The 127,894-nt window shown below is 42.2% G+C and overlaps 1 protein-coding gene across 3 annotated transcripts; it reads left to right on the top strand.

The window, feature by feature from the left end:
- Window positions 1–23,745: 23,745 nt before the first annotated feature.
- On the top strand, window positions 23,746–121,517 carry SCN10A (sodium voltage-gated channel alpha subunit 10). Of its 3 annotated transcripts, none has more exons than XM_025376287.1 (27): window positions 23,746–24,015; window positions 25,483–25,610; window positions 28,585–28,665; window positions 47,509–47,637; window positions 55,535–55,626; window positions 57,750–57,941; window positions 58,386–58,452; window positions 61,983–62,124; window positions 62,271–62,468; window positions 63,197–63,367; window positions 66,648–66,941; window positions 68,965–69,076; window positions 76,701–76,939; window positions 79,519–79,692; window positions 89,871–90,230; window positions 91,721–92,167; window positions 93,489–93,629; window positions 95,257–95,380; window positions 96,428–96,582; window positions 99,674–99,847; window positions 104,741–104,863; window positions 106,454–106,738; window positions 107,999–108,052; window positions 109,261–109,398; window positions 111,512–111,616; window positions 116,756–117,026; window positions 120,304–121,517. In XM_025376287.1, exons 1-27 carry the CDS (start codon window positions 23,746–23,748, stop codon window positions 121,515–121,517), a joined length of 5,880 nt encoding a protein of 1,959 aa, XP_025232072.1. The 3 variants fall into 3 exon arrangements, with proteins under 3 accessions (XP_025232072.1, XP_025232073.1, XP_025232074.1); XM_025376288.1 differs by having other exon boundaries at window positions 93,492–93,629; XM_025376289.1 differs by lacking the exon at window positions 66,648–66,941.
- The last annotated feature ends 6,377 nt before the right edge of the window (window positions 121,518–127,894 follow it).

Below are 127,894 nucleotides of genomic sequence, written 5' to 3' on the forward strand. Positions count from 1 at the left end.
GGGAGTTGTGGCGGTTGAAATGAAGTTCCAGTAGGCGACTTTCCCCACGTGCCTTCCCTCTCTGTGCCCTCAGCTTCCACTCTGCCTCAAATGGTGAAGGCATTTGGCGTAGACCTTGCATACCAAAGAGCAAAAGTATTTCCATCCAAAGGGAACCACCATAAAAACAGCCATATTGCAGTGGCTCACCCTTGTAATTCCAACACTTTGGGAGACTGAGGTGAGAGGATCACTCAAAGTCAGGAGTTCAAGTCCAGCCTGGGCAACAAATCTAGACCCCTATCTCTACACACACACACACAAAAAAAAACCTTGAGAAATTAGCTGGGCATGTTGGTGCACACCTGTAGTCCCAGCTGCTTAGGAGACTGAGAAGGGGTATCACTTGAGCCCAGGGATTTGAGGCTTCAGTGAGCTATGATAATGCCACTGCACTCCAGCCTGGGAGACAGAGCAAAACAACAACAACAGCAACAACAAAACAACAAACAAACAAACAAGCAAAAAAACAAAAAACACCAACAACAAAATTGGCAGCTTCTCCTGAACCATCAATCTGCAAGTATATTGAGATGAACCCTGATTGTGGTAATTAGTTACAGGAGGGGAAAGATCACATCATACCAATAGTGTGGTAAGACTTCTGAACATCTGCGAGGAAAGAGATGGTTAATGATTTTTATGACATTTCTAAGTTCAAACCCAACTGCAAAACCAGAAGGCAGCTAAGAGTTCTCCTTGAAAAATGTGTTTATTTTGCAGGTGGAGAAAATGAGATCCAGAGAAATTAAGACACAAAACTTACCAGTGGCAGCACTGACCCTCCATGACAAACTCCACAGCTATTTCCCCTAACAATGCCCCTTCTGAGAACCCGGAAGCCCTGGTTCTAGGATGGGAGGAAGAGAGAGAGCAAGTGGAAAGGGTGGTTCCAAAAACCGAAGAGAAGCCCTTTTCTATCCGTGCAGATTCATTTGAGGGAAGACGACAGGGCTTAATGTATGTCCAGGGGCACTCAGGGGATACCCTCTGAAGGAAGGATTCCCTTCTCCCAGTCGACACTCCCAGCAGTTGCTCCTTCTTACTCACCAGACAAAGGGGGGCAGATATCCTGACAGAGCCCTCACCATGCTCTTTAATTTTTCTGAAATTAGCAAGTTTAATATGGAGAGAAGTTTAAAAAAAGGGAGAAGAAGAAAAAAAAAATTACCCATAATTCTACTACACACATACAAACACTCAAACTTTGAGTGTCTTTCGTTCCAGACAGTATTCTCTGTATATAGCTAGAATTTTGTTTTCATAAAGTTAGAATCAACAGTGTCACAATTCAGTTTTCATGTAACAGCCTAGTGTTAATGCCTTTGCATGAGCATCACAATTTACAAACATTTTGTTACAGAAATTTTCAAGAATATACCAAAGTAGAAAAACATAACATAATAAAATTATTACCGACTCCAATTCTACAATTATCTACTCAGAGTCAATAAATTATTTTTGCAGCAAATTCCAGACCTCAAGTCATTCCACCCATAAATATTTCAGAACCACCATCTTTCGAGGCAGTTCAGTTTTCATTGCCTGGATAGACCGACAGCAGAAGCACCTTAAAAAGCTTGCTGGGGTTGAGGAAGCACCCTCCTCCTCCTCTTCCTCCTCGTCTCTACCCTCCATGGAGCTCTCTGATGCCCATACCCTCTGACCTCTACCCTTTCTGTAGATCTGTGCCTTGGAGCAGGGATGTGGCTGTCCTTGGCTGGTCCCCTTACAAATTGCAGTCCCTTCAGGAAAAGGCCAAGGCTTCACAAGAAAGGAACCCTGGCCCAAAGAAACTGGTTTTTGCTTGACTTAAGAGGTTTTGAGTAAACAGAGTTGTAATGTAATAAAGCACTGAGCCAGTTTCCTCCTCTATTAACTGGCACTGAGAGACAAGATGAATCAAGCAGCTGCAGGGGAGCTGGCTTGGCCTGGGACCCCGCTGCAGCACCTCCTCTACCTCCCCCTCCCTTTTGGTCCTGTGGCCCTGTGGACAGGTTATTTTCTCCTGCTCTTTGTTTTGTTTAATCTCATTGGAGGTTTCAGATCTTTTTTTTTTTTTTTTTTTGTAATTTCATTTCAAACTATTATTTTATAAGACCTGGCCTATTACTTAGTATGCATGCAGAATATGAAAATTACTCCAGAACTTTTTTAAATGAAATTTTCAAGATGCAAAAAGTGAAACTTTAAAATTTCAATGGAAGAAGGGGAGCAAAAACATTTTAATAAATGAGAGTGTTTATTCTGGAATGGGAATATAGAGACAAGGAAGGTACCATGTGAATGGGTGCACCTGTGCTCTCTTGGGTCAATGGTAGGAAACAGCCTGTCCCACAGTCAAGGCAGCCTTGCGCAGGCTATGAGTCTATTGTGGATGCTGGAGGCATTGTTATCTAAGTGCAGCCTCTTTGCTTCCTCAGGTTTCAGCATTTCCCATGAGATCATTTAAAACCACATTTGCTATTTTACCATCTAATCACACATAAGCCTCTCCCCACACTCCCCCCGCCCTGTTTCCATCCAAAGAGTGCACTTTCTGGAGCACCAGCAACCAGGGTGGAACTTGTGACGGGAAATGGGAATGACACCCAAGAAAGCATGATTCCTGTAGTTTCGTGAATGACAGCAAGGCTCCCATCAGACAAGCTGAGCCACTGTCACTGAGGAGGACAAACAAGTGCAAGTCTTTGCAAAGCTTGGCATTTCAGACTTGCTTCTCCTACCTTGCTTCACACACTAGCCTCTTGGCTAGAGAACAGACATCAGATGGAGTTTCTTCTTCTTGCTATGCCTGGATGTTAAGCTGAATGTATGTTCCAGGAGCTCGTGGTCTCCAGTAGAGGCAATCTGGGATAGAAGGGAAGATATTTCTTACGTAGAAGACAAGCAAGATTGAGCAGCAAAGGTTTGGCTGTGCGACTTTGTTAGTCTGTGGCTAACAGTGTAAAGATATTTGCCTGGGGTATTTTGAGGGGGATTACATATTTTATTCATAAACCAAAAACAAAACATGTTTGGTGGGATGTTTTAATATATGACCTTCCTCAAATAGTATTTTCTTGGAAAAATACTATTAATCTATATGCCTAAAAGACTCCCACTGCATCTCTTCCTCCGAAGGATAAGAGTGAAAATATAGCTAAATCCAAAAGCTGTCAATTTCTACACACTACATCAATGTCAAGTTTATACTCTTCAAAGAGTTGTGTTGATATAAAAAGACGGTTTATCAGCAGATGTGATTTCAGACATTTAACAAAAACTGTGATCACAGAGCTCAAATGTCCTGGTAGTATTGATGAAGTTGTTAAAACTAAACAAAAAGGGGCACAGAAACAGAGAATGCATGGTCTCCGGGTCAGTGGTGATACACAGCTTCAGCAAGAAGTTTTGCCTCAAACTCAAGGCAACAAGTTATCTTGTTAGAGAAGTAAGAATCAGGGTCAGAGCAGTGGTTTTCATTCTTAGTACACATCAGAATAAAGTGGAGAACTTTTTAGAAACACAGACTCTTGGACCCCACTCCAGGCCTATTGGCTCTGAATGTCTAGGGGGTGAGAGTCAGAAATCTGTATTTTTCCAATACTCTCCAGAAAATTCAGATGGACAACAAGACTGAGGAACTTTTGTTTTCAAATATTGTGATGAAAAAAGACAAGACCAGGTAGCCAAGGGTATTATTCAACCTTCAGTGTAGCATTTATACGTGTTCAGAGAGGTGACAACAGGCACAACCAAAGTCACCTAATCTTTGTTTGTCACCCCAAATCTGTAATCCAGAATGCCTCATTCAGAAGTTTCTGTGGTTCTGGCTTTGTTTGGTTTTTTTTCCCCATACCTCTAGCACACTTAGTGTAAATTTGATTCTTGATCATGATTTTGCTCTTCGAGATTACCTGATTAGATTTGTGCCAGAAAAGAGAAATATTTGCTATGATTTTAAAACATAGTTTGAATCAGCTTTACTGGACTTGTAAAATAAAGCAGAGAGAAGCAACCACATGTATATGTTTTAAGTAACAGAAGCCAAAGGTTGGACTTTCTAGCCACATGTTGTGGGAGGAAGTTTGAAATGACACAGATAAATGAATTGCTTTTAAACTGGTGGAAATTTTTGGTTTGAAATGGCATGAAGTTGGTTTGAAACATTAGGAAGGTTTTAGAGTGGCCTTAAAAAGTAATTTCCTAGTTCCCTGTCCACTCAGTCAGGTAATGGTAGTAATAATATTAATAATAAACAAGCATATAAATTGAAACATCAGCATGTTTTTGCCCCAAGCATATGAAAGAGCATATACCTGCAATGATGATTTTGAGATAATAATCATCAGAAGGAAATGAAAAAGAAACCTGAGAATGGTCTGTAATGGTAAATGGTGGTAAAGGGTCTTTTACAACTAAATATTTCCAAGAAAATGTTATTCCAGGAGGAGAAACCCACTAATTACTGACTCTGGGCATGTGCAGTCATGTATTCCCTTCTGTCAGCACCCAATCAAGTCAAGAAGACTCTTAAGATTTTTAGCTTTTTTTGTGAGTGTTAGCCCCAAGATTCCCCTTAGCTCCCCCACTCTCAGAATACAGACCAGCCCTATGGTCCCCAGATACAAAGTGATACTGTGAGTTTAGGATCCACAACTCCTGAGCCCATGCGTGAAACACTGTCCCTGCCCCCTCTTCAATTGCCGTATTCTTTCTCATTCGGCAATTGAATGAGAGCATCCGCCGGGCTCTCCCTTTCTGCACAATCACTTTCTGCCCAAATCTTACCTGCCTTTCCAACTCCTGAATAGACCTCATTTTCCCACAAGGTATAGTGCCTTCTCTCTCTTCCTCTGCTCCCACCTCACCTCTTAATTTGCATTTATTTACATGGTGCATGTCTCATTTTAGAGTGATGCTTGTATGTGTCTCTCTCCCCACCAGAGTGTGAGTTTATGAGGGTCTCCCTCTCCTCGATTTCTATACCCCATCAAAACTTTGCACATATTAGCAGCCCAGTAAGTGCTTACTGAATAAAAATCATGGCCTGGTGTCCTGGATCATAGAGGAATAAGATTCAAATGTGACAGCACCTTCTCTCACCCTCCTCACTCAAGCAAATATGTTCTGTCCCTTGCCTGCCAGCATCAATTCTGAGAGGCTTAGAACTACTAATATTTGTCCTTAGAATGTCACTTTGGTCCGTCTTGCTCATCAGATCCCATGGTCCCTCTTCTTACCTTGGTATTTATATATTGTGCTTTTCTCTGTTCTCCAAAGATATCTAGAGCCATGTTTTATGAACTAGTTCATGAAGGTAGGAAGGGGTCAGAGTGCCCATGGCCAGTTATAGAGTACAGTGGCTAAGAGCATAGGCCTTGTGAACTCAGCTAGACCTTGGTTAGGGTCCGTTTCGTCAATTGTGACATGGCCATAATAATACGTATGTCACAAGATGACTGTAAATATTAAACAGGGGATGCACAAAAAGGTTAGCCTAGTCTATTATCTCCTATTCGTATTATCATTTAGTCTGATACACTCATTTTATAGATAAAGAAACTGAGACTCAGTTTCAGTTTTAGTGACTTATTCAAGGCCATGTAGCTGGTTACTGGCACAAGGAACAAGAACCCCACTCCCCTGCCTGCAATGTGAGGTGACAAGAGGGGAGTCTGGTTGGAGACACTTTGTTCACACTTTGCTCATACACTGTAGGCAGGAGCCAAGGCACTCAAAGCCCCGCATGAATTCATCAGCAGGTATGAGCTTGACTTGCATTAGGCACAGTCCTTTGGGAGATAAGGTGGAATGGTATTTATTGTTGTGATTATTTTGAGGTACTCACAGAGCTGACCAGCAGCACAAATCAGAGGATGCTTCAGAAAAAGGGGAATTGAGGGGGTTGTGAATAACAGGTAGACTTATTTATTTATTTATTTATTTACTTATTTATTTATTTGAGACAGGGTCTCACTCCAACACCCAGGCTGGAGTGCAGTGATACAATCTCAACTCACTGTGGCCTTGATCTCCAGGGCTCAGGTGATCCCCCTACCTCATCTTCTGAGTGGCCTCTACCACACTTGGAAAATTTTTATGGTTTTGATAGAGACAGGGTCTCGCCATGTTGCCCAGACTGGTCTCGAACTCCTAGGCTCAAGTCATCCTCCTGCTGAAGCCTCCCAAAGTGATGGGATTATAGGTGTGAGTTACCATGCCCAGCCATGGGTAGACTTTAGATAAATGGAAGAGAGGGGAGATTTCTGTGCCCAGAGTGCAGTGACAGGAAGAGAATCAGAAACATCTAGCAAGTGCTGACTCTGACAACAGAAGATGAACAGTAGTTCCCTCCAGGCAGAAGAGGGGTAGCCACTGGGAAGGGGCGCAGGAGAGTCTTCTCATTTTCTACATCTTGGTCTTGGGGGTAGTTACACAGATGTTTGCATATGTTTTTTAAAAAGCATCAAACTGTAAACTTAAGATGAATGAACTTGGTGTACTTTGTGTATGTATACTCCTCAATTAAAAAAAAAAATCACCAGTACTACCACTCCCCAAGAATGTGTTAATATTTGTATTCATTACCTACTGAGCAGAAGAGATAAGATCATTGCCCATCTCCGATAGGCTATGACCTTCACTAAGTTAACCTCAAGGCTTTAGTGGCTTCTCTGCAGAAATGGGTTAATTATAGGATATTCTCCTATGATTGTGTGAGGATCAAATGAGTATTCATAAAATACTTAGCACTATGCCCAAAATTTAGAAAGCAAATAAGAAGACACATTTGTTAGTAAGACAATCATCTTTTTTGTTCAATTTTTAAACACATAAAGCTGTGGTCACACTTTTAAAAACACTGGCTGCCTTGGTAGATGATCATAGGCCAAGCATGGGTCAGTGGCACTCAGGCTGCCAGCTGCCCTAGAGCTTGCTGGCAGTCACCATGGATCAAGGTGCTCAGGAAGTATTGATTGGTTGCCTGGCTCATTGCTCCACCATAAACCAAGTGAGGGGCAGGGGGTTCAGGACATCCTGGTTGGCCTGCTGGTTCAGTGGCTGGCCAGAGGCTGGTCAGACACCTCACTGTTTCCCCTGCTCCAATATATTCCAGTTCTAGCTTTGTGAGAAATCAGTATGAGACGAGGAAAAAGGGAATCCTGGGGAAATTGGTAGCCTTGGCCCTGGACAGTAGAAAGTCCTGGAAAATCTGGGTTGTTGTCCAGCTCTGCCTCTTATTAGCTGGAGTCCCAGGCAAGATCCACTACCTAGTCTCAGATTCTGCAACTGTTGGTTGGAAGAGTTGCACGTTAGGAAGACTGTATGTTTTGATGTAAAATCAGACAAAGTGGGTAGCACTTCTGAGTCAACTACTTAATTATATTACCTTGGGAAATAATAGTATTAATAGCAAGATTAATGTATTGCTTCCTTAGTTCTTGAGCAGTACATATCTTTTTTACACTCATTTAATTTAATTTTCATGACTACTTCATAGTTCAATTTTTTTTTTTTTTTTTTTTTTTTTTTTTTTTTTTTTTTTTTTTTTTGTGAGACAGAGTCTCACTCTGCTGCCCAGGCTGGAGTGCAGTGGCACAATGTCGGCTCACTGCAACCTTCACCTCTCATTAAGCAATTCTCCTACTTCAGCCTCCTGAGTAGCTGGAATTACAGGTGCATACCACCACGCCTGGCTAGTTTTTGTATTTTTATTAGAAATGGGGTTTCACCATGTTGGCTAGGCTGGTCTTGAACTTCTGACCTCAAGTGAGCCAGCTGCCTCAGCCTCCCAAAGTGCTGGGATTACAGGCGTGAACCACCGTGCCTGGCCTGTAGTTCTATTATTATGATTATTTTGTAGATGAGAAAACTAAGGCACACAGAAGTTAAGTAATCTTCTAATAGTCCCACAACTGGTAATTGTAGAGTGGGGATTTAAGCCGGGAAAGTAAGGCTCCGGTATCCAAGATTATAATCATTACCCTATCCTCTTGAAACATTAGTTTCTTAACCAATGGAAAATACGTTGCTCTGTTGAAGAAAAGATATGACAAGTGTAAAAAATGTGTAGAAAAAAGTTGAGAGGATTCAAACTTTAGATGCAATCAAATGCATTTTGAAAAATCTGAAACAGTAAGCATATGCTACAATGTTTGCAAAATGCGACTATTTCACTGAGATCTCATTTTTACCTAATGAGACTATTTCATGCAAACATTCAACAAACCTACTTGGGGTATGTGCTAATGTGCTGTTTGCTGCCAGGCACCAGGGGCACAGAGCTGTGGACAGAATGATTTTTATGTCTGCTCTCATAGAACTTACAGTCTAGTGGGGCAGACAGATATTATACAAATACCCAAATAAATATAATTTTAAAGTGTGGTAAGTGCCAGGAAAGAAATAAACTAGATTCTTTGGGAGATCTCGGGGCCACCTAATTTAGACAGACAAGACCAAGGAAGGCCTCCGTGAGGAAGTGACATTTAAGCTTTAGCCTAAAAGGAGATACACTATTTTTGTCCGAGTTTGCCATTTATAAGCAGAATTTGAGAACCAAATCAAAATGCGACTTGTGAACAAAAGACAGATTCCTTCAGTGTCAGAACTGCACAGCAACACTGGATTTCCTGCGTATCCTTTGCTTCCCTGGAATAAACTGAAGGGCTGCATTATACTGGTTGGCATTTACATAATGTTCACAGTGTTTTTGTCTTAGAACCTTGCCCAAAACCCATTTCTAGCTGTCAATTTTTATTAGAATTTGCATATTTTTTCTTTAGAAACTTAGAAGAGAAAAAGGGGGATTGTTGTTCATGAGAAACACTTTGGCTTTGAAATAATTAATGTTTAAGAAGATTAACAACCACGGAGTTGCTTAATGAGCAGGGGCTCATGCTTTTGGCAGGTGTTCAACCAAGGCCATGCACAGAGAGAAAGTGCCCAGTGGGGGCTTCAGTCTGGGCATGTATTTGTGTATTTTTCAGTGTACGAAAGCCCAGAGTGTATGTGGCATTGTGTATGTGGCATTCACATTGTGACAAACACAGTCATAAAAGCACTCTACCAACAGCTTCCTAGGAAGCCTTCACCAGCTTCTCTCATCTATATTGATCCATCCCTTCTTTAGTACCTTGAGTCACTTATCTTTATTACTTAAAATTCCATGGTCAGAACCATATAATATAGCCCTTATTTGTTTTTCTTGTGATTTCCTCGTTATAAGGGCTTCTTTTCTCCCTGAGTAGACTCAGAGGCCTTGAAAATAAGGAACACGGCTTCTTGTCAAGATAGAAGGGCCTCATTATACACCTAGACTAATCCTCTCATTGTACAAATGAGAAAACAGATCCAGAGAGAGAAGATGCCCAAAGACTGAACATGGTTTATTACAGACCTGCTGGGACTCAAGACTCCTAACCGCTAGCCCATTGCTTTTCCCACTACACCACATCATCTTCCACAGCACCTAATTGTGCTACTACTGATAATGAAAGCATTTTAAAATATTCAACAGAATGAGAAAGAGCTGTCTTGCTGGCTCACCCCATAACGTCCAGCAGCTCAGCTGGCACTTTCAGGCTCTGACAGTTTCAAGAGATAAGCCCCTGAACCTTAAAAACTCAAGGCCATGTCCACATTTGATTGAAGTCAGGAACACACAGATCTGTTGTTTCTCATTTTTTAGGAAGTCAAGAACAAAGTGTCTATGAAGAGCAGTCTTCTAATTCTTCCAAAAGTTGCATTCAGAAAGCAACTAAACAGACCAATCACATTTGGGAGAAATACTTCTGCCAGGTGTGTGATCAAACCCAGTTCTGTTGTTTGCTACTGCAAAGTCAACCTGTCTGCATGGAACCTGCCTGGCTTCTAATATTACAAAGCCTTAGTTTCCTCACAAGATCATAATCAGAATGAATCAGAGCCATAACATTACTTCCAGGTCCCTAAAGCACCAGTTTGCAGAGGTCACCTCAGAGCACTTCTTCATCTTCCTGTGTAGTAACTGCCTCTCAAAGACAAAAGCAACAACAACAAAAACATGTCCAACATCAGAAAGCAAGTCAGCAGAAGGTCCAGGGCTACCTAACCCCAGAACCCCTCATTTCTGAATCACAGTTCTTTTCACTGCGTTCCAATGACTCCTTCTTAAAAAATGTCACTGAGCTCCCCTTCAGTCATTGTCCCCATTTTAGTTTTCTTGCCTTGATATTTCAGCTTCAAGCTCCTCTTTCTTCACAAGACAAGGTCAGTCGTGCTTAGCATCTTTGGGACATAGGAACAATGTCTTTAATTCTAAGGTCAAACTAGGCACACTGACAGCAGAAATTCTAAACTTAACAGTCACAGGGCACATTCATGATGATTCTCTAAAATAGTCTGTCTCTGAGAAAGCCATCATCGTTCATTCATTTGTTCTTTCACTTCACAAATATTTCTCAAACACTTACATGTGTCACATTGTCTCAGATGCTGAGGATACAGCAGAGGAAGATATGAACATTGTCTGTGGCTCAGGAAGCTTACTTTCTAACATAGGAACAGAGACATTGAACAGATAATCATCAAAATAAATGGCCACCAGGAAATACTGACTGCTATGCAACTGAATAACAAAGAAAACGTGTCTAGTTCAGAGTCAAGAATGGTTGTTCTGAAAAAGTGACTCTTAACTAAATTGAAAGAAGAAAGAAGTCGCCTTGGGGAAAGAAGAACAAAAACGTTGCTGAGAAAGAGAGAAAAGTATGTGTGAAAAGATAAATTTCACCAGCAGAAAGCAAGCTGGTGAAATTTAGTAAGTGAAAGAAGACCAGGGTAACTACCAGGGGAAAAACAAGGAAAAAGGTGATGTACAAGCAGGTGATGGGCAGGGACCAGATCATGCCAGGCCTTAAGTGCCATGTGAATGAATTCAGACATTCACAAGGGTTGAATGTGAATGTCTAAACCCAAAGAGGTTGAGAAGTCTTTGAAAAGTATCATCAGAGAAGTGATATGATCAGATTTGCAGTTTTAAAAGATTATGTTGGTTGCTATGAAAGTAGGCAAAAAAGAATATGGGGAGAGACCAGTTAATAAGCAAGTCTCTGGTAACAGACCAGATAAGAGATGGTTATGACTTAGTGGTTGGGTCACACGTGAAGAAGTGGTGAGAGGAGAGTCTACGTGTTTATGATGTGAGAAACTGGGTGCTTTATAGTGCTGTTTAACCAAATAGTGAATATGAAAGAAGCAACCAATTTATAGGGGGGAGATATCAAAAAAGAACAGGTGGATAGTCAGGTCTGGAACAGAAAAGAGGTTTGAGTGGGAGTTAAAACCATGAGTGGAGATTAGATTTTGATGCAAGGGGATATAAAAGAGGACTAGGACAGAATGCCAAGAAGCTCTGATATTTAATGACCTCCAGTATGCAGAAGACTTCAGTGAAGCCTCATATGGAACAGAGAGAGGATTTCAAGAAAAATAGAGTGGTCAGTCATGTCAAATTCTGCTGGGAAATCAAGTCAGTAGAAGTATAAAAGTTTATCTGGAATTGTCATCCTGGAGGCCATTTGCATCTTAGCAAAAGCTTTGGTAAAGGAAGCTGGGAGAGACATATTGCAGTGCTTTGAGGTGCAAAAGCACGCATTGATGTACTTTTCATGTATGAGCTTTGTGATATTATATCACTTAATTAAACCTGTGACCTCAGCATCCCTAGAAAAAATTGATTACACAAATTCTACTGTCCACCAAAACTTTATAAATGGCAAATAATTATCTACATTAGTGATTTTAATATTCTTCTTGAATTAAGCCTATACTTCATCCTTACAAAATCTTTGGCTTACTTAAATGTAACTGGTAATGTTAAGCCACAGTTTTAAAAATTGTAAGAACTCACACTATTTTCCAGGCCTCCTCCTCCAAGAATTATGAAGGAATCCTATGATATCTGTTAAGGATATCATAGGATGAAAATTTGGGGGAGAGGGGGAATTAGAAATAGGAGAAAGGAACACGGCTTCTTGTCAAGATAGAGGGGTCTCATTATACACCTAGACCACTTCCCTCATTGTACAAATGAGAAAACTTTTTTTCGGTCAGCTGAACCATATTCAAAAGCATTTGCAAACTAAAGGTGGGATACGGAGAAATAAAGTGGAACATTGTAAATTCTTTATATTTAATATAATTGCAAATGATCCCACATGTTTGTTTTGTTTATACACTGAGAGCTAGTGGTGTGGAATTGAAATAGGCTAAGTGGCTATTGGCTATTAAATCACATACGTAATGGAAACATTAAGGTCTATATTATGCATTTGTCTATAATTTATCTTACACAGTGCTTTCATATATGTTATTTGATTTTCCCAGCAACAGTGTCAGATGAGTAGGGCAGAGGCAATCATCTCCAGTTTACAAATCACAGAAATGAGGGTCAAATAATTCAAAAGACACAGTCAATGTCAGAACTCATGCTTCCTGTCTTTAAGTCCAATGGCTAGTTCAACAAAACCACACTATCTCTCTGGGTTTTTTTTTTTTTTGAATGATTATAACTCAAGGTCTCTATAGCTGACTGAATCCACCGTCCTGAGTTTTTTGGTTCACAACACTTTCAGATCACGTGATGAGGAACTTCTTTTCTTCCTTAGACACAAAAATCTCTTTCTTCTTTCTGATCCCATTCTCAATGGGTTGGAAGAGATGATACAGAGGTAAAGACTCATGAGAAGTTAACATTTCTCCTCTTCAACTTCGTTTGGATCTCCATTCTGGTGGGCAGATCTGTTTAAAGTGGCTTATTAGGCACTTTCTTCTCTAAACTCCAGCTTTCTTTTTTGAATTATGCTCTTCTTCCCCTTTAGCACCCATATAAATGCACCTATTCTCAGCACTTCAGCCTGACACACTCATTCAGCAATACCACCATATCAGTCATTTACCAAGCCCCACAAAAAGCCAGTCCCATCCAGCTCTCACCCATTCCTTCCTCTCTTGTTCAGTACCACGGTCAGCTCAAATCCAGACTAGGCACCCACTAGCTATTTCAGGACCATGGATAGCGCACGCACTTTTCTCCGCCCTGCAAATTACTTTGGTCCTGCTCCAACAACAGGTTACCTAGCTATTATCTCTGAGATCATTCAGAGGTGATTCAGTTAAGTAAGGATTTCCCTAACCCCATTTTTTGATATCAGAGGCAACTTAGGATTATTCAACTTCAAAGACAGCTAAGTGCTATTTTTCCAGTGTCACAGATTATTGAGACTCGGTCTCGAACGACTGGGCAGGATCACGTAGAGTGTGGTCTTACTTTCGTCACCACAAACAGCTTATTACACCTTCTCAGTGGCTTATCTATTTCAAATCCTATCTCTTTCCTGGACAGCTTACTCGTATGTTCGGTGTCCTGTTGCTCCCATCAGATGTCTAAAGATTAAAATTTTTCGAGGCAGTGGACTGCTTAGCTTGGCACATATCAGTGTCACTGGCTATATGAAATGCTTACATCTTGGAGACAATCTTTTTAAAGTCTTGACCAGTCTGGCCACATCTGCAAAACCAGGGACATTTAATCTCATGCTCGCGTTGCCATGGAGAGCCCAGCAATATCTTCAGTGCTAAAGCTAGTGTGGTTATTTGTTCCATGTATTAGAGAACCTAATCACTCTCAGCACCGTGCATAACACAGTTTCACTCAGACACAACAATAGTTCAGTTAGTATTTCTTAGCACCAGCTCAGTCACACTTTCACCCAGTGCTATGAAAGGTCCAACCACATTCTCAGTCCTAATAACATTCTTACAGCACACTCCTTATTCCACCAAGCAGCTAAGTCATACCTGGCAGATAATGAACCTGAAACAGTTCATTATCATGGCCTGCTCTTTTGGTATCTCTTATAATTAGCTTAGTCATGTTTGCAGTCACACCAATATCTCAAACACCCTCTTCCAGCAACTCGAGAAATCTAGTCACATCCTCTCCACTCCACGGTACTTATTCACACTGCCTCTGAGTCTTCATGACTAAAATCATTCCCACAACTAGAACAAGACTCAGCAGTTCTTGAAACTTTTCTTCCTGCTGTTTTTATGACACTGACATATCCTTTTTCTTCTCTTTCATTTTTGGCTACCGCATCTTTGTAATATTCAATGCCATTCCGCCCCCACAACCCTCCTGGTTTCAGCCTTTATTGTTCCTCTCTCATTTTGGAGAATAACTTTTATCCAGATCTTGATGGATTTTAGTTAGTCGTTATTTAACATAAGATACTTGTCTTTTCAGTAACATGGAATATGGTCAGTTTCTATCCACACTGGACTCGCAGTTCAGCTACAGGTGCTTCCTCTTCCCTGTGTTCCCTAAACTCAATTTTGGTGTCAGGTGAAAGGCTCTTTTTATAAATATCTGATACATGCCCATCCAGATCTCTTGAATATTTATTTATTTATTTATTCAACAAATATCTGTTGATTACCTACAATGTACTAAACATTATTCTCAGTGTTTGGGGTTCAACAGTTAAGCAAATAGACAAAATCTATACTTTCATGGGGCAAACATTCTAGCTGAAGGAGATAAATAACGAAAAAGAATGTAAACTATTGGTGGAAAAAAGTGTTATGAAGAAAAATGAAGAGAGAGCTAAAGGAGTACAAAGTGGCCAGAGGCTGCTGTTTGGGAAAGGATGGTCGGGGAGTCTTCTTTAGTAAGGTAATAGTTGAATGAGGTATGTAATTATAAACATGAAGAGAATATGGGCAGAGAGAAGGGCAAGTTGAAAAACACAGGCAATATTGTGCTTGGTGTGTTCAAGAAACAGCCAGGAAGTCTGTGGGACTCAGTTCCAATGAACAAGCAGGAGAATGATATGAAGTGAGTTCAGAGATGAAGTTTATGTGAACACACTATAGGGTATATTTCAAAAGTGCCATTCTGATTGCTACAGAAAGTATAGTCTTCAAGTGGTTGGGTGAATGCTAGCAGTGAGACAAGTTAAGAAGATATAATCGCAGTCCAATCAAGAGCTGATGGAGGATTGGACTGTGGCAGCAGCAATGGAAGTGGGTGATAGTAGCTTGGACTACATGGTTAGCAGTGGCTGTGATGAGAATTAGACAGCTGTACTTCAGAATCAGAGTTTTCTGAGACCGGATATGAGATTTGAGAGAGAGAAACAATGGGTAATTAAAAAGTTTTAAGGCTTTGGACCTAAGTTACCAGAATAATGAAGTTACAATGTGTTAAAATGGGGGAAGGCTAAGGAAACAGTATATTGGGAGTAAAATATTATAATTTCACTTTATACTTCTGTCAGACATCTGGGTGGGTGGTGATGAATAGATGGCTGAATACAAGGATTTGGAATGTAAGTGAAAGACTTGGGCTAGAGATATAAATTTAATGTTTCAAATGTGGCCACGGACTACTTAGGTTGTCATCATAACTTCAGCCTTTTTCTCCTTTGAACAGTAAGGGTCTGGGAAGCTGGCCAGATTAGTTGACTGAGGCCCAGAGCTACATTTAAGCTCCCAAAGGTTATGGACCTATAGTTTGTGTACTGCTGTATCCCCAGAATGTAAAAAAGTGTCTGGCATAAGGGAGGAAGATTTGAGGAAGCATAAAGGAAGACTCCTAAGTTTCCATCTTGGAAAAATGGCTATGCAGTTTATTGAGATAGGGAACACAGAGGGGAGAGAAGCTTGATTTTGGTGGAGGAAGATGATGAGATCATGGAAGACAATGATTTTGAGGTGTTTATGGAGCATTAAAGGGGATATGTCCAAAGGCAGTGGGTTAGCGTGACTGGAACTCAGAAGAAAAGGTCAAGAGTTTGGAGTCACCTACATGAAAATGTTAACTGTAGTTGTATATAAGTAGATGAGAGCAACCATGGGAAGTATGAGAAGGTACAATCCTACACAGGTAAAATCTTACAATTTTGCTTACTAATTAAGTTCTGGAAAAACTATAATTACCTGTTTATCCATATCATATCTGCTATACAGAGTCATATGTTACATTAGTAGAGAAAGTCCTCTACTGGGTTCTTAAGACCTCAGTGAGTTACAGGAAAAAAAGGCTGTTCTCAGAGGCCCCTTGAAATCTCACCAAATCTGAACACATTCAGATCAGTTGCTGCCTCTCTCAAGTCCCAGAACTCTCCAATGGTGCCCCAATCAGTAGGATTCCAGACCTGCCCCAGAGATGGTAAAGCTCTGAGTCTGGAATCAAAAGACTCAGAGATAAGCTTGTTCAGTCCAATTAACATCTTTATATCACAGTAAGCACAGACCCTCATTGGTTCTTAGTTTTCTCTTAAGAAAATACCTTTGACCTACTCTACAGGATTTCTCTGGAAACGAAAAGGGATAATTACGCAGAAGCACTTTGTAAACTCACTGTACATAAATGAGGTGCTGTTGATATTGCTGTGGATCAAGGATTTGAGTAGTTCACCTCATGAGGCTTAGTCATTTCTGTGATCAGACTCAATTAGTAAACACTCAGGAGATAGAGAATTTATGATTGCTGTGTAATCAGAGAAACATCCTGATAAGATCTACAAAATCTGGTCGGAAGAACCTTCTCTCCTTCCCTGCCCACTGTAATCTCAGGGAGACCCTCATTGTCACCCTTATTTGCACCAGCCTCTGCCAAGAAGCTCTGAGTCAGCTAGCTCTCCCAAACCATAGGTCTTAATCAAAGACCAACCACAGCTATTTTAATCACCATCGAAATGGCAAATGTGAAACACCTGTTATCTGTTCAGTCACATTTAGTCTCCTTCTTAGAAACTGCTCATTCATCAGATCTCAGAAATGCAAGTCAAGATGCTACTATGGCCCATGAAGAAGAGACCCAGTGGGTCCTCTTGTATCCTAGAAATCCCCAAAACAGGGTAAATATCTATATAAACTTGATCCTCAGAAATAACCAAATTCCACTCTGTTCTCATTCCCTGGGTGTAAGTTTCCTGAAGTTCCTGGCCAGGAGTTGCCCTGATTCTGACAACAGAAGGAAGTCCTAAGGACTGCCCCAACAAAACCTCTGGGGAGTCAGAGTTTCCTAGAACGAATAGGAATACCTGCCACTTGGTGCCAGGTCTCTTTTTCCAAAACTCTCTAATACTGGCTTCTGACCTACCTCCAAAATCCAGAAAGATTTTCATCCAGGCCCTAAGACTGTGGGAGTAGATCGTGGCTTCATCAGATTCTATAACCTTGTCCTGTTTCATCTCACAGTTGCAAAGAACTTCAGTGCTTCTCAAAGTGACAACACCTTTGGCAGCTTCAGTTATGAGTCTGTTAAAAATTGGGCTCCCTGGGCCTCACCTCAGACTTACTGAATGAGAATCTTTGCAGGTGGAGTCCAGGAATCTACATCTTAGCCCACTTCTCCGCTGTGATGGGGATACAGCTAGCTCAGCACCAGACTGCGGACTGGCATGTGAAGTTCACTGTACTAGAGAAGGTGGAAGAGCTGTTTTCCACAACACTAGTGGTTACTGCAGAGAACTAAGACGATCAATGCCTGTTGTAGGAGCTTTGGTTCTAGCTTCCCTAAAGCAAGCAACAAAAAATTCCACATAGATACTGCTTTACCCATCTGTGATGGCAAACCATCCTGTTTACCTCCAGACTAGCCCTAGGGCTGATGAGCTTTCTGAGAATATTGTAACACATAAAGAACTTAGAAAGTCAGTGAACTGCCTGGACCATGATGGACCAGGGATCCCAGAGACCCTTTCTGGAAGCATTAGAGAACATACCTTAGGACAAGATTTCACAAGCTTATAGGACCAGCGAACAACTTTAAAATCATCATGCACTGTTAAGTCATCAGTTGGCCCTCAGGAGATGCAAGATATACTTGAAGTAAAATAACACAGCAAACATGGTTTCATGAATAAATCACCTGAAGAAATTATCAAAACCTTAATCAAATGATTTTTTTAAAGAAAAACTTTATATGAGAAGGAAAAGTAACCAATTAGGGAAATTAAATAATTTGTTTTATTAAGAATAAAAAACTGCAATTATGCTGCCAAACTGGAGAGTGTCAGGCAGAAGCACATTCTCAATTAGCAAGTACACCCATGTATTCAAGGAGCTGGGCCTTCTCCTCTATCTCCCTGCCACGTTCGAGATTGGCTGTCACTTCTTAAAAGCATACCATTACATAATAAAAAGAACAATAAAACATGTTAGTGTCTTCTATACTTTTCAACAAATCCATTATAAAGGGGAAAATTTTACCCACATTGTTTTCCCTATAGGACTCTTATTTACAAATTCCGCAGAACACATTGGGGAAAATGCAAGGTTAGACAGTCCTCTCTGAAGGCTCTGAGTCAATACCCTTATAATTGATTAGTCGATGTGAGTAATGGGGACTGCCTGTGAAAGGAATTTCTGTAGGCCTGGATCTGGCCCTCAGGATCTGGGGCAGAGAGGGTCACCACTGCATAAAGGAAAGTATTGGCCCTATACCTAATCTGTTCTGCCATCACTCAGGTTAGTGTCAGGAAACTCAACCTTCCCCCGGAGATCCTACAGGTTCCGGGAGACATGGAGCTTTAGAGAAGGGCAATAGAGAAAGAACCTCTCCCACCTGATATTAAGAAGGCAAAAGGGGCTGGGTACAGTGGCTCATGCCTGTAATCCTAGCACTTTGGGAGGCTGAGGTGGGAAGATTGCTTGAGCCCAGGAGTTCGAGACCAGCCTGGGCAACATGGAAAAACTCTGTCAAAAATACAAAAAGTAGCCAGGCATGGTGGCACATACCTGGAGTCCCAGCTACTTGGGAGGCTGAGGTGGAAGGATCACTCAAACCTGGGAAGTCAAGGCTGCAGTGAGCTATGATTGTGCCACTGCACTCCAGCCTGGACAACAGAGTGAGACCTTGTCTCAAAAAAAAAAAAAAAAAAAAAAAAAAAAAAAAAAGGAGGCAAGGGGAACCAAATATCACTGTTGGTTCATCTTGGGAGAGCTGAATGCCCACCAAATAGAGAGGCTCGCTTAGCAGGAACAGCTATTAAACTTAGGGGAATATAACTGCAAAAACTTATGCGGACTATTTGAAAGCTAGGGCTGAGCTTGGAGCCAAACTAGAATAGATATTTCTTGATTTCTTGGATTGTCCCCTCCTCAACTACCAATTCAAGAAGTGAATTATCGGGCCCAGACTAACTCTATAACACATACATTTGATATTGCTACCTCACAAAGGATGTGCCTTCCCCACTGCATTCAACTGGACCCTAAAATAGAGATTCCCAATTAAGGTTGCAAGGACTGTAGCAGTCACTATCTGCATCTTGCTCATTTCCCATGGATCTAGCCCAGAGGTCATCAGCAGACACTTCCTACATGTGACTTCCTGCCTCTCTCTGCCCAGGACTTTCTCTGGCCACTGAAGTAAGTTCTGTAGAGTTAAGATCCCAGGGCGACCCTCAACCAGTAAGGGACAGGACCGGTAGATAAAACCCTAGTATCCTTACCCCTAAGTGAAACCATTCTGAGCCCAGTTTGCCCATAAGAGTAAATGGCTCATAAAAATTCTGCTTTCTTCTTCTTATCTTACTTTTCCACTCTTCTATGACATTCCTAGAAATAGCTCTCAGATAAACTACTTGCACTCCAATATTTTTCTCAGGATGTCATGTAAAGACACTGGGTAATAGATGGGAATATAGAGAACCACTTCAATCAAGAGATCCCAGGTCCAGAGCTATCACCTCTAATGGGAAAGTCTTAAAAGAAGGACTAGTCCCTCATACCCACATCACATCACTACAAATTCCCACCCCAATGTTGAAAACAACTTTATCCTTAGTCAGAGGGATTTATGGTAGCCCAGAAGAACTACAGACGTGTGGCATCAAGTCAGTCTCATGACTGCGTCTGCTTTGACCTCAAGCCCCAGCTCCAGGACCTGGAATTATGGCTTAGTCCTGTTCTCAATCCTCAACATTGCATTCCAGTGTTACTGAGAGAACTCCTGCATTGTTACTAAACAACTGAGTCCTGGGATTCAAATTTGGTTCCAAACTATAAGTATCTCTTCTCCCCTAGATGAGGAAGAGAAAGTTAACTTAATCCTTGTTTCTCAGAAGGGAAGAATTAAAGACACTGAAGTCAACAGTGTTTGAATGGTCATTGCATAAATACACCATGTTAATCAGAATTTGGGAACACAATGCACAGAATTTCTAGGTTAGAAGAAAATAGAAGACAGATGTTCAATTATGTAATGTAGGTTGACTTTGAAAAGTTCCCTAAGAGACAGATCAACTACAAATAGGCAGGAGGAGAGGAAGGGGGTGAGGGAAAGTTCTCAGAAGAAAGTAATGGAGGACATTAAGGAAGAGGAATGGTGTGAGAGCAGTGAGAGCTCCTCCCAGGATTTCAATGCATGGAAGGACTGGTGACAACCAACGGAACCTCCCACATATGGGTATTGGGTACCAGAGCTGCCTCTAGGGCTGGTGACAATAAGTAGTGTCTGTATCACACGGGTGTTGGATTCAAGAGACACCTGTAGGTATGGTGGGAGCAAGCAGGATAGCCATAATAGGGGTATTTGATTTAAGCAGTGCCTCTGCCACCATCTGCTTGACTTTGGGGTGTGTGAGCTTTAAAATGTCAATAGACTCAATCATCTCTTTGGTTCCTTATATTCCTATTATTGGATCTGTGATTTTTGCTGTATTTTTCTGAACAAAATGTTCTTTAGTTTTTCAGCTATTATGCTTTGTCATTACCTCTATTCATGCAACAACTATCTATTCTGTATCTACTAAGTACCAGACACTATACTAGGTTCTGGAAAATCTATGCTGAACAAAATAGATGTGAGTCCAGCCCTCACTGAGCTTATAATTTGGTGGAAACAATAGAAAGGCAAACAAAAATTACAAATCAGAGGTTTATAGAGAAAGAGCAGAGAGTTATGGAAACATGAAACAGGAATCCTAACATAGACTTCATATAGATCAGAAATGGAAGAAATTGTCTCAAAGCCAAGAGTACAAGAATGAGAGAGGATTAACCAGGCAAAACAAAGTGGAAAGATAATTTTAGGCAAAGTAAGTGGAATATGGAAAAGCCTTAACATAAAAAAGAAAGCATCAAATTCAAGGAGAAACTTATAAAAGTAGTGTGGCTGGGAACTACCATGCTGGAGAGGTCAGCACACAGTTTGGGTTATCTTGAGTGCTATGGAGAGCTTTAGAATGATTTTAAATAAAGATATCATATAACCAGATTTGCATTTTGGAAATATCATTTGGCCACTGTTGGTGAATAGGTTAGAAAGGACTAAAGGGTAATCAAAATGACACCTATGAGGCCATTGGGATGGCAGTGATTGGACCAACAGTATGATGGAGAGGTTAGAGAGACATGAAGAGAAGATACTAAGGATGCAGAAGCAACAGCACTAGATGTCTGATTGTATGTGGGAATGAAATAGAAAGGGCATAATTATGGTACCCAGGTTGTGGGCAGACACAGAAACAGGTTATCTGGGGCTAATGGCAGCAAAAAGACATGGAGGAGAGGCATGTATTCAAAAGAAGTGAGGAGATAACAATGAGTAGTTTGGGGCATGCTGAGTTTGAGGTGCTCAGGAGACACTCAAGTGGAGAGGTCAAATGAAGATCTGAGCCCCATGGACTTCTGAGAGCTACAGATTAAGACTCAGTCATCTGCATATAAATGAGAAGTGAAGACATGGGAATGATGAGATGTTCCCAAGAGATTGTGGCAAACATACGTGAGTTTAAGTACCATTCTGCCACTCATTAGTAATGTGATCTTGGAAAATTTAACTTTGATGCTCTGGTATCTTATTTATATATTAGATATAATACTTCACCGGTACAGTGATAGTTAATGTAATAATGCATGAAAATTGCTTAATCCAGAGTCTGAACTACAGTGGAGTCTCAGTAAATGCTAGTGCTGTTGAAGTTGTTACTATTGTTATTATTCTGAAAACAAAAGATAGAGTGCCAATATTCACAATCATGTATGGGAGAAGCTGAGAAAGGAGAGACTGAGAAGAAGACAGAAAGTTAGGAAAACCAAGAGAGTGTCATGGTAGCCAAAGAGAGACAGTATTTTAAGGAGGAAGTTGTCAAAACAGTCAATAGGTCCATCAAGATAAGAACTGATATGGGCCTGGACAATATAGTGGTACATTGTCTCTACAAAAATTTTTTTCAAAACCAGTCGAGTGTGGTGACATGTGTCTGTAGCCCAGCTAGTAGGGAGGCTGAAGTGGGAGAATTGCTTGAGCCCAGGAGACAGAGGTTGCAGTGAGCAGAGATTACACCATTGCACTCTAGTCTGGGTGACAGTGATACCCTCTCTCATAAAAGAAAAAGAAAAAGAAAAAGAAAAAGAAAAAAGAGATAAGAGCTGAGAAGGGCCCCCTGACTTTAGCCACAAGGTGATCTCTTGTATCCCTGCAAGGAAGCATTTTAGTGAGATAGGAGGGCAAAATCCAAGCTTCAAAGACTGAAGAGTGACTAGAAACAGTGAGCAGAAGTAAGTCCTTTTTTAAAAGCCAGCAGAGAACAGAAGGAGAGAGGAGGGAAGACCTGGATGGGCCCTGCATCAAGGGAGAGTTTTTAAAGTTGAAGGAAAGTTAAGCATCTTTAAATGCTGATAGGAAAGAGCTGGCAGACAAGGAGAGAGAGAAAAATGAGGTAGCTATGAGATAAGACCTTAAGCAGAGGGAAAGGAGTGGTCCTTAGAATGTGGGATGATACCTCTCATGTTGTAACAGAAGGGACAGAGGAAAAAAGGCTGCAGATGCAGGTGAGTTGGAGGTTTGATGGCATGAAGCTGACAGAGTTCTGTTTTTCTCCATGAACTAGGAAATGTGGTCATTGGCTCACTGCAAAAGAAGACAGGGAATAGTGAGAAAAAGAGTGTATTTGAAACCTCAGACTAGAAGAAACTGCTGACTAGGGATACCATATGATTCCCAGGCAATACTGAGTTTCCCCATCACCCCTCAGCAGTTCAGGGGAACGGTTCTAGGTTGACTTAGGCTTGGGATTTAGGATAAGGGTGAGGAGTGGCTAAAATTGTGGACCACAGGTCTGATATGGACAGAAGTGTTCAGCCATAGACTGAACCTGGAGGTCCCAATGAAATTGGAGGTTCCAGTGAAATTCTCCAATTATCTGGAGCTCTCCAGTAACTTGGAGGTCCAAATGGAATTCAAACAGGGGGAGAAATGTTGACAATGTTGATAAATAAAAGGTTGTGATAAGAAAGTAGCATGAGACTTAAGATAAAATAGATTATGAACCAAAGTCTTTGATGAATATGGGAGAGTGCCTGGAGCTCAGTGGTCCTGGAAATGAGGAGAGAAGGCAGCATGGCTAAATCTGGTGGTAGGGGTAGGATGGTACAAAGTGGTGAAGAAGCAATGACATAGAAGCACATGGGGGGCAAAGACATAGCCACCTGGAGGAGGGTGGAATAAACAGCCTCCCCTGAGAGCATTGCAGGGGAATGGGTTCTTGGGAGGAGCCAAGTGTGAGTTCAGGGAAAAGCCAGATATGAGAGTGGGAGGGGGGCTGTTCTGACAATCAAAATGGGACAGATGAGAGGGACAGGACCAGTGGGCAAGCTGTCACCTCTCTGTGGTTATGTCCACTCTTATAAGAGTATAAATACTTCCTGAAGAAGAATGAGAAGATGGAATTCCCCATTGGATCCCTCGAAACTAACAACTTTCGTCGCTTTACTCCGGAGTCACTGGTGGAGATAGAGAAGCAAATTGCTGCCAAGCAGGCAGCAAAGAAAGTCAGAGAGAAGCACAGGGAGCAGAAGGACCAAGAAGAGAAGACTCGGCCACAGCTAGACTTGAAAGCCTGCAACCAGCTGCCCAAGTTCTATGGTGAGCTCCCAGCAGAACTGATCGGGGAGCCCCTGGAGGATCTAGACACCTTCTACAGCACACACCGGGTAAGAGCTACCAGTAGGAATGTCTGGTCTCAGCTCTTGGAGAGGAAGTCGTGGTCCCACCCAGTCCAGGAAGTCCTCCTGAACCCTGGGTGATGTAGTCTACTAAAGACTCTGTTAACAACAAAAAAACCATATCTAACTTCTTTGATGATCTCTTTGAATTTTTATGACATTTATGATAGAAACTAACTAAACCTAGATCTTCAAAAGCAGATAACTGCTGCAGAGCTTTCAGGGAAAGTTAGCTGTTCCCTTGGATGAGCTCTGGCCTGGGGCTTCCAGATGAGTTGGCTCTCTTTGCAGGTGGAGAGCACACATCTTGAGGTTGGGGGAGGAGTATGGGGATGAGGACAGAAAGCAGGATGATTTAAGCCAGTGGTCCTCAACTATGATCTTGGAACCCCTGGTGTACCCAAAACTCTTTTAGTGGGTTTATAAAATCAAAACTATTTTATAACAATACTTGGACGTAATTTGTCTTTTTCACACACATTCTCTTATCATCATACATTGGTGAATATAGAGGCTATTGATGGGGGATGATGTCATCACTCTAACAGCTACTGGAATGTGTGCTTGTATATTCCCGTGTTTTAAAATTTCCTGAGTTTTAAATTTCTAATATGAGGTATATATACACACATATGATATGTATGTATGTGTGTATAAGCATATATACATATATATTAATTTCTAATATGATATACCTATATATGGCATAAACAAAAAGGTATTAACATAAACAAAATTATTTGGGGTCCTCAATAAGGTTTGAGAGTAATAATCCCTGAAATCAAAAAGTTTGAGAATCACTAAACAAGAGCTTCTTCATGACGATGATCTCACCTATGTTGTATTTGAGATGTTCTATAGAACCAAAAAATGGTGAATGCATGTTTGGGATTTAGGAGAACAGGAACCAGCCATCTCAAATATGGCTAGCAGAGTAAATAAAAAGGCACTGAATATCTTTCTTCCTCCTCTCCCATGCCAAGAGTTCATATACTCCTAAATGCTCAGAGGGAGAAGACAGGAGAGGGTTTAAGAGGCAAAGACATAGGAGGTGGAGACAGAAGAAACAATGCAAAACAAGGATGGTTCTCTAGTCAGAAGAGAAATTAAATGCAACCAGAACTTCACCATCTTGCTGCCAGAATCCTCCCCTGGGCATAATACATCTTACCAGCCTGAGGATCGGCTGTCTGTCCATGAAGCACCCTCAGTGGGCCCATCTTGGTGCACTGTCAGTCCCAGAGACCAGGATCTTGCTGAGAGGGTGAGGATATGGCTTTTAGTCCTTGATCCTCTCTACCTCTCCGTACCTCCATTTGGCTGTCATTGACCTGTGGTTCCGAGAGCCCTTCTTGCTCATGAGCCTGAGATAATGCCACTCATGTTTAAAAATATGGTTGTATAAGGAATCTTGTTTCTCATTGGAGGTCCACTTTCTGTTTTGTTTTGTTTTAGACATTTATGGTGCTGAACAAAGGGAGGACCATTTCCCGGTTTAGTGCCACTCGGGCCCTGTGGCTATTCAGTCCTTTCAACCTGATCAGAAGAACGGCCATCAAAGTGTCTGTCCACTCATATCCTTTGCACAATTGCCTCTTCCACGTGTTAGAATCAGACTTTGCCCACCGTGTCTAGTACCTTCTTTAGAGGTTAACAACAGAGCCCTTATCCAATTGAATCCCAAAAGGACAATGAGGTTATTAGATTGAAAAAATGGCCTGTGCCTTTAATATGTCCCACACCCCAAAGCAGTCCCAAGACACAGAGGAAGTGTTCATGCAACACACAGGTGGTTTGGATCCACCTCAGACTAATCTAGACACACCTGTGGATGCACAATTTGAAAAAAGCCCTCTTTATGAGGGGAGGTTTGCTGATGTCCCCAGACACATTCTTACCACGGTATGTGGTCCATTCTCCCCACAACACAACAGGCAGTAAGAGGGCCCAAACCTTCTTTGGGCAGATGAGATAGGCGTGGGTTGTTACTCTGTGCCATAACCATGGCAAAAGAGCAGCACCTCCTAGAGGGCAAGGAAAGCAGACCATGATGGGAAGAGCACACACAGTCTCAATGAGACTTCATTGATCATGGGGCACTGTTAACATCACAAGTTACTCAAAAACTCCTAGCAGATTTAAAATGTCAATAATCCGCGCTTCATGCCGTACAAGACTGTAATGATTAGAGACACATTGGTCAAATGTCTACTATACGAATTGTTTTAGGTAGTGTCAGAAGCTGCCTTCAGGGGATTTTGCAAGGCAAGCCAAACTAGTAGAGAAAAGAAACTTTGGTTTGTTTTCCTAAGATCTTCCTGGGTAGTCCTAATGGAAAGATCCTAATGACCTAAGATCCTTGATCATTGGAAGGACTGGAAGTTCCTTATGACAAATTTAGCCCTGGCTTGCAGGAGATTGATGTGCAAGAATACACCTGCCTCAGTTGCCTGACAAATGGTAACCAGCCTTTTCTTAGAAGGCATCAGTAAAAAAGAGCTCTACCCTGCTCCCTAACTCTGAGGCAGATTGTTGGATTTCTGGACAGTTCTCATTGAGCTAGTAACCTTGGCACAGTCATCTAGCTGCACACTCAACATGAAGCTGCACGGTTGATGAAGTTGCATTACGTTTTCTCTTTTTACATTTTTGTCTTTATGGCTAGCCAGCAAGAATTACGTTTTCTGAGCTGAATCTTGAATTTTCAGATTCTACAGAAGGATATTTAATGACAATAGCAGTCTCCCACTTGCTAAATACTTCCTAAGTGTCAACACCATCATCAGTTCAAAGTAGAGATTACCATCCCCATTCTACAGATAATGAAACTGACACACAGAGGCATTAAGTAAATTATCCAAGACTATGTACCTAGTTAAGAAGTCCAGCCTGCATCCTGCATAGAGCAGTATCTGCAGTGAGGAAGTAGGCAGTTAATGGAAAGTAATCAGGATAATTATTCTCTCAATGTGTCATCTCTGCTTGGGTAGTTATTGCTTTTTCAAAATATATACAATTACATGGAAATTACAAATAAAGAGAAATCACAAACGTACAAACTCCTCTATATGGATTCTGGTTGAATTACATCTGGATAAGTAAAAAACAGCTAATTAGAAATAAAATCCCCTTAAAAGAACCAAGTGACCAGTGAATATTCTCTTCATCTTGAGATTTGATGAGTAAAATAATTGCTTGGTAGAGTCACAGCTGAACAGAAAAGCTGTTGAGGGGGTCTCTTCCTCACAAAAGTCTGCATTTAAATCTCATAAATTTGGTAACTCCAGCCCCAAAAGATACTAGAATTCTCAGGGCCCTATTATTAATATTTCACCAAAAATATAATTCTAATCACATTTGCTATGAATGTTTTCATAATTAATATTATACATAAGATATATTACTTTTAAAGGTTTGTAGAATTGGAGACATGATTTTAGTTTAATCCTTGGATTAACATTTCCCCCCTGTGAGCATACTTCCTAATTTAATTGTAAGTCAGCAGGAAAATGTGGTTTAATTAACAGAATTTTTCTTTTCAAAATAGATGTGTTCCTAAGTAACTAAAACCGGACACATCAAGGCATTTACAGAAAACGAAAATACATTTAAATACTTGCGCTCAAATTGAAAAATGAGTGTTGTACTCTCTCTGTAGGTCAAGCTTATCTTCAAGCTTTGTTTTTCCTTAAGAAGTACTGTTAGGAGCCCAGCTATTCCTAAGAAAAATGTCCAAGTGGGAACAATTTACCTTTAAATTCTCACCACCAACATTTCTTCCCTTCTATTTACCCCATTTACCCACCTTCCTTTCAATGTCTCCCTCCCTTTCTGGTGATCCCTTTGCCCATAGTCAGCTGTCAATATTTTCTACTCTGGCTATTCAGAGTTCTCCACTCCAGCCTAATTCTACTTGGGGTTTTCTTCCAGAGCCAGTATTTCACTTCCCTGTGCCTGCCTCCACCGTTCCTATCCGGAAGACCATTTCCTTGGTGGAACTGATCTCAACTAGGTTATGCAAACAATCTGATGAAACTAATTCCCATGAAAGTTTGTACCTCTTCACTTATCTCCAAGTTTCTAACTTCTCTTTGTCTTTTAGAATAAAAAAGACATTTGCCAGATGAAATTTCAGAACATTTTGTGTAGTGAAATGAAGACTTCGGGGCAGAAGGACATTTTGAAAAAGGGAGTCTGTTTCCTTCTATCTTGCTCAGAGTTTATCAGACAGATAGAGTTCACATCTCTGCAGCATGGTTGACTAGCTGCATGACCTGAGAAAAGTTATTTAACTTTTATTTTCTGTCAGCCTGCTTCTCAGCTTCAAAATGTAGATAATAATACCCACCTGTAGATTAGCTGTATTAGAAGTAACATGGGCAAAGTACTCAGCCTAGCTTAGGCACACTCAGTAAAGGTTAGTGGTCATTATGTGACAAGATCATAAAGCTAATACTAGCTAAGATTTATAAATGTAATTATTCAGCATCAAGGTGATCCTAGATGACATCACAGAGACTTGGTGATCTCAGATTTTCCTTAACACAGGCTTTTCAGGTGGTTCAGTTTATTTATTACGGTCACTATTTTGGTTAATTGTGTGTGCATGACCCGAACTGACCTTCCAGAGAAAATTGAGTGAGTAGATTTGCTATCATTATTGTACCTTCTCTTTTTGCTTTCTTTTCTTCCTTCACTTGGCAGTCTTTGTCTTTTATTTATCTTGCCATGACTCATGTGGGTAGTGCTGAATCTTATTGTCTATTTGTCTTTGTAATAACTAGGTCTCTCCTTCTATGAGCTTTGTTTCATAAACATACACGATTTTCAGTTTCAAGGAGAAACAGATTAGTGGTTCTCAACTTTGGCTGCATATTGCAATTTTTGGGGAGATTTTTTAAATGCCTGAGTCCCAGCCCCAGAAAGTCTAATTTCTAATTTCATTAGTCTAAGGTGGCCTGGTAAGATGAGTCCCCTCGCCCCCGACACACACACACACACACTCACTTGTTAGATGCACACATAAATTTATGCCTTAGAGAAGGTATGCTTTTGAGAAGGCCTACTGTGAAAGAGAGACAGGAGCAAAGCTGAGACAGAACTAAGAACAAATGGCTCTGGAGTATATTTAGAAAATAATTCATAAATGAAGCTGTTTAAGTTATCAAGCTTCATATGCCTCAAAGGAATCTTAGTATTCCTGAGGTTATTCTATTTCCCTAGGTTAGTGGATGAAACCTCTGTAGTTTCTGAATGTGGAAACTTTCCAAAACCACTCCATATCCACACATCTGGGAGGGATACTCTCACTCCAGCTTGAACCTAACATACCTTTGGGTATAATAACAGGTGCTTTGCAGAGCTTTCTTTTCTTTCTTTTCTTTTTTTTTTTTTTTTTGCTAACCATAACAGTAATGCATGCCACAACAGAAAATATGTTATATTTTTATTAATAGATTAAAGGAAAAGAATCACATAGTCTTCTTAATTGATGCTAAAAGTCATTTGATAAAATTTAATTTCCATTTATAATTTTAAATTCTTAGAAAAGTTGGAATAGAAAGGAATAAATGTGGCACATATACGACATGGAATACTATGCAGCCATAAAAAAGGATGAGTTCATGTCCTTTGCAGGGACATGGATGAAGCTGGAAACCATCATTCTCAGCAAACTAACACAAGAACAGAAAACCAAACACTGCATTTTCTCACTCGTAAGTGGGAGTTGAACAATGAGAACACATGAACACAGGGAGGAGAACATCACACACCGGGCCTATTGAGGGGTAGGGGGGCTAGGGGAGGGATAGCATTAGGAGAAATACCTAGTGTAGATGACGGGTTAATGGGTGCAGCAAACCACCATGGCACGTGTATACCTATGTAACAAACCTACACGTTCTGCACATGTACACCAGAACTTAAAGTAAAATAATTTTTAAAAAGGGAATTGCATCACCCTGAGAAAGGATATTCATTGTTTTAAAGTATCAAGCATCATACTTAATTGTGAACATGGAACGCTTTCCCTTTGAGATCAAAAGAAAAAAAAACCAAAGATGTCTGTTCTTCTCATTTCCACTTTGTAACAGAAGTCTTAGCCAGCATAGTAAAGAAAAGGAAAAAAAGTGCAAGAAGAAGAAAAGTACCAAAGATGTAATTTACAGATAATAAGATTGTATACATAAAATATCCAACATAACATACAAGAATTAATAAAAGAGTATAGTAAGGTAGCTGGGTACAAATTAACATACATAAATCAATTGTATATATACACTAGCAACAAATAGAAAATAGTACCATTTCATTTACACTGGCATTTTAAAATGTCAAGTATCTAGGAATAAGATTATCAAAGTATGAGCAAGATGTCTATAAGGAAAATTATAATAAGTGTTGTGCAAAATTTTTAAAGAAAACCAAATCAGTGGGGAGACATGTTCTCAGATTCAAAGTCTCAATATTGTAGACTCCCCAAAATGACTAATAAATTTAATATGATCCTCAAATCAATATTTCAACAGGCTTCTTTTGGTATTACTTGACAAACTTTAAACTTTAAATTTTCTTCCTCAAAAGTTTACATGAAATTTTAAAGAGCAAATTATAGCCAAGAAACTTTTGAGGAAGAAATACAAAGTGGGAGAACTCATTCTACTGGATGTCAAGATTTACTATAAAGCTCTAATTGAAACAGTGTGCCATTGGTGTAAGATTGGTCAGAACAATGTAACAGAATAGACAGTCCATAAACAGACCAACACATATATAAACATCTAATGTGTGAAAAGGTGGCACCCCAGAACAGTAGGGAAAAGGTGGTCTTCAAAAAGTGATGCTGAAGAATTAGGAATCCCACTGGAAAAACTACATTAAACATGCAACTTTGCGCCACACACAATAATCAATTCTAGGTAGATCAACATCTCACTTTCTTTGTGAAATATAAATACATAAAGCTCTTTTTTTTTTATTATACTTGAAGTTCTGGAGTACATGTGCAGAAAGTGCAGGTTTGTTACATAGATATACACATGCCATGGTGGTTTGCTGCACCCATCAACCCATCATCTGCATTAGGTATTTCTCCTAATGCTCTCTCTCCCCTAGCCCCCCATCCCTCAACAGGCCCTGGTGTGTGATGCTCCCCTCCCTGTGTCCATGTGTTCTCATTGTTCAACTCCCACTTACGAGTGAGAAAATGCAGTGTTTGGTTTTCTGTTCTCGTGTTAGTTTGCTGAGAATGATGGTTTCCAGCTTCATCCATGTCCCTGCAAAGGACATGAATTCATCCTTTTTTATGGCTGCATAGTATTCTATGGTGTATATGTGCCACATTTTCTTTATTATTATTATTATTATTATTATTATTATTATACTTTAAGTTCTAGGGATGTGCCACATTTTCTTTATCCAGTCTATCACTGATGGACATTTGGTTGGTTCCAAGTCTTTGCTATTGTGAACAGTGCCCCAATAAACATATGTGTGCATGTGTCTTTATAGTAGAATAATTTGTAATCCTTTGGGTATATACCCAGTAATGGGATTGCTGGGTCAAATGGTATTTGTGGTTCTAGATCCTTGAGGAATCACCATACTGTCTTCCACAATGGTTGAACTAATTTCACTCCCACCAACAGCGTAAAAGCATTCCTATTTCTCCACATCCTCTCCAGCATCTGACTTTTTAATGATTGCCATTCTAACTGGTATGAGATGCCATCTCATTGTGGTTTTGATTTGCATTTCTCTAATGACCAGTGATGATGAGCTTTTTATCATATGCTTGTTGTCTGCATAAAAGTCTTCTTTTGAAAAGTGTCTGTTCATATCCTTTGCCCACTTTTTGGTGGGGTTGTTTGCTTTTTTTCTTGAAAATTTGTTTAAGTTCTTTGTAGATTCTGGATATTAGCCCTTTGTCAGATGAGTAGATTGCAAAAATTGTCTTCCATTCTGTAGGTTGCCTGTTCACTTTGACGATAGCTTCTTTTGCTGTGCAGAAGCTCTTTAGTTTAATTCGATTCTATTTGTCCATTTTGGCTTTTGTTGCCATTGCTTTTGATGTATTAGTCATGAAGCCTTTGCCCATGCCTATGTCCTGAATGGTATTGCCTAGGTTTTCTTCTAGGGTTTTTATGGTTTTAGGTCTTATGTTTAAGTATTTAATCTACCTTGAGTTAACTTTTATACAAGGTGTAAGGAAGGGATCCAGTTTTCTGCATAAGGCTAGCCATTTTTCCCCACACCATTTATTAAATAGCGAATCCTTTCCCCATTGCTTGTTTTTGTCAGGTTTGTCAAAGATCAGATGGTTGTAGATGGGTGGTGTTACTTCTGAGGCCTATGTTCTGTTCCATTGGTCTATATATCTGTTTTGGTACCAGTACCATGCTATTTTGGTTACTGTAGCTTTGTAGTACAATTTGAAGTCAGGCAGCATGATGCCTCCAACTTTGTTCTTTTTGCTTAGGATTTTCTTGGCTATGTGGGCTCTTTTTTGGTTCCATATGAAATTTAAAGTAGATTTTTCTAATCCTATGAAGAAAATCAGTGGCAGCTTGATGGGGATAGCATTGAATCTATAAATTTGGGCAGTATGACCATTTTCATGATATTGATTCTTCCTATCCATGAGCATGGAATATTTTTCCATTTATTTGTGTCCTCTCTTATTTCCTTGAGCAGTTGTTTTTAGTTCTCCTTGAAGAAGTCCTTCACATTCCTTGTAAGTTGTATTCCTAGGTATTTTATTCTCTTTGTAGCAACTGTGAATGGAAGTTCACTCATGATTTGGCTGTTTGTCTGTTACTGTTATATAGGAATGCTTGTGATTTTTGCACACTGATTTTGTATCCTGAGACTTTGCTGAAGTTGCTTATCAGCTTAAGGAGATTTTGGGCTGAGATGATGGGGTTTTCTAAATATACAATAATGTCATCTGCAAACAGAGACAATTTGACTTCCTCTTTTCCTATTTGAATATTCCTTTTTTCTTTCTCTTGCCTGATTGCCCTGGCCAGAACTTCCAATACTATGTTGAATAGGAGTGGTGAGACAGGGCATCCTTGTCTTGTGCTGGTTTTCAAAGGAAATGCTTCCAGTTTTTGCCCATTCAGTATGATATTGGCTAGGTGTTTGTCATAAATAGCTCTTATTATTTTGAGATATATTCCATCATACCCAGTTTATTGAGAGTTTTTAGTATGAAGGGGTGTTGAATTTTGTCGAAGGCCTTTTCTGCATCTATTGAGATAATCATGTGGGTTTTGTTTTTGTGATGGATTACACTTATTGACTTGCATATGTTGAACCAGCTTTGATCCCAGGTATGAAGCCAACTTGATCATGGTGGATAAGCTTTTTGAAAGGAAAAAACAAAGAGGAATATCTTTATGACCTCAGATTAAGGAAAACTTTATTACATATGACACAAGAAGCACTAACTATAGAGGGAAAAACTGATACATTTTAGTATACTACAATTAAGAATGTTCATCAGAAGACAACTTTAAGAGCGTGAAAAAGCAAGTGCTTATATTCAGAGTAATGAACCCTACAAATCAATTAGAAAAATGTCAGAACAACCACTTGTAAAATAGCACAAAATTTGAATAGGCACTTTACAAAAGTGGAAATCCAAATGGCCATAAACATATGAAAGTATTCTTAACCTTTTTTTAAATCAAAGAGATGCAAATTGAAATCATACTGAAATATTATTACATGTTCATCATAGAAGGGAAATTTTTTAAAGTGTCACAATACCAAGTATTGGGAATGACACGGAGCAACAGAAACTCACACACTGCTAGTGGGAGTGTAAATTTGGACAACCTCTTTGGAAAGCATTGGGCATTATCTGGTAAAGGTGAAAGCACACATATACCGTATTCCTCTATTACACTCTTAACATACCTGTGTTTAACAGAAATATGTAATTGTGGCCACCAGAATACAGTTACAAGAAAGTTTATGAACATTTGCCCATAAAAACTCCAAACCAGAAACCACTCAAATGTCCATAAACTTTGAGTACGTTAACTATTTCTGTTACATTCTAAAATAAGAAAATGTACAGCAATAAAAATGAATGAACTTTAGTCCTGCACAACAATAAGGATGAGTCTTAAGAATGTAATATTGAACAAAAAAGGCCAAATGCAAAGGATTATATAAACATGATTCATTTATATAAAATTTGAAATCAGGCAAAACTAAACTATTTTGTTTAGGAATGCATACTTATGAAGTAAAAAACATCAATAAAGTAAGGCAAGAAAAAGTACCAAAAATTAGGAGAATAGTAGCCTCCAGGGCAGAAGAAGGAGGATGTAATTGGAAAGGGGCTGGTAAAGTGTTGGTCATATTCCATTTTATGGCATGGGTAGTTGTCACACAAGCTACTATGGAGTGAATTGTGTCCCCTCAAAATTCAAATGTTGAAACTAACCCCCTATGTTGCTATGTTGGAGATTGGGCCTTTAAGGAGGTGACTGAGGTTAAATGAAGTCACAAGAGTAGAGCCCTTAAGTGGTAGAACTGGTGTCCTTATAAGAGAAAGAGACAGTCTTCTCCCCTTCGTGTGAGAACACAAGGACAAAGCAGTCATCTATAAGCTAGAAAGAGAGTCTTTCCCAGACCCGACTATGCTGACATCCCAATCTCAGGCTTTAACCTCCAGATTTTTGAGAAAATAAATTTCTGTTGCATAAGCCACCCGTCTATGATAGTTTGTTACGGCATCAAGGGCTGATTAATACATAAGCATTTGTTTTAAAATAATTAATTCATGTTTTATGTACATTTTTATTATACATGTTACATATCATAATAAAAACTTAATAATTTTTAAAATAAATGACCATTGCATTAATGCTGAACACTGAAAATATAAATCAGAAGATGGTAACTAGGTAGAGAAATCACAAAATCATAAAATTATATTTAATATAGTTGAGATTATATAGCATGTAAAATGTCTATGCTTCTTCCGAACTTTTAATGCAAAACACTTTTTTCAAAATGAGTTATTTGGGAGTTATCCGGAGATTCTGGTTAAATATGGAAGATAGAATGCATATGTTTTACCCCACCCTCTCAAAATGCCAATAGAATGACAGCATGGGGAAAAGAACAGTATAAATATACAAGAACAAAGAGAAAGAGAATGGAAAACACAGAGAACAGAGAACAAATGATGTCAAAACAATTGGAAGACCAGAAATGGGCAGAGAAGTGCTAAATCACTTAACAGATCAGGGCTAGTTAAACCACGGTGCCTCCAGAGGGGGATAAAAATGAGAATAAAGGCATTTTACCCCCTACAAGCCCCAGAGGCCCTGCAAGTGTTGACATGATACAAATAGCAAGAAATGGAAGCAGAAAGAGAAAAGAACCTGGGAGTAGAGTATGTTCACTTATTGCTGTTTCTATAATAACAAGAAGTTAAAGAGTATTATTTAAAGTTGACAGATCGAGAAATGGACAAAATGATTATATTTGACAGTACAAAGGTAAGCATAAAAAAAAGATATTATTAAATACAGTCAGATGATGGATAAAACAGAGAGGAAAGGAAAGAGAATCACCAAACTGAAATAAGAGATTTTGTTTCAAGAACTAGCACACTAAGGACAATGCATTACATGGTTTTAATTATAATTAAAAATTTATAATAAGTTTTTACTTATAAAGATAACCACTAGGATAAAGATACAAACTCTTTAGTAATCTATATATTTGTAACAAATAATATGACAAACTCTAAATACTGGAAGAATTGTACATCAAAAAATAAAAAGCAAACAAGATACGCCAAATAATGAAAAGGTGCAAAAGTGATTGGGGTTTCAGACCGTGAATATTAAATCATTATAACTAGGCTCAGACACATATTTATTAATCAAAGTAGGAACCATTACAATCAACACATTTTTGCCAATAAGACATGAGTTTGTTATTCCTGTAGCATAAAAGTCCATGCTTCGGGATTCAACAAACTCTTGGAAAGCATTTTCTGCATCCCGCTGGTTGTGGAAGTGTTTCACCTGCAAAAAGCTGTCGAGATGCTTGAACAAGTGGTCGTTGGTTGGTGAGAGGTCAGGTGAATATGGCAGATGAGGCAAAACTTCATAGCCCAATTTGCTCAACTTTTGAAGTAAGTGTTGATTGTGTGACATGCAGTCGGTTGTTGTGGAGAAGAATTGGGCCCTTTCTTTCTTTTTTTTTTTATACTTTAAGTTCTAGTGTACATGTGCATAACATGCAGGTTTGTTACATATGTATACTTGTGCCATGTTGCTGTGCTGCACCCATCAACTCGTCAGCACCCATCAACTCGTCCTTTACATCCGGTATAACTCCCAATGCCATCCCTCCCCACTCCCCCCTCCCCATAATAGGCCCCGGTGTGTGATGTTCCCCTTCCCGAGTACAAGTGATCTCATGGTTCAGTTCCCACCTATGAGTGAGAACATGCAGTGTTTGGTTTTCTGTTCTTGCGATAGTTTGCTGAGAATGATGGTTTCCAGCTGCATCCATGTCCCTACAAAGGACACAAACTCATCCTTTTTTATGGCTGCATAGTATTCCATGGTGTATATGTGCCACATTTTCTTAATCCAGTCTGTCACTGATGGACATTTGGGTTGATTCCAAGTCTTTGCTATTGTGAATAGTGCCGCAATGAACATACGTGTGCATGTGTCTTTATAGAAGCATGATTTATAATCCTTTGGGTATATACCCAGTAATGGGATGGCTGGGTCATATGGTACTTCTAGTTCTAGAGATCCTTGAGGAATCGCCATACTGTTTTCCATAATGGTTGAACTAGTTTACACTCCCACCAACAGTGTAAAAGTGTTCCTATTTCTCCACATCCTCTCCAGCACCTGTTGTTTCCTGACTTTTTAATGATTGCCATTCTAACTGGTGTGAGATGGTATCTCTTGTGGTTTTGATTTGCATTTCTCTGATGGCCAGTGATGACGAGCATTTTTTCATGTGTCTGTTGGCTGTATGCATGTCTTCTTTTGAGAAATGTCTGTTCATATCCCTTGCCCACTTTTTGATGGGGTTGTTTGTTTTTTTCTTGTAAATTTGTTTGAGTTCTTTGTAGGTTCTGGATATTAGCCCTTTGTCAGATGACTAGATTGCAAAAATTTTCTCCCATTCTGTAGGGAATGGGGAAAGGATTCCCTATTTAATAAATGGTGCTGGGAAAATTGGCCAGCCATAAGTAGAAAGCTGAAACTGGATCCTTTCCTTACTCCTTATACGAAAATTAATTCAAGATGGATTAGAGACTTAAATGTTAGACCTAATACCATAAAAACCCTAGAAGAAAACCTAGGTAATACCATTCAGGACATAGGCATGGGCAAGGACTTCATGTCTAAAACACCAAAAGCAATGGCAACAAAAGCCAAAATTGACAAATGGGATCTAATTAGACTAAAGAGCTTCTGCACAGCAAAAGAAACTACCATCAGAGTGAACAGGCCCTTTCTATTGACCAATGCTGGCTTCGGGCCTTGCAGTTTTCTGTGCATCTCATCAATTTGCTGAGCATACTTCTCAGATATAATGGCTTTGCTGGGATTCAGAAAGCTGTAGTGGATCAGACCGGCAGCAGACCACCAAGCAGTGACTATGACTTTTTTTGGTGCAAGTTGGGTTTTGGGAAGTGCTTTGGAGCTTCTTCTCAATCCAACCAGCAAGCTGGTCATTGCCGGTTGTCATGTAAAATTCACTTTTCATCGCACATCACAGTCTGATTAAGAAATAGTTCATTTTTGTTGCATAGAATAAGAGAAGACAAAACTTCAAAATGACGATTTTTTAAACATTTTTCCTTAGCTTATGAGGCACCCACTTATGGAGCTTTTTCACCTTTCCAATTTGCTTCAAATGACGAATGACCGTAGAACAGTCACGTTGCGTTCTTCGGCAACTTCTTGTGTAGTTGTAAGAGGATCAGCTCGGATGATTGCTCTCAACTGGTCATTGTCAGCTTCCAATGGCCAGCCACTACTCTCCTCATCTTCCAGGCTCTTTCCTTTGCAAAACTTCTTGAACCACCACTGCACTGTACCTTTGTTAGCAGTTCCTGGGCCAAATGCATTGCTGATGTTGAGTTGTCTCTGCTGCTTTACAACCCATTTTGAACTCAAATAAGAAAATTGCTAGAATTTGCTTTTTCTGTAACATAATTTCCATAGTCTAAAATAAATATAAAATAAACAGCAAGTAGTCATTAGCAAAAAAACGTAAAGTGAGAAATGAACATTAAAATGATGTATAACATAGCCACATTTATTTAAGAATGTATTCCAATATCAAACGGCAAATTTCAACAATGCAAAAACCACAATTACTTTTGTACCAACCTAATATTTTAAAAACTAAATACATCATATAAAATAATATAAACAAGCCAAGACTAAGCAAATCTGTCATGTCAATAAATATAAATGGATTTGACTCACCTATTTTTAAAAATGCCTATTACATTACAAAGCAATACCCAACTCTATGTTGAATAAGAAAGATACTCCTCATGGTGACACAGAAAGGCTAAAATTATAGAATTCGAAAGACATAAGCAAAGGCAAACAAAGAAAGCAGTATCCATGATCTTAATATTATAGAAACTGGAATTTAGGTCAAAAAGCATGAAATAGGACAAAAATTACACAGACATATTAATATTAAAGACATAACAGTAATCTATATCTTTGCAACAAATAAGATGGCAACAATATTTATAAATTAGAAATTATTAGAGTAGGAAGATAAATAAAAACATTGTAGGAATAGAAATTTTCAATTAATTTTAGCCAATAACAGATCAAATGTATTCAAAAGTATGTAAAGTTATAGATGACCTAGTAATATAATTAATATAATGTATCTGATTAATATATAGCAAACTACCTTCCCTACCAATAGAAAATGCACATCCTTTTCAAAAACACAAATAAATCAAACCAAATATTAAGCCATGACAAAAACCTCAATAAGCTCCAGAAAGTGGAAATAATATAGAAAACATTCTCTGACCACTTTGCAATAAAGTTAAAAAATAATAACCAAACTTAATAAAATGAGAGGACTTTCCACTTGATAATTTTTTTAAAATCTCTCTTAAAGAACTCTTGGACAAAAGACAAACTACAAGCTAAAATTATATAATTTCTAGGGAAGAAAAGATAAAAAACAGTTTAATAAAAACCTAGAGAGTGCAGTTAAAGACATACATATTCAGAGAATAATTCACAGCACCAAAGCATAGAATATTTATATCAGTAAAAGCTGAAAAGAAATTATTTAAAGACCTAACATAAAACTAGAAAAAGGATAACAAATGAAAGAAAGAAGTTAATAATTATAAAAAGCAATAAATTAGAAAATAGAAAAACAGTAGATCTAATAAATCCAAATGCTGTTTTAAAAATATGCACAAGACCTTTATACTAAAAAAAAAAAAAAAAGTATTATTGAGAGAAATTTTAAAGTACCCAAATGAATTAAAGGATGTCTCATGTGACTGGATTAGAAGATTCACAATTGTTAAAGTGTGAGTGCTGCCCAAATTAGTCTATAAATTCAATGACATTCCCAAAAAAATCCCAGCAGCAGCTGTTTTGTAGAAATTAACTGAACAGATTTCATTTGCATGGATGAAGCAAAGTTTATTTAACTATTTTACTATTGATAGACATTCATGTTTATCATAATTAACATAATCCTCATATTTTGCCACCACATATTAATTTTTTGGTGAATATTCTTACACATGTGTCTTCGTACACATAGTAGGAGCAAAATTAAGGGATGAATTTCTAGAAGTAGAATTGCCAGGTCAAAAGGGTGTACATTTTAATTTTTGAGATGTTGCCAAATTGTCTTCCAAAGTTGGATCCTTTCCATTCCCACTAATTATCAAATCCATTCTTTAAGAGATTTTGTATTAACTGAATTATTGACATAATTCCCTTTATATGCACACTATGAAAAATATAACATATACAAATCTACCTATATGGTCTCCAGCCTGGCGATTTGTGTGACAGGTATTGGATGATGTTCAGCATCCTTGGCCTCGTGGAAATAATCAGACTAGATTTTCTTTTTGAAATGCAAATTGATAATAGCCATTAGTTGTTTCCTATGTTGCTGAGAGCCCAGAGGAAGAGAATAAATGTCCTTGGGATAGACTGGGGCTCTGAAGATCATGCTGGATATTTGTGAAAAAGCATTAAATTGTAGCCAGTAAGGAATCAGAAACCAATCTTATTGCCATGTTCTTAACACAATCTTTTTCCTTGTCTTCCCTCCCTTCTATTATTCCTTGCTGAAACATTAGCTTTGCATAATTACCTGCTGATAATGGTAGGTCTATGCCTTTCTGTATGCCTGCCTATCTGTCTGCTTGTGGAAAGATAAAGATATATGTTCCATTTTCTAATCCCCTTTTTTGCCTAGGAGGAAACTAAAGGTTCTTCCTCAGATTGGGCACCAGAAGGTGAAGAGAGCAGAGGGTCAAAAATTGTTAAGAAGGGCAAGACCAGAACTTTCCTACTCTCCCCATGCCCTGGTTTAAGAGAGTCATTGAAGGGGCTCTTTGATGACCCTAGGACACTCATCACTAACCATATCAAAATTCTGGAAAACTTTGACAAATTATAGCAATTTGGTTGTAGGGAAGATAAATGTTTTCTCACCTGGAAAAGAACATGTGAAATGAAGCTGCATCTACTGCAGACGGGGAAGTGGGTGTTTAACACTGCATGCATAAAGTATTGATTTGTATCTTTTGAAATTTATGGAACTGTTATCATATTGTATGTGTGCTTTATCTGATGTTTTAAAATTATGTTTTTGAGATTTGCCCAAGTGGATACATGAAGACCTAATTCATTCATTTTTTATTGCCATATAGTATTCCATAAAGGTATTACTCTGTGTTTTCTCCTCAAAGTCAGTTTTCCTTTCTACATTTAGGTATTTCGATCTCCTAGAATTTATTTTTGTAGGTGTGTGGTATGAGATAGGCTTCCAATACTTTTCCATATGGATCATTCCAACATTATTTTCAATACATCATTTCCCAAGTGGTTTCTACCACTGCTTCTGCCATGCACCAGATTCCCATGTCGACGGAATCTGTTTCTCCCAGTAATCTCATTGTCACATCCTGAGTCAACACCACATGGATTAAAATGCTCTATAGTAAGACTTAACCTGGTTGATTCACATGCCCTTCCTTATTTGTCTTCTTGAAAATTATTTTGGTTCTTCTTGTTTCTTTACTTTTCCATATCAGTTTAAGGGTTATATTTTCCAGCTCTTTTCTTACAAGTCTGTGGAAACTTTGTTTGGTAATGCGCTGAATTTATTTATCACCACAGGAAGAGTTACCACATTTACAATACGAAGCCTTCCCACACATCAGTATGGCAGATCTCTTAATTTATACAGGTCTTCTTTAATATTTTTCTACAACATTTTATAATGTCTTTTTCCTAGGTACATTGCAATTTTGGTTGCCCTGTTGAATGTTTATTATTGCTAAACTATCTTAATATTATTAATTTATATATTTTGATTTTGCATCCAGCAACCCTGCTGAGCTCCTTAAAGTTAAATTTTTCTCTAGATTCCCTTGGACTTTCTATTTAGACAGTTATATTATCTGCAAATAATGACAAACTTGTTTCTTCTTTTATGATTCTTATACCATTTGTTTATTTTTCCTGTCTTACTGAATTGGCCAGGACCTTCAACATGATTCTGATTCAAAGCTATGACAGTGAGCATATTTATTTTGCTCCAGATTTTAAAGTGTGTGCTTCTAATGTTTCACTATTATGGTGTTTCTGAGAGTCTCATAATTACTCTTTATATCAAATTTTTTCCATTTCTTGTTTGTTGAGATTTTCATCATTAATGGGTGTTGGCTTCTATCAGTATTTTTATGTTTATTGAGGTTATCATATAGTCTTTCATCTGTTAATATAGTAAATCTGTAAACTAACAGATTTGCTAGTCTATTTTTAATGGTTCCAGCTGATCACTTCGCTGGATTCAATTTGCCATATTTCATTTTATCTATTTTGCTAAATGAGGCTGGCCTGTAATCTTCTTTCATAAACTGTCCCTTTGGGATGTTCCAGCTCCCTCCTGAATTGTCCGTGGGAACTCCAACTTATTCTTACTTTGTTTAGCAGAGCAATTCATCTCTCTCCATCTCCTACAATGTTTCTCAACAAGTGATCTAAGGATCTCTATGCACATATAATTTTAAAATCTAGCATGTAAGATTAATTATGATATTCACAGAATTTCTAACTTTTTGTGTTTTCAAAAACAGTGCATGTGCTTCAAAAACTGATTTCATTCATAATGGTTAACATGGAGTTAATTATAGGCAGTTTATCTTGACTAATGTATTTTATTGTCACCTGACGATTGTTTACACTAGTCAGACTTGCATTTGCCATTGTTACTGTCGCATTGCATAACATCACAATTCAAAAAAAAAGGAGTCATCACTTCGAAAGTGGTTTTCTGAAGCCTAACAATAATGATAAAAATAGAAATACAAATCCTACAATGTGAAATAAGGTCACAATATAAGTAATGAATGGCCTCCATTGTAAAAATATAAAGCATGAATATGTTTGTCATGAGACAACTGGACAATGGATGTGGATAATCTCCCCAAAACAGACAAAAATATATAAGAAAATGGGAGTCATGACAATGAATAATGATAATTGAATTTTATTGGACCAATGATCCTTTTGTCCTAGCACCCAGTTTATTATCTGCTAACATTTTTGTCAAGTAATGATATAAAGCTATCAAAACTTCCATATTATTTTCCAATAAAGCTTATCAACCCCACTTTTAAACCAATTGACTGTCTCTACTACAAGTACAAAATAAGGCTTTCCAGTATAAAACTGTGAAAATTTTATGTTAAAGGTTGAGAAGACAACAAAACTATAGAGTCATCATTCATCCTCATATCAAAAACAAGCACAATTGCACTCTTGCTGGTAAGATACGAAACCAGTTTCCAAATCAATTACAAATATTGCAGTTGGAAAAGAAACAAGAAAAACAATTGGTATAATTCCTTAATCAGAAGTATTGCATTCGTTATAATGTGACTGGCATTTAAAGGCAATGACTGTTATGTATAAGAGCAGACATTTTGTTTTATAGTTGAACAAAACTATGAATAAATAAGTTGTCCGCATATGTTCACTATATATATGGGAAAGACTCAGTGACTTTTTGTTCTATTTATCATGAAGCTAATTTTAAAAGGAGAGCTTTCTGGTATAATTAAAAATTAGTTTGAACCTATGAAACAGACTTTAAAAGGTATGTTGGCTTATGCACTAATGTTTGTAGCAGCATTATTCACAATAGCCAAATATGTCCATCAACAGATGAATGGGCAAAAAATGTAGTATATATGTAAACCATGGAATATCATTCAGTTTTAAAAATGAATGAGATTCTGATACATGCCACAACATTGACGAAGCATTGTGCTAAGTAAAATAACTCAAACGCAAAAGAACAAATGTTGCATGATTCCACCTTTAGTAGGTACCTAGAACAGGCAAATTCATGGAGACAGAGAGTAGAGTGAAAGTTGCCAGAGAGGAGGAATGGGGAGTTATCGTTTAATGGGTACATTTCTGTTTGGGATTATAAAAAAGTTTGGAAACAGATAGCGGTGACGGTTCCACAACACTGAATGTACTCAATGCCACTAAATTGTGTACTTTAAAATGGTGAAAGTGGTAAATGTTATGTTATGTATATTATACATAGTTTACCAAAACTTTTTTTTTTAAAGAGGAAAGGTATTAAATTGCCATTGAAGAAATCCAGCCGCAAAGTCAGCAAGGAAAGGTATCACTATCTAGATAGAAGATGCTGCTTCCAAATCCCAATGCTAGCTCATACCTTATTCACAGAACGCAGCTGGGGGTCTGTAATATGCCTCCAGATTCTGATTTGCTGTTGAGGTACACAGTGGAAATTGTGAATACAAACTGATTGTGGTCACTTAGTGTACATCTCTTTGACCTACTGGGCTGAAATGAAAAGTGAGTAAGAGAGGCTGCTCTCCCACATTGAATTGCTTTGGCCGGCAAATAGGAAAGGCTTACACAGAGTTTTAAAAATAAGGAATGAAATTTTTTAATTACGATTTTTATGAATACAAGTTAGGTATCTCAGTGATCCATTCAGAATTTGAATATTATGAATCTTTGCTTTCAGAGCCTGAATATCGGGATTCGTAACAATCAGACATCAGTGGTGCAAGTGCCTCAATGGCTGAAAGCTTGACTTTTTCCCAATACCCAATGATTTTCTTCATTCACCAGAAAAAGCACTTAGGAAATAACACACTGGGCTTATTAAAAATTACATCCGAATGCTGTAACCGAACATCAAGAAATACCTTGCAGAGCCAAATACCACCAAAGAGAGGATGCAACTCCATTAGCTGCTGTTGAGCTGGGGCACTTGCCTTCTGGTGAAACACTGAAAATAGTCTTTAGAGAGCACTCTCTCCATAATTTCTGGGTCTGTGTTTGATTTGACAAACCAGAAATATCCGTCAAAGCTTCGCAACAACCTATAATTCTGAGTTAAGATTTTCTAATTTAGAAAACATAAAGAGTGTGTGGGGGAAACCAACAAGATATGGAAGCTGACAGCTCAAGCAGCTATGCAGCCAGATATAGATTTCTTCATGATTTCAAACATGATTTCTCCTCTCACAGATGTGAAAAAAATTATTCACTTTTTAATTTGACTTTTACTTTTATTTAAGACATACATGTTCATGATTTAAAAGGTCACAGAGTTTTATAAAGATTCTGACCAAAAAAAGCAACAATTTCATTTTTCTCATGTCTTCTTTCCAGAGGCCATCACTTTTAGCTTTTTTTACCTGTGTCTTCTGATACCTCCCTATCTCCAATAAGATACTCATACTACTAATTTTTAATTTTTCAATTTCTGATGTTATTTATTGGCTTCCTATTATGAGAACAAACTTAAGGCCACATACACAAACTCATTTCCTCTCACCCTCGTCTTTCTGTTACAGTCATATTATAATCTTCACTTAGATCATCAGATAATATATCCATTGTCTGACTACATATATAATTACATTACATTGCTAAGTAAACACTGTTTACAGCTGTGTCAGGCAGTGTACTTTGACTATATTTCCTTTTTGCACAATGTTTTTACTTTCCCTGAAGTTAATAAGGATTTGTTTCTTTGTTTGCTCAGTTTTCTATTTATCCCTAATTTGTTCCCAAACTCCTCTCCAGATGTTTAATTGTTGCTTCAATTTATTTGCACACATTAGGTGCATGTGTATCATTTTTTTCCTATGGAAATCACTGCTGGAGTACTTCATCTTCTGCCTCATTCTGACCTAGATGTTTTCTAGGCCTGATGCACAGCTGTTTTCTAGATATTTTTTCTTCATCATCCTTTTTTTGGATTCCTTTTGCCTCTTCCCTGGATCGCATATATGCTTCTTGTTTGGATGGAGAATATCCTCTATTAACTTTTTTTTTAAGACAAAGTCTCTCTATGTTGCCCAGGCTGTTGGCCTCAAACTCCTGAGTTCAAGTGATCCTCCTGCCTCAACCTCCCAAGTATTTAGGACTACAGGTACACAGCACTATGCCCAGCTTCTAGTAACTTTATTATAAGGGTAACTAAGAAGTAAATTTCCCAAGACTTCATATATTCTACCTTCTTTGACAGTTTGGCTAGGGAAAGACTTCTGTATTAGAAGTTATTTTCCTCTTAATTTTGAAGGCCTTGCTCATTGTCTTCTAATTTCTTTCTAGCCCTCCTATTAGTCAAACAATACACCTCCTAGTCTGATTCTCTAATTTTCAAACTTTTTATCGTTCTTACCCATTTTTGCTTTTTGTTCCACTTTCTCTGAGATTTCCAAAACTTTATTTACAAGTCCTCCTATTCCATTTTTTCTTTGAAGGTACTTTTTACGGCCTTCTGTTCTTGTTCTATATGTGGAACCTCTTCTTACCTCTTAACTCTCTAAAAATATAAGTACCTTTGTTTGTTTGTTTGTTTGTTTGGAGACGGAGTCTTGCTCTGTCGCCCAGGCTGGAGCTCAGTGGCGCGACATCTCAGCTCACTGCAAGCTCTGCCTCCCGCGTTCGCGCCATTCTCCCGCCTCGGCCTCCCGAGTAGCTGGGACTACAGGGGCCCGCCACTCTGCCTGGCTAATTTTTTATATTTTTAGTAGAGATGGGGTTTCACCGTGTTAGCCAGGATGGTCTCGATCTCCTGACCTTGTGATCCGCCAGCCTAGGCCTCCCAAAGTGCTGGGATTACAGGTGTGAGCCACTGTGCCTGGCCAATACAGTTCTATTTCTCTAACTTTTCTTCTGCCCTCTGTATTTTTTCTTTTCTTTCTTTCTTTCTTTTTTTTTTTTTGTTTTGTTTTGTTTTGTTTTGTTTTTTCAGTTGTTTGGTTGCTTTGGTTTGTGGTGTTAGAAGCATCCTTCAAATTCCTGTTGCTCCCTGGCTGGCTGCTCATGTTAAAAGTGTAGCATCTTCATGGGCTCTAAACCTGACTATCTTCTGGAAACTTAATGAGGGACAGAAGTGAATAGGGAGGGGAGTTGTTTGCCTTTCAGTATGTAAACTTTTCTTTATGTGCATTTTTCAGTATGCAACTCTTTCCCTTTTCTTCAACTCTTAAGAAAATGAGCATCTAATCTGTTGCTGGAGCAGAAGCAGTTTCTCACTGAATGGATGGTATAAAGCAGCATCTAGAAAACCCAACTGGTTCTTGTAAAAACTTTCAAACAGTTCTTTCAGCCCTACTTATCACCCTCCCCTAAACCTTGCTTTCAGAGATACTTAGCATCTCTACATTCCAAGCAGTTCTGGGGCTCTGCGGTACAGCTTGGCTTGCTTCTAGGTATTCCCTGCTTCAGCCAGTTTTCAGCTTTCTTAGGTCTGCTCTGTCAGTTCCCTCTCATCAGTCTGCCCTCCAGTCTCTAAAAACTGGGAGTTTTTAGATGAGCCTCCAGCTTCCTGCAGGGTAGGGAGGCCCTGGCAGACATAGAACACGAGTATCCTTGCTCTTCACCCACTACTGCCCTCTGCCTAACCCCAGAACAGCAGAAGCTGCTGGCTGTCCCAGCCACACACATCCCTCCCCACTCCATCTATTTGTGTGGCCCTTCTTTTTTCCTCAGTCTGTGTCTTGTTTCCTTGCCTTACCTTCTTCCCCCTCATCACCTTGGTGATATTCTTTGCATGTTTTTTCTTGGAGCAATCACAGAAGCTCATCCCTCCCTCCTGGAAGGAGAAGGAACCCCCTGAGTACTCTCCATGGCACAGTTGATGCTCCTTTTCTACCCTCCTTCCCAGGTATGTCTTCACCATCATTTACACCTTTGAAGCCTTGATAAAGATACTGGCAAGAGGATTTTGTCTAAATGAGTTCACGTACCTGAGAGATCCTTGGAACTGGCTGGATTTTAGCGTCATTACCCTGGCGTGAGTAATTCTCTATGCAGATCTGCATGTGTGAGAGAAGAGGGAACAAAATGGTGAGTAGGAGACAGGGCTAACATGCAGGTCCCACTTGGACAGTGTGTGGATACTTACCCATGAACGTTTGCTCTAAGAACCACTGCAGGAATATACCAGGAGAACTGAAAGAATTCACAGATCCTTTTAAATAAGTGGCACACTGCTGCAAATTCTGCAAGACAGGTGAAAAACTGTGAGCTCCCAAAATGTGAGGGGGGGAAACCTGCCTCCAAACACACATCCCGACTGGGGAATCTGAAAATCCAGATGACAGGAGAAGAATTTACCCTTATCTGGAACATAAATAAATTTAGGGAGCCCACAAAATATAAAAGTAGAAGCAGCAGAGGGAAGTGCCTTGTAGGCACTCCCAGTCTCCAGCTTGAGACCAGGGAATCCATCCCTGACTATATCTCACAGGGGCCCTTGGGGAAGGCAGCCAGTGGAATCAGGGAAGGGGTCACAGGATGAAAGAAACTTCAACTAAAATTAGCAATAATTTCAACTGGTTACAAATTTTCTTGAGCAGAATCCAGGGGGCAAATGGGAACTGCAAGCAGACAGGGAGGGATGAGGTACAAAAGTCATGCTTTCTTTCTCAGTGGGGAAGCTCACAGCCTGGGGCAAGGTCTGAGTGGGGCGCTGCAGGAGCAAGACCAGCCTCACCAACTACATGACAGCTAGGCGAGGCCTCTCACTACCAGCTATCCCCCACTTCCCTGGAGAACTCTGTGGCACAGCAGAGGCAGCCAAAATTCCCTCTGGAGCACAACCCCATTAGCTTGAGAACCAGCCCCCTTCCCCCACAGTGGCCACAGCAACCCCCACCCAAGAAGAGTCTGAGTCCAGACTCCCCTACCCCTGCCCCCACCTGATGGTATTTCCCTACCTGCCCTGGTAGCTGAACACAAAACACAGAAACTCTTGGAAGCTTTATGGCCGTGCTCATCACCTGAGAAACTAAAACATTTACCCTGGCCAACTTAGGGCGAGCTCAGATCCCCCTTCTACTAATGTGCTAGTGCTCTATTGAAAGCATCACCTACCGACTGGAGGCCAACCGACTCAGGCCATTAAAGCAACTCATGACAGCATAACTTTGATCCCAGGAAGAAGAAAGCAATAGCCAATTGCACTGCCTGCAACATCCTGGCTAACCAGATGTCCTGAGTCTGTCCATGTGACAACTTCACAGCTAACATAGCTAGCATTCAAGAAAGCCAGCACACTAAACCTATCTACAACCAAGGACTCTCACAGACTCTACTTCATTCCTCTGCCACCTTCACCAGAACAGATGCTGATATCCATGACTGGGAGACTTCAAGATCAATCACATCACAGGACTCTTTGCAGACATTTCCCAGCACCACCCCAGAGCCTCGCAGCCCCACTGTGTGGCTAGGCCCAGAAGAGCAATAACGATCACTGCAGTCCAGCTCTCAGGAAGCCCCATCCCCAGGGGAATGGGGAGAGCACCACATCAAGAGATCACCCATGAAAAAAAAAATCTGAACAACAGCCCTTCAGTTCAGATCTTTTCACTGAAATAGTCTACTCAAATGAGAAGGAACCAAAAAAAGCAATTCTGGTAATATGACAAAAGAGGGTATAATAACACCCCTCAAAAGATCAAACTAGCTCCCCAACAATGGATCCAAACCAATAAGAAATATCTGAATTGCCAGATAAAGAATTCAGGGCTGGGCACAGTGGCTCACGCCTGTAATCCCAGCACTTTGGGAGGCGGAGGTGGGCAGATCACCTGAGTGAGTTCGAGACCACAGGAGTTCGAGACCATCCTGGAGCCAACATGGAAAAACCCAGTCTCTACTAAAAAATACAAAATTAGCTGGGTGTGGTGGTGCATGCCTGTAATCCCAGCTACTCAGGAGACTGAGGCAAGAGAATCGCTTGAACCTGGCAGGCAGAGGTTGCTGTGAGCCGAGATTGTGTCATTGCACTCCATCCTGGGCAACAAGAGCGAAACTCCATCTTCGTCTCAAAAAAAAAAAGAATATTAAGTGATTCAAGGAGATACCAGAAAAAATAAAAACTAACTTAAAGAAATTTTTAAAACAAGAAGATGTGGATGGAAAATCCTCCAGAGAAATAGATACAAAGAATAAATAATCACAATTTCTGGAAATGGAAGACACAGTTAGAGAAATACAAAATGCAGTGGAAAGTTTCAACAATAGACTAGAACAAGTAGAAGAAAGAACTTCAGAGCTCAAAGACAAAGCTTTTAAATTGACCCAAACTGAGACACACAAAAAAAAAAGAATTAAAAAAAGTGACAAAGCAGCCAAGAAATTTGGGATTATGTGAAACAACCAAACCTAACAATAATGGGTGTTTCCAAGGAAGAAGGAAATCTAAAAGTTTGGAAAACTTATTTGAGGGAATAATTGAGGAAAACTTCTTTGGCCTTGTTAGAAATATAGACATCCAAATACAAGAAACTCAAAGAGGCCGGGCTTGGTGGCTCAAGCCTGTAATCCCAGCACTTTGGGAGGCCGAGACGGGCGGATCACGAGGTCAGGAGATCGAGACCATCCTGGCGAACACGGTGAAACCCCGTCTCTACTAAAAAATACAAAAAAACTAGCCGGGCGAGGTGGCGGGCGCCTATAGTCCCAGCTACTCGGGAGGCTGAGGCAAGAGAATGGCGTAAACCCGGGAGGCGGAGCTTGCAGTGAGCTGAGATCCGGCCACTGCACTCCAGCCTGGGTGACAGAGCCAGACTCCATCTCAAAAAAAAAAAAAAAAAAAAAAAAAAAAAGAAACTCAAAGAATACCTCAGCAATGCATCTCAAAAAAGATCATCACCTAGGCAAATAAACATCAGGTTATCTAAAGTCAAGACAAAGAATCTTAAGAGCTGTGACACAAAAGCCTCAGATAACCTATAAAGGAAAACCCATTAGATTATCAGCAGATTTCTCAACAGAAACCTTGAAAGCCAGAAGAGATTAGGGTCCCATTTTTAGCCTCCTGAAATAAAATAAGTGCCAGCCAAGAATATTGTATCCAGTTAAACTAAACTTCATAAGTGAAGAAAAGATAAAGTTTTTTTTTTTCAGACAAACAAATGGTGAGGGAATTTGCCACTACCAAGCCAGCACTACAAGAAATGCTAAAAGGAATTCTAAATCTTGAAATAAAACCTTAAAATACACCAAAATAGAACCTCCTTAAAACATAAATATCACAGGACCTATAAAACAGTAACACAATAAAAAAAGAAATTAAGCCAACAACTAGCATAATGAATAGAACAGTACCTCACATCTCAATATTAATGTTGAATGTAAATGCCCTAAATGATCCACTTAAAAGACACAGAAGGGCAGAAAGGATAAAAATCCACTAACCAAGTATCTGCTGTCTTCAAGAGACTCACCTAACACATGAGAAGCTACATAAACTTAAGGTAAAGAGAGGGGGAAAGATATTCCGTGCATTTAAAAAGACAAATAGGGACATTATATAATGATAAAATAATTGGTCCAATGGAAAAAGATCATAATTCTAAATACATATGCACCTAACATTGAGCTCCCAAATTTATAAAACAATTACTATTAGACCTAAGAAATGAGATAGATAGCAATACAATAATAGTGGCGAATCAATACTCCACTGACAGCACTAGACAGGTCATCAAGACAGAAAGTCAACAAAGAAACAATGAACTTAAACTATAACCTAGAACAAATGGACTTAACAGATATTTGCAGAGCATTCTACCCCACAACTGCAGAATATACATTCTATTCATCAGCACATGGAATATTCTCTAAGACAGACCACATGACAGATAGCAAAACAAATTTCAATAAATTTAAGAAAGTAGAAATTATGTCAAGTATCCTCTCAGAGCACAGTCAAATAAACCTAGGAGTTAACTCCAAAAGAAACCCACAAAACTATACAAACACACGAAAACTAAACAATCTGCTCTTGAAAGATCTTTGGGTCAACAATGAAATCAAGATGGAAGTTTGAAAATTTTTTGAACTGAATGATAATAATTACACAACTTATCAAAACCTCTGGGATACAGCAAAAGCAGTGCTAAGAGGAAAGCTCATAGCATTAAATACCTACATCAAAAAGTATGAAAGACGACAAATAGATAATCTAAGGTCACACCTCAAGGAACTAGAGAAACAAGAACAAAACAGACCCAAACCCAGCAGAAGAAAAGGAATAACAAAGATCAGGGCAGAACTAAATGAAATTCAAACAAAAAATAATAATTATACAAAATATAAGTGAAACAAAAGGCTGGTTCTTTAAAAAGATATTCAAAATTGGTTGACCATTAACAAGGTTAACCAAGAAAGGAAGAGAGAAGATCCAAATAAGCTCAATTAGAAATGAAACGGGAGACATTACAAATGATACCACAGAAATACAAAAAAACAAAAAAAATTCAAAGCTACTATGAACACCTTTATTTGCACAAACTAGAAAATCTAGAGGGGATGGATAAATTCCTGGAAATATACAACCCTCTTAGATTAAATCAGAAAGTAATAGAAACTCTAAACAGACCAATAACAAGTAGCAAGATTGAAACAGTAATTCAAAACTTGCCAAGAAAAAAAAGTCCAGGAGCAGACGGGATTCACAGCTGAATTCTATCAGACATTCAAATAAAAATTGGTACCAATTGTACTGAAACTATTCCAAAAGCTACAGAAAGAGGGAATCCTCCTAAATCACTCTATGAAGCCAGTATCACCCTGATACCAAAACCAAAAAAGGACATTTAAAAAAGAACTACAGACAGTATCCCTGATGAACAAAGATGCAGAAATCCTCAACAAAATGCTAGCTAATTGAATCCAACACATATCAAAAAGATAATACACCATGGTCAAGGGGATTTCATACCAGGGAGGTAGGGATGATTTAACCTACACAAGTCAATAAATGCTGTACATCACATAAACAGAATTAAAACAAAAAATCACATGATCTTCTCAATAGATGCAGGAAAAGCATTTGACAAAATCCAGCATCCCATTATGATTAAAACCCTCAACAAAATTGGCATAGAAGGGACATACTTCAAGGTAATAAAAGCCATCTATGACAAACCCACAGCCAACATTGTACCGAACAGGGAAAAGTTGAAAGCATTCCCCCTGAGAATGGGAACAAGACAAGGATGCCCACTTTCACCATTTCTATCCCACATAGTACTGGAAGTCCTAGCCAGAGCAATCAGACAAGAGAAATAAATAAAAGGAATCCAAATCAGTAAAGGGGAAGTCAAACTGTTGCTGTTCAACAATGATACGATCGTATGCCTCGGAAACCCTAAAGACTCATCCAAAAAGCTCCTCGATCTAATAAATGAATTCAGTAAACTTTCGGGATACAAAAACAATGTATACAAATCAGTAGCACTACGGTACACCACCAGCAACCAAGCAGAGAAACAAATCAAGAACTGAATCCCTTTTACAACAGCTCCAAAAAAAAAAAATAAATCTTAGGACTATACCTAACCAAAAAGGTGAAAACTTTCTACAAGGAAAACTACAAAACACTGCTGAAATAAATCATAGATGACACAAACAAATGGAAACATATTCCATGCTCATGGATGGATAAAATCAATATTGTGAAAATGACCATACTGCCAAAAGCAATCTACAGATTCAATGCAATTCCCATTGAAGTACCATCATCATTCTTCACAGAAATAGAAATAACAACCCTAAAATTCATATGGAACCGAAAAAGAATCCACATAGCCAAAGCCAGACTAAGCAAGAAGAACAAAATCTGGAGGTATCACATTAGCTGATTTCAAACTATACTACAAGGCTATAGTTACCAAAACAGCATGATACTGGTATAAAAATAGGCACATAGACCCATGGAATAGAATAGAGAACTCAGAAATAAAGCCAAATACTTACAGCCAACTGATCTTTGAAAAAGCAAACAAAAACATAAAGTGGGGAAAGGACACCTTATTCAACAAATGGTGCTGGGATAATTAGCAAGGCACATTTAGAAGAAAGAGACTGAATCTTCATCTCTCACCTTATACAAAAATCAATTCAAGATGGATAAAAGACTTAAATCTAAGACCTGAAATTATAAAATTTCTAGAAGATAACATTGGAAAAACTCTTCTAGACATTGGCTTAGGCAAACAGTTCATGACCAAGGTCCCAAAGCAAATCCAACAAAAACAAAAATAAATAGATGGGATCTAATTAAACTAAAAAGCTGTTGCACAACAAGAGAAATAACCATCCAAGTAAACAGACAACCCATAGGATGGGAGAAAATCTTTGCAGTCTATGCATCCAACAAAAAACGATTATCCAGAATCTACAAGAAACACAAATAAATCAGCAAGAAAAAAAATCTCACCCAAAAGTGGGCAAAGGACAAGAATCCACAATTCTCAAAAGAAGATATACAAATGGCCAACAAACAGGAAAAAAAAAATGCTCAGCATCATTAATTATCAGGGAAATGCAAATTAAAACCACAATGAGACAACCTTACTCCTGCAAGAATGGCCATAATCAAAAAATGATAGATGTTGGCATGGATATAATGAAAAGGGAACACTTTTACACTGCTGGTGGGAATGTATACTAGTACAACCACTAAGGAAAACATTATGGAGATTCCTTAAAGAACTAAAAGTAGAACTACCATTTGATCCAGCAATCCCACTACTGGGTATCTACCCAGAGGAAAATAAGCCATTATATGAAAACATATGTATGTTTACAGCAGCACAGTTTGCAATTGCAAAAATATGGAACCAGCCTAAATGCCCATCAACCAACAAGTGGATAAAGAAAATGTTGTGTATGCACACCATGGAATACTACTCAGTGGTAAAAAGGAATGAAAGAATGGCATTGGCAGCAAACTGGATGGCGTTGGAGACCATCATTCTAAGTGAAGTAACTCAGGAATGGAAAGCCAAACATCGTATGTTCTTACTTACAAGAAGGAGCTAAGCTATGAGGATGCAAAGGCATAACAATGACATAATGGACTTTGGGGACCTGTGGGGAAGGGTGAGAGGAAGGTAAGGGATAAGAGACTACACACTGGGTACAGCATACACTGCTCGGGTGATAGGTGCACCAAAATCTCAGAAATCAGCATTAAAGAATTTTCAGTGCAACCAAACACCACCTGTTCCCCCAAAACTGTTGAAATACAGATAAAGAACGTATTCATGTAACCAAACACCACCTGTTCCCTCAAAACCATTGAAATAAAATAAAATAAAATAAAATAAAAAGCTTCGCATGTGTGTCCATGTGGGGCTTATGGGTGTATCCACGCTCACACTCTGAAGATGGTTCTTCATCTCAGTTCAGCTTCCTCATTTGGAATTGTATGGCCTGGAATTTTCTTGCCACGGAGTACCGCTTTGGGCATTGCTTTCCAAGATTAGTCCCGTGCCCATGAGGAGATGTCAAAGACCTCAAATCAGAGATGATAGTTAGCCTGTCACAGTGGATCAGACAAGGCTCAGCCTTGTACCCCCCTGACATGGAGGTCTCCTCCTGAGAAATCAGTGTCTGAGGAGACTGGTTAGTCAAACCCCCGTGTTTGAAGATCCATCCACATGCAGTGTTGCCTAGATCGCAATGCATCTTCTCAAAGGGTCCACTCTGAAAGATGTTACAATAATGAAATCAGTGTCAGTGTCAGTCTATAGATGGCAGTGTCACTAGATTCTAAGTGTCTGTGCTGCATGCTCTCTAGGCTAATGATACCCCAAGTTGTCCTTATTTATGCTGCATGCATCCCCAGGACCCTTGGTTGCAGAGATGATGACTAACTTCTGGTCCTACAGGTATGTTGGCACAGCAATAGATCTCCGTGGGATCTCAGGCCTGCGGACATTCAGAGTTCTTAGAGCATTAAAAACAGTTTCTGTGATCCCAGGTGAGTTGCTTGAACCAGCACATTTATTCACAGAGCATATGTTAGTTTTCACAGCCTAACTCCCTTCTTTAATTTTCACAAGAGCCCTGTAAGGTTCCAGGGCAAAGACTATTGTCCCCATTTACAAGACAAAGGAACTGAGGCCTGGAATATAGGAAATATGAACCCAAGGCCTCATCACTAGTAAGAGACAGTGTGACCTGGAGAGCCTATTGTCCCAACTCCTAGGCCAGTGCTCTTCCCACATACCACATGGCCTCATAATCAATACATAACAGGAGGGGCATGTCTTCACTTTCTATTCTGGTTGAGGGATTCAGGCAAGACCCCCCCAGTTGAATTTTTATTTATACCTTAAACTAAATGATTAAACTTGGAAATGGGGAGGAAGGGAGAAAGCAGTCCCAGTATCTTCACTATTTCCAGAGGTCTAAAATCCTGTCTTTAGACACCCAGAGGAAAAAAGACTTAGGCAATTCTTGATTACTGAGAATTCAGACACAAAAGTAGTCCATCAAAGCTCATTGTATGGGACCTCTAAGATCTCCACTGACACCAGTAGCCCAGCGACTACTCTTCATCCCCCATGAGGTTGATGGTGAGAATGGGGAGGCCAGAGACAAGGTAAACTTTCTGAAATGGGACTCAGCGCTTCCCCTTTGTGGCCTGATGGGTTCTCTCCTCTCACCCTGAGCATTCGTTCTCTCTTCTGTAAACAGAAACACCCATTCTAGAGTGGAAGTCTTTTCTACCATTTCTTGTCTGGCTCTGCAGGGAAAGATTGGAAACTCTCTGCCAGCTTCCACTGGACACACTTCTTCATGAAGAGAGGCCTGGTCCTGCCCCTTCATATCTCTCTCACTTACTCTCAACTGGGAAGACCCAGTTATCTTATTTGCAAGACCTGGTCTGTCCATACTCCCTCTTCTGCCTCATCTCTCACCTCTCCTCACCTCTCACCGTGCTCTGGAATCCACCTATGGTTCCGCAAATACTCCACACCGTTGTTCACCTCCTAGCCTTCGACTGTGCTGCCCCTTCTTCCGGGATATCCTTCCTCCTCTCTTTACTCAACTCACACTCATTCCTCAGGGCTCTGCCAAGGTTTTACCTCCTCCCTGGTTTTTTCCACCTTTCTCACACTCCACCCACCCCATTCCTACCCCTAGAACTTCAGTTAAGGGCTGCTCCCTGTATGCTATGGACTTTCCCCTCAGTTTTCTGACAACAGCACTCGACATGCTGCTGCCTTAGCCATCACTCAGCTCCCAGCCCAGGGACTGACACATGTAGTGCCCAGTGGATTATTTGCTGACCAAAATGACTAACCAAAAATAAATCCTAAATTGCTTCCCTGGTTAGAGTTCTTTCTGCTACCTGTGAAGCTGCTCTCCCAAAGAAGTTGATTTTACTTACCAGAGCAACAAATCATCCCTCCTTAAACAAGCAGGTGTATCCTTCTTTGCTGCCAGCTGTGCTTGGCACAAGCTCTATTTATGCCCCAGTGACTGTCTCAGTGTTTCTTACAGTCTCTCTCTATTGCAAAACTCACCTCTCTGTTTCTCTGTGTCTCTGTCTTTTTCTTTCTCTTGGTCTATTTTTGTTTCACTCTATCTCTGTTGCATGTCTCTCTCTCTCTCTCTCTCTCTCTCTCATACACACACACACACACACACACACAGAGAGAGAGAGAGTGAGGTTCATGTGTCCCGAGTCTCAAGCTGCCTCCCAGAACTGAGAGATGCATGCAGAAAGACAGATGCCAAATTACTGGGGTGAAGTTAGTAGCTTCATGCCTAGCACAGTGCCTGAAAAAGTAGGTACTCAGCATAAATTATTTAAATTGAGTTGCTAGTGTCAGGAATTTTATTAGCTTCAAGATGATAAAAAATTTATTGCCTGGGTCTCAGTTGCATCGTCTTTATAATGAGAATAGCCCCTGCCTAACTGCCTACCTCTCAGGTAAATGTAAGCTTCGGATGGGAAAGGTCTTGGAACTGCCCTGGAGTGTGTATATACTTCACTCCTGTATGTAGAGATGAGGGAGGATGGCTAAGATGAAGATGTGTGCTCTGTGTGTGCTCCCTCATCTGTGTAGTCATACCACTGTCATCTTCCCACAGGCCTGAAGGTCATTGTGGGGGCCCTGATTAACTCAGTGAAGAAACTGGCTGATGTGACCATCCTCACCATCTTCTGCCTAAGTGTTTTTGCCTTGGTGGGGCTGCAACTCTTCAAGGGCAACCTCAAGAATAAATGTGTCAAGAATGATATGTCTGTCAATGAGACAACCAACTACTCATCTCACAGAAAATGTGAGTGGAGTTTCTTCCATAGGGATCAAGGTCTGGTTGGAACCTTGGTACCATATAGGGACAGGGGATATGGAGCCCCTGTGTGTGTGTATAGACGTATATTTTGATTCCCCTTTCCTGCCAAAACGCTTCTCTTGAGTTGTGTTTTACTTTTGGGTATTCTATTTCCTGTTGCTCAGCATCCCTCTTGCAAGGAAGTGAGCCATAAATCTAGAGACAAGTCATTCTACCTCTGCTGGGGGAGACAGAGAGCCGAAGTCACTGCTCAGCTCTTCTCTTTTCAGATGTGACTTTACACCTTCTATGTGGCCCAGTATGCCCACTGAGTACCTGTAGCCAAAGGAGCTTACTTTGGAAGACTTGGGAGTGTTGCATTCACCACACAAGGCTTGGGTTGGAGGGTTCAGAACCATCTGTTAGGCTTTCTTTTCTTCCTTTCTTCAGCAGATATCTACATAAACAAGCGAGGCACTTCTGATCCCTTACTGTGTGGCAATGGATCTGACTCAGGGTGAGTTTCCAACTTATGACAAAGCAACAATTCCCAACAATTCTTTCTCTTTCTCCATCTTGTCCTTGGCATATTATGGGCACAGATGGGGTTGCAGGTCCTGGGAAAGATGTATAAATAAATAAATCATGCTCTTTGCCAACCCAGAGCTCATGGGGAGGGAATTATGAGTTAGTTTTTGCTGTATAACAAATGACCTCAAAATTTTGTGAGTTAAAGCAACAATTTATTTAATTCTTGATTCTGTGCATCAGCATTATGAACTGGGATCAGATGGGCATTGGCTGACATTGACTAGGCTCATTCTTGCATATGCAGACAGCAGATTAACTTGGAGATGGCTGGTCTAGGATGTCCTGTCTCTGCTCATGTGGCCTCTCACCTCCAAGCAGGTTAGCCTGGGCCTGTTCTCATGGCAGAGTTCCCAGAGAAACAGTGGAAGTTTGCAAAGTTTCCTCAGGCCTAGGCTTAGAACCAACACAGTGTATCTTTTGTACATTATATTGACCAAAGCAAGTCCCAGTACAGTCCAGATCCAAGAAGTAGAGAAATAGACTTCATCACTCAATGGAAGGAGCTGAAAAGTCACATTGGAAAGGATGTGGGTACACAGGGAGAAGAATTATAGCCATTTTAATAAACAATCTACCCCAGGAAGGAACCAATACGTATTTGTGTCAAATTCTCTACACTTAATCATCACAGCTAACTCCATTCTATAGCCACATTACCCTCACAAGTAGAGGAATAAACACATGTATCAGACTTTGCAATTTCAAATTCTTACAGAGGCCAGATTCATAATAACAAATGAGTGGAATGGGCCAGGAGGGAACCTAGGGGCTGAGAGTTCATGCCTCCTCTAAAGGGGACAACCCCACTGCTCGGTCCAGGTTTTGGTTGCCATGTGGAAATGTGGGTTCACTGTTTCCAGCTCTTCCAACTTTTAAAATAGAAATAGGAAATTTAGATTTTTATATAAAATGTCCCAACTATAAATATTGGCTACCTATTCCCAAAAATGTCTACGTATTGTTGGGCCAAACAAAATATTTCTGCGGGCCAAATCCAACCTATAAGCTGCTAGTTTGCAATTTCTCATGCATAGACATAAAGATGCTACTCTGTGGAGAACAAGTTCTTTACTAGAGGCTTCAAGGGCTGGGGAAACACAGTGAGATGGCGGTGTGAGGCAAGAGAGAAAGTCGGGAAGGTTTCTTGGAGGTGGTATTTGAGGTAAGCTTTCAAGGGCAGGTAGGATGTCTCCAGACAGGGTGAATACAAGACAGTTTGAGTGAAGGCCATTCCAGGTCACAGAACAGAATGTGAGACAAAGCTAAAGGATGAGGACCCCTCAGCTCTGCCTGCTGCTTTGGCCACTGGAGGAAAGCATGAGCAGAAACAGTTTAGGCAAAAGATCAAAAAGGCCATCTCACCCACCTCCACGGCTGAGAGCTTGGAAGAGCAGAGCTCACAATGCCCCCACTCCCTGAGAGGCTGACGGCTCCATATTGCCCAGGTGGACCTGTATGGAGCCTGCATGAGGCTCCACCTTCATCAGCTCACTAGGAAAACAATCTCAGTTAGAGCTGAGGACTGGAAACAAGCAGGAGCATTTGGTCAACATCAGGTTCCTTGGACTCTTCTTTCACAAATGCACTTGGCATTTGGTTCTTTGGCTCATGGGACGGTTGTTCTGACATCAATTTTCATTTGCCTTTGACTTAAATGTAAACTACAAGCCCCTCAGCATCCTTCTTCTGTCTAGATAATGCCATTTCTCAAGGCAATGGCTCCAGAGCAGCTCAAGTCCTTTTTGTGGTAAAGTTGTGGAGTCCATCTACACATCTCCACAGCTCAGCTCCCCGAAAGGCCAGGCCCGCTACTGAGCAGGTCGCAGCCAGGCAGTTGGGGAGTGGACCAGGCTGGGATGTCAGAGAGAGGCCAGCTCAGGATAATGGACAGAGTGAGCCCTGGAGGGTCATGCCATGAAAGCTAAACCTGGGTCCTCTGTGGGGCTGCAGAGAAGCCAGAGCCCTGAGGAAAGGCCCACATTGACCAATGGCACTGTGGGAGGAAGGTCAGGGGTCTCAAGGCAGAAAATGAATACCAGAAAATAGCTGATAATTTTCGGTGTTCTTCCACATATATTATATATTATTCCAGTTTATCTTTTCAGCAGCTTCCAAGGTTAAAAACAATAGGAATTTTCCTTCGCAGTTCATTTACAATATTTACTATGCAGAAGTGCAAGATACTGTGCAGTGATCTCATTTAATCCTAAGAGCAGTGAACTGTTGATATGTAGTGACTACAGTGGGTTTCTACAGAAGACATAGAAATAAGGCTGCCCTCAGAGTTAATTAAGAAACCTACAAGTAACGGGTTGCCTAGCCCCTTGGGAGAGCAAACCGAGAGCCTGCCTTTAAATGTGGGTCTACAAAGCTAGGGAACTTGCAATCTTCAGTCGAAGTGGAGATAGAATTGGAACTGATTAGATTTAAGTTGTCAGAGCTCTAATCCATGGTATGCGTTGTTCACATGGATGTCTGGGATAAGGAGAGCCCCAGAGATTGGAGTTCATGGAGAAATCCTGGGAGTAAAAGAATTCCATGTATTCACAAGGAATATAGGTAAATAAAAAAGGAAAATAAAGAAAAAATATTAAAAAATAATAATTTGGGACTTCAAACGAGGCATTCCTGTTTCATTGATCAGGCAATCTCCACTAGGATAGATGAGAGCCCTTTATGCTCCCTGAGCTGAGAGACGCTTCTTGACATCAACTCATCCTACTATTATGAGAGAGAGGAAGGAGTTGAGCACTCCCACCCCAATACTCACCAGGCAGTCATTTTCAATTTGTCCTTCCTTCACAGGCCATCTTCAGGAGGAGACTAGGCTGACTCAAGTATTAGGCTACTTGACAGTTATATTTCTCCTTTTAATAAATATATTGACACCTGCATAGTTTTAGGCAACTGATTTCTTTCTGACCCCCAGCTTCCTTATCTGTAAAGAAAGAACATTGAGTGATTAAATTATAGTGTTTGTAAAGCACTTAAGGGGAGAGAGAGGAACACAGAAAGTGCTCAGTAAGTGGAAAGTGTTATTTCCACTGTTATGTATAATTAATCAGTGAACTTGGCTAATGTGAGACCTCCCTTGATAGACAACTCTGCAGGTGATGCCAACAGGCTCAGGTTTTAAGTCTGCATTATTGCTACTGACTCTCCTTTCCCTGGTGTGAACTGGCAAAGAGCTCATGGTATCATGTCTGGGCAGTTGCCTGCCTTCCCCAGACAACTCCCCTGTGCATGAAATTCTGACGTGAAAGTATTAGCATCTCCATTTTATGGATAACAGAAACCAAGACCTAAACAGACCAAGTGTCCAAAATCATCCTGCTAATAAGATGAAGACTAGGTCTTGAACTCTGATCTCTGACATAAAACTCTGTGGTTGTCTCACAGCCCTGGGCTGCCTTGTGTGCAATAAGCAGGGGATGACCTTCTTTGTTCTTGCTGCAGCCACTGTCCTGATGGTTATATCTGCCTTAAAACTTCTGACAACCCGGATTTTAACTACACCAGCTTTGATTCCTTTGCTTGGGCTTTCCTCTCATTGTTCCGCCTCATGACACAGGATTCCTGGGAACGCCTCTACCAGCAGGTACTGAGCTGCATTCTCCCACACAGACTTAGTTGGAGGCTGGTGGGTCACGTGCATGGCTGTGCTTTTCCTGGAGGAGCCTGACTTAAATTCAGGGGTCCATGTGCTATGGGTACAGGTTTATCTTCTTTCCCTTGAATCTGCAGACCCTGAGGGCTTCTGGGAAAATCTATATGATCTTTTTTGTGCTCGTAATCTTCCTGGGATCTTTCTACCTGGTCAACTTGATCTTGGCTGTAGTCACCATGGCATATGAGGAGCAGAACAAGGCAACCATTGATGAAATTGAAGCAAAGGAGAAGTTGTTCCAGGAGACCCTCGAAAAGCTCCGGAAGGAGCAGGAGGTTTGTAAGGAGTGGAAGCTTTGGGAAGAAAGTTGCAGACTTCCATTCTTGGATAGAGTTCTGGAGTAGCCCCTTTAATTAGGGCTGCCATTTAGGGAGCTATAGGAGGAATCATCTTGCCTCAGGGACCATATTAGCTCACGTTTTCTCAAAGAAGAACCTAAGTGAGGATTCTTGTGCAAGTGACCTATTGAGGTAGTGCTCTCAGGAGAAAGTGAGTTAAAGAAAACAGAATGGGGCAGAGGGTGGAACTAAACAAGGAGTGTTCTCAGCTAGAGACCAGCTTCAGCTTGATGCCATGGGGAACTCTGGGGCATGACCTGTACCACAGTTAGCCCTACCTTGAGGCAAGGGAGCCAGCTGTTTGTACCCTCCCCATACCTATCCTAGAAGCAGGCAGCCAAAAGAGCTTTTTTTTTTTTTTTTTTTTTGCAGAATGCTGCAAGTATGAGTCATTAACTGCTGCCACTCAAGCAGCTCAGGATAGGTGTGCTGATCTGGTGAAAGGGATCTGGGTGGGGCACCAACAGAGTGCCCCATGAATGAGTGGGGGGTGACCCAGAGGTGTCTGTTCCTGCCATGACCTAATCCCACCACCACCCAGGTCCTAACCCTTGAGCTTCTCTGTTTCAGATATCTCACCCACCTGGCACCCCATGTCTGAGGAACACATTTATTCTAAGTCCAAGCAAATACTATTGGCTACACCTGTTGTTCTCTCTTCACAGGTGCTGGCAGCGCTGGGGATTGACACAACCTCTCTCCATTCCCACAACGGATCACCTTTAACCTCCAAAAATGCCAGTGAGAGAAGGCACAGAATAAAGTCAAGAGTGTCAGAGGGCTCCACAGAAGACAACAAATCACCCCGTTCTGATCCTTACAACCAGCGCAGGATGGTAAGAGGCTCAGGTTTGTGCTCTAAAGATTACCCACCATTGCAGCTGCCATGGACAATGGGTTGGAGTGGGAAGAGGTGTGTGGCAGAGAAAGAGCTGGAGGCACAGAGCTTAGAAGGATCCAGACACCCCTCCAAAATGCTGTCTTAAACTAGGAAAGTGTAATTATAGATGGGGAAAAGGGGTGAATTATAAGGACACTTCAGGCGAGGGGGATCCACAAGATTGGGATTGTGGACTGTGGAAAAAGGAAAGGGGAGTCCAATTTGACTCCAAGGTTTCAGGATTGGGCAATGAAATGGATGGTGATTCCAAGATGAGGACACTGGAAGAAGAACCCAGGTTTGTAGGAAAGGTGGGAAGCCCATATTGAACATACCAATCTTAAGGTGTCTGTGGACATCAAAGGTCAGCTTCCTTCTGACGCTCTGGTCTGCAGTTCTACAGCCCAAGGTTCCCTGTCTGTGGTGTTAAGATCCTTCACACACCTTTTTTTTTTTTTTTTTTTTCTGATGTGTCGAGATGGTTTTTATTTTTTACTTAGTTTATTTAAAATTGACGCATCAGAATTTTACATAATTATTGGGTATAATTTCTGACCTCCTTCCTAGGGCCCTGCAATTCAAGCTGTCACCTGTTTTTAGCAGAAAAGTTCCCAGCACCCATCTCTGTGACACAATCCAGCCTGGGAATGGCTTCAGCACCTCACCTCAGACCCTGTAGCAATTCTGTTCCCGCCATAATAACTTTCTGCCTCCCACTCTAAAATTTGCACTGCAACTTTCCTCGCTATGCTTCCTCCCACCACCTTCCTGCCCCTTGAAAGTCCTTTTACCCCAAATATGCCCTTTCTGTAGGTCTGACACATAATATCGGCTGTGTGGGAGGGTGGCTCCACACTAACAGTGTGGAAAAGGGCATCAACATGGCTATTTTTATGTTTTATGCCTCTCACTTCCCTCTCAATCTCTTTTCCTGTGCTAAGCCAAAGGATGTTTTACTTTTTTGCAATACCATCTCTCCAACCCTCAGATTTATGTGTGCATATACAGACACACTCGCATGCACACCAACCTCATGACACACCCACACTTCAGCATCTATCTGCATCTGTGCCCTCCTCTTTCTTGCTTTGCCTCTTTTGAGAAGCACCTGGCATACATGGGGCACAGTTCAGACAATCACAGAACAGGATGTATCACAGCTTCCATGGAAATGTCAATGACACTGAATTGGGCTTTAATTACCCCCATTCTGTCAGCCCCACGCAGATTAGCACTTGGATGTCCAATAATTGGTATGTGTGCTTGTCTCTCCAGTGATGCTTATTTTCAAAGGGAAAAAAGAAGAGCTGCAACTTGTTCATTCAACAGTACTAGGTGCTTGGTATAAAGAGATGACTAGAACATGTTCTTCTCCCCAAGGATTTCCATTTGGGTGGAGGAGGCAGATATAAACACAGCTATGTGTTAAATAGTGTATTAGAGACACATATGTGGTGTTTTGACAATCACGGAAGAAACATCCACTCTCATGGGGCTGGATAGGTATCAGCAAAGGCCTCCTGGAGGAGGGGATAATTGGGGTCAACAATAAATAGCATGTAGGGATTCTTCCAGTAATTGAAGACTTGAGAGAATGTGAGGAGTATTTTTCTGGCAGAAAGAACAACATGTATGTGCAAAGATGGGGAGGTACCATTTGAGTACTGCTTTAATGCTGACTGATTGATTGGAGCCCATCCAGGAAGGCATCTTCTCCCTCTTTTCCCAGGTACATTCATCTGCTAAATAGACCTAACGCAGTTTTTATATAAAGCCATTTTATAACCCACAGAAATGAAATACAGGAATATATAGGAGAGACCCAGGAGGGTTTTTGTGGAAAATCACAGACCAGTTGGTTTCCTCAGAGGATGCCTTTTAAAGCAATTCTAATGTTTTTACTCAGAAGACATTGCCCACCGTTTGTCAAAAAGCTTAATTCTAAAATAACTCGTGGCCAAGGAGACACTGCTGTCAAATATGCAACCAAAATTTTCTTCTCAGTTTCTTCATTGGTTTGCTTGGTGCTCAAGTGCAAATAATGTAGTATTCCCTTCTTTAATATGGATGTGTCAATTTTTCTCATTTGCTTCAAAAATGGGAAGGATTTTTGCATTATATGAGTTCTATAGTCCTTGGGCATGTATTACAGGCAGGGAGTACTCTACTTTTTATAATACTGGGCTTTTAGTAATGGTTGCTAAACAGGATCGGGCTTCAAATTATCAAGAGAGGAAACTTCGGTTCTGTGAGATAAGAGGATTAGTAAGGAGAACCCCAGTTGGCAAGATTCTCCACTTTAGTAGTTTGGTAAATAAAAGGAATTAAGGAAGGTGAGTAGAATAAGTCAGTATGATCAGAGTTTGGTATGAGGTCAATGTTTAGATTTTGGACATACTATAGACCACCCGAGGACAGAAATGATGGTTTGCTATGATCAAGTTTCACTATGGTCATGGGAACTACCTAACCCAGCACACTAATTCTCTGAGGGCTCTGGGCTTATGAATTAGCTCTTTTCTCTGGCAACTTTAAGCCACACAGTTCCCTCAATGGAAGATGTTGATGGGAAATGTTTATTGATTTGGAGGAATGACATTATTCTTCCAGGAAATTAGGCTGCAACCCTTCCTTCAATCTCTCCATTGTTGACTGTTCAAGCCTCGAGGGATCCTAGAAGCTCATTACACTGTACAGTTCTTGTCTCCTCCTGTGCAACACAAACTCTCACACTCATACAGACAGGATCTAATGAATTGCACAACCTAATTTTCAGACAATGAAGTGCACTCGTTCATTCAACAACCACTTACCAAGTATGTTCCAGTACTGGTATGTGTAGTAGCCTCCTTAGGTCACAACTTTGCATGTGGAAAAGGGAACTTAAGACAGCTTTGTCTAGCCCTGTGGCCAAAGGTTGGCAAACAGTTGACCTATCCAGGTGACAAGGTTTCCTCTGACATGTGCCTGTCCATGATAACCTATTTGCTGAGCATTGGCACCCTGTGATCTCTCCTCTCTCCTGGTCTTTCCCCGAGTCTGTCTAGAATCTCCTTTTTTCCTTTTCCCTCACCATGCATACCTAGAATACCCCTTAGATTTGTGCCTTTACTTAGCTACTGAAAGGTCATAAAAATAGGGGCAGGGAAATGGGAGTAGGTAGAGGGAAGTGTTGGGCTGTAGATTTTCCAGAAGACCAGTTTCCAGCCTTCTTGCTCCTTTGGGGCAATGCCCAGTCTTTTCTAGGCCTCGCCTCTGGAAAACACCGGGCTAGCCATGGCAGTGTGTTCTATTTCCGGTCCCCCGGCCGAGATATCTCACTCCCTGAGGTAGTCACAGATGATGGAGTCTTTCCTGGAGACCATGAAAGCCATCGGGGCTCCCTGCTGCTGGGTGGGAGTGCTGGCCAGCAAGGCCCCCTCCCTAGAAGCCCTCTTCCTCAACCCAGCAACCCTGACTCCAGGCATGGAGAAGATGAACACCCACTGCCACCCACTAGTGAGCTTGCCCCTGGAGCTGTCGAAGTCTCGGTGAGTTTGTGAATGCTTCAGACTCCCCCAGGCTGTCTTCCAGCTAGAAACTTTGGGCCAAAAAGCCTGAGTGTCACCAATGGAAGGGATCTTTAGCCATCATCCTGTCCAATGCCTCCCCATTCTACTCCTTTTTTACAGACATAGAAGATGAGACCCAGAAAGAGAGATTGAGTTGGCCTGAGGTCAAACAGGTTTCCTGGTTTATTCTGCTGTACAGTGATGCAAATTATATTCCATTTGACCCCATATTTCTTATCAGTGTTTCTCAGTCCCCACTCAACATCACTGCCTCAGTGATAGGCCTCCTTTCTTCCTGGACAGGTATGAGAAAAACTGAAGGACCCTTCTCTTTCTGCTTATAGCTCTATGCAAACTCCTCTAGGCTGGGCAAATGGAACCCAGATACATTCTGGGAGTTTCTTAAGACAGATCTGAATAGAAGCACAGTATTCCTTGCTTTACTCACTGAAGAAATAATTTGCCAAAATGAACAAATTAGGCAACAGTGACTAACTGGCCAGCACTCTTTAATAGAATAATAGCAGAGTGTAATGGCAAGTCAGGGATTCCTCATTGGATTGGGAGCTGTGAGTTAATTTGAGCTCTCCCCTCCAGTTTCAGTAATGATGTTTCTAGTGTTTTTCATTTGCCCTCTCTGGTTAGCCAGGGATACAGAGCAATTTGCAGACAGAATTGTAAAGAGACCAATATATGGTTCCACTGATACAGGTAAGTCTTACAGAGTTGCCTTAGCTCGGTCTCTAATTTGATGCCATGTGATTCAGGGTCTCAGCAAGAAACAGATGGACCACTCCAATGGGCTAATAGAGTTTAGTAAAGTATTTACAGAGGTGTGGGCTGGGCTTAGGGAATGAATAAGGGATGGCGAGGCACCTAGAAACTAGTAACAGGGGGAAGTTGTTACATGCCTAGGCTGAAGGAATGAAGGAAAGGACCAGAATTAGACTAAAGCAGCAGCTGCCCTCATGTGTCAGAGAGACTGTGTGGCAGAACTTGTGATCTTAGTAGAGGATCACAGCTCTGCTACTCAGTCATAGCACAGAAGAGAAGCAGCCAGGGGAAAATACCTGACTTGTCTCTCCTTCTATCCTTGAATGTCTTGCCTATGCCTCCCATTAACCAAACCTGGCCAGAACCAGAGGGCAAGGGTAATGCATTTTGTACAGGTCTCCCTCCCCAGGCACAGAGAGCACAGAGAAGGTATAGAGTACGTCTCCAAGGCAAATGGAATCACCAAAACAGAGCCTTAAGGTCAAAGGTAGCCTGCAGGGCTCGCTGGAAGTGCATTAGCACTCTAGAAAATGCCTCATTGAAGGCATTTATGCATCTCTTGTGATGGGCCCTCAGCCTCTTTTCTCTGTTTCTGAGATTATCATGTGTTTAGATATTCTGACGTTGATTCAGTCTAGTTAAATTACCAGGCTAGTGAAAGATTGACTCTTTAGGCCCTTCTGTTTAGTATGGACCTGTATCTTAGTCCCAACTGTGCCAGTTACAACCTGAGTCACCTTTAGCAAGTCCTTTAAATTATCCAAGCCTACTCGTCTCCCCTTGTAAAAAGATTTCTAAATAGCTGGAGGGTTAAATGAAATAATAAAGTGCCAACATTTTTATATATATCTGACAGATAACAATAAATAGTGACTACTAGTATCATTTGCTTAGTCCTCATGGTTGGAAACTTTATAAACTTTCTTTATGTTTATTAACTGTTTATACTTACAGTATTCAGCAATAACATGCTGAACAGATTTGTAGCTTAGGAGCAATAGGCTACACTATTTAGCTTAGATGTATAGAAGGCTACAGCATTTGTTTGTGTAAATACAATGTAGGATGTTCACAGAATGATGAAATCACCTAATGATGTATTTGTATCTCTATCATTAAGTGACACATGACTATATATGAGACTGGCCAATAGGAGGCTGAATGATCCAACTTTGCCATGAAGATGTCAGGTTAAGGGAGTGTCCTGACTCTGTTTGTGTCTCAGCAGGCATTCGATGCAGGACAAAAGAAGACTTTCTTGTCAGCAGAATACTTAGATGAACCTTTCCGAGCCCAAAGGGCAATGAGTGTTGTCAGTATCATAACCTCCGTCCTTGAGGGTAAGTGCTGCTCATTGCATCGTTCGTCCGCTGTGCCATGATGAATTCCCATATCAGCAGCAGAAGCAATGCCTCTAACTCGTGTCAAAGCGTCCATCTCTGTGTACTGGAATTCTTAATACTCCTCCTTCTTATGTCTTAGGCCCCATCATCTTTTATCAATGTGATTTTTTTATATGCATAATTTTTCAAAAACAAATAATTTGATGAATAAAATATCCCAGCTCATCTCTTATTCAAATTAGTATCTGCTTTGCATGCATCACAAAACTAGATTTTAAAAAGTGATCTGGCAGGCATCAGAGAATTTCAGGCCAGCTCTCAGGTGTGCAAGAAATTTAACCATCTTTAATTTTCCAACATGGCAAAATTATCCTTTCCATGGTTTCAAAATTGTATCTTTCATGGTTGTAACTTACATAGTTGTAACTTAATTTCTTGTTCAAGCCCCCATTATGCTGAATATTAGAAGACAATTTAAGTCCATTAATCAGTCAATTTAACTAAGTCCTTGTTAATTCAGAATTCTACCAATCAAGTGGGAATCCACTCAGTCTCCCCAGCCATGTGTCTAGGTTTCAAGCCAAGGGCTAGTAGAAGAAGAGAGTGGCAATAGTCATGGCCACCTATCCATACGTGTTGCCATAGAGGGTGATTGCATCCCCCTAAGCCTGAGCAGGAGGTCTGTTCTATTCCAGCCTTTTTTTGCCTCATGGTATGGAGAATGCAACCTTAGTCATTTCCAGTTGTCTTACTCCCCTAGACAAATTAAACTGACCTGGGCTGGAGGAGTTGTAAGGGAGCTTGAGTGCCAGTGTGCTCCTGAGAAGGAGTCTTGTGTGTTTTCCTCCCAGCCCTAGGCTGAATCCTAATTTGAGGGGAAGAAATGGTGAGCAACCAAAATGGAAAAAACGTTTGAGGGATTTCAAAACAGAGCCAATGTGTGCCTTACTTTCTAGGTGAAGCCAAAAGTGGCAAGCCTTAGAGAGAGATTCACATGCATGGCAATTGTAGAGTAGAACTGGCCAGTAATGTACCAGATATGCAGAGATGTATCTGTTTTGCTCACAGCTGGATCTCCATTACCTAGAAGAGCAGTGCATGCACAAAGGTGATATCTGGGTGGTGATGCTAATTTATAGTGATGTAAACTGATAAAAAGGAAGAAAATAAGGAATAGTCAGAGATCTTGGGGTAGGATAGACTTCCACTCAAGGAAGATACTGTGAGAGTGGAGTAAGAAAGGCAGGAGAAACAATTATGTTTTCAAGAAAATCTGGGGAAAGGTAACCTTAGCTTAGGTCAACCTTAGGTTAGAGAAGGCCTGAAGCAGCCTCAGAGAGGGTCCTGTGGCTCTAGAATGGCAGAGAGGAACTGGGTGATGACTTAGACCCCAATGAAGGCTGTGGAAAAAGATGAGTGAGACCCACAGAGGGAATCTAGAAAGAGAAGAGCTATCTTCATGGATTCTCCCACCAGGGACCAGATGGGAACTACAACTCAGGCAAAATACGCTTTGCAATGACAAAGGACCTGTTCAACTCTCCACCAGGTTTGAGCCCTATAAAACTCAGACACAGACTCAGATATTGAAATAGTACCCAACATTGACTTAATAAAAGACAATTCCCATGGTGAGGACTTGAAGCATAAATTGAATTCAACTAAGTTACATTTCTTGCATACCTGAGTTTGTGCTTTGAGAAATGTGCACCCATTTCTCAACAACAACGTGTACAGACTCCCTTATATTATTTTTTCTCATTGATAATTATTTAATATCACTGTTCATTGTAATACAGTCTGCACTTCTAACATTTTTCATGGCATGGAATTTGACCAAGTTGCTATTCCCACAATTTTTTCTTAACCAGATAGGTTTCTTTGTTTTTGTTTGTTTGTTTTGGTTTTTGTTTTGCTATTAGTCATCAAACAGCAAACATTGAATACAAACAAGCAGTTTGTTTTTTCATTTATTCTCAAAAACTGTTAAGCTTCCTCCTTCTCTCTTCTTTCATTTATTCTCTTATCAACAAGCATTTGTTGAGCCCCTTTTGTGTGTGGCATTGCTCCAGGTACTGGGATTCAGCGGTGAACTGATACAAGCTTGAGCTCATGGAATCTACATCCTAGCAGGGAAGGGGACACGAAAGATGAACATGAATATTCAGATATAAGAAGTAGGAGAAAACATAAAGTAGGGAAGGAGATGGAGAGTTCTCTCCAAGAAGAACATAAATTTGAATTAAATAAAGGAATCAGCTATGTAAGAAACTGAGGAGAAAGTTCGCAGACGTAAACAGCAAGTACAATGCATTTTGCAAGAATGAGATAGGAATGAGCAAAATGCATATCCCAAACACATCCCAATGTAGGTAAGACCAAAGAAGGTCATGGAATGAATGAGAGGCAACAGAGGGTAGTAGTTAGAACACTGCTCTGGAGCCCGGCTGCCTGGGTTTGCATCGTACCTCTGTCACTTATGGTACACAGTGTGACCTTGGAGCTTCAGTAACTTTTCTGTGTCTCAGATTTTTAGCCTGTAAAATAGTGAGACTATACTTATCTTGTAGAGTTTTGTGAGGATTAAATGAATCAGGTCAAGCAAAATGCTTAGAACCTTGACTGGCATGTAGTAAGTACTCATCACATTTGGCTATTATTATTCACTAGGTTGTAAAATCTATGAGGGCAGAGATGTGCCTGTTTTGCTCACAGCCTGATCTCCATTACCTAGAAGACAAGTGCATGCACAAAGGTGATATTTGGGTGGTGTGGGCGGGGAGGGGAGTGATGCTAATTTATAACAGTGTGAACTGATAAAAAGGAAGAAAATAAGTAATAGTCAAATATGTTGGGGTAGGGCAGACTTCCCCTTAAGGAAGATGCCGTGAGAATAGAGAGAAAGCCAGAGAAACAATGACTCTTTAAAGAAAACTGGGGAGAGGAAACCTTAGGTTAAATCAAAGAAGTCAAAGTTTTCTGAGCATAGGGCATATCGTCTTCTCCGGTTGGATGTTATATTCATTACACACATGAGATACTTGAAGGATGCTTCATGCTGCCAGAGTCGTAATAGGATTTACAAAGGCCACCTCTTTAAGAGGGATTGTGCTTAAGAAAGTTTGACCCAAACCAATAGAAGCTTGACAACTCACTGAACTCAAAGCATGTGAACCATTTATGCTTGGCATGCAAGCTGAGATTTCACAGTTGTCCAAACCAGAATTCAATAAGCTGGGTCACAGCAGTGAGCACACCTGAGTCTCTGCCCTCATGTTTAGTGGGGGGTACGAGGATATGAAACAAGTTGTTACTGGAGTGGTGAGTGCCTTAAAGAGGAAGTGCAGGATACTGAGTGAAATATGGTAAGGTTAGCCTGGAGTCAGGGAATTATTCCAGGCTGAAAGGACTGCAAAGCAGAAGAGAGAATAACGTTTGAAGGAATGAAAAAGCCTAGTGTAGCTGTAACCTAGAGAATCGGGAGAACTCAAAATCAGGCTAGAGGGATGAGTTGGGACCAGATCCCAAGAACCTCCCAGACCACATTAAGGATATGGGACTTCATGCTAAGAGGAGTGAGGTGCTATTAGAGGACTGGAGGCAGGGAAGTTACCTTTGCATTTTATAAAAGTTACTCTGGATACGTGTAGATAATGAAATTAAGAGGTGAAGTATGTTGGCAGGGAAACCAGTTAGGAGGAAACCAAGTACAAGATGGCAGTGCTTGAACTCTGTGGTAGTGACAGTGGGGCTAATGGGAAATGGAAGGATACGAGCGCTATCTAAGGGGCATAAGATTCAGGACTTGATGATGCATATGGTTCTGGTATAAGCACCTTAAGATATGCTGATACAACAACTCATAACAGGAGCATTTTAGGGGGAGAAGGGGCTTCACTGGGGAAAGATGAAAGGAGAAGATCATGAGTTGAGTCTGGGATATATTGGGTTTCAGGTGCCCTTGGAACATCTTCATCCCCAGTGAAGCTCCCTTCTCCCCCTAAAATGCTCCCGTTATGAGTTATTGTATCAGCATATCTTAAGGTGCTTATACCAGAACCAAATGCATCATAAAGTCCAGAATCTTATGCCCCTTAGATAGCGCTCGTATCCTTCCATTTCCCATCAGCCCCACTGTCACTACCCCAGAGTTCAAGTACTGCCATCTTGTACTTGGTTTCCTCCTAACTGGTTTCTCTGCCAACATACTTCACCTTTCATATATATGTATACATATGAAAGCAGTTTGAATATAGGTGGTAATTTTAAGAAGATGCAAGTGGATGAGTTAACACAGAAGGGTTGAAGTAAGAAGGGAAGAAGGACTAAGACACAGTTCTAACACAGTTCTAACAAACTAAGTGTTTAATGGTTAAGCAGAAGGGACAGACCCAGCAAAGGAGACTGAGAAGGAAGGTACAGAAATAAGAGACAGCCTAGAAGAATACAATGCAGAGCCAAGAGTAAAATTTCTTCAAGCAGAGTAGAAAGGCCAACAGAGGCAATGCTGTGGAAAGGTCAGGTAAGATGAAATATGAAAAGGTGCAGGGGTTTTAGTCACATGGATGTCTTTGGTGATTTAAGCAAAAGAGGATTAATGGAGTAAAAGGGTAGGCAGAGGCCACATTGAAGGGGCTTAAAGAACAAGTGAGAGGTGAAGAAATGGAGATATGGTGTACAGACAATTTTTTTCCAGAATTTTGCCTGTGAGAGAGAGGAGACAGTAAGATGACACTAGAGAGTAAGTAGAATTGAAAGAAGACTCTTTGGTTTTTGTGTTTGGGGGAGTGTTTGTTTGTTTATTTGCATGCTAATGGGAAGGATCTGGGACAGTAGGAGAGACTGAAGAGTAAGGGAAAAGAAGGAATATTCAACAGACTCTTGCAGTGGCAGGAGAGGAGGCACAGTGGAGACATTGGTGTTACAGGAGCAGGGGGACCTCTTTAAGCGTAACAGGATGAAGGGAGAAAAGTTCTTTCTGTATCAGTTTTACATAGCAGATCCTTTTGAGGGGGGCCATGGTCATGTTTTAAGCCGGCAAGTAGGTACTTTTAGCTTCTCTGTCTCCGCAATCAATCAAGTTCAGCAATGTCAAGGCTGTTTACAAAGCTGATTCTCTTTTCCCATCATGCCTCACAGGTGGCTGCTTCCTGCCAAAATGGCACATCTAACGTGTCCTCATTCATCACTACTTCCTGTGCTTCATCTTAGTGCCAAAATAGGTCCAGGGAAGTTCTTGCTTTTGTTCCAAACGGAGATTGTTGATTTTGGTCCCAGGATGTGCCAGCTTCTTTAGAGAACTATGCTTTGCCAGTTTTGACATCTGTAGTTTCTAAAATCCACAGTCAGTGATTAAAACAGCATGATGGTGAAAATAAATAGTCTGATCTGTGAAAGAGAAATGGACATGTGTATATGAAAACACATGAACATAAATGTTAATAACATGACAAAAATGACATTTCAAATCTTAGGAAAGTGAAAAATTATTCAATAAGTAATGTTATTATAAATAACCAGAGACAGGAAAAAATAAACCACATCAATATCTTACTCTTTACCCAAATAAACTTCAAATGCACCAAAGTTTTAAGTGGAAAAAGTGAAACTACAAAAGAAAGAAAAAAACATGGAGAAGGTGTTTTCCAAGCCTTGCAGTGAGAAAAGCTTCATATGCAAGGCATACAAGCAAGAAAACAAATAAAAATACTACTGATAAATCTTGACTACATACACATTTTTAAATTATCTATCAGGAAAAAGCACTGTTATCAAAATTTAGGGGCGCACAATTATTTCTCCAAACTCATTTTTCAAGTGCATATAGTAAAAAAAAAAAAAAAAGAAATGTAAACACTGCAAATGTATATGCAATGACAGTTATGTCTCCTTCCCACTATAGACCCTTCTTGCTCTCCACACTCCTGGTGCATGCCCCACCCCCACCACAATCCAGTTTATCTTATGTTCTTCAAGCAATGTTCTATGCATATATAAGCACATGCATGCACATACACACATTAAACATATATATTTTTCTACATCACTACAAATAAATCTGCTCATCCTTTTTCATAATGTATTATACTTTATCAGTTGTTGTTTTCTATTATGATTATAAACAATGGACATCATCTTTCTTTGCCCACATAGGCTGATATCTGTTTAAGATGCATGTCTTGCCACAGAATTTATAGATAAACCTAAAGGTAAGAAATTGCCCTCCATCAAGGTGGCCACAGTTACAGATCCACATGGAGATTTAATGGAGGCAGGTAGAGAGATGAGCCTAGTGTTCAGGAAGGGATCAGAAATTGGACGCATAATTTCATGGAAATCAGCATAGAGATGGTTTTTTAGGGCTATGAGGTTCAAAAACACAGAGAGGCTAAAGTGAGAATGCTTGAGTTCTCCAACATTTACAAGCAGGAAAGGAAGATGGAGACAAAAACAGAAAGTGAAAAGAAGTGGAGAAATGTGGGAGAAAAAGCAAGAGATAGTGCAGTCCCCAGAGCCAAATGAACACTGGTTTCAAAGAGAACAATATAAATTCTGTCAAATGCTGTAAGAGTAAGATGAGAACTGGAAATCGATTATTTGAATTTGGAAGCAGTAAAAGTTGGATTCCAGGGGCTGCAGAGAAAAAAAGAGGTAAGGAGGTGTAGAAGGTTAAGTGTAGAAAACTCTTAGGAGGAATTCTGCTGTTAAGGAAGCAGTAATGAAAGAGAGCATGGGGTCCAGGGAGACTTTTTCAAAGCTGCAAGGTAATTAAAGCATGTTTACCTACTCATGGGAATGGTCTGGAAGGAAGAGGACTATGGATGATGAAGGCCTTGAATAGGTAGAAGAGGAAAGGGCCTGGCACAAGTGGGAGGGGTAGAGCGACCCGCGCATTATGTGGGCCACGAAGACAGAATACCGGGTGGACTTGCAGCTATGCCAGAGATTTAGTGGTAGGAAAAAGGGGAAGTTCTTTTGTGAGTTATTCTACATTCTGAGTGAAATAAAAGGGAGCTCATCAACAGAGAGTGAGGAGCAGAAAGAAGGCTAGAGGTTAGAGGGGGAAGAGGAAGTGAGAAACAGTCATCTGGAAGACTGAAGGAGTGGAATATAACATAGAAACACAGCCAGATTTCTGGGCAGGGCAAGGCTGGGGCTCACAGATCTCTAGGAGGGCCAGTAAGCATAGTTATGTATTTTTTTTCCAGCCAGGTCCAGCTGGTTGGGTGCAAGTACAGAGCAGTCTACAAATTAGGTCTATTCAAAGTTCAGGTTTTGCCAGGCAAGTACAATGAAGGAGGAGAGGGGCAAAGGAATTGAGGGTGTCTGCAAGGGAGGAGTTAGAGAGATGGATGTGAAATCTAAGCTGGGTAAATTGAGAAGTAAGGACATGATATAGGTGATGGGCAGTAAAAATGTGTATTGTCAGAGATTAATTGGAGTTGCAGGACTAAAGGAGTTCAAAATATAGGAAATGAACACCAGAGACAGAGAGACGACTGAAGTCAAACTGTTGGAGGTGGTAGTTATTAGAAACAGCAAGGCCTAGAGGATGACCGCAGAATTGGGGTCCAAGGTGACACATGGCTGACAGCTGTCATTGACCACACCTGTAATGCAGAGCTCGAGGAGTCTGAACAGAAGTGCCCACCCTGCTTGACCAGCTTGGCTCAGAAGTATCTGATCTGGGATTGCTGCCCCATGTGGGTGAAGCTCAAGACAATTCTCTTTGAGCTTGTGACGGACCCCTTTGCAGAGCTCACCATCACCTTGTGCATCGTGGTGAACACCATCTTCATGGCCATGGAGCATCATGGCATGAGCCCTACCTTCGAAGCCATGCTTCAGATAGGCAACATTGTGAGTGCTCTGGCTGGTACTGCCCTCACTGGCATGGCCGGGGCGGGGGTGGGGGCGGTGACAGGGTGCGGTTCAGGTGGGGTGGGGCATGCCCTTATTGGTTAGTGTGTTGAGCCCATTAGCTGAAAGCAGAGCAGCAGTGCAGGAGACATGTGGACACTGGGTGGGTTCAGGAGGTCAAGTGTGGGAGGACCCAGGCTGAGCCAGTGGGAATGGCTTTGGGATGAACAAGCACAGGAAAGTGAACCAAGAGAGCCTGGAGCCAGAGGCAGCTAGTTGCCCTTTATAAAACACAGGACAACCACTTGAATTCTCTGAATCTCAGTTGCCTCTACCTTGAAATGAGGATAAATGTCACTTTTTTATCTAAAGACAATCTTTGGACTTGTCCATTTCCTTCCAATGTAATTACTTTTATGACTGCAATTAGCAGTAGCCAGGATTTTCAATGCTGTCACTTAAGGAGAAAAAGAGTTAGGGAGGGAAGAGGAAGACCGTGGAAGGGAGGAAACATGGAAACACGGTTGCTGTTGTAGCAAAAGCATCAGGAAGTCGGAACTTTTCTTTGGCGTCTAGTTTAGATATGATGCTACTTTAAATTTTCCTCCATCATTTGTTAGTGTTATTTACTCTTAACAAGATACAGTCCTTACTGGATTTCACTATATACTGAATCAAGTATCTGACTCAGAGGGAGAACAACTGCTCCAACCTTGCCCCACCCACAGGAATAGTAATAATACTCAGATGCTTCTCACGGATTATCTCATTTTATTTTCACAACAACCCTATATGGTAGGTATTATTATTATTCCCTTTCCCAGATGGAAAATGGAGATACAGAAGGTTAAATAATCTTCCCAAGATCATAAAGTTAAGTTAGTGGCCACATCAGAATTTGAACCCAGATAGCCCGGCTCCCAAGCCCACACTTTTCTTAACCCCTGAATTAAGCCACCTCACAGGACTTGCTAGTGTGTGTGTGTTCAAACACATGCACACATGATAGGCAGAAACTAGAAAGGGTCGGTGTCCTGCCTTCATGTCCGCAGCAGGGTCCACCACTCTGGACGTGACCTACTGGATTCACCAGAACTGTCCAGCTTTGGGATCCAGCTTCTTACAGGCTGCAGACTTAGGTGGAGGGGGAAGGCCCAGAGGTAAAGTAACTACTCGTCCCTAGAAACCACTCCCTCCCGCATAATCCAGGGCTGTGAAAGGGGCTGCAGTAGGTTCTGGAACATGGTGGAATCAACATGACTCATGTTTTGGCAGCACCTAGGCTGAGGTCACATCCTAAAGTTGACATGAAAAGGAAAAATGGAAAGAGAAGAGAATGCTTATTCCCAAGAAGTCAGCCTAGGACCACAGAGGGCCTTATGGAATAGACATTTGAGCCCACACCCTCATTCTACAGTTAGAAAAGTGGACGCAAGAGAGAGAAAAGGCCTTTTCCACAGTGTCAGGGCAAAGTGCCATTTTTTTAAAGCAAGAAAGTCATGTGTTTGGTGCCTACAATGAGTCAGGTGCTTTATGAATGTTATCTCAGTGTCACAACAACATTATAAGGTTATCATCACCCTCACATGACAAAAGGAAGCACTAAGACTCAGAGAGGTTAAGTATCTTGCCCAAGATTGTACAGCTGGTGAGGGTGGAGCCAGGGTGGACCCACGTCTCTGGAAGACACAAGACCTCAACCCCACCCCCCACCATACCACACTGACTTGCCTACAAGGGGCACTCAATAGATGCTCTTTGAATTACACAGGGACAGTCTTGTGGCATGAGATAGTCACTGAAACTCTCCTGTTTTCTTCTCCATAAGAGGGATGCATTGTCCGTTTTTCAGGCTGGTGAGGGGCTCAGATGAAAAGATATGAAGGAAAAGCACCTGACCCTGGTCTTTGCTTTCCTCCTTCTCTGTCTCCCTTCCCTGCTGGTTGTTGTGTGACCCGAGCCTGGTTCTGACCTCTCTCAGCGTCAGAATTCTGTCCTATTTAAGACAATTAGAGACACATAGAGCCTAAAAGAATCTTAGAGACAATGAATCATTGTTCTCACTAGTCACTATTATTTATGAATGAATTACTATCTGCCAGGCCCTTTGCTAAGAATTGCACATGCATTGGCTCATTTTATGCCCATTATACAGATGAGGAAATTGAGGTACAGGAAGGATGTGTTATTTGTCCAAGCTTACATAAGCTAGAAAATGTCTGAGTTGGGATTTTAATCCAGGTCTGTGATGTCCCACAACCCACACTTTTTAACTACTGAACCAGACTGACTCTTCACTGACATAATGATATTATAATAATGATCTTAAAGACTTACTCCACTCCCACCACCATTCGCATGGAAAAACTGCAGCATGCACAGTGCCTGAGAATGGTGCAGAAATGTCTCCATTCTGTCCCGTTGGCTGTTCCCCTGGCCAATACTCAGGAGCCCACAGATAACATAGCAACTGAACAAAACAAGAGGATTTTGTAAATAAGACATTTTCTTGCTGCCATTTTTGTCATTGCCTCCGACCCCACAGATCCCACTGTGATAAAACTTGTTTCCACTCCTAGGTCTTTACCATATTTTTTACTGCTGAAATGGTCTTCAAAATCATTGCCTTCGACCCATACTATTATTTCCAGAAGAAGTGGAATATCTTTGACTGCATCATCGTTACTGTGAGTCTGCTAGAGCTGGGCGTGGCCAAGAAGGGAAGCCTGTCTGTGCTGCGGAGCTTCCGCTTGGTAATGTTTTTCTCTTGACGGCTTGGGGGAACTCCCACCCAGACTCAGGGAAGACACTGTGCTCTGGGGACTGCACCAGCCAGCTCCCCCTTCCTCTCCTGTCCTTGTGGGAGGGAGCAGGGTATGACTCCTGGGCGACTGGAGACTTAGGTCTGTGGTCCCAGCTTTTCGGTGACTCAGAGTGGGGACGTACCTTCTCCTCTCTGGGCCTTGGCTCCCTCATCTGCACCAAGAGGGGACTTCCAAGCACTGTCCTCGTCTCTTATCAAATAACAATAACAGCGATAATCATAGCAGCTAATACTTACTGAGCACTTCCAATGTGTCAGGCATAGCACTGGACACTTGATAAAACGTACCTCATTTTATGCTCACGACAACCCTGAAAGATAGTTGTTTTTAAGATCCTCATGAGTGGAGGAGGAAAAAGAATGGTTCCATGATGACCCCAAAGTCTCCCATCTGCCAAGCAAGGGAATATGCCACAGATCTGGATCTCAAATCCAGGTTGTCTGACTCCAGAGCCCCAGCTCCTTCCAGCCTCAAGGAGGTCATTCTCCAATTCCCTGGTGCCCGAAGTCACAGCCCCAATGTGTCAAGCACCCTCAAACTGCCTCCTATTAGCCTCACTCACATGCAGTGACGACTCTTCTCCAAACTCAGCTCCAGGACGCCCTCTACAGGAGAAGTGCCACAAGTCACCCACTTTTATCAGAGCCACGTTTGTCAGCCAAACTTGTCAGATTCCCAGGAGAGTCAGGTCACTAGGTTCTTCCAAGTCTCCAGGCCATCTGGAGGAAGCTTGGCATCTCGTTGACTCTTGGGAATAGGAAAGAGGCCTGAAGAAATGTCATGGCTTGTTAGCGCAGGCCACTTGCTCTCAGGAATCTCTCAGTGTTAACTGGGAGCCCTGAATCTAGCCTTGGAGAGAGGAGACAAAACAAAGGGGAGTATCCAGCAATCTCCCCAAGGTCCTGACAAGTGTTGGGCATCCAGAGATTGAAGGGGTGCATGGTTCAGGAGGCAGCGAGACACTAGGACAGATCTGCCTGGGACCCTATCACGGAGGCCAGTGAGACAGTGTTGAGCCCCTGAACTTGGTGTACCTGGATTAGGGGTGGCAAACTCAAATGCCCATGTGTAGTGACATAGAGCCAGCCATGGAAGAGATTTGGGCACTGGATATTTGCCTCAGGTAGACAGGCAAAGATGACTCCATTTCACCTAGGCAGACCCAAAGCAGTGCACAACTCCAGGGAGGGAGGTTTACATAGAAATCAACGTGACCATCTCAGGCTGGGTGCAGTGGCCCACACCTGTAATCCTAGTACTTTGGGAGGCCAAGGCAGACAGATCGCTTGAGCCCAGGAGTTCAAGAGCAACGTGGTGAAACCCTGTCTCTACAAAAAAATGAAAAAATTAGCCAGGCATGGTGGTGCGCATCTGTTGTCCCAGCTACTCAGAAGGCTGAGGTGGGAGGATCACCTGAGACCAGGGAGGTGGAGGCTGCAGTGCGCCATGATCATGCCACTGCACTCCAGACTGGGTGACAGAATGAGACCCTGTCTCAAAAAAGAAAGGAGACAGAGAGAGAGAGAAATAAAGATAGAAAAAGAGAGAGAAAGACAGATGAAAGAAAGAGAGAAAAAAAGAAAGAAAAGAGAGAAAAAAAGAAAGAAAAAGAAAAGAGAAAGAAGAAAGAAAGAGAAAGAAAGAAAGAAGAAAGAAAGAAAGAAAGAAAGAAAGAAGGAAAGAAAGAAAGAAAGAAAGAAAGAAAGAAAGAAAGAAAGAAAGAAAGAAAGAAAGAAAGAAAGAAAGAAAGAAAGAAGAAAAGAAAAGAAAGAAGAAATCGAGAGAGGAAGTAAGGAAGGGAGGGAGGGACTATGGCCTGGAAGGAAAGAAGGAAGGAAGGAAGGAAGGAAGGAAGGAAGGAAGGAAGGAAGGAAGGAAGGAAGGAAGGAAGGAAGGAAGGAAGGGAGGGAGGGAGGGAGGGAGGGAGGGAGGGACTATGGCCTGTCCATTGTTGTCAGAGTTACTAATTTTCCATAAAAAGTCAGAAATTCAGATTTTTGTGCAAATGTCTTTAATACTGGCCACTAAACCAATTTTTAAAAACACTCTAAAGACCAAATAAAGCATGTCCTGAGACACAGCTGTGCCATGAAACGCTGGTTGATGGCATCTGCCTAAGCTGATGGTGCTGTCACCATCCCAGGGAGGAAAAGGGTAGAGTAGGCCTGTAGGACTCTTTATCCACAACCCAGAAATCTTAGAAGGTCAGAATTAAATCACATTTGTAGAAGGACAGATTTCTCTCGGTATCTAGAAATTGATGACAAGAGGCAGGCCCCTAAGCTGATGGTCAATATAAGGCACCTAAGCACAATCGTTAAGAGAGCAAGATATCATACCCCCATGCCCTGGCAGCCCCACAGTGAGTTTTCTAATAAAATACGAACGTTTCTATACATTTGGGGAAGCAGAAGCTTAGTGTTTTAAGGTCTATGTGCTACTTTTTTTGTGATCCCACAGTCTAAAGTCTCAAACAACCCAAAATAGGCAAGTTTACTTCACAATCTGCCCCTATAGGATTCTCCAGGGGAATGCCGCCCTGTCCCCACCTCGCTGATTTTAACATGCTGATCAAGGCACAATTCCCTAACCACACCCACCAACTACACACTTTCTTGGGGTCTATTCCACCTCCCTCATGACCTGCCTTAGATTTCACGGCCCACCAATATTATTATGCCCTTGAAAATAAACTCAATCACCTTTCCCCTCTGCCTCTTTGCATTTTTGTGCTTGGCAAAACCTCACTGGAGAGTCTAAGTCAAATATTTCTCTCCACCTTGCCTGCACCTGAGCTGTGAGAAATGCTGGAGAAAAATCACCACCAGCTGGTCAGCTTCATGGTTTTAATTAATAGACTTTATTTTCAGGACAGTTTTCAGTTTTCAGAAAACTGGAGCATATTGAACAGAGAGCTTTCATATACCATCAATCCCGCCACACACACACACACACACACACACACACAGAGTTTCCCTATTACCAACATTTTATGTTGGTAATACATTTGTTACAAGTAACTTCACTGGTTTCCCATTGCTCTGAGAATAAAATCCAGACTCCTCATGATGGTGTACAAAGTTCTACATAATCAGGACCTGCCAGTTCACCAGTCTCTGTCTTGCCCACTTTACTTCAGGCAGAAAGGCCTCTTCTCTCTTCTTCACACATAACAGAGATCTTCTTGGCTTTGGGCCTTCGAAGTTGTTTTCACTGTGCCTGGAATGCTTTCCTTTAGTCTTCACTTAGCTCACTTATTCTCAACCTCTGAGTTCCATGCACTTGTCACCTCCTTAGAAGAGACCTCCCCAACCATGCTATCTAAAATTGGATTCCCTCATCAAATTAACCTGGCATTTACAATTGTCCTGCTATCCCGTGAGGCAAAAACCAGAGTTTCTTGTCTACCATTTTACCCCAAGGGCCTAGCACAAGGCACAGCACATACATAGGAACTCAATAAACATCTGTTGATTGATTGAAGGAAGGAAAGAAAAGAGAAGGGAGGAGGGGAAAAGGAAGAAATAAATTTCTGTCTTCCGTCTCTCCCAAAATAGTATTGCTTCTCCTCCCATCATTTAAAGCCTTGCTCCATTTGCTCCATTAGTCCATTGGTCTATCCTGGTACCAATATCAGTCTTAATTATGGCAGCTTTAAATATATCTGTGTCTGTAAATCAAGCAATCCACCTAATTTACTGCAAGAATATCTTGGTCTGCACACTTTCATATTCATTTTAGAATTAGCTTGCCAAGTTGCACACCCCTCCACACACAAAGCTGTTATTGTTTTTCCCATTAGGGACTGCTATAATTGATAGGTCAATATGGGAAGACATATAATCTTTACAAAATGCAGTCTTCTGATCTATGAAGATAGTATACTGTCTATACCAGTCTTTCAATATAGTTTAAAAATGTTTCCATGATGTTTTTGCAATTTTCTCCATAGGATCTTGCATATCTTTTTAAATGTTCTTTTCTAGCATTTTTGGCTAGCATTTTGACATTTAACATTTTTGTATCCAGAAACGTCTCTTATTAATTCTAATGATTTATCTATACAATGTTTTAAATTTTCTAACACAATCACATCATGTGAAAATAATGAGTTTAATTTTTTCTTTTCTAATCATTATGCCGTTAGGTTCTTTTTACTAGATCACTGTGCTAGTTAGGACATCCAGTACACTGTTGAAAACAAGTGTTAATAACAGGCATCTTTGTCAACTTCCTGATCCCAAAGAGAATCCTTTCAACATTTCACCACCCGTAACAGTTGTGGCAGGCATTTTTAAAGATAAGAAACCTTTATCAGTTTAAGAAGTTCTCTTTTATCAAGGATATTTATCATGAATGGATGTTTAATTTTATCGGACAATTATTCTACATGTATTGAGATAATCATGTATTTTCTCCTTTAATCTGTTAAAGTGGTGAATTATATTAATTGACTTTCTAATGTTAAATCAACTTTACATTCCCAGCTTAAACCTAGCTTGATCATGATGCATTTTTTAATACATTGGAAGATTTAGTTTGCTAAAAATTTGCTTAAGATTTTTTTATCCATATCAATGAGTAATATTTGATCTATAATTTTCCTGACTTTCATTGTCCTTGCCAGGTTTTGGTATCAGGGTTCCAAAGTTATGCCAATTTTTTTTTTTTAAAGCCAAGGGGGTCGGTGGGGTGGCTCACATCTGTAATCCCAGAATTTTGGGAGGCCGAGGTGGGAGGATTGCTTGAGGACAGGAGTTGGAGACCAGCCTGGCCAACAGGAGGAAACCCCATCTCTACTAAAAATACAAAACTTAGCTGGGTGTGGTGGCGCATGCCTGTAATCCCAGTTATTCAGGAGGGTGAGGCAGGAGAATTACTTGAATCCCAGAGGCAAAGGTTGCAGTTAGCCAAGATCATGCCACTGCACTCCAGCTTGGGCAACAGAGTGAGACTCTGTCTCATTAAAAAAAATAAAAAGAAGGCCAGGTGCAGTGGCTAATGCCTGTAATCCCAGCATTTTGGGAGGTGCAGACAGGCGGATCACCTTAGGTCGGGAGTTCAAGACCAGCCTGACCAACATGGAGAAGTCCCATCTCTAGCAAAAATACAAAATTAGCCCAGTGTGGTGGCGCATGCCTGTGATCCCAGCTACCTGGGAGGCTGAGGCGTGAGAATTGCTTGAACCTGGGAGGCAGAGGTTGCGGTGAGCCGAGATCGCACCATTGCACTCCAGCCTGGGCCACAAGAGCAAAACTCTGTCTCAAAAGTAAATTAATTAATTAATTTAATTAAAATTTTTAAAAAAAGAAAAGTAAAAAAATTAGCTGGGCATGATAGCACACGTCTGTAGTCTCAGCTATTTGGTAGGATGAGGTGGGAGGATGACTTGAACCCAGGAGGTTGAGGCTGCAGAAATTACAGCATAAATTAACTCTCCGTTAGTTAATTTAATCAAAGGCAAAAGTTAGCTAAAATCTGTAACCTCCCTCCCAATTTTTCATTCCAGATACCCTTCCCCAATTTATTGTAATGATAAGTATTTTAATTTTATCTTGTTTATAAAAAGTTTTATTAATCAATGAAAAATAAAGCTATTATACAGACAATCCCTAAAACTGAGTAACTTACCCCAATAAAGGTTTATTTCTCACTCATATCATAGCCTAATGCAAGCCAGCTCTAGGTGGGACTCCAAGAAGTGACTTTGCCATGCCTGAAGGAGGCCAGTATAACCTTCAAAGTTTGCCTCCTGCTTGTGGAAAAATGGAAAACCAAGGTTTGTTTTAAGGTTTAAATAGTGAAAGGCTTTTTCAGTCAGGGATTATGGTTTATTTCACAATACCATTACTTCAAAAACTTAGATGGCTTCAGACCTCTCATTTGCCACACAAAATGCTTTCTTTGACAAAGTTCTCAATTGTTCTTCATTTCTTTGCTCTCCTTTCCCCATGCCTTTCTCTTGCACGAGAAACAGTGGCTACGCCATTACTACACGTTTTGTTAAGACTTGTTTCATTTAATTGGAAAATTTAACTAGTCTTCAACATTGGAAGACTTAATCCCATTGCTCACTGCCTGGAATCTAGAAGCAGTACAGTTCCCTAAATTGTCAAGGCTCTAAATTTCTGGATTATATTTCCTTTTATTTCTTATCAACCAGCTAAATCTTTCCTGAGCTAATCTCTTTCTTGTACTGTCTTGACCAACATAGCCAGTTACAACTGACCCACAATACTAAGATTTAATAAACCCTTCCCCTAGGGTTGCTGGTTCATGAGGCTTATGATCTGCCTCAAAATTTTTGCAGGCAATATTTTGTCACTGAATAGCATGGATTAACTTCCCAAGCCTTCTCCTATCAGCTTCCTTGTTGCCCACCACATGATCATTAAGCCAGTGCCACAGATTGATGCTTTTGAAAAGGCAATACCTTTTTTCAATGAACCAATTTCTCCATTACTCAAGATAAGTACAACTAATTGCAGAGATACCCTCTAAATCTGTGAGTTAACATAATAGAGATGTATCTCTCACAGCACGTTCAGTGCTTGTTGGGAAGCTCTCCTGGGAGTTTCTACTTCAAGTAGCGACTCGAGGATCTAGGATTATCCCATATTATGATGTCACCATCTTCAATTAGTGACCTTTATGGTGAACATGAAAGGGAAAGAAAAAGTGCAGGGGGTTTAAGGCTATGCCTAAAAGCCATGTATATTACTTCTGTCTCCATCTCCATTCCACCAGACAGAACCCACTAATGTGACCCCAACTATCTGCAAGCAAAACTGGAAAACAGTCTTCCGTTGTATCTGGGAGCAGAAAGGTGAATGGAGACCATATGACCAGTCTCTTCCACATCTCACAAGACATTGCTGTTGTGTCCACTCAATGTTTATTTAGATTCACTCTCATACTTAGCACTTTCCTGCTCTTTATGCCTTTGTTATAGAGCCAGTGGGGGCTCGCTGCCCAATGCACTAGAAACCAATACTATAACGTTGGAAGCCAAGACTATGACACCAGGTTTTTGAGAAAAGAAAAGCTTAATATTGCAAGCTGGCTGGCAAGAAGACAGGAAGTCAAGCCTCAGATCTGTCTCCCCACTGCGCTGTCTTCAAGGCAGTATTTTTATTAGAAAATATTTAGTGAGTGGATACCGAGATTTGCAGGTGATTGGTGGAAGGAAAGGGGAGGTTTGGAGAGTCCCTGGGCCTGCACAGTTATTTCTTCATGCTAACTTGTGGGTTGCATATGCAAATCTTGGGGGAGTTAGTATCCAATATGAAGTGGAAATTCAGTCCATGACGTCAGTAAGTTCATTCTGCACAAACTCCAGTCGGCCATCCCGATTCCAACTGATTTCAGCCACTTTTTTCTTCATCTGACAAGAGGAGGGAGTTTCAGTGTCACAGCAAGTTGTTTCTTTACCTATCTGCTGTCCTAAAAACGCAAGAATTTTTGTAAGTTACTGATTTCTTACTCTTTGGAACACAGTTTGAGTTTCAGATTTTCAGTGAGTAGTTTCTTATTTGGTATCCTGTAAGCCTAAAAATTTAGTTATTGATTTATTTAACCCTTTGGGGTACAGTTTCGCATTCTTGTGTATTACACATTACATGTTACTTCTGGGATCACTTTCTATCTACCTGAAGTACCTCCTTTAGGATTTCTTTTAGTAAGTGCCTTCTGGCAATAACCTCTCTGTTTATCTGAAATTTGCTCTTCATTTTGCCCCTGTCTTAGAGAGACATTTCTTATGAATGTAAAATTCTAGTTGATACTTATTTTATCTTCCTTCAGTGAAGATATTATTCCAACAATTAGCCTCCATTGTTGCTAATGAGCAATCAGCTTTCAATTTAACTGTTATTCCTTTCTTTCTGGATGCTTTTTAAATCTTCTCTCCGTCTTTGCTGTTCTGCAATTTCACTGTAATATGTCTAGGTGTGGATTTCTTTTCATTTATAATGCTTAAGATTCATTGACTTCTTGAATCTTTAGATTTGTAATTTTCTTCAATTCTGGAAAGTTCCCAGACATTATGTGAGCAATTATAGCCTCCACTCCATTCTATTTTTTCTCCTTCTGGACTTTGGTTAGATAGATATTAAACTATCTTGTTCTATCCTCTGTGTCTCTTACACTATTTTGATATTTTTCATCTTATGTCTCTCTGGGTTACATTCTGAATAATTTATTCTGACATATCCTCAGTTCACTAATTCTCTCCCAAATTGTGTCAAACCTGATGCAAACCTTCTTCATAGTATTTTTAATTTTAAGTATTATGCTTCTCATTTCTAAGAGTGTATTTGTTTTTCACAACTTGTTATCTATAGTTTTTTTATTCTCTACACATTGTTTCAAGTTATTATTTTATTTCTTTAACATATTATTCCTAATTATACCATTATCTCTGACTAATAATTGTATCATCTGAAGAAATGGAATAACTGTTTCCACATCTGTGGTTTCTCCTGGATCTCATTCACTCCTGGTGACTCATTCCTTCTGTTTTTGTTTGTTTTTTTACTGCAACTCTTAAACAGTTTTTGAGGGAATACTATGAAACCTGGGATGAAGGCAGGTTCTTCCAGAGAGTATTTGCATTTAATTCTGCAGAGCACTTTGTAGAATTGCTCTAAATTAAATTCTCAACTTAAAATACCTAGGTAGTGTGAATTCTAGCTAAAATCCTATATGAGCACCACCACTTTGTTGTTCCAAATGCTCAGAGTCAATTTTCCTCCTGTAGCTGGTACCTAGCACCAGCCATCCAATTTTCCTTGCATTCTCCTTGGCTTGTTTATGGTTCATCCTTCCATGAAGGGTAAAGCTCTTTGGGATCTTGTCTTAAAGTGGGGAGAAATTCCTGCTAGGCTCACAACCTTTGGCAGGCCATGGACTACGTTTCCTGCTGCCCATACTAGTTACTAATGCTCAATTTTTATTTGTGTTCATCAGCTGCCTCTGTGACCAGTCCACAGAGTTGTTGTTTTAAGCTCCGCTTCCCATATGAGGAGAGTAATTTCCAGATTAGGTCTAAGGTGAATGTGGACCCCCTCTCCCCTATCACATAAAGAGGTGTATACAGTACTTACTGTGTAAGAGGACGAAACCTCCTCCCATGAGATTTACTCACTGATATAAGTGATAAAATTGTTGCTGCACTGTTCTGTTCAGCATTGCATCCTAGCACCTAAGCCACAGGCTGGCTCCTAGTAGGTGCTCCATAAACACACCTTGACTGACAGACTGACAGTTGATCGCGGTTGTTTTTTTCTGAACAAATTAGAGAACCACACAAATATATCTTAAAACATTTACACATTTTTATGCTTGTTGCTTTTGCTGTCTGTGGGACTTAGCATATTTGAGTTTACAATGAAGACTTTTTGAGACTTCATCTTTTCTCAGTAACTAAACAATTAGTTCCATGAGAGCAAGGGCCCACACACCTCTCTTCATATACTTCACAGGCTAGCACAGTGCCATGCACCTGCATGGCTGGTGCTCCGGGGGGCAGGTTGGTTGGTCAATTAAATGAACATATGAATGCTGAGTCCATGAAATCATAGACATTTGCAGTTTCAAAGCTGGTGGGAGCAACAGATGTTATCCACTTCCCCAAGATGAGAAATGCCCTAAGAGATGTTTTGCCAATACCTATTGAATGCAGTGGGTCATCCCCTACCCGAAGGAGGCTGGTCTCTCTTCAGGTCAAAATAAGCTTGTTCTCACTTATTTGTGAGCCCCATCACACCCATCCCACCTCCACAGAAGAGGCCCATATTCAGGAGGGATCAGGCCTGTGGCTATAGAACAGAGTACAGATCACAAGGCCACCACCCCAGTACAAGACCCTGACTCAGCCACAGTCAATGAAACACATTGATACTTAGGAACCATAGAAGGCTGATCATATTTTTGAGTAATTTATAGCACAGGAAGAAAGGTCTCTGAAAGCAGCTTCCAGAAAATGCCCTGGTTTAATGGGATGAGAGGTCTTGTGTTTTTCCCAGATCTTTGGTTTCCAGCCAAAACTTTAGATGAAAGGTAATGAGCACAGCTACCAAAACCTGACAGTCTCTGTTTCTCTGCAGCTGCGCGTCTTCAAGCTGGCCAAGTCCTGGCCCACCTTAAACACGCTCATCAAGATCATCGGAAACTCAGTGGGGGCACTGGGGAACCTCACCATCATCCTGGCCATCATTGTCTTTGTCTTTGCTCTGGTTGGCAAGCAGCTCCTAGGGGAAAACTACCGTAATAACCGAAAAAATATCTCCGCGCCCCATGAAGACTGGCCCCGCTGGCACATGCACGACTTCTTCCACTCTTTCCTCATTGTCTTCCGTATCCTCTGTGGAGAGTGGATTGAGAACATGTGGGCCTGCATGGAAGTCGGCCAGAAATCCATATGCCTCATCCTTTTCTTGACGGTGATGGTGCTGGGGAACCTGGTGGTGAGTGGTGAGCCCTGCTGGGGGCACTGTCTCCTGGGGAAAGGAGGAGGCTTCTGGGTTATCTGAAAAAGCTTTGATCTGCATTTTTATGCCCAGATTGTACTTCTCTGGTTGAAAAGTCTTCAAACTTTTCAAATTCATCTGGGATTCATTACAAAAAGTGTGCCTTGGGAGGCAGCCTGACTTGCAGGAATGAGAACATATGATTAAAAAAGAGAGACCTAGTGTAGAATCCCAGCTCCACCATTTACTAGGTGGGTGACCCCAGGCAAGAGACTTAATCTTCTCAAGTTCTAATTTCCTTAAAATCAAGAAAATAGTGCTTACTCATGGGTTTACTGGGAGAATTAAATGACAGGAGATGACATATGCAAATTGCCTAATGCAATGTCTGGGCCGAGGTAGGAACTCAATAAATGGTGGCTATTAGCTGTTAAAGGAAAAATGTGTTTCCCCACTCTAAGGGGGCTCAGAAACCATTTTTATTCAGGGAAGTAAGAGCTGACTGATTTCTCCAGGCTGCACAGGTCCTAGCTAGGAGCAGGGGGAGAGGCCGCAGGGAGAAGGCACAACAGGTCACAGACAACATGAAAGGCCATGGAGATAATAACAAAATCGACTCCATGTTTGGAGGAAGCCCCTCTGGAGACTTACTTGCCAATGAGCACCAGTACCCCTTCTCTGCCCCAGCCTGGCCCCCTGCCCTCAGCTTGTCTCCACCCAGTCTGGTCATGGGGGGTCGTTGCCCTCCTGGGACTGGCTGGTTGTGTGGGACGATGCAGTCTTCCAGAAGCCCCTTTATTATTGCCCTGGACATCAACCAACTTGGGTTCTTTCCTCATGAGAGTTTTATAGGCAGAAGAAAGCTAAACCAAGAGAAGGGAAGCAACAACAAATCCAGACTCTTTAGTCTTTTCCACCCTGGCTTCTGAGCCAGAGATGCCTCTGCCTGCATCCCAGAAGCTCTGTTCTTCCAGGCTGAGCCCACCATCTCTGCAGAGCCACAGATGCCCCTCACCCTCAGACAGGAAGTTTACCCCTCTGAGCACTTTTACATTTCTCGTATCATTTTGTCTTCACATCCACTCTTCACCTGCTCTCAAGTGAAGAACAGGAAGCAGCAAGATGTGCCCTGGATTCCAGAGTTGGGAATAGAACCCAGGGCTTTGGCACATGAGGGTGGTCACAGGAAGGGCCAGTGCCTTCTCTCTGTTGTCCCTAAACGTCCCTTTGCTTAGCAGGGGGCTCCTCCTTTATGGCAGAAAATATGCTTCCACGCCTCATCCACTAATGCAGGTCACTCCAGGACATCCCCAAACCTTCCCTCAACTGCTCTCAGAATGTCTATTCCCCTAAAAGAGACAGAATCCCAGGTGGGCAGGAAGAGGCCCAGGCCATGGCTGTCCTGCCAGCCAGCTGCTAACCCAGTAGGCCAATGTGGGGCTCAGCTTAGAGATTGATCAGTCTTCCCTTCCATTCCCTCTCTTCAGGTGCTTAACCTGTTCATCGCCCTGCTATTGAACTCTTTCAGTGCTGACAACCTCACAGCTCCGGAGGATGATGGGGAGGTGAACAACCTGCAGGTGGCCCTGGCACGGATCCAGGTCTTTGGCCATCATATCAAGCAGGTTCTTTGCAGCTTCTTCAGCAGGCCCTGCCCATTCCCCCGGCCCAAGGCAGAGCCCGAGCTGGTGGTGAAACTCCCACTCTCCAGCTCCAAAGCTGAGAACCACATTGCTGCCAACACTGCCGAGGGGAGCTCTGGAGGGCTCCAAGCTCCCAGAGGCCCCAGGGATGAGCACAGTGACTTCATCGCTAATCCTACTGTGTGGGTCTCTGTGCCCATTGCTGAGGGCGAATCCGATCTTGATGACTTGGAGGATGATGGTGAGGAAGATGCCCAGAGTGCCCAACAAGAAGTGATCCCCAAAGGACAGGTAAGAGTTATCCCCATAGGACAGCCACAGGCAGTGGGGAGGGGCCTCAGGGCTTGAGTGACAAAGGGCAAAAGGGAAATGCAGAGGAGACCTTGACATAAAGAAATGTAAACCATGCCAAGCTTTCCAGGGGAGGTGGCGTTTGAGCAGGGCCTGGAAGAAAAAGTCAGAATTCCCCAGGCAGGCAAACAGGGAGTGGGGGGCAGCAGGTGAGCAACAGGCCACCTTGAGGTGCTTAGGGATTGTCTTTCACACAGTTGTCCCATGCGCTCTGCCCAACCCAGGCTCTGTGCATGAGATGCTAATGAGATTTGTCTAAGAACAGGATGTTGTCCAAGAGCAAGGCTCATCTAATCTTCACCAGCATCCTCAGAAGTCCTGATTCTTATGTGACTCATTTAGCCAGCTTTTCCCCACGAGTGATATAATAGGGAAATGACACACTCCTTTTGGCACCAACAAATTTAAAGCACATTTAAGCCATTTGATAATATGTATTTTTAAATACTTGGCACTATTGCTTACTACCTTAAGCTGGTATATCAACCCTCACTAACCTCTTCTCAGTAACTCAGGGCATTCACCTCTGCCCAACGTGGGAAGGCAGGGATCCCTGTGGGGCCTCAGGAACATGCAGGGCTGCTGGTCAGGTCACTAAGTGGTCCAGAAAAATTGTGCTTTGAGTCTGTAGCTTTCCCATAGCCTTCTTCCCTGCAGTCGTCACTTGTGTTCCAGCAGCTGCTGTTATCAGCTGCCATATTTTACATGCCTTTGTCTGGGTGACAGCAGAGGGCAGGGCATCACCATCCCCAGAGTAAAGGACATGAACTCCGTAACAGCTGTCTGCCACTCAGAAGCATTTTCAGTTACTTTGGGGCTCTTAGGGAGCTCCAGATGGCCAAGTTCCCTACAATTTTGACCTCTGGACAAATAACAATTGTCATGGCTGACATCTACTGAGCCAAGCACTTCGTGCAAAGTGTTCTACCAGCACTAACATATTTAGTCACCAAAACAGCTGAATGATGCAGATCTAGCCTTTTGAATTTTGAAGATGGGGAAAACAAAGATTAGAGAGGTTAAACAATTTGCCTAAGGTCACACATCTTATAATTAGTGGAACCCAAGGATAAAACACAGGTCTATCTAGCTATAGTCTTCATGCTCACTTCACACTGTGTATGTATGTATATGTATGTACGTGAGTTGCATATATGAAACCCTTGGCTCTGGCAGCCTGTGATGTGCAAGATCCCTTCAAATTTAGAACTGGTCATCTAAAGGTGGGGCCAGGCACCCAGCTGGGACCCTCTCTCACTAGCAGGAGCAGCTGCAGCAAGTTGAGAGGTGTGAGGACCACCTGACACTCAGGAGCCCAGGCGCTGGAACATCTTCTGAGGACCTGGCTCCATACCTGGGTGAGACGTGGAAAGATGAGTCTGTTCCTCAGGCCCCTGCAGAGGTAGGTATGTGAGCTTCCTGGAGAGGTTGGACAGCCAGCCAGACACTGACCAGTGGGCTGGTAGAGGCTGGAGGGTAGGGGTGAGGGTGAGGTATTCCAGACTGCGTTCAACCACATAACCTCATTTCTCATCCTGGGAATTTTTGAAGTCCCTCCCAACCTCCGGCTAATCTGCACAATTTCAACTTTCATCATATACCATTGCTGCAATGGTATCTCACTCCAGGGTGGCTGTAGGGAAACAAAGAAAGAGGGAGACTCTGCAAGCTGTGGGACCTAAGATCGGTTCCTAAACCTCTCTGAGCCTCCATTTCTTCATCTATGAAACTGCATGGTAATGCCTACTTGGTAGGATGATTTTGAGGCTTAAATGATATGCTCTTGTTAAATGTGTAGCTCCTGCCCGAGACAAAATAAGCACCCAGAAAACGGCAGCCAAGAAAAAAGGAAACAAAAGACAATGCACAAAGAAAGTCAAATGTCTTTCAGAGCCAGCAAGTAAGAGTCGGAGGTGCTCACAAATGAGGAAGTTTTCCCTTGATTCTCCCCCGCTTGCTTTTGTCCACGTCATTTTCTTTAGACAAAAACAGCCTGGGGCTGGGGAGGGGCTCTCTATAGGTGAGTAGTGAAGTGACAGCCTCGCAGAGACTGAGCTGGAAGGTCTGAGGTTTAGGATTGCCTTATACAAGGTAAAAATAAATGTTGTGGTTTCACTCACAAATCTTGAAGGAAACAAGCTATAGGGAAAGAGGCGTCTGTGAAAGTTTAGCATCTTTACTCACACTGCCTTCAATTCAAGAATTTAATTTGACACCTAGCCGCTGAGTGCTGACTATGTGACAGGCACTGGGCTCAATAGAGATAAGGAAGACATAATTCATCCCCAAAGTTATCAAGCCCTTCAGCTTGAAGAATGTCAGCTACTGGCTGTGTGCCCTAGGCAAGGCTGCCCACAGCAGGGTAAGATAAGAGGGAGGGCTGAGACGGCATTTGGGGGCTGTGGGTGAACAGAAGCCGCTTGGTTCCCACTGGGTGAGGGCTGTCACATTGTGCACGTGGATGTCATGCTTCTTCCCAAATGTTCCAAGGACACCCCTGGCTAGTTGTCCCTGCTCAGTGTCTTCAGTACACAACTTCTGGGTGTTGGTTTTTTGTTTTTGTTTTCTTGTCCATGACCCTGGCTAGGCAGGAGGGGCCTGACAGCAGCGACAGATGGGGACCCACCCCACCATTTGGGTCCATTAGCCAAGCTATCAGGTTTACTAATATGAGAGCAGCTTCAACTCCTAATTGAATTCATCTGGAGACATTATAGGGCTGGAGCTGCCAGGAGGGCAGCAGGCCCCTGCAGCATCACTCCATGATTAAATATTCAAGCCCAGTGAACGCTGAGAGTCGTTATGGGTGTAATTACGGTGTCTCGGGCCATTGCCAGCACTCCATCAGGGGCCCAAAGGTTTACAGTCTCACACAGCTAAGCCTCTGGGGCTCCAGGGAGAACAGCAGTGTTCCAGGCCTCAGCTGGCGAGGCACCAAACACGGGTGCAGTTGAACCTGCAGTGACCGTGTTCAATTCCCCGGGCCCCGCGGAGAGACGAGTTCACTGCCCTGGGCTTCTCCCCTGCAGGGAGTGGATGACACAAGCTCCTCCGAGGGCAGCACGGTGGACTGCCCAGATCCTGAGGAGATCCTGAGAAAGATCCCTGAGCTGGCGGATGACCTAGAAGAGCCAGATGACTGCTTCACAGAAGGTAAAGGGACAGCCACAGGCCCCCTCACACTGATGTTAATTAGGGCCAAAATCCAGTTGAGCAAACACTCACCTGGGCACCTCTGGGTCCAGGGCCCTGGCCTGGTGTCCACAGAAGACAAACACGCTGTGCCCACTTGCTGCCTCACTCCCAGGCCTGAGGGCGCCAGCATCAGACACACATGCCCCAGCTGGCAGCAGCCTGGCCATGGTATCTGCATCTCATGCACTATCAGACACCACGTTGAGATGTGGGCCTTCCTCGTTACCCTCAAAAACCCCCCCCTCAGTTCTAAACCAGCCCTCTTGAGTTGAAAGGGGGAAAGGTAGTCACCACCATAAACACCACCGAAAACTCTTGATTTGGATGATGAAGGACCCAGAAGAGGGCCGTGATGTATCTGCTTCCCTCAATCTTTTGTTTAGCTGTCAAAAGCAGAACCAGTGTCTTAGTCATCTTTCTTCTCAGTGTTTAGAACAGTGAGACACGTTACATTCTCAATAAACATTTGTGCAATGAATGAATCAAGAGTCCATTCTATGAAGGGAATTGTGGCCTCAATGCTTTCTAAAAATATATAGAAAAAATGTTTTAAACACTTGAGTTTCTATTAATAGTTTTATTTGACCCTGGGCTGGGCTGGGCTGGACTGGACCTAATTCCCATCCCAGCCATGTTGTGGCCCTCAGTTCAGCTTGGGTTCGGAGCATATCCCCCTCAGGCACCCCCAGGCTCATATCCTGTAGCTTGTCTGTTTTCCAGGTATAGGTGGGCAGAAGAACAGGGACCACTGGTGTCATCTGTAAGAAGGATATGGCTAGGAAAAATATCAGAGTGGGCAAGACTGATGATGGAGAGGAACACCTGCAGGTCTGGATTGTGGGACTGCCTGGAAGGGACCCCTCTTCTCCCATATTCCAGGAAATAATTCTTTTCCAAGGGGATGACAAGTGGGTTTCCTAGCAGAAAGGTTTCTCTGCAGCAGGAGTAGAAATTATCCCCTTTGCCCAGTGGCCATCACCCACCATCAGTCACCTCTCCCCACAGGATGCATTCGCCACTGTCCCTGCTGCAAAGTGGATACCACCAAGAGTCCATGGGACATGGGCTGGCAGGTGCGTAAGACTTGCTACCGTATTGTGGAGCACAGCTGGTTTGAGAGCTTCATCATCTTCATGATCCTGCTCAGCAGTGGATCTCTGGTAAGGGGAGGCACACTCCCTGCCTCCAAATCCTCCAGATAGGAATCTCGTACAATCCAAAGGCCCTGGAGCTGCATCGGTGGGTTCTCCTGACTACTGAGCTGAAAGTCCCCAGCCTGTCACTAGAAGGAGAGCTGCAGCCCAGGGCGAGGGTCCCTCTTAGCAGCAGGGCATGGGAGGTGTCCAAGGTGCCCATGCCATGGCCTGCCACACCTGGCTGCAAGCATTTGAGTGAGTGAGTGTATGCATCCCACTGTATAGTGGGGAAACTGACACTCAAAATGTTTAAGACTTGTCCAAGGTCACCCAACTCATCAGCAGCAAACCCCAGCTTTTCCCTTACTTAATCCCAAAGCCCCTGGCTTCTCACCCTCTGACCTCCCCAACCCACGGCCTTCTCTGAAGGCCTACAGTACAAAAAGGACTATATTTCCTTATCAAACCACTTTCAAATGCTACTAATTACTCCTTTAAAGCTCACAGAAAATCATTACAATAGCAATTCTCAAAATTTAATCTCCCAGGAGCTTGTTCAAATGCAGATTCTCATTCCACAGATCTGTGGCAGGGCCTGAGAATTTGCATTTCCAACAAGCTGCCAAGTGATGCTTGTACTGCCCTCAGTGACCCACGCTTTGATAACGAGACCTTATGGGAATAGAGATTCAGAGTTGGGACACATCTCTAAGGCCCTGGCTGAATACTGGGCTTTGTAGAGCAAAGAAGGAAGGTTCTCTCTGTACTGTGGCTTAGGCTCCTTATACAATCTCAACTACTCGGCCAATAGACCAAGGTAGACATAGACACAGGAAGAGACAACATCCTCAGTTGTTTGCATTTTCTAGATGAGGAAGTTGAAGCCCAAAGGCATGAGGGGCTTCAGGTAATGAGTTGAAGGGCTGGAAATAGAGTCCAGGGTCGCAGCTAATTCGTTGAAGGACTAGGACTACAGCCCCACTCTTTTGATTCACGGCTGCATGTTTTCACTCGTCTTGCGCCTCGTGTCATTTACTCTCTGAAAACAACCTACTAAATATCTGGGCCTCAATCTAAATGCCAGATTGCCCAGGAAGGGTGACAAAACTGCTCGGTGCATGGCCTCAGCCTTAGGGAGGAGCACAGGTGTGGGACAAGGCAGGATCTGAGAGCTGGGAGGAAAACTAGGGTGGCAATGACGCAAAGCCAAGGGAGAAGAGAGTTTTGGGGCAGGGACTGGTCTGCCATCTTGGGTGCAGGGGGGAGGGTTTGACAGCAGCTGCAGGTGCCCAGTGCCCTGGCACAGGGTGGTGATTGTCCACACGGACCTCAGCACAGTGTAAAGGCCAAATTGTAGGGGCAAGAGGGGGCTGGGCAGTGCTTTCTCCACACCTACGCTCCTTTCCTTCCAGTCCTCCTGGATTAAAATAATAACCACATGTGCTGTTGGCCAGGTGCTCTCCTCACTGCCTCATTGGCTTGTGGGCCTTCTCTCCTCATTTCACTTCTCTGCTCTCCCTTGCTCCCTCCCTTCTCTCTCTAACCCCCTTCTCCTCACACCTCGGTCCACCCCCCACATTCCCAGGAGGAAGCTCAGACCTGCAACATTGCTCCAGCCCAGCCCGCCCCCCTGCAGCTCTCCCTTCCCTCCCATCTTCTTCCCCATAGGACTGAACAGGCTGGCACCAAATTTAGCCCTCTTTAGGCTTTCACTTTGAGTACCTTTTAAAAATAACATGCATTTTCATCTGACAAAGTAAAGTACCAAAAAAATACTTGGAAATTATAGAAAAAGGTAAAGAAAAAAAAATCATCCATTTCCCCATCACTCAAAGAGAAGCTCACTTTGAAAACATGCTGGTATACTTCCTTCTCATCTTGCTTATGCATAAAATATACACATATTACAAAAATAAAACCACATATATGCATGCTAAAACCTCAGTAAATTTTCTCAGTAAATATTCTCATATTATCTCATTTAATTGGCTACAACATATTCCTTTATAATTTATTCAATCAATCCCTATGTTTCCTTCTAATACACATTGAATATTCCCTATGTGTACTCCCTCAGAGACATTGGATAATCTCCTGTCTTAGTCCTGGTCCTAGACACAGAATCAGAAGCTAAGAAAAGATACGGGTTCAGTTGAAATCCAGCTTCAGCTGATCCCACGGAAAGCGCTGAAGCACAAAGGGCACCACAGAGCTGTCCCACCTTGAGGCAAAGGAGACAGCCTTGTAAACCCCCCTGTCAGTGTCCCTGGCTGAGGGCTGCCCCAGCAGGGAGGATAAGCATTTCCCAAGGTGGACAGTTCCCCCCAGCTCAGCGAAGCCATCAGGAAAAGGGGGTGTCTGCATCCATGAACTATTAGCAGCCGACATTCCCAGCAGATGAAGGATGGGGCACTGGCCCCTTAAAGAGGACCTGGGTGGGCGCCAACAGCCTCCAGTGTCCTTAGGATTAGTGCTTGAAGGAGGAATTGCAGGGTTCCTGAAACCCTTGAGTCACATTGCCTATTTGGCTTCACACAGAACTGGTCAGGTTTTCACTCCCGCCAGTCACTTGTAAGAGTGGCAGCTCCCCACAGCCACAGCATCCTAGGCTTTCCCCCATTCTTTTCCATCTCCACCAGTCTGATAAAAGAAAAACAGCATCTTCTTTTAATTTGAATTTCCTTGATTACCAGTGAGATAGAACATTCTTTTTCAGAGGTGTGTTGGCGATTCTTACTTTCATTTTGTAAACTGCCTGTGAACATCCGTTGATGCTTTTATTTTTAAACAAAGTCACTGTTAGCATCCCTTTGGTTCACTTCCAAAATCCAATTTGAGAAGGTTTTCTTTCTCCCTTGCATTCAGCATCCCTGCAAGTATCAGCAGGGCCGTGTGTCCCCGTTGGCCCTGAAGAAGTCATGCTTTGTATCTCACAGTACCTCCTCCACTATCCCACTTTACCTCCCCACAGCAAATAAAATGCTACCGGCAAGCTGACTACCAAATCCCCTTCCAGGGACTGTGGTCAGGGCTGGCTGGGTCCTTCCCTATCAGTCTGGGTGCCAGTTCTGTGGGTTCAGGCAGACTGCCATTCTGCATCCTTTCTTCCTTCCAGGCCTTTGAAGACTATTACCTGGACCAGAAGCCCACGGTGAAAGCTTTGCTGGAATACACTGACAGGGTCTTCACCTTTATCTTTGTGTTCGAGATGCTGCTTAAGTGGGTGGCCTATGGCTTCAAAAAGTACTTCACCAATGCGTGGTGCTGGCTGGACTTCCTCATTGTGAATGTGAGTGGTTCAGTGGGAACACGTGGGGTTTGGGGTCCTGCCCTCTGACTCCTGGCTATAGCTAGTGCAAAGGAAGCTCAGAGACTTGGCCCTCAAGGGCTACTCCAAAGAAAAGCTTTGAGCAATCTAGTGAGGAGTCTGAGAATAGCCCCGACACCCATGAGTGGTAAAGTCCAGGCAATACATGACTGTGACACAATAGTGACTGTTAGGTGAGTTATTAGGTCTCCATTCAGAAAGATCCCTGCAATCCTCTGCATTTTTACATCCAAAGTGAGATGACATATGCAGCTTTCAGAGGTCTTATGGCCCTGCATCCACAGATGGGGCTTCTGGACCTCGGGGAGCCATGAACTGTGAGCACAGAGGATCTTCCCACCTGCTGCTCTGTGGTCCTCACACCTGGCTGCTCTTTAGAATCCCTGAGGAGCTCTGAAATATGCAGTGACCGAACACCACTACCCCAGAGATTCTGATCTTATTGGTCTTGGGTGGGGCCCAGGCATCTGTATTTTATAAATGCTCCCAGGCATTTCCAAGGTGTAGCCATGGCTAAGAACCACTTAGCTTATACTGCTGCCTCCTCCCCAGTGGGCCCTCCCTCCCCCGGGGGGCCTTTTGGAGAGGTAATGAGCTGGAGCTCATGTGTTCACACTCATAGTAACCTGTGGCCAGTAGCCCGTGCATTAGGGAATTGACTGTGTGCTTCTCACACATCACACGTGTGATTCCTCAACATCATCTCTTCCTCATCTTAACCACTTCATTGCTGTATCACTGTCTAGGCCCCTACCTTCTTTGCTTTGCTGCATGGTTACCTAAGTTATGTGTTCATTGCCGCATAGCTGAGGGTTTCTGCAAGCAGGGTGAGGCATGTGCTGTGTTGGTCTCTGCCTGTCCCACTCCAGCAGCTGCCAGCAGCAAGGTCTGCCCAGCAGAGGTGTCAGGAAATGTGTCTGTATTTGGTGCTTGCCTCCTGAAGCTGGATGAGGTCCAGCACGGAACATTCTGTCCAGCCTCCTGTGCTGGCAGGTCCTCCACAGCAGGCCTGTGCATTCAGTTCTCTTCTTCCCTGATGCACTAGCAGCTTCAGGCCACTGTACTACAAGGATTAGTTGTGAGACCTGAAATCTCAGTCATGGATGATAATTCTGTGCATATAAAATAATTATTCATAAATGAAAGGAAAATTATTTATTCCTGTGTCCCACCCCTTTAGGGGCACAGTCACTCCTGCTTATGTTGTTGTCACCAGTCTCAGTCCTAATCACCTTAAACGGTCACGCACTCATTTTATCCATCTTCCTACTGATTCTTCCTTCCAACCATCCATCCTTCCTTCCATACATTTCTCCTTTTGTATCCAACCATTCAGTCTTCCTTTTTCCTTCCTCCCAAACATCCATCCATCTTTTTTTTTTTTTTTTTTTTTTTTGAGACGGAGTCTCGCTCTATTGCCTAGGCTGGAGTGCAGTGGCCGGATCTCAGCTCACTGCAAGCTCCTCCTCCCGGGTTTACGCCATTCTCCTGCCTCAGCCTCCTGAGTAGCTGGGACTACAGGCACCCGCCACCTTGCCCGGCTAGTTTTTTGTATTTTTTAGTAGAGATGGGGTATCACCGTGTTAGCCAGGGTGGTCTCGATCTCCTGACCTCGTGATCCACCCGTCTCGGCCTCCCAAAGTGCTAGGATTACAGGCTTGAGCCACCGTGCCCGGCCATCCATCCATCTTTATTCCTTCCAGCTGTACACCTCCATCAGTCCTCCCCTTCCATCCATCCATTCCCATTCTTCTTTCCCTCTTCTCTTCTGCCCAATCATTTATTCTAAACTTCCTTCCATCTATTCATCATCCTTAACCCTTATATCTTTCTATCTTTTGATTAATTCTTCTATACAACTGTCCAATCATCTAACATTCTGTTCACTCATTCATGCATCTTCCATCCAAGCTTCCTTCTACTCACTCATCCTTCTATCCACTCATTCTTCCATCTTTCCATTCTTGCTTCAACCTATCCGTCTATTCTTCCTTTCTTCCACTTATCTGTTCATTCATCCCTTTCACTTTCATTCATCATCCATTCGTCCATCCTATCAACCTTCCAGTCATTCACTAATTTATTTCATTCATCTATTCTGTCCAAATCCCCATCTTTCCATTTATGCATCAGTCATTTTACCCAGCCATCCATCCTTCTCTTATCCACCTATCTCATCTATCCATTACTATTCCCTGCTTTCATAATTTTTCCTTTCTTCTTTGTTTCTTCCATCCTTCCATTCAACTATCTATCCTATCCATCTTTTTGTATCTGTTATCTTTTAAAAATTTTTAAATACATTTTACCGTATGTATTTGTATTAGTCTATTTTCATGCTGCTGATAAAGACATACCTAAGACTGGGCAATTTATAAAAGAAAGAGGTTTAATTGGACTTACAGCTTCATGTGGCTGGAGAAGCCTCACAATCATGGTGGAAGGCAAGGAGGTGCAAGTCACGTCTTACATGGATGGCAGCAGGCAAAGAGAGAGGTTGGGCAGGGAAACTCCCCCTTACAATACCGTCACATCTCATGAAACTTACTTGCTATCATGAGAACAGCATGGGAAAGACCTGCTCCCATGATTCACTTACCTCCCACTGAGTCCCTCCCCTCCCACAACACGTGGGAATTCAAGATAAGATTTGGGTGGGGACACAGCCAAACCATATCAATATTTAAGGGATACAAAATGATGTTATAAGATATATATATAGTAAAATGGTTACTCTAGTGGAACATATTAACATATCCATCATCTCACATAGTTACCCATTTCTCCCCCTGTGGCAAGAGCAGCTATAATTACTCAGTAAGAAAAATACTTAAAACAATATGCTATTATTAACTATAGTATTCATGTTATACATTAAATTTATCCTATTTATCATTGTATCCTTTAATTCATCCCTCTGTGAAATTACCCTTCAGCTTTTCATCCAGCGGTACTTCCTTCTTTCCTTCCTTCTAGCCATCCCAATGCTCCTATTTTTCTCCCATTTGTCAAATGTCTATTTATAACTATTGAATACAGGATTGCCTTATGAAGTGCTCTGGAAGAAACCGAAGCACAGAATAAATACTCACTATCTCCAGGATCTTACACTTTAGTCTTTCAGCAGACAAGACACACACACGGAAATAAATGTATTGTAAGGGTGAATGTGTTGAGCACTACTGGGGGCAATTGGTATCTTGGAGACAAAGAGACATGAGCCTTTTTCCACTCTTGGGGTGGGGTGGTTGAGAAGGCTTCCTATGGGAGGTGGCATTAGATGTGGGGCATAGAAACAAGCAGGAGCAAGAAGCTGCGAGAGGACTGGGGAAGGCCCGTCTTAGCTAAAACCTGACCCTGAACAAAGGCACAGACACAAGTATGCTCAGGGAACAATTTGATTTGAGTAGAATGTGTGGGTGAAATATGACTGGAAAAGTAGGTTGTGACCATATGACACAGGCTACAGAGTATGGAGCTTATCCTGAGGGTGATAAAGTACCAGTGAAGTTTGAGAGTTAGAGAAAGACATGATCATAATCAGATTTGCAATGGAGAATAGATGCATGGATGCAGTACTAGGGCCTGGAGACCACTTGGGAGGCTAGTGGGTTGAGCAGTGAGAATGGAGGTGGGCTTGGGTGGACAGACTTTGCTGGAGAGGCACCAGCACCTGTCTGCCCCAGCTGCAGATTATCCATGTGAGGCAGACTTCCCAAGGGGCTGAGCAAAAGACTGAATAGGGTTCAGCATGGAACTGGCCCCAAACCTCCCTGCCCTCAGGCACCCAGGCAGCTGGGTTTCACCTGCCGGTGTCTGGAGCCTTACATGAATGAAGGAAGGAGGTCCCTTCCATTCCAGTTGTTTGTCCTGGTAGAATAAGCCATTCATCCAAAGAATGGGCATTGCTTGGGTCCCTGTCACTCAAGTATAAAGCCCTTCTTTTCTGAAGACCCTGTGTGCATCCCACCTAACTGCCAGGATAAGCTGAGTCTGAATTCAGCCCACCATCCGTGGCGTAGCTAAGATCTCACAGCACAGGGTCATAGCCCGTATCTATGACATCTCCCTGGAACCTTCAAAGTTCCTAGCAGGGGAACTTTTTTCATGTAATTTTCTGTCCTTTGCAGTCTTTGGACCACCACTTAAAGAAAACTGACAGACCAAAAGGGGTTCACAAGTCAGTCATTATTTCTCAGATATCTATTGAAGCTAGATCTCATGGACCCATACCAGAAACTTTTTGAAGAACTACAGAGCTATCAGAACTTTGGAATTCTCTTAGTCTGACTTTTTCATTTTACAAAGGGTGAAAGTATCCTGGACTAGCCGAGCACTAACCCAAGGTCACAAAAAATCAGGGGTCAAGAGGGAATTAGACCCCACCCAAGCCACTATTCTTTCCACCCCACTTCTCTGAGCAAATATAATTGAGACTACTATGTTCCTTAGAGTAGACTCTCAGCATAGCCCCTAGGAGGGAACATCATGTCTCCAAGTCTCTGAAAATCAATTTCAAGGTTGTTGAGGCCTGACTGCTGCCCCTAGAGGGAAAAGGAAGAGTTGATTTAATACACTGGAAGCTTGGCCACCTATATACCAGAGGTTGGTGATGTTTGAGACTGAGTTTTTCCTGCCCAGATTGTTTAAGAGAGTGGTGAATAAAATTTTTAATAAAAGGGAAGAGACAGAACTCTTTCCAGACCTCTCATTGGAGTTCCAAATAAGGTGGGAGCTAGGATGATGGCTTAGATGTGTAGGGATGGGAGGCTGGGCAGGGAGTTCCTGTCTTCTTCCACCAGGACTGCCCTTCTGCAAACCTAGAGTGATGTTTCTGCCCTCTGCTGCACTTAGATCTCACTGACAAGTCTCACAGCAAAGATTCTGGAATATTCTGAAGTGGCTCCCATCAAAGCCCTACGAACCCTTCGTGCTCTGCGACCGCTGCGGGCTCTGTCTCGATTTGAAGGCATGCGGGTAAGTCTGATCTCAAAACTGCTCTCATCTGGCCAGGCGTGGTGGCTCATGCCTGTAATCCCAGCACTTTGGGAGGCTGAGGTGGACGGATCACCTGAGGTTAGGAGTTCAAAACCACCCTGGCCAACATGGTGAAACCCCATCTCTACTAAAAGTACAAAAATTAGCCGGGCATGGTAGTGTGTGCCTGTAATCCCAGCTACTCAGGAGGCTGAGGCGGGAGAATCGCTTGAACCCAGGAGGCAGAGGTTGCAGTGAGCTGAGATTGTGCCATTGCACTCCAGCCTGGGTGACAGAGTGAGACGCCATCTCAAAAAACAAACAAACAAACAAACAAAAAACTTCTCTGATCTGCAGCTTTTTGTAACCCTTCCCCCTTTATGCCCTCCATCTCACCAACCCTGAGCTCCGGGGCCCCACGTCCAAAGGTAGGCTCTGAGTCTTCACTTCCTGCTCTGACTTTGGTGGTGCTGCATGTCCTAACTCCCTTAGTTCTCTTTCAAGTCCTTTTGTGGGCCCCTCTTCCCTTGTCACCCATAAATATCACAGCCACCAGGACCCAGACCTCACCCCCTTTCCTCTTAGTGAAATGATCCTGAATCATTGCTCCACAAGCATCTATTCTCTCACTCAACTCTGCCTCTTATTGCCAACATCTCCAGAACATCCCAAGTTATCCGTCTTTCCATGACAAATGAGTCTTTCCTCTAATACTCCATTTAAACGTAGTGACATCATCAGCTCAGTACCTCAGCTGCCACCCACTGGAATGCTTCTCTCCAACTTGATGCAATCATCAGGTCCTGTGGATTTTCCCCTTCCATCCACCCCTTTCTTTATCCACCTGTGTCAGCCTCCACTTTGCCCTAATTGCCTCCATCAGGACGGAATGCTCACAGCCCAAGCCTTGTTTTAGAGACTGCTGATTGACAGCCACCTCTTCCTCATAATTACAAAAGGCTCCCCAGCAGAAAGTAAGGTTTTGCTTTGCTCCACTATCATTGGCTGGAAGTAGTCATCATAGCTTCAGAAAACAAAAGTGGGCTTTTGAAATTAACTTGTGCCTTTACAAACAGTAGGACCTGAAGATTGAAATAGTTTGAAATTTATTTTATTTTGTATCTAATAGATCCTCGTTTGCTTATTTACAAATGAGCTATTTTGTGACTATGGATTTAGGTTTTCATTAGTTCTTGACCAAAGCATACTTTAAATTGTATTTAAATTGTGTTTCTGTTTTATGTGTGGTATTTAAAGAGAATAAGTCAAGGTTCTAGAAGTCTGTATGTGCAGGTACAATACACACATTCTCACACTTCTAAACGAGTGGAGTATGCTTGTAAACTCATCCATCTTCTCACTGCAACCCACCCTGAATGAGGTTAAGGGAAGAAGGTCTAAATGCATCTTCAGCTGCCCAGTGTCTCTCAGTCTTCTGAGTCTGAATTATTGCACTAATTAACCCACTTCTCTTGCTGCTTCCACAGGCCACTGGCTCATGAAGCAGCCTGAATGAGAATAGAAAGAGATAGAATCCAGCAGAGGGGGTGGGGCATTGGGGGTTCCAGATCCTTCTCTATCTCCTACCAGGTGGTGGTGGATGCCCTGGTGGGCGCCATCCCATCCATCATGAACGTCCTCCTCGTCTGCCTCATCTTCTGGCTAATCTTCAGCATCATGGGTGTGAACCTCTTCGCAGGGAAGTTTTGGAGGTGCATCAACTACACCGATGGAGAGTTTTCTCTTGTACCTTTGTCGATTGTGAATAACAAGTCTGACTGCAAGATTCAAAACTCCACCGGCAGCTTCTTCTGGGTCAATGTGAAAGTCAACTTTGATAATGTTGCAATGGGTTACCTTGCACTTCTGCAGGTGGTGAGTCAACCATGAGATCAACCATATCTCTTGCTTTGGCTGCTCAATAAAATGGAGAGTCTGAGTTCCCAGAAGATGCTATGTGGGGACTTTGCAAGGAGTAGAACTCAGGGTGAACTGAGGTCATTCTCTATTCCTACAGACTACACCATGAGACTAGAGGGCCTTCCTAGTGAATGTGATCTCACAGTGGTGCAATTACACAAGTGTGGGCTGGTAGAATAGTATAAAGGGATGGGCCTGCCATGGGATTGTATCAGGTGGTGACTTAAAACACAGTACCTGTAAAAAATAGACAGGGCATAGCCATATGTTTGGTCTTCACATCATTTCCTAAATGGTAATAAATTACGTCTAATTAGGTCTATCGTAATGATAGATAATGTCGGTGATAATGACAATCAAACACATTCACTGTGTCTTTCTTTCTTTCATCATCCATTCAATCGTTCATTTCTTGCCTTCATCCACCTGTTTATTCAGTCCTCTGTTCATTCAAGTGTTAATACAGTTACTCATACATTTGTCATGCAGTTACTCTTGAGTGTCTACATTCCACCATTGGTTCTTGCATTTATTCAAAAAATAATCTCTGAGTATCTCTGGTATGCCAGGCATGGTACTACTCAGCCCTGGGAGATACAGTCAGAACTGGCCTTGGACACTGATGCTATATGAGAGAAACAGACTAATAAGTGAATCAAAACAGCTCATCAAGTGCTGTAACAGGCCTAGGAGTGTAAGACCTAAGATGTCTTGCACGCTCTGAACATGCTGGAAGGCACACCCAGTTTCTCGACCTCAAGAATGCTAAAGCTGAACGCAGGAATGTGGAGGTCTTCTATTCTCAACTTCTCCATCTGAAAGATATACCATTCTTACATCATGTGCATATGGTGGGAAAGTGGTTGAGAAAATGGCAGCCCTGAGAGGGGAAACCTTAGCCAAGTGCACAGAGCAGCATTGTAGCAGTTGGCACTAGAACCAGACACCTAGACACTCAGTCCTCAGTCCATACTACATTCTGAAAGGCTCTGTGTCTTTAATGCTACTCTATTCTTAAACAGCCACATGTGGAATTACTTTAAATCATCGTATGAGATTAGTCAAGTAACCCAAAGGAAATTTCCTTTCATTCTTTCTGCCCAAGCCCTTTCCAACTCAGGAATCTGCCCTCTCTCACTGGGCCACCATGGCTTGGGAAAGGTCCAGTGTAAATGGATGGGCAGACACTGAGTGGCCTCTGCTCCTTGTCTCCAGGCAACCTTTAAAGGCTGGATGGACATTATGTATGCAGCTGTCGATTCCCGAGAGGTGAGTCTCAGCCCACTGTCCCTACAGCCTTCCCCTCTGTGAGTCCTACCCATATCGGTTCAGTCTGCTTTTGAAATGAAATGAAGATGACCCTGGTACTGGAAGAGGTGATCACCAAGCAACCTCACACTGTCCCTCCTTGAAGCAGTGTCCAGCTGGCTCTCTGTTGGGTGTTTCAGCCACTGAGCCTATCCCCTTTACATCTACACTCCTGAGGCTTCTCGAGGTCTTCCTCTGCTCACCTTTGAGGAAAGCATCAGATAACCTCTAAGAGAGAGTTCATGTGAGCCACTCCCTGGACAGGGGTGGGAGCAAAGCAAGGGTAGTGGCTATAATCAAGGGACATTGGGAGGAATGAGGTAGAATCTCAGAAACTATCATAAAATCCAGGCTGGGTTGGGCGCAATGGCGCATGCCTGTAATCCTAGCACTTTGGGAGGCCGAGGTGGGCAGATTGGCTGAGCTCAGGGGACCAGCCTGGGCAACACGGTGAAACCCCGTCTCTACTAAAATATGAAAGAAATTAACCGGGCACCCAACTGCTTGGGAGGCTGAGGCAGGAGAATCTCTTGAACCCAGGAGGCAGAGGTTGCAGTGAACCAAGATCGCTTCACTGCACTCCAGCCTGGGTGACAGAGCGAGACTCCATCTCAAAAAAAAATAAAAATAAAACCAGGCTGGGGAGACACTGTTGGGGAATGACCCCGTCCTGCTATGGCAGGTACTGTCAATTCCCTGCCACCTTTTCCTTTGGCCCACTTCTGATTTCACCTGCAGGCTGCGCTTCTGATTCTCTGTTTGAAGACTTCAGGGCTTAGGAGCTTGTTCAGCAACTCCTCCCCCAAGGACCAGGGATTTAATGTTCCCAGGGGCAACACTTACCAATAAGTTTTGGGAGTCTGAGGATAAATACTCCAGCTTCTCTGACACTTGGTGATACAATCCTGCATGTGCTCTACACAGTTACTCAGAGGACCCCAGTAGGATTGTGCTCCAGTTGCCCACAATGATGCCCTGCTTAACAATATCCTCTTCACAGGCTCTTCTCCTGTTCCCACTTATTCTCCCCCACTCCCTCATTCCTGCTTCCTTGGATCACCTCCCAGATAAATCACCTGTACCCAGGTCCCTGTCTCAGGCTTGGCTTTCAGACTGAACCTGAACTAAAACACCCACCCTCCTTCCCACTCTCCCTTGTCTGGTCACAGGTCAACATGCAACCCAAGTGGGAGGACAACGTGTACATGTATTTGTACTTCGTCATCTTCATCATTTTCGGAGGCTTCTTCACACTGAATCTCTTTGTTGGGGTCATAATTGACAACTTCAATCAACAGAAAAAAAAGATAAGTGGGGCTCAGGGGTTTCTGGTTTCTGCTGTAGTGGTAAGCTTTATATTTCCTGTTCCCTGGCCAGCTCTGGCCTCCTGACAAAAGCCACACTACTCACAGCCCATCACTTTAATATCAGTGCTAACCCTTGCCCTGTGATTGCTGTTGCTGGAAGAGCTGCATTTCTTTCTGTCAGCAATGCCCCCCTGACATCCTCATTCAGGGTTCACATCCCAAAGGGACCTTGGTCTTCCCAACTGGAACCGGATGTATTAGATGTCTTCCAGGTGAGCCCTGGGAGAATACAAGGAGGGAAAGAAAGGGATTCAGAACTTGCTGACCTGTTGGGGGATCTGATCCCCACAAAGGACTGAGTCAGGGCATCTCAGGAAAGGCCATGGCCAAGCACTGGCAGAATCCCAACCCTCCTTGGGATAGGGAGGAAGGCTTGTGCCTCCAAGGGTACCGACTCTGATTAATAAGAATCAAATCTCAGATAACCTCTGATGTTTATAAGAAAATATCAGGGCAATAAAGGTATAAAGTACTTTCCTATTATCCTTTCATTTAATGCCCTCCATACCCCTGAGGTAGATAGGCACTGTCCTAGATTTGCATGACTGAGATCCAGAGAGAAAAGGGGCTACATAGATAAGTCACAGAGCACATACAAACCTGGGTATGCATTCCTGACTCAGCTACTTGTGGATGGCTCATGCTGGCAATATTTTAAACCTCTCTGAGTCTCAGTTTTTTTCATTCATTCAATGGGGCTGATAATACCTACTCCTTGGATTGTGGTGAGGGGTAAACAAAACCCTGAACAAAGAGCACTGAGGTTAGGACTGAGCATAAGACATCTTTAGTGGTGCAGTTTCCAGCACTGTAACAGCAGAGGGCACTGTGACTGGCAGGGCCTCAAGAGCACCAGATGCTCTTACTATTAACAATTTAAAATATATACATAGTGGGGCAGGCACCCCACTTACAGGAAATCCTTGCTCAGGGTTCTGGGCATAAGAAGAGGGTAGGATAGGTCTGGGACAAGACAGTGTTGATCAGTGTGATCAGCACCCTGGGGAGGTTTGAGATTATTCAGCAGTCGTTTCTCCCATTTTACAGATGAGAAAACTGAGGCCAAGAGACAGATTACAGAGGGAGACATTGGGTAATGGAGGGAGATGAGCCAGTGATCAGGCTGGGGTCACTGAGAAACTGCATCTACTGAATCCTTGGTCAGAGTTCTCAGCATGACTTCACCCAGAGCTCACCTACCCACTGCTCTTGCCCTTTCCTTCTCTTACCCCATAAAGATGGTCCTCCCAGGAAGCCCTTTGTGTCCATAGATCTTCTCAGATCTCCTCTCAAATTCCACGGATCTCAGCCCACTTTCCCAGCATTTGCAGGGACTGACTTCCATAAACATGTTATTAAAATGGGTGGCTTTCAAATTATGTCAGGAAGTTAAAGGTGAGAACTTGAATGAAGGAAATCCAAGGGCCACTAAAGAAAAACTAATACCCAATTCTAAGCGTGGAAGACATCTTTGGTGGTACAGTTTCTGGCACTATAACAGCAGAGGGCAGTGTGACTGGCAGGGCCTCAAGAGAACCAGAGGTCCCTCTGAGACCAAGGACCCAAGGATAAGGCAGTAATTGTCCTCATCTCCTCCTCTTCAGAAAAGATTTGAGGGCTTCTGTCCCAGAGTCTTTGCTTCAAGGTCCTCAGGAAATCTCTTGCCCGCTGGGAGAGACTGTGACTCTAGAAGACCAAACAATTTTACTGGAATGAACAGGCTAGATCCAAGACTCAGATTTGAACCAACATGTACTGTCTCATTGAGTCCTGTTTCCCAACCCTCCCCACCCTCTATCCAGGCAGTATCTCTGGATCCCTCGAGAACAGAAACTGGCTTTGCTTTAGAGACCCAGGCAGGGAGTCGGCAATGGAACTGACTCCCACTGTTCTGACACTGGTTGTGGCAAGACACTCCTTGATGCTGAGCTTGGTGTGTCTATTTGCAGAGGAGGGGAGAAGGTTGATATGATCCTTTCTCGCCTGCCTGTTCTGATTTTGGTATCCGTCGGGAGTTCCTCTTGCTTTAGTAACAGTGTGGCCCTCTCTGCACTTAGGGGGCCAGGACATCTTCATGACAGAGGAGCAGAAGAAGTACTACAATGCCATGAAGAAGCTGGGCTCCAAGAAGCCCCAGAAGCCCATCCCACGGCCCCTGGTAAGCCCCAGAGTTTTCCTGTAGCACAGCCTGTCTGTGAATCCAACATGACAGTCTATGCCTGTGTCAGGCAGGGGCTTGAGGGAGTGCTGTTTATGGAGGAGAAGATCTGGGTTGACGTTGGGATGAGGGTGATGAGGGTTCCTAGGCCCAAGGAATGAGAAGTCCAAAAGAAGCAACTCTGGTCTTGTGAAGTAAACGTACCTTTTATAGCTATTTGAAATGAATCTGTTTGGGGGAGCACTGAGTTTCTCCAACAGTTTCAGAGTTCAAGCATAGGATTGGAGGCAGATTAAGCTAAGTGACAGTAAGGGTAGTTAGAACCCAGGGATTAAACTTGTGTGGTTATGTATCATGGTCTAGGTCACAGTGGATCTCCAGTATCACCCTATATTCTACCCCATGCCTACAGGTATAGAGAGGAAATGACCACAACTCAACTCCCCCGCCAGGATCCAAGATGCAGACATGGTCATGGTCGAGTGGCCCAATAGGAACCAAAAGTTATCCGACTTGAGTTAAGGGCCAGACTCTAGTTTCACTCCTTTTTTCATAAAGATCTCAAGATCTCCATTAAACACACTACCCATACCACACATGATATCACCTAAGTTCTTCTCAGCCCTCTACCAGAAGATAGAAAACATCAAGCCTCTGAGAGGCCCCAAGATAGCACTTTTTTGGGAATGGATGATCAGGTTTGTGGGTGAAGATGTTGATGTGTCAGAAATTTTTGCTGATCCTCTTCAAAGAATTTCCAAGCCATCCACTCCAGTGAATGGAACTGGCCCTGTGTCCCTTTACGTAAACTTTCTGTGGCTAAGATGCAGCATTTGTGAAGAAAATCACAGGTACTGCTCATGGCACAATTTCATTAGCCCTTCCCCACACAACGGCAAAGTCCAAAGGACCTTTAACAAAGGAACAAGCCTTTCCCTAAATGAATTATAGAGACTTGCATTCTGTTAGCCAAGGTATTAGATTTTTTAAAATCAAGGTATAGGGTTTGCATAATTTACTTCAAATTTTGTCAGAACAAAGTCAAAAACATTTACAAGAGAAAAAAAATGATGACTTTTGACACTTTATTTTGAAATAGTGGTCACGAATTTATTACTAGTCTAGATTCTGATAAGAAGTGTTCCAGTGGGAAATGGGGAGTGATAGGAGGTTCAGACCTCTGTAGGGACAGAGCTTTCTTCCTAAACCCCCCATATGATCAAGATAACTGGATCTGAGTGAGCCTGATCAAAAGTCCTTAGGTTCATTGAGTATCCCTCCATCAACAAGTTCAATGGGGAGGAGCAGGCTCAAAATTAAAATTAGGTGAAAGGCTGAGTCCCAACTACATTCAAGTCATGGGTAATGGGAGGAGGACCCTAAGACTTGCTGAGAAGCAAGCAGCTGAGTCCACACTGGCCTTTACTGGTGGCTGGAGTAAGGTTGAATCCACATTTGAACCAGATGCCAAGGAAGTGTATGCTAGGGGCAACCCTTCGCAAAATCATAAAGGTTTTTGGCACCTTCCCCCACATACTACTCAATCTCTCTTTGACATCCCTGCTTCTTCCCTGTCATCACCCAACCCCATAGGCTGCCAAAGAAAGTTTCCTCCCCTCAAGGAAGACAACATTCTTAGGACAAGATAAATCATATTTTTAAAAGGGACCCTGGAGAGGCATCTACCTACAAAGGCAGGACTCTAATGTTGAAATTCCAGGCAGTAAATAAGAGTGGGAGATGGAGTTGATGGTCAGCCAGGAATACCTGCAACAAAATCACCATTTCTGCTAATTAAGCTGCAACCAGGATCCTCCCAGGATGGCAATGGGGGAGTTCTCCACATGTGGAGGGAAAGTGAAACCTCATAACCAACTCTGTTCCTGAGATTCTCCATCCTTTGAATGGAAGGGGAGTAGATTACTAATTCACTCTCAACCTTATGCTAGCCTTAGTGGAGGAACATGGCTCTCCCCTTAATATTCTGGCCCAAGCAAGGTAAACACTCTTTCCTTTGTTCCCTAATTTAGCATAGCTGAGGCAAGGTTAGAACATTTAAACAAAACTTTGAAGTCACAGGGATGCCAACAGAGAAACCAGCATGAAGCAGAGTCCAAGCACCAACTGCAGATGGCTGCTCTCCAGGACCCATATGTCTTGGACAATCCTAGCTCCTGATCAGCATCCATATGACAGGCAACATCTTTGATACCCACATGCCCAGTGGCACAAGCCTGATCATCTTCCCTCTTCAAAGTCTAGAACCAAGAAAGAAATCCAAGGAAAAAGGAAATTCCCACTCCCAACTAAGACCCTTCTTCCCAGGCCCAGCTTGCTTTTGGCCAGATTATTGGCCCTGGAATGTCCACCTTCTCCCCTTAGGAGCTCCTGGTCATACCAGCAAAGCACTGACACAGGACTTCTTCCCCATCAGTGCATGGGTGCCATTTCATGACAGAGCTTACCTGGGACCACACAGGAGCCCCACACACCTCCTCTCACCTCTGATGATGCTCAGGCTCTAAATCTTGTTTCTTTCATGGCAAAAGCTAAGGATTCAACAAGACTGGAAAATTTTATTCTTTAACATTCCCTGCTACAGAAATCAATAAAAGCAAGTCTCACATACTCCGCTTTATAGAAATATAATAAGTTCTAGAGATTATCACATCATCAATCACCCACTTCATCATCTCTGAGAGCACCAAGGGTTGCAAAGGTATGATCCCTGACTATGGGCTAAGCCAAGAGCAGCTACCAAGTCACAATATCCAGGGCAAACTTCACACCCAGCCACTTAGCAATGCTGTTGCCTGCTGTGTTTAATTAGAAGTCATGTGACCATGAATGGGCCTGTATTCTTTCACCATTTTCAGTGATGAAATGGAAGGGATTAGTGGCTCAGCAATCCCCCTCCCACCCCGGGAAAGATGTGAGCCAGCAGTTCTGCCCTGAGCCAAGGCCACTTGGGTCTGGTACTTTGCTCTAACCCAACAGGAAAGGAACCCATCCCCACCGTGAAGCAGAAGGCAAGGATCAGCCTCATCACAGCACTTCCCCCTCTGCCTGCTGTGCAGCTCCCGTGGGCTCCCTGACAGGGATCAGACAGGTTCTTCTTTTCCTCCCTCATAGCCACTCATGCAGAGGCCACATATCCCATACATTCAGTATGTACCCTTGGTACAGAATTGAATTTAGTCAAATAAAGGGTGACTTTAAATTTTTATTTGAGCTATGGTTAACTCAGAGCTGCCCATTCTGTCTTCCACTCATTTACCAATTTGTAGAGCATCTATTGCAGCCAGGCACTATGGAGACACCAGGGTTAGAGCAGTGAGCAAGACAGACAAAGTTCCTACTCTTATGGAGATTACAGTCTGGTGACAGAGGCAAACAATTGGCCAAATTTGCACATATATATTAACTCCTGGCTGGAGAAATTGTCAAGGGAGAAAAAATGGGGTGAAGAGCAAAGGATGCTCAAGACTGAGCCTTGAAGAGCTCTGATGTCTAAAAGTTGGGTCAAGTAGACTATAAAAGAGCATCACAAATGGCAAGAAAAGAAGCAGAAATGTAAGCCATGGTGGAAACCAAGAAAGCAACATTTCAAGGTAGAGAGTGTACTAGGCAATGTCAGACAAGTGTCCTTGGATCTAATATTATGGGAAGTCATTCATGATCTTAGTGAGAACCATCTCAATGTCAGGATAGAGGCAAAAGCTCTGTTGACGTGGGCTGAGGAGTAAATGAGGGACAGTGATTGTCACAACTCTTTCAAGAAATTTTGCTTTGAAGGTGGGCAGAGATCTAAGATGGTAGCTGGAGGGAGATGTAAGTTTCTGGAAGATTCTGCTTTAAGTTAGGAGAAACTAGGTAATTAGAGATTTGTACAATAAACTAAGAGACAAACAGTAATGCACATGGATATTAATGTTGCCTAGGATAATAGCCAAGAGTGGGCAAATGTGGCCAAGAGTGGGCAAATATGGCCAAGAGCCTCCTCACCCATCAGTAATGAGGCAGAGGGACCAAGAGGTTGGTAAGTGGCAATAATGAGGAGGTGACAAAGCTAGGTGGCAAAGCTACAAAGCAAGAAGGGGTTTTACAAGACACAGGAAGAACAATGGTATGGAAGGGTCAGTGGTGAACAAGGAGAACCCCAGACCCAACCCCTGAGGTACATGGGGTAGGGGAGAATGGCAGCCTTTGAATAGGGGGAGAGACGTGCAGATCAAGGCAGGTGAGCTCCATAGAGGTCAGGGGAAGGTTTGGGAGGTCAAAAAGAGTGGGGAATGGGGTTGAGATCAAGGACTCACAGAGCAGTAAGATGTTCACAGCACTAAAAAAAGAGAGGATCACACTAAGAACTTTTTAAAGACACCATAAAAATAACCAGATGTAAATGATCTCTTGGTTTTCCAGGCCACTCTGGATATTCCTTCCAAGATGCAAACAACCAACACTTGACCCCATGCCCTATACCTGTATTTGCTTAGGCATTTGCATAGCACCAGAAGTAGAGGGAACATTTCCAAGAATAAGTTTCCCCTTTGCACTTGACTTTACTTTCAGCAAAGTAGCTCAAACTAATATTTCAAGCAGCTCTTGAACTCTTGCAATGTACAGGGCACTACAGGGAAACAAAGTTAAGGAAGGTATAGCCCTTGTCCTCAAAGAGCTCATTATCTAGTAAAGAAGAAGAGACACAGATATGAAATACTAGAACTCAAGGCTGACTGAAAAGTGGGAGCCCCAAAGGGACAGGGCAGTGTGGTGTCACGTGACTAAGGGAAGCTCCATGCAGTAAATAGAGCTTAAAACAGATGAATTACTCAAGACTGTTGGAATTTAGACAGCCAAGAGAGGGGACTGGGAGGGCATTGCAAATAGAGGCAAGGGCACAGACCAGGACAAAGGAAGGGCCTGGTGACATCAAAGGGCCAGGAGAGGTATTAAGGACTTGAACTGGGGCAATGAGGTAGAGTCAACTAAAAGTGAAATTTTGGAAGAGGTAAGGATAGTATTTGGCTTCTGTTCAGATGTGGAGTGTGATGGAGACAAAACTCATCTATGGATAATACAGATGCCTGGTTTGTGTTGGCCCAAAGGCCCTGATGCCACTGTCTCCTGTTTTCTCAGAACAAGTTCCAGGGTTTTGTCTTTGACATCGTGACCAGACAAGCTTTTGACATCACCATCATGGTCCTCATCTGCCTCAACATGATCACCATGATGGTGGAGACTGATGACCAGAGTGAAGAAAAGACGAAAATTCTGGGCAAAATCAACCAGTTCTTTGTGGCCGTCTTCACGGGCGAATGTGTCATGAAGATGTTCGCTTTGAGGCAGTACTACTTCACCAATGGCTGGAATGTGTTTGACTTCATTGTCGTAGTTCTCTCCATTACGAGTAAGTGGGCAGTCAGGTGGTGGGGAAGCCCCACCTCTGCTTAGGGGTCTTTGGGATACTCTTCTAAAACCAAGGAAATAACCAATGAACTTTTTGAAATACATGTTTATGTTAGAAGAACCCTGTATTTGCGGCTTTCCAAGAGCAGAAAGTTTTAAATGTCTTGGGCTACTGTCTCAGTGAAATGAAGAGGTTCTATTGGTCTTCTCCATGCTCACATGAAGTGTTTTCAAGTGCCTACTGCGTGCACAGCCCATGGCCAGAACCTCAGGGGCTGACAGGGAATAATCATTCCTTCTGAGAACCTCAGACTGTAAGATGATGGAGCCTCCAGCAGACCTTGCTTTTATGGTCTTGAAAGCAGGGGGCGGGTGGTGTAATGTGAGGTGAGTCTTAAAATATGTTCTGGAAAAGGAGGTGGGTTGCCATCAAAGTGAGGAAAGACTGGAAGGAGATTGTTCAAAGCAGATTCTCAAGTCTAGGGTCTGGAATTAAGTCTCTACACAACTGTTCTATTAGGGAACATCAGTGATAGAAAAGTCAAGATATCAATGCCAAGAAATTAAAACCCTTAAGGCCCAGTCTGGGTGTTGTTGAATGACAGGTCCAGTATTTTGGGCCCAATGGTGTTCAGAGAATATTACTAGAGTTAGAGGCTAACATGGGGAATGGAACTGCCATGATTGAATACTTACTAAGTTCTGAACGCTGAGCTGGGCTCCATGAATGTTCGCAGCCTCCCTGTTGAGCAGGTGTTATTATCCTCATTTTATACATTTAAAATTGAGATTCAGAGATCAAGAATATTATGCAGGGTCACAGAGTTTCCAAGGGGTGAAGCTGAATTTAGACTAGGCTCTGATCTTCTAATGAACTTGCTGCCTGTCACCAACAGCCAAGAGACTGTCCCTGGACTTATGGTTTAAGTGAAGTTTGACCCTATAAAGGCCAAATCACAGCTCACCAGCTTCACCTGGCATTATCAATGTATATTGATTGGTTATATCCTGACCTGCTTACTTTTCATGTTGGGGCATAGCTGTAGATTTAATTTCCCACTGATTTACTACCAAGAGCTGAGAGTATCTAAATACAACTTGGCAGCATTCATCAACCTCCCCACCTTGGTGCTGAAACACAGCCTTTGGTTGCATGTATTTCTGGGGATTTCAGTTTGTTTTTGTTCCTGTTTTATTCTGATATTGCTGCTCTGTTTTCTAATACTTTATTGAGGTATGATCCACATGTAAAAAGCTGTACATGTTTAATGTACACAACTTTATGAGTTTGGATATAAGTATACACCCATGAAACCATCACCACCATCAATGCCAGAAACATGTCCATAACCTCCAAATATTTCCTCCTGCCTATTTATTTATTTATTGAGTGCTAGGAACACTTAAGATTTATTCTCTCAGCAAATTTTTAAGTAGACAACACGGTATTGCTAACTACAGGCACTATGCTCTAAGTAGAGCTCTAGGATTTATTCATGTCACATAACTGAAAGTTTGTACACTTTGACAAGCACCTCCCCAATTTCCCCTCCTCCCAGCTCCTGGAAACCACCATTCTATTCTCTGCTCCCATGAGTTTGACTATTTTAGATTCCTTATATAAATGCAATCATGTCGTTTTTGTCCTTCTGTGTCTGGTTTATCTCACTTAGCATAATAGGAGTTTTTGTTGGTTGGTTGGTTAGTTGTTTTCATTTTTGTTTTGTTTTGTTTGTCTTCCAAAGTGAAAGATTCCAAAGGCTATTTTGATTTTATATTAAAGAAGGGAGCTTGTTTATGTATCAGAAATACAGAAATAAAACATAGCCAAGTACTTAGTTCTGTGATGGGGATATCTGAACTACCAGTTCCTGTGACTTACAGGGTAGCACCATCCGCTGGGGCAGGAATCCCTTATAGAGCTGGAAAATAAGCAGAAAAACCCACTATATCAATCTTTCTGCCTTCTCTCCTTACCTCCCTTTCTTCCTTCTCACCAGCAAGAGGCAATTGGATATCTAACTGTTACAAGTACAAGCACTCATTCTCCCTTAAAATAAGATTCTGGAGCAAATTAAAATATGCTGTAGACCAGTTGTCTGGCAGAAAATTTTACCAGAGTATATAGACAAATAATGTACCCTACACTATGGGAACATGTCCTAATTAAACTGGAATTTCACAAAAGGTCTTCCACAAAGATTTTATAATCCAAAATTATAATTATTTCCCAAGTCCCATTATACTTTCTTCCTCTTTCCAACACAATATTGTGACCCATGTGCACAACCACAAAGGGCAGGTTAGGGGAGAGGGCCCAAGGAACCCGGCAAGGAGCGAGAGCTTGCTGCTACATCCCTCACCATTTTTCCTGTGAGATGTTGAACTTCTCTTACCTAAAGGCCTTGCCTCATCTTTGGTGGAGGCCTTTGGTACAAATAGGGTTCCCCAGGTCCCCAAGACTAAGCTTCAAACATCTTCAAATTAGACATCACATAGAGGCACATATACATTCTTTATATTTCCAACTTTGTTCTTAGTTGGAGTTGGGGGCAGTAACTGACCCCCAAAAAAACCGTATCTCCAGGCCCTAACATAAAGTTCAAACACAGCTGGAACCAAACACAAAAACAAAAACAAAAACAAATTAAGCCATTGTGCAGACAGCTGGCCATTCAAAGCCATTCTACTTTAGCTGTCAGCCAGTTGCCCGACTCCTCAGGCCCCCTTGTAATTAACACCAGACTCCATACAATTAGCCATGGGACCAGGTGCCAGAAACAGAGTCAATCTTCACAGTAGGAGGTAGGGAGAGGAATCACAGGGGGTCATGGCCTTCACAGAGCACAGGACCAGAGAGGAGGAAAGGGCATGACCCAAAGGCTGCAGTATCAGGGAGGAGCAGAGTCTGTGTCATAGGCAAAAACAGGCCAAAGACTGTGGGCCTGTGGAATAAACTGCAATCACTTCCGGCTGAACTTGGCTGCAGAAGATAAGTTTTTGACTGTGGAGGTTGACCAAGAGGATGTTCTGGGTGGAGGCAAGATAACATGGTAGGAAGGGTAAGACTGATGAGGAAGAGAGGACTTATGCAATGGGCGTTTACTGAGCCCCTACTTTGTGCTACCTACCGTGCCAGGCTCCGAGGGCCCAGAGTCCTCAAATATGGATGCCCAAGTGGCGGTCCATGCCAAGCAAAGCAGAGTACCATCACAGCCAACTTTGTCAGGTCTCACAGCTGGAGATACTAATTAGATAATTTCCCCCTTCTTTTAAAGGCCTGGTTTTTTCTGCAATTCTTAAGTCGCTTCAAAATTACTTCTCCCCGACACTCTTCCGAGTCATCCGCCTGGCCCGAATCGGCCGCATCCTCAGACTGATCCGAGCGGCCAAGGGGATCCGCACACTACTCTTTGCCCTCATGATGTCCCTGCCTGCCCTCTTCAACATCGGGCTACTGCTCTTCCTTGTCATGTTCATCTACTCCATCTTCGGCATGTCCAGCTTTCCCCATGTGAGGTGGGAGGCTGGCATCGACGACATGTTCAACTTCCAAACCTTCGCCAACAGCATGCTGTGCCTCTTCCAGATCACCACGTCAGCCGGCTGGGATGGCCTCCTCAGCCCCATCCTCAACACGGGGCCCCCCTACTGTGACCCCAATCTGCCCAACAGCAATGGCACCAGAGGGGACTGTGGGAGCCCAGCTGTGGGCATCATCTTCTTCACCACTTACATTATTATCTCCTTCCTCATCGTGGTCAACATGTACATTGCAGTGATTCTGGAGAACTTCAACGTGGCCACGGAGGAGAGCACCGAGCCCCTGAGTGAGGACGACTTTGACATGTTCTATGAGACTTGGGAGAAGTTTGACCCAGAGGCTACTCAGTTTATTACCTTTTCTGCTCTCTCAGACTTTGCAGACACTCTCTCTGGTCCCCTGAGAATCCCAAAACCCAATCGAAATATACTGATCCAGATGGACCTGCCTTTGGTCCCTGGAGACAAGATCCACTGCTTGGACATCCTTTTTGCTTTCACCAAGAATGTCCTAGGAGAGTCCGGGGAGTTGGATTCTCTGAAGGCAAATATGGAGGAGAAATTTATGGCAACTAATCTTTCAAAGTCATCCTATGAACCAATAGCAACCACTCTCCGATGGAAGCAAGAAGACATTTCAGCCACTGTCATTCAAAAGGCCTATCGGAGCTATGTGCTGCACCGCTCCATGGCACTCTCCAACACCCTACATGTGCCCAGAGCTGAGGAAGAGGCTGCATCACTCCCAGATGAAGCCTTTGTTGCATTCACAGCAAATGAAAATTGTGTACTGCCAGACAAATCTGCAACTGCATCTGCCACATCTTTCCCACCATCCTATGAGAGTGTCACTAGAGGCCTTAGTGATAGAGTCAACATGAGGACATCTAGCTCAATACAAAATGAAGATGAAGCCACCAGTACAGAGGTGACTGCCCCTGGGCCCTAGTGAGGACACTCCAGCCTGAATATGTTCAGTTATGATGTGTCCTTCTGCTCTGTGTTAACTCTTTCCCGCTACAGATCACACCCAGCTACAGCCTCGGCAATGCATGCCACTGGTCACAATGTCAGAACTGGGCAGGGAATGCAGCTGGTAACCACCTTTGAAAAAGCCCTCATACACAAAAAGGAGTCAGAAGCCAAGAGTACTTCCACTGTGATTTCCCTTCTGAATTTCAATATCAGATCACGAGTTCTCTTACTCTCCGGAAAATATCCCTGGTCCTTTTATTTTGATTGTAATCAGATTATACTTACTGAGACAAACTTCTCAGGACCAGAACTTCCAAAGATATAGAACAAGAACATTACTTAAGGTGCAAGGTAGTCCTCTGTGAAGCACCACATAGAGATTGGCAATGTTATTTAGGATTTTGCATGACTGCATGTGAGAGCTGTCGGACAACTGCTCTGACCCAGCGTAACACCTGTGGCCCATGTCTTGAAAAACCTTTGCGATATCCATTAAAATTATTATTTTTAAAGGTATGTCCACACCAGTGTTATATCTTAAAGCATCATTTTATTTTTCTTTTATTTCTGTGATACTGACATGTATCATGAGTCACTTACCCCTCACTTTCTGGGATCTTGATATTTTTCGGTTTGAGATTGAGGCTGGGTGGAGCAGGAAAGAGCGCTGTCCTGGGATCTGGAAATGCCAGTTGGAATCCTAACTTTTCCACTGATTGCCTGGCTGACCAGGGCTAAAGACTTTCCCCTCTTAACTTCAATTTCCTCACTTGTAAAATTGGTGGGAAGGGAAGAAAATGAATGCTGTCTATAACCTTCACGTCTCATGTTGTAGAACTCAATGGTGCCTGCCCCATTTATATGGGAAAAACACTCTTCTCTGAGGCTGAAATGGCTGGACCTTTCTGTTGTGTAGCTAAAGAGGCAGCTTCTGAATACATTCCAGAGTCTGTTCACATATCATAATCAGACATTAAGGAGGAGAGTTTTTACATTACCCGGCGGCTAGGACTCCATAGTTAGTATAATCAGAAGAAAAAGTATAATCATGAGAATGATGATCCAGTATATAAAAGGTATGGCCAGTAGTTTCTTTCATTCATCCTGCAAATATTATTAATTACCTAGTATATGATGGGCAGTGCTCCAAGAACAAGAGATAAAATAGGAGTTAAGCCCCCAAAAGATTAATTGTATGAACTGAATGGAGTGAGAATTGTCAGAGGAGTTTATTTAGGCCAAAGGCGCATTGCAGATTTTGAGATGAAGGAAAGCAGACTCCCTATGACAACAGAAGACATAGGGATTGTAATGACAATCATGATCTTCATTAACTCTTGGGCCATTCCCAGCCACAATCACAAAGTTCAGGCCAATTCATTGGATATATATTTGATCATTTCATAAGATTTTCCATTTGCATAATTGCAAAGCACAGTGGCTGATACATATCACATGCCTCAAGGATACAGATTTGCTGAGGCCTTGCTGTGCCTTCTCTGTCTTTATTAGCCCATCAGAAGTCAAAGAGGCTTTCAAGGGGCTTATTGGGAGTTGGCAGCATCCACAGATGCAGGTTAATAAGATGATGATGGGATAGCAGAGGGCCCAAGGCATCTCACCACAAATCAGCTATTCTCTGAATGCCTAATTTATTCTAAAAGATGAGTTCAACCAAATAGCTCTTCTTTTCTTGTAACACTGAACCAGGGAGCACAGAGACTGACTGTGCAGCTTCTTCAACATCTAAATCCCATGTGGATTTACTAGCCCAAGTGTTTATAAGACAGCTAAGTGGACAAAGAGTTTGGGCACAGGTTTATTTTTACAATGATATGTGAAAGAATTAAGTGTGCCCAACCATCAGACTGATTCTGTTAAAGTAGACGATACTATTCTCAGAAGTATTCTTACTTTGAGTTGAATTATGTTCCCTAAACATAGGAACATAATTCAACTTTATGTTGAATTATGCTTCAGGTTGAATAATGTTCCCTAAAAGGGTATGTTGAAATCCTAATCCATAGTACCTGTGATTGTGACCTTATTTGACATTAAGGTCTTTGCAGACATAAACAAATTCAGATGAAGGTGAGCCCCAATCCAATGTCTGGTGTCATTAAAATATGAGGGAAATTTGAACGGAGACACACAGAGAGGAGAATACCATGGGAAGATGCAGAAAAAGCACACACAGAGAAAAGACAGCTGTATGAAGACACAGGAAGAAATCGGAGAGATACATCTGCAGGCCAAGGAATGGCAAGGATTGCTGAAGCTAGAAGGAGGCACGGAAGGCAAGGGTTCTCCCTTGCAGGCTTCAGAGGGAACACGGCCCTGCCAATTCCTTGATTTTAGACATCTAGCCTCAGAAATGTAAGAGAATAAATTTCTATTATTGTGATCTACCTAGTTTCTGGTAATTTGTTACAGCATCCCAGGGAAACTAATACATTTCTCATTTTTTCTACACAAATGCATTTCCCAAATTGTAATGGGAACCATTGGAAAAGGGATGCAATATATACATCTTGCATGACACGGAGTTTTTGGAAATGTATCCAAATGCAAGATTATCTTTTGAAAATTTCGCTAGATCCAGTTTCCAAGTTCACCTGGTGGTACAACTGCAAGGTAGGAACTAGATTTCTATGCGAGCCAACCTGAGAGCCAGAGCTACCTTCTGAACCCCACCCACAAGAGATAATACTAGAATCTCTCTGGACCAGAATATGTGAGGATACCTTAGCACTGAAGGGAGATAAGAGACAGGACAGCCGGGCGCGGTGGCTCAACCCTGTAATCCCAGCACTTTGGGAGGCCGAGGCGGGTGGATCACGAGGTCAGGAGATCGAGACCATCCTGGCTAACATGGTGAAACCCCGTCTCTACTAAAAATACAAAAAACTAGCCGGGCGTGGTGGCGGGCGCCTGTAGTCCCAGCTACTCGGAGGCTGAGGCAGGAGAATGGCGTAAACCCGGGAGGCGGAGCTTGCAGTGAGCCGAGATCGCGCCACTGCACTCCAGCCTGGGTGACACAGCGAGACTCCGTCTCAAAAAAAAAAAAAAAAAAAGAGACAGGACAATGATGCTGGCTATACAAATATCTGAAACCTGCAAGTTCTCAAAAATATGCCTCCACCATAAACACCACCCTAACTTTTTATACCATTAAACTGCATAACACGTAGACACAGATGGCAAATTCAGAACATCCAGTTAACACAGAATAGTAGGTATAGGCAGAGCCCTGGTGTGCTGGAGCATTTGCCTAAGACAAAAGTGAAGTCACTTCTCTAAGTGCTAGGGATGCAAAATAAGATAGAGCTTCAGTCTGGAGTTGAAGACAGGCTGAAGGCTTACAAATACATTAAGAAGACAACTCTTTTGTTTTTTTCTTTTTTTAAAATTACACTTTAAGTTCTAGGGTACATGTCACAATGTGCAGGTTTGTTACATAGGTACACATGTGCCATATTGGTTTGCTGCACCCATCAACCCGTCATCTACATTAGGTATTTCTCCTAATGCTATCCCTCCCCCATCTCCCCACCCCCGGCAGGCCCCAGTGTGTGATGTTCCCTGCAGTGTGTCCATGTGTTCTCGTTGTTCAACTCCCACCTGTGAGTGAGAACATGCGGTGTTTGGTTTTCTGTCCTTGTTATAGTTTGCTTAGAATGGTGGCTTCCAGCTTCATCCATGTCCCTGCAAAGGACATGAACTCATCCTTTTTTATGGCTGCATAGTATTCCATGGTCCATTTTCTTAATCTAGTCTATCATTGATGGACATTTGGGTTGGTTCCAAATCTTTGCTATTGTGAATAGTGCTATAATAGACATATGTGTGCATGTGTCTTTATAGTAGCATGGTTTATAATGCTTTGGGTATATACCCAGCAATGGGATCACTGGGCCAAATGGTATTTCTAGTTCTAGGTCAGAAAACCGCTTAAATTTACCCATGACTCAGGTTTTTCATTCTTGGGTATGAAATCTAGAGAAATCCATGCACGCATATTCCAGGAGATATTTACAAGACGATTTCTTATCAATATTGTTCGTGATGGACCCAAATTAGAAACAACCCAATGTCCTTCAATAGTAGGATAATTTAATAAATTGTGGTATTTTTAAATGTAATTTTATGTAGTAATGAAAATGGATGATATACAGCCTCAAACAAGTCTAAAAAGGAACCTTATTAAATGAAAGAAGCCAGACACAAAACTATATCTACTCTATGATTATATGAGTGCCAAAAACAGGCAACATGAAACTATATCGTTTAGGAACGTATAAAGAAAAGCAAGGGCTGGTGACCACAAAAGTCAAGGTTACTGGTAGATGGACGATAGTGCTTGTGACAGATTGGCAATGTTCTAATTACTCATGTAGGCCGGGCACAGTGGCTCACGCCTGTAATCCCAACACTTTGGGAGGCCGAGGCGGGTGGATCACGAGGTCAGAAGATTGAGACCATCCTGACCAACATGGTGAAATCCTGTCTTTACTAAAAAATACAAAAATTGGCTGGGCATGGTGGCACGTGCTTGTAGTCCCAGCTACTCAGAAGGCTGAGGCAGGAGAATCACTTAATCCCAGGAGGCAGAGGTTGTAGTGAGCCGAGATTGCGCCACTGCACTCCCGCCTGGTGACAGAGACTCTGTCTCAAAAAAAAAAAAAAAAAATTACTCACCTACATGATTCTCTTAACGAGTATGATCTTTATGTCTATGCATTAAGCTAAACGTATTTGTCTCATGCATTTTCTGTGTATGCTCTATCCCATGATTTTAAGAAGAAAAGAGAAATTTTAAATGGTTCAGCTTTGATACTCCTACCTTTTCACAGAAGTAGTTACTATTTGCTACTCTCAGTGGTGACATTTTATGTCTTGGACTTGAATTATCAAAGCTGAGTTGTAAAAGGTGGCGTAGGAGTCCAATAGTGGGTAATAAAAAATAAAATTATTGGAAAAAGGAATAAAAACTGCAAAAGACACTGAAGATGTGCATGTGGATGAAGAGTTTGAGGAAAGGTAACCAAGCTATTGTAATACAAGCATATCAAGGAGTGTGAGAGTGAGGAGAATATGCTCACAACGGGCACAAAGTTTTGTATCCCCTGAATTATTTTGGATGGTACTATGGATGACATTAAAACTTTTCACAATCTGCCTGGCACTAACCAATTAGCAGGAACTGACCATATTGTTGAAGCAGGCCCCCTGCTGTGTCAGTTATTAACCCTTTCATTGTTGGATTGTGGGGAGGTCCAGAGAGAGAGGTCCCAAAGAAGGGATCAGGATAGCTGGCGGGGTAGGGAGCCCTTGGAAGACTTGAGGCAGCCGCTATTTCCGAGTCAATATAGAAATATCTCATTATACCTCTGTATACTGACCAGATATTATCCCATGTTGCAAGTGATAGAAATCCCACCTAGATTAGTTCCCGGGAAAAAGGAGAAAGAAAAGAAGACATTTTCATCTAAACAGAAAACGCTGAGATGCAGCTGAATCTGGGCTTAGGATTCAGGAGCTCACACAATGCCATCAGGATATCATCTCTCCCTCTTGACTCTGGTTTCTTCTGTGTTGGCTCCATTATCAGGCAGACTCTTTCCATGGGGTAGCCAAGATCACCTGCAAATTGCATATCTGTGATCGCAGAGGGGAAGCTCAACTCCTACCCAGTGATTCCAGCAAAAATCCAGGAAGGCATGGCATTGGCCCTGATTGTATTACATCCCTTTTCCTAAGCAAACATTGTGTCCAGAACATGCAGCCTGCGGGCCATTCCTGGATCATGTGCTCAGTCAGAATCAGAAGCTGGGTGGAGAGTAGTTCCCATATAGAGGAGCTCTGTGGCCATAATAAGAAGGAATAGATGATGAACAACAGCTGCTCACGACGTTCCACCTCATGGCTGCCCAGTGTCGGCAAACTTCCTTCTTTCCAGACATGAAATAACAAGAATAACTTCCTAACATGATGTAACTTTCTCACATAAAACCATACACTCCCAAGCCTTGTCCAATTATTGCATTCAGCTTCAAGTCAAGCATGTTTCAATAATAGATATCAGCAACTACTGTCAACTCTGCTTTCAAAATTCCAGCAGGTTCTGTGTCCAGGATTTGACCATTTCTTTTTTTCTTTCTTTTTTTTTGAGACGGAGTCTTGCTCTGTCACCCAGGCTGGAGTGCAGTGGCGCAATCTCAGCTCACTGTAAGCTCCACCTCCCAGGTTCACGCCATTCTCCTGCCTCAGCTTCCCAAGTAGCTGGGACTACAGGCACTCGCCACCATGCCTGGCTAATTTTTTTTTTTTTTTTTTTTTTTTTTTTTTTTT

The sequence above is a fragment of the Theropithecus gelada genome, chromosome 2 (genome assembly GCF_003255815.1).
Source record: "Theropithecus gelada isolate Dixy chromosome 2, Tgel_1.0, whole genome shotgun sequence".
Classification (NCBI taxonomy): Eukaryota; Metazoa; Chordata; class Mammalia; order Primates; family Cercopithecidae; genus Theropithecus; species Theropithecus gelada.

Excerpts from the sequence above, each read along its gene's own strand:
- SCN10A (XM_025376287.1), top strand. The coding sequence starts at position 23,746 with ATGGAATTCCCCATTGGATCCCTCGAAACTAACAACTTTCGTCGCTTT. Across the intron at positions 58,453-61,982 it reads GGCAATGGATCTGACTCAGG|CCACTGTCCTGATGGTTATA; the intron begins GTGAGTTTCCAA and ends TTCTTGCTGCAG. Across the intron at positions 104,864-106,453 it reads CTCGATTTGAAGGCATGCGG|GTGGTGGTGGATGCCCTGGT; the intron begins GTAAGTCTGATC and ends ATCTCCTACCAG.